At 38.5% G+C, this 144,179-nt stretch overlaps 6 protein-coding genes and 5 pseudogenes across 6 annotated transcripts; all 11 read right to left on the minus strand.

Moving 5' to 3' along the window:
- Positions 1–9,801: 9,801 nt before the first annotated feature.
- On the minus strand, positions 9,802–10,816 carry LOC100353829 (olfactory receptor 4A5-like; annotated as a pseudogene).
- Positions 10,817–26,380: 15,564 nt separating this feature from the next.
- On the minus strand, positions 26,381–27,448 carry LOC138846990 (olfactory receptor 4A15-like). Its single transcript, XM_070064408.1, has one exon. It carries the CDS (start codon positions 27,415–27,417, stop codon positions 26,464–26,466), a length of 954 nt encoding a protein of 317 aa, XP_069920509.1. The 5' UTR covers positions 27,418–27,448; the 3' UTR covers positions 26,381–26,463.
- Positions 27,449–40,702: 13,254 nt separating this feature from the next.
- Positions 40,703–41,833, minus strand: LOC100353327 (olfactory receptor 4A5-like). The gene has a single exon (XM_008272624.4). It carries the CDS (start codon positions 41,825–41,827, stop codon positions 40,880–40,882), a length of 948 nt encoding a protein of 315 aa, XP_008270846.4. The 5' UTR covers positions 41,828–41,833; the 3' UTR covers positions 40,703–40,879.
- A 14,539-nt stretch (positions 41,834–56,372) lies between these two features.
- LOC100353078 (olfactory receptor 4A15-like) lies at positions 56,373–57,290 on the minus strand. The gene has a single exon (XM_008272619.3). It carries the CDS (start codon positions 57,288–57,290, stop codon positions 56,373–56,375), a length of 918 nt encoding a protein of 305 aa, XP_008270841.2.
- Positions 57,291–69,276: 11,986 nt separating this feature from the next.
- On the minus strand, positions 69,277–70,263 carry LOC100358668 (olfactory receptor 4A5-like). Its single transcript, XM_002709112.2, has one exon. It carries the CDS (start codon positions 70,261–70,263, stop codon positions 69,277–69,279), a length of 987 nt encoding a protein of 328 aa, XP_002709158.2.
- A 20,670-nt stretch (positions 70,264–90,933) lies between these two features.
- LOC100352564 (olfactory receptor 4A47-like) lies at positions 90,934–109,604 on the minus strand. Its single transcript, XM_008272612.4, has 3 exons — positions 109,522–109,604; positions 94,255–94,336; positions 90,934–91,988 (listed from the first exon to the last, which is right to left on the minus strand). Exon 3 carries the CDS (start codon positions 91,941–91,943, stop codon positions 91,026–91,028), a length of 918 nt encoding a protein of 305 aa, XP_008270834.4. The 5' UTR covers positions 91,944–91,988; positions 94,255–94,336; positions 109,522–109,604; the 3' UTR covers positions 90,934–91,025.
- LOC103351801 (thioredoxin reductase-like selenoprotein T pseudogene) lies at positions 105,613–106,199 on the minus strand (annotated as a pseudogene).
- LOC100352312 (olfactory receptor 4A47-like) lies at positions 106,247–107,185 on the minus strand (annotated as a pseudogene).
- A 12,006-nt stretch (positions 109,605–121,610) lies between the features above and the next one.
- Positions 121,611–122,385, minus strand: LOC103351800 (thioredoxin reductase-like selenoprotein T pseudogene; annotated as a pseudogene).
- A 43-nt stretch (positions 122,386–122,428) lies between these two features.
- LOC100352058 (olfactory receptor 4A47-like) lies at positions 122,429–123,393 on the minus strand (annotated as a pseudogene).
- Positions 123,394–136,919: 13,526 nt separating this feature from the next.
- Positions 136,920–137,852, minus strand: LOC100351809 (olfactory receptor 4A47-like). The gene has a single exon (XM_008272570.4). It carries the CDS (start codon positions 137,847–137,849, stop codon positions 136,920–136,922), a length of 930 nt encoding a protein of 309 aa, XP_008270792.2. The 5' UTR covers positions 137,850–137,852.
- Between the last annotated feature and the right edge of the window lie 6,327 nt (positions 137,853–144,179).

A 144,179-nucleotide genomic window follows, 5' to 3' on the forward strand; every position in this document is an offset into this window, starting at 1 on the left:
AGGAGCAAGCACCTGGCTCCTGGCTTCTGATCCGCACAACGCAGGCCATAGTGGCCATTTGGGGAGTGAACCAACAGAGGAAGACCATTCTCTCTCTCTCTCTCTCTCTCTCTCTCTCTCTAACTATCTGTCAAAAACAAATGCAGAAACAAGTAACTAGACCTGTAATATGTAATAGAAGACAAAAATAATTAAATCCATAAGTATTTCACTCTTGATATTCAGCTATTTTCATACAGAGCCACTCCTTAAGATTAAGCCACTCTAAATATCTTCCAAAGAACAATATAATACAATGCAACAGGTATTAAAACATGATGCAAAGCTAACACATTCAGCCACACTAAGATATTAGGGAAACTGTAAACTTTGGATTATCTCTAAACAGAGAAATAAGCATCAAATCCCAGCAGAGAACTCTGCAGCTGATGACTGAAGGTGGAGAGGAGAATGCAGGAAGCTTGGAGATACTAGAGTAGGAGAGAGAAGCAGAAAGCCCACAGGGGTGCAGCACAACCAGAACCATGCACAAAAGAGTAAATCATGCTGGTTTTAAAAGCATGAGAGAAAGATAGCTGACAAGTCAGAGCACTGAGTACAGGGACAGAATCCAACTCGAGACTGCATGCTCATAGAGAGATCACTTCCTAGGGAATATAGATGAGTAGAAATGGAAGGTTCTCTTGGAAGACTTGATGGTAAAGGAAAGAAGAAAGCAAGAAGAGATTATTCAAGGTTCTGAAAAATAAAGATAAATGATCAACTCTACAGATACTGTTAGCACTCTTTCTTCATTTTGAAAAATCTTTATTGGGAGTACACACTTGGCCTGGTCTTAAAGACTCTTCCCTCCTCTGTCAGAGAAACTGCATCTGGTTCCCATTTCTAGCTGCTGATTATAGGTTCCTAGGTGCCTTCCATTGAAGACTCTGGGGATCAGCGATGATGGTTCAATTAATTAGGGTTATTTGCACTCACATGGGAGAGCTGGATTGTTTTTGCTTCACAGCTCTGGCCATTGTGGGCATTTGGGGCATGACCCAGAAGATGGGAGCGTATCTCTCTTTCTCTCTTTCTCCTCAAATTATTACAGAAATACTTGGCTATGATGAAAATAACAAAGAATATTTACAAACTAAAAACCTTGAGATACCAAAAGCCTTTGACTCACTTCGTCTTTCTAAAAGCCTTACTTTGAACTTTCAAAATGAATGGAATACAAAGCTCAGTAACGCTCCATACATAGATAGTTACAGCAGGAAGAAATCAGAAAGTGAAAGACAGAACATTTCAACTGAAGACCCCTCCAAAAGAATCTAGAAGAAATGAAAAATTTTTAAAAATGTTGTGTGTTCAGTTGCAGATAAAATCATTCCTGACAGAGCTCCATATGCAGATGGTTTATTGGTGTGTGTCCTAATGAGCAACGCATGTGAAAGAGCAGTAGGATTTGCTGTGGACACAGAGAAACTGATGTGAATGCATCAAAAGCTAATAGGAAATTCTGATGTGGAAATGACCTCGAAGATGTCCAAATCAAGATCAACAGGCTGGGCATCTGTGCCTTTAATTCAATCAGTAATTAGAGACAGACAAAAATGTGTCATGTTATACCATACCCACCATTTAAGCTTTACTTTAGTTCATACTAAAAGAATCATCAGGTTTTCATCAAGATATGTTCAACAAATCCACCAGGAGATACTCCTCAAAATGTTACTGTAATAAAAATTCAATGAAGGAGCTGAAGTACTTTTCCAGGTTAAATAAACTGGAGAGTCATAACAACCTCAATTCAATGCATGATCTTGGATTTGATCTTGGGCTACACTCCATCAAATACATATAGAGTCTATTATCTGAGTATGGACATACATGTTGGTAATAATATTGTATGACAGTTATTCAGTTTGACAAATCTCTGTTTCTGCAAGAAAATGTCTTGTTCCTGTAACAGACGTGAAGAAAAAAGTAAGACTAAAGTTTCATGTTGTGTGATAGTGCAATACTCACATAAGATTCAAAAAGTGAATCAGTGGAACAGAACTGACCCTTAAACATATCTTTTCATTTATTGTCAATTAATTTTATTAAATATATTCATTTATATGAAAGAGTTACAGAGTTAGAGACAGAAAAAGATCTTCCATCCACTGGTTTACTTCCCCGATGGCAACAACAGCCAGGCAGGGCTGCGCCAGGCAGAGGCCAGGATGAGAGAGAGAGAGAGAGAGAGAGAGAGAGAGAGAGAATCTTCTCCCTACTGGTTCACTTCACAAAGGCCTGCAACAGCAACAGCCAGGGATATATCAGGCCAAAGTCAAGAGATTGAAACTCCATCCCAGAATTCCACTTGTGTTGCAGGAGCTCAATTAATTGACCAATCATTTGCTACCTACCAGAACATGTGTCATCAGGAAATTGACTCAGAAGCAGAGTAGAGGGGACTTAATCCCAGGATTTCAATATCAGATATGGACATCACAAGCAGTGCAGTGGTTTATCCTGCTGTGCAACAATGCTTGCCACAAACTAATTTTAAAAACCATAGTAACACAGTAACTAATGACTTGTCTGAATGGTTATTACAACAATGAAAGGATAGAGAAAGAGAAAGAGAGAGAGAGAGAGAGAGAGAGAGAAGAGAAAAGAAGGAGGAGGATCAGGAGGATATATATATATATATATATACACACACACATATACATATATATATATATCCAGAAAACATGAAATGAGTATGCAGAAAGATATCTGCACTTCTGTAGATCTGCATCATTCACAATAGCCAAAATATGGAGTCAAACTCAGTGTCCATCAACAGATGAATGTAGAAAGAAAATGTGTAGCATATATTCAGTGGCACAAATTTAGTCTTTTGAACAAGAGTCAGGTGTTTGGCACAGAAGGTGAGACAGTCCTTTGGATGCCTGTACCCTATATTGGAGTGCTTAAGTTTGAGTCTCAGATCCACTTCTATTGCAGTTTCTTGATAATTTGCAGCCTGGGAGGCAGCAGGTGATGGCTCATGTACCTGGAACTCTGCCAGTCGCTCATGGACCTGAGTTGTCTCTGGCTCCTGCCTTCGGCCTGGCCAGCTGTTGAAGCAGGGGAAAGAAAATCTTTAGCCTTCTCTATCTCTAGCTCACTGTTTCTCTGCCTTTCAAAGAAAATAATTTTTTTAAAAAATTTTTGAACGAGCAAAGGGGGAAATTCATTTCAATATCATCCTTAGATGAAGTGCAAGGACATTATGCTAAATGAAATTAGCCTGGCACATAAAGCAATTGCCACATGATTTCACTTATATATGGAATCTAGAATGGTAGTCGCCAAGGACTGGAAGGAAGGTGTTGGTGAGACATTGGACAAAAGACACAAAATTTCAGTTAACAAGTAGTTAATTTTAGTTGTTTATTTTAGTACTTAATTTTAGTAGTTGATTTTATTTAACAACAATGTATTATATTCTTTAAAATAGCTACAAGTGTAGATTGTGATTTTTCAAGAAATAAATTATAACAATGTGAAGTAATAACACATGTAAACTGTCAATTTTAACATTCCAGCATATATACATATTTCAATGTATCATTTTGTACATCATAAATAGGTAAAATTTTATGTCAATTTATAAATCATATTTAAAGGATTGTAAAAATCAAGATTAAGTTCTCCGACTCTTGTTTAGACAAGGTCATAGTCAAAGTGGAGGTTCTCTCCTCCCTTCAGAGAAAGGTACCTCCTCCTTTGAAGACCTGTTCTTTCCACTGGGATCTCACTCACAGAGATCTTTTGCCAGAATGTCTTGGCTTTCCATGCCTGAAATACTCTCATGGGCTTTTCAGCCAGATCCGAATGCCCTTAGGACTGATTCTGAGGCCAGAGTGCTATTTAGGACATCTGCCATTCTATGAGTCTGCTGAGTATCTCACTTCCCATGTTGGATCACTCTCCCCTTTATTTATTCTATCAGTTAGTGTTAGCAGGTACTAGACTTGTTTATGTGCTCCCTCTGAATCTTAGTCCTTTCATTATGATAAATTGTGAACTGAAATTGATCACTTGGAATAGTGAGATGGCATTGGTACATGCCACCTTGATGGGATTGAATTGGAATCCCCTGGTATGTTTCTAACTCTACCATTTGGGGCAAGTCAGCTTGAGCATGTCCCAAATTATACATCTCTTCCCTCTCTTATTCCCACTCTTATGTTTAACAGGGATCACATTTCAGTTAATTTTCAACACTTAAGAATAACTGTGTGATAATTACAGAATTAAACCAGTCATATTAAGTAGAACAGACAAAAAAAACTACTAAGAGGGATAATGTATTAAGTTGTTCATTAACAGTCAGGGCTATGCTGATCAAGTCACCGTTTCCCATAGTGTCCATTTCACTTCAACAGGTTTCCTTTTTGGTGTTCAGTCAGTTGTCACCGATCAGGGCGAACATATGGTATTTGTCCCTTTGGGACTGGCTTATTTCATTCAGCATGATGTGTTCCAGATTCCTCCATTTTGTTGCAAATGACTGGATTTCGTTGTTTCTTACTGCGGTATAGTATTCTAAAGAGTACATATCCCATAATTTCTTTATCCAGTCTACCGTTGATGGGCATTTAGGTTGGTTCCAGGTCTTAGCTATTGTGAATTGAGCTGCAATAAACATTAGGGTGCAGACCGCTTTTTTGTTTGCCAATTTAAATTCCTTTGGGTAAATTCCAAGGAGTGGGATGGCTGGGTCGAACTGTAGGGTTACCTTCAGGTTTCTGAGGAATCTCCAGACTGACTTTCATAGTGGCTTGACCAGTTTGCATTCCCACCAAGAGTGGGTTAGTGTCCCTTTTTCCCCACATCCTCGCCAGCATCTGTTGTTGGTAGATTTCTGCATGTGAGCCATTCTAACTGGGGTGAGGTGAAACCTCACTGTGGTTTTGATTTGCATTTCCCTGATTGCTAATGACCTTGAACATTTTTTCATGTTTCTGTTGGCCATTTGGATTTCCTCTTTTGTAAAATGTCTATTGAAGTTCTTGGCCCATCTCTTAAGTGGGTTGTTGGCTTTGTTTTTGTGGAGTTTCTTGATCTCTTTGTAGATTCTGGTTATTATCCCTTTATCTGTTGCATAGATAAGAGTCGGAGAACTCAGAGGGCTTCCATAGCCTTGGAAACTCATGACTAGAGCATAGGGAGATTACTGATGCCATAGACAGGAGTGTCAATTGGTAAAGTCAACAACAGGAGTCACTGTGCACTTACTCCTCATGTAGGATCTCTGTCCTTAATGTGCTGTGCATTGAGATTTAATGCTATAATGAGTACTCAAACAATATATTTCACTTTGTGTTTCTATGGGGGTGCAAACTGTTGAAATCTTTACTTAATGCATACTAAACTGATCTTCTGTAAAAAAAAAAAAAAAAAAAAAAAAGAAAGAAATTATCAATTCCCAACTTGACTCTCACTGGGATTAAACATGACAATAGATCTGATCTGATTTCATCATCATTTAAAGAAAGTCATCTATTATTTTTCACTTTATGTTTCTCTGTGGGAGCAAACTGTTGAAATCCTTACTTAATGTATACTAAGCTGATCTTCTGTATATTAAGATAATCGAAAATGAATCTTGATGTGAATGGAAGGGGAGAGGGAGTGGATAAAGGGAGGGTTGTGGGTGGGAGGGACGGTATGGGGGGGAAGCCATTGTAATCCATAAGTCGTACTTTGGAAATTTACATTCATTAAATAAAAGTTAAAAAAAATCAAGATTAAAAAAGAAACATACCAATCTAATGAGATAATAGCATAAAAAATGAAGAAGACTTTCTGATACACATAAAAAATAAAGAGTTAGCACAGAGGATTTCTAAAGAACTCCAGGAAACTAATAATAATGGTAAGAGGTTGTCCTTGAAAACTGCTGCAAATACATAAATATACATTTCCTAGAATGTTGAAAAAAAATGAATGTCCAACAAACATATTAGAATAAGGTAATGTTCAGTAGCAGTAAGGTTTGCCAATGGAATCACTGAAGAACTCAAAGGCTCACATCCATTATATTCACACAAAAATGTCAAACATCTCACAATACCAGACAAAGATGAAGAGTACTAGAACTGTTATACACTACTGGAAGCTTTAGGGGGGAATACAATTTTCTATAAAAATAAACATGGCAACATTCTACTTACAAAATAATTTCTTTCAGTTAGAAACATGAACTTTTACAAAGCATAATTGATGTCTCATATTACAATGTAACCAATTTAATCTGATTTGTAAAGTTCCAAGATGGCTGCTGACTGAGAAAAATTTTGCTTTTTCCATAAAATTGCAAAACAACATAAAATTTACATAACACTAGTAATTTCAGGTCTATAACTAAGTTGAACATAAGTTTTAGGGAATACAAATTTATGTGACATAACATGAGATCCACTGGGTTCTCACTCACAGAGATCTTTCACTTAGGTCATTTTTTTTTTTTTTGACAGAATGTCTTGGCCTTCTATGCCTGAAATACTCTCATGGGCTTTTCAGCCAGATCCAAATGCCATAAGGGCTGATTCTGAGGCAGTTTAGGACATCTGCAATTCTATGAGTCTGCTGTGTATCCTGCTTCTCATGTTGGATCGTTCTCTCCCTTTTTTATTCTATCAGTTAGTATTTCAGACACTAATCTTGTTTATGTGATCCCTTTGACCCTTAGTCCTATCATCCCTGATGAACATAGAAGCAAAAATCCTCAATAAAATTCTCGCCAATAGAATACAACAACGCATCAGAAAGATCAACCACCCAGACCAAGTGGGATTTATCCCTGGTATGCAGGGATGGTTCAATTTTTCCAAATCAATCAATGTGATACACCACATTAATAAACTACAGAAGAAAAACCATATGATTTTCTCAATAGATGCAGAGAAAGAATTCTATAAAATTCAACACCCTTTCATGATGAAAACTCTAAGCAAATTGGTTATAGATGGAACATTCCTCAATATAATCAAAGCAATTCATGAAAATCCCACGGCCAGCATCCTATTGAATGGGGAAAAGTTGGAAGCATTTCCACTGAGATCTGGGATGCCCACTCTCACCACTGCTATTCAACATAGTTCTGGAAGTTTTAGCCAGAGCCATCAGGCAAGAAAAAGAAATTAAAGCAATACAAATTGGGAAAGAAGAACTCAAACTATCCCTCTTTGCAGATGATATGATTCTTATTTTGGGGACCCAAAGAACTCTACTAAGAGGTTATTGGAACTCATAGAAGATTTTGGCAAAGTAGCAGGGTATAAAATCAATGCACAAAAATCAACAGCCTTTGTATACATAGGCAATGCCATGGCTGAGAAAGAACTACTAATATCAATCCCATTCACAATAGATACAAAATAATCAATTACCTTGGAATAAACTTAACCAAGGACGTTAAAGACCTCTACAATGAGAATTACAAAATCTTAAAGAAAGAAATAGAAGAGGATAAAAAAAATGGAAAAATCTTCCATGCTCATGGATTGGAAGAATCAATATCATCAAAACGTCCATTCTCCCAAAAGCAATTTTAGATTCAATGTGATACCAATCAAAATACCAAAGGCATTCTTCTCAGCTCTGGAAAAATGATACTGAAATTCATATGGAGGCACAAGAGACCTCAAATAGCTAAAGCAAACTTGTACAACAAAAACAAAGCTGGAGGCATCACAATACCAGACTTCAGGAATACTACAGGGCAGTTGTAGTCAAAACAGGATGGAACTGGTACAGAAACAGATGGATAGACCAATGGAACAGAATAGAAACAGCAGAAATCAACCCAAACATCTACAGCCAACTTATATTTGATCAAGGATCTAAAACTAATTCCTGGAGCAAGGACAGTCTATTCAATAAATGGTGCTGGGAAAACTGGATTTCCACGTGCAGAATCATGAAGCAAGACCCCTAACTTACACCTTACACAAAAATCCACTCAACGTGGATTAAAGACCTAAATCTACGACCCAACACCATCAAATATTAGAGTATATTGGAGAAACCCTGCAAGATATTGGCACCGGCAAAGACTTCTTGGAAAAGACCCTGGAGGTGCAGGCAGTCAAAGCCAAAATTAACTATTGGGATGCATCAAATTGAGAAGTTTCTGTACTGCAAAAGAAACAGGCGAGTGAAGAGGCAACCAACAGAATGGGAAGAAATATTTGCAAACTATGCAACCTATAAAGGATTAATAACCAGAATCCTCAAAGAGATCAAGAAACTCCACAACAACAAAACAAACAACCCACTTAAGAGATGGGCCAAGGACCTCGACAGACAATTTTCTGTGGGGCTCCATGGGATGCCTAGCCATGGAGCCCCCATGTCAAGGTCAGTCTGATAGCTGTTGCTATGTCTTTATCACAAGGCAGATGTTGCTAGTTTCGGTTAGGGCAATGCTTTCCCACGGTCGGGACTTTCCAGAGGAGCTGAGAATGTTGTAAACAACAAGATGGCGCCGAGGACCGCGCGGTGAGTCTGCCTGCTGCGTGACACCTCATCTGATTGGCCCGAGGACGCGTGCACACTGCGTGAACAGACAGCGGATTGGAGTCTTCTGTGCATGGACTTGAGCCCGCTTGCAATTGGCCGGATTTTGTATATAAGCTGTGTGCTGAGGAAGGAGGGGGCTTTTCTGTCCACTCTCCTCCCTTCATTCTTTCTCTGTCACTGTTATTTTCTCATTAAAAGTCTACTGAAGAACGCTAAGCTGCGAACAGTGTTGTTCCTTTGCAGGCAAGGGAGCGACAATTTTCAAAAGAGGAAATCCAAATGGCCAACAGGCACATGAAAAAATGCTCAAGATGACTAGCAATCAGGGAAATGCAAATCAAAACCACAATGAGGTTTCACCTCACCCCGGTTAGAATGGCTCACATGCAGAAATCTAACAACAACAGATGCTGGCGAGGATATGGGGGTAAAGGGACACTAACCCACTCTTGGTAGCAATGCAAACTGGTTAAGCCACTATGGAAGTCAATCTGGAGATTCCTCAGAAACCTGAATATAGCCCTACCACACAACCCAGCCATACCACTCCTGGGAATTTACCCAAAGGAAATTAAACTGGCAAACAAAAAAGCGGTCTGCACCTTAATGTTTATTGCAGCTCACTTCACAATACCTAAGACCTGGAAACAACCTAAATGCCCATTAGCAATAGAATGGATAAAGAAATTATGGGATATGTAATCTACAGAATACTATACAGCTGTAAAAAAAAAAATGAAATCTGGTCATTTGCAACAAGATGGAGGAATCTGGAAAACATTATGCTGAGTGAATTAAGCCAGTCCCAAAGGGACAAATATCATATGTTCTCCCTGATTGGTGACAACTCACCGAGCACCAAAAAGGAAACCTATTGATGTGAAATGGACACTATGAGAATCGATGACTTGATCAGCCCTTGCCCTGACTATTGATGAACAACTTAATACTTTATCCCTCCTAGTGTTTTTTTTTTGTTTGTTCTACTTAATACTATTGGTTGAACTCTATAATCAATACACAGTTATTCTAAAGAGTTGAAACTTAACTGAAAAGTGATCCCTGTTAATTTTAAGAGTGGGAATAAGAGAGGAAAGAGATGTACAATTTGGGACATGATGAAGCTGACTTACCCCAAACAGTAAAGTTAGAAACATACCAGGGGATTCCAATTCAATCCCATCAAGGTGGCATGTACCAATGCCATCTCAATAGTCCAAGTTGCTCTAGATTTAAGAGCAACTGTGTTCAGTGCAGGAGACATGTTCTTATTTTACCAATAGTTAACATTTTACACCAGAGATTAGCCATAGCATTTTTCATTTCCAAATTTCTCAAGGTATATATTAAAGGATTCAACATGGGAGTCACAATGGTGAAAACCATACTTATGATTTATCAATGGGAAAATTGGAAACAGGTCTGACATAAATGAAAATACAGGGAACAAAAAACAGGACAACCACTGTGATGTGGGAGCTGCAAGTGGACAGGGCCTTGCGCCTTCCTTCCTGGCTGTGAGTTTTAAGAGAGTTCAGGATGATGCCGTAGGATATTAGGAGAAGACTAAAGATAATCATACAGATGGCTCCACCATTGGCAGCCACAGTGAGGCCTATGAAGTAGTTGTCAGTGCACGCAAGTTCCAATAATGGGTACATGTCACAAATGAAGTGGTCAATGACATTGGGGCCACAGAAGGGGAGACTGTACACAAACACAAGTTGAATCACAGAATGTGTAAACCCTCCAACCCAGGCCACCACCAATAGAAGGATGCAACATCGTCTGTTCATGATGGTCAGATAGTACAGTGGCTTACAGATGGCCACATAGCGGTCATGGGCCATCACCACCAGCAGGAAGACCTCAGCACCACCAAATTAAGTGTTCTATAAAGAGCTGGCCCATGCAAGCCGGGAAGGATATCGTCTTCTTATCACAGAGTAGGTCTATGATCAACTTGGGTGAAATGGCAGTGGAATAGACAGCATCCATGAGTGACAGATAAGCCAGGAAGAAGTACATTGGGGAGCCCAGAGAAGGGCTGGAAACAACGGTCATCACAATGAGCAGGTTGCCCACCATCGTCACCACGTAGATGAATAAAAACAGGACAAACAGTGCCTTTTGTCTCGCGGGATCCTGAGTGAAGCCCCGAAGGATTAATTCTGTGACATTGTTACCATGTTCCATTGATTCTTCCATAAATGCCTGATACCAAATAGGCACTCAGAAGAATAGGACCTGTAATAATATTGTGGGCAGGACTGCGAGGACATTAGGCTGTGGAGCAGGTCTTCATAATAATAATACCAAGATATACTCTATGCTACTTTACAATTACAATGCTAATAGATATCTCTAAGGGACAGTAGATGAGGTACCTTCCTATGTATGTGTTTCGTTATATTTATGAACTCACATGTGTTCAGGGATGATTTTAATATTCATACATAAAAGCCTAGGTCTGCTTTCTAGAACATAATAGACATTGGTCTCTGCATTCTAATGTACCTGGTATGATATGTAACTTTAAATACGCTGCCCTGAATATTTCTAAAGGCAATTTTACTTCTGTATTACATATAATGTAAAATGTGATAACACAGGAACTATTGTTATACATCCACAAATTTACTATACCTGAATCATCTGTAATGTTTCACTTGGTGAAATAAATACATATCACATGTAATACTTAAATCAAATATGACAGGGCCCACATTGTGATGCATCAAGAGAAACCATTGCTTGTGATGCCAGAATCCCATGTTGGACTACTGGTTCCAGGCCCAGTTGCTCTGCTTCTGATCCAGCTTGCTGGATAATGCTCATGAGAAGCAGATAACCCAAGTAATTGGCAAGCCCCACCAATCATTGGGAGACCAGGATGGAGTTCTTGACTCCTGGTTTTGGTCTGACACAGCCCTTACAGTTACGGTCATTTAGGGGATTGAACCAAACTATGGAAGCTCTCTCCCTCTGTGTCTCTGATTTTTGAATAAATAATAAGTCTGTTAAAAGAATATATGCTGGGTGAGTTGTGGATAATTTCTCTGTATTACCAGCTCAATTTTCTAGTCACAAGCTTTCAATGAAATTAAATGGCTTTTGATACATCAATTATGTTTCAATACATTACAGGAATTTTAAATAGTATTCTTTGTCAATCCTTTTACAAACTCATATCTCAGTTTTTATCCTTGGCCCCATAAATAAATGGTTCTTTCACTGGGGGTTACCGTAGATGTCTCGTGTATCTGTGTGTGATCATACAACACAAGATAATATGTGGGCGAAGCAGAGGATTTAGAAAGATTACAAAGTGGATACAGATTTCCTGTTTTTGAATAAGCTTTTCATTATCTCAGGCTCTCAGATAAGTGCAGAGGTATCTAAAGTGGATGTCTAAAATACAAAGATATTTCCATATAATGTCAACCTTTATTCTACAAAATTTAAAAACATTAAAATTAGCTGTATGAATCTGTCTTCTCAGGGAATTTTAGAGAACTAACAAAAAAGGTTTTGAAAATGTATGATGACATTCTCATGCCAACCTACTAAGATTTGTGCCTAACAAAACAAAGGCTGGGATTTAGTTCCATGGAACATCCAAAACTAGAGCTTTTTGACAAGTAGAAGGATATCTCATCAGTCTACAGTAAGTCAAGGAGAGGATGTCTAAGGCCACCTCTTCTCTCATGAAAAACATTTGCCTGGTTCTTCCCAATCTCATCATAGGAAATTGAGACTTTTCCACAAGAGTCTATTAGCAATAATAGTTATAAAAACATAGTAGCCTACTAAATACTAGATTCCAACTGAAGATACACTCCAACTTGGGCAGAAATTGGAGTTGTCAAAATCTCCTGGGCCATTCTACTAGGAAAACAATGTTTCCTTTTTTATGTTCAGACACAGTCTTTACATCATTACTATTTTAAATGAAAGAGACTGTGTCAGGTCATTAACTCTTAGTTTGTTAGAATATTTGGAACAGATTCAAATGAAGTAATCTCTCCTGAACCATTTTCTTCCCTAGAACAATCCCTAGACAACAAAGGATTGAGTCATCCCAAGAAACAACTGCTGAATGGCAAGAAACATGAGAAATCCATCATGTGAAAAGAACATTTGTCAAGTAAAATGAGCAGTAACTTATGAGTTTCACATTATGAAATATCTAGGAAAGCCAGATAATATTTAAGTCAGAAGGAAGGAGGACGTTTCCCAAACCCACACAGACCCCACACAAAGAACAATGTCACTCTGCCCACGAATCCCTGAGACTCACAGGCAGAGAGCCTTGGAATGGAAGAAGTTACAGACACTGCTTTTCCAACTTGAAAAGAGAAATAATCATAGTTGTGTAGTTACCCGTGGAGTGGAATCTTTTGATAAGGCCTGGATCTGTGTTGGATAGAAACATAATGATCTTCCTTCTATTAACATATCCTTTAATTTCAATCCAAATAAATGGGTGAAACGTTTCTGAAACAGTTGAAAACCATTAAGATCTAAATTAATGGAATGTTAAAAGCTTCATTAACAATGCATTTTAAAATACGTAAATTTTATAAATGATAAACAGTATGAAGCAGAATAATAAAACTAAAAGGAAGTGTTATGAACATATTGCATTTAGGAAAATAAAAAGGCTAAAAATCCATTTCTGAAAGTAGTAATGACCCACAGCATAAGGGAATAAAACCTCCACAGTACTAAATGAGAATGAATATCAACACACAATTAAATATCAACTGTAAAATTTAAGAAATGAGGGCAAAATGCAGATATTTTTCTTACAAAATGGAAAAACCTGGAAAATTGTGTGACCCATCAAATTCCACCAGACAGAAATCTAAAGAATGATCTTCAGGAAGAAGGGGCAAGCTCTGTAATGGAAAAATTATATGCTGGGAGCAATGAGGGCTAATGTAAAGGGGAATTTTGTGTGTCAATCAACCTGAATTACAACTATACACATTAATAAGCAGAAAACAAAGAGGAATGTGGTAAATTTAAATCCACATGCAAAATATTTTTTAAAAATACTGAGTAACGTTTTGCTTTTTCAAAAGCAGACCTTAATGGGAAAAGCCTTAGGAAATAAATATCTTAGTTGACAACAGAAAAACATAAAACATTCTTGGAAAATCTTCATAAACACTGGCCAAACAAATACACTTTATATACTAATATCAGGTAGCAAAAAGGAAACCTCAAGAAATGTTTACAGAGATAAATTTTTTGTAATGCCAAGACTTCAATAGCAGTAAGATGTTACATAAATTTATATGTAATCAAACCTAACCTTATCAGGTTCTTCTAAAATAGGTTTTAACTAACAAGAGAAATGGACAAATCAGTAATAATCTAGAAAATTTTGGGCACAGTGATTACAAGAACATGCACTTAAAAGCATTCATAAATGTATTTTAATATGCACATCACTCAGAAACTCCATCTATTGACAGGAAGGTATATTGCATTCAGCAGCAGCAAAATAGCACTCTTAAAGTGAACAGAGAACAGATTTCAAAATCATTGGGATTTCCTCTCAGCAGTGCATGGAACATTCCCTAGGATTGACCACGTATTAGGCCATAAAGCAAGTCTCAGCAAAGTCAAAAAAATTGAAATCATACCATGAATCTTTACAGACTACAATGCAATGAAGCTGGAAATCAGCAACTCAGGAATCTCTAGAGCATATGCAAACACGTGGAGACTGAACAACATGCTCCTGAATGAACAGCTGGTCATAGAAGAAATCAAAAATTTTCTGGAAGCAGATGGAGATAACAACACAAAATATCAAAATTTGTGGGATACAGCAAAGGCAGTGTTAAGAGGAAAGTTAAGAGCAATAGGTGGCCACATCATGAATTTGAAAAGGCACCAAATGAATGAGCTATCGATGCATATCAAGGATCCAGAAAAACTACAGCAAACCAAAACCAAAACTAGTGGAAGAAAAGAAATAATTAAAATTAGAGGGACTAGTGACTTGGCTTACTTGGTTAATCCCCCACCTGCGGCGCCGGCATCCATCGCATATGGGCACCATGTCTAGTCCCGGTTGTTCATTTCCAGTCCAGCTCTCTGCTGTGGCCAAGGAAGGCAGTGGAGGATGGCCCAAGTGCTTGGGCTCTTCACCCACATGGGAGACCAGGAAGAAGCACCTGGCTCCTGGCTTCAGATCGGAGCAGTGCCGGCCGTAGCAGCCGTTTCGGGGGTGAACCAATTGAAGGAAGACCTTTCTCTCTGTCTGTCTCACTCTGTCTATAACTCTACCTGTCATATAAATAAAAGAAACCCACAAAAAATAAAATTAGAAATCAACAAAATTGAATCCAAAAAAAAAATACAAAAGATCAACAAAATGAAGAGATGGTTATTTGAAAAAATAAACAAAAATGACACAAAGTTGGCACAACAAATCATAAAAAGGAGAGAGAAGGCCAAAATCAATAAAATTAGAGAAGAAATAGGGAATGTAACAACAGACACCACAGAAATAAAAAGAGTCATCAGAAATTACTACAAAGAGTTGTATGCCAACAAACTGGGAAATCTAGTAGAAATGGATAGATTCTTGGACACATACAACCTACCTCAATTGAACCCTGGAGACATAGAAAACCTAAACAGACCCATAACCAAGACAGAAATTGAATCAGTAATAAAGGTCCCCCCAAAAAAGAAAAGCCCAGGACAGGATGGATTCACTGCTGAATTCTACCAGACATGTAAAGAAGAGCTAATTCCAATTCTTCTCAAGCTATTCAGAACAATCGAAAGAGAGGGAATCCTCCTAAATTGTTTCTGCAAAGCCAGCATCACGTTAATTCCTAAACCTGAAAAAGATGCAGCAGAGAAAGAGAATTACAGACCAATTTCCCTAATGCACATAGCCATAAAAATCCTCAATAAAATCCTGGACAATAGAATCCAACAACACATCAGAAACATTATCCACCCAGACCAAATGGGAATTATCCCTTGTATATAAGGATGGTTCAACATCTACAAATCAATCAATGTGAAACAGTGCATTAACAAACTTAAGAAAAATAACCATATGATTATCTCAGTAGATGCAGAGAAAGCTTTTGATAAAATACAATACCATTCATGATGAAAACTCTAAGCAAATTGGAGAACCGAAGGAACAGTCCTCAACATAATCAAGGCAATTTATGACAAACCCACGGCCAGCATCCTAGTGAATGGGAAAAACTTGGAAGAATTCTCACTGAGAACTGGTAGCAGACAAGGATGCCCATCCTCTCCATTGTCTTGGAAGTTTTAGCAAGAAACATCAGGCAAGAAAAAGAAATCAAGGGATTGAAATGGGGATGGAGGAAGTCGCACTATCCTGATTTGCAGATGACATGATTCTAAATACAAGGGATCCAAAAGACTCCCCCAAGAGGCTATTGGAACTCATAGGAAAATTTGGTAAAAGTAGCAGGATATAAAGTCAACACACAAAAGTCAACAGTCTCTGTATAAACAGACAATGCCATGTCTGAGAATGAGCTTCTAAGATCATCCCAATCACAATAACTACAAAAAGTCTCAAATACTTCAGAATAAATTTAACCAAGGATTTCAACAATCTCTATGAGAAGAATTACAAAATTTTAAAGAAATATATAGAAGAAAATACAAAAAAAATGAAAAATATGCCATGTTCTTGGGTTGGAAGAACCAATATTATCAAAATGTTCATTCTTCTCAAATAATTTACAGGTTCAAAATGATATCAAAAAATACCAGACATTCTTCTCAGATCTAAAAATATATGAAGCAGAAACTCAGGAGACCTCAAATAGCTAAAACAATCTTTTTTTTTTTTTATCTTTTATTTAATGAATATAAATTTCCAAAGTACGTCTCATGGGTTACAATGGCTTTCCCCCCCATACCGTCCCTCCCACCCACCACCCTCCCCTTTCCCACTCCCTCTCCCCTTCCATTCACATCAAGATTCATTTTCGATTATCTTAGTATACAGAAGATCAGCTTAGTATACCTTAAGTAAGGATTTCAACAGTTTGTTCCCACACAGAAACATAAAGTGAAAAATAATAGATGATTTTTTTTTAAATGATGATGAAATCAGATCAGACCTATTGTCATGTTTAATCCCAGTGAGAGTCAAGTTGGGAATTGATAGTTTCTTTTTTTTTTTTTTTTTTAACAGAAGATCAGTTTAGTGTACATTAAGTAAAGATTTCAACAGTTTGCACCCCCATAGAAACACAAAGTGAAATATACTGTTTGAGTACTCATTATAGCATTAAGCCTCAGTGTACAGCACATTAAGGACAGAGATCCTACATGAGGAGTAAGTGCACAGTGACTCCTGTTGTTGACTTTACAAATTGACACTCCTGTTTATGGCATCAGTAATCTCCCTATGCACCAGTCATGAGTTTCCAAGGCTATGGAAGCCCCTTGAGTTCTCCGACTCTTATCTTGTTTAGACAAGGTCATAGTCAAAGTGGAGGTTCTCTCCTCCCTTCAGAGAAAGGCACCTCCCTCTTTGAAGACCTGTTCTTTCCACTGGGATCTCACTCACAGAGATCTTTTTGCCAGAGTGTCTTGGCTTTCCATGCCTGAAATACTCTCATGGGCTTTTCAGCCAGATCCGAGTGCCTTTAGGGCTGATTCTGAGGCCAGAGTGCTATTTAGGACATCTGCCATTCTATGAGTCTGCTGAGTATCTCACTTCCCATGTTGGATCACTCTCCCCTTTATTTATTCTATCGGTTAGTGTTAGCAGATACTAGACTTGTTTATGTGCTCCCTTTGACTCTTAGTCCTTTCATTATGATCAATTGTGAACTGAAATTGATCACTTGGAATAGTGAGATGGCATTGGCACATGCCACCTTGATGGGATTGAATTGGAATCCCCTAGTATGTTTCCAACTCTACCAATTGGGGCAAGTCAGCCCGAGCATGCCCCAAATTATACATCTCTTCCCTCTCTTATTCCCACTTTTATGTTTAACAGGGATCACATTTCAGTTAATTTTCAACACTTAAGAATAACTGTGTGATAATTACAGAATTAAACCAGTCATATTAAGTAGAACAGACAAAAAAAAAAAATACTATGAGGGATAATGTATTAAGTTGTCCATTAGCAGTCAGGGCTATGCTGATCAAGTCACCATTTCTCATAGTGTCCATTTCACTTCAGGAGGTTTCCTTTTTGGTGTTCAGTCAGTTGTCACCGATCAGGGAGAACATATGGTATTTGTCCCTTTGGGACTGGCTTACTTCACTCAGCATGATGTGTTCCAGATTCCTCCATTTTGTTGCAAACGACTGGATTTCGTTGTTTCTTACTGCGGTATAGTATTCTAAAGAATACATATCCCATAATTTCTTTATCCAGTCTACCATTGATGGGCATTTAGGTTGGTTCCAGGTCTTGGGTATTGTGAATTGTGCTGCAATAAACATTAGGGTGCAGACCACTTTTTTCTTTATCAATTTAAACTCCTTTGGGTAAATTCCAAGGAGTGGGATGGCTGGGTCGAACGGTAGGGTTATATTCAGGTTTCTGAGGAATCTCCAGACTGATTTCCATAGTGGCTTGACCAGTTTGCATTCCCACCAACAGTGGGTTAGTGTCCCTTTTTCCCCACATCCTCGCCAGCATCTGTTGTTGGTAGATTTCTGTATGTGAGCCATTCTAACCGGGGTGAGGTGAAACCTCATTGTGCTTTTGATTTGCATTTCCCTGATTGCTAGTGACCTTGAACATTTTTTCATGTGCCTGTTGGCCATTTGGATTTCCTCTTTTGAAAAATGTCTATTGAAGTCCTTGGCCCATCTCTTAAGTGGGTTGTTGGTTTTGTTTTTGTGGAGTTTCTTGATCTCTTTGTAGATTCTGGTTATTAACCCTTTATCTGTTGCATAGTTTGCAAATATTTTTTCCCATTCTGTTGGTTGTCTCTTCACTCTCCTGACTGTTTCTTTTGCAGTACAGAAACTTCTCAATTTGATGCAATCCCAATAGTTGATTTTGGCTTTGACTGTCTGTGCCTCCCGGGTCTTTTCCAGAAATTCTTTGCCTGTGCCAATATCTTGAAGGGTTTCTCCAATGTTCTCTAATAACTTAATGGTGTCAGGACGTAGATTTAGGTCTTTAATCCACGTTGAGTGGATTTTTGTGTAAGGTGTAAGGTAGGGGTCTTGCTTCATGCTTCTGCACGTGGAAATCCAGTTTTCCCAGCACCATTTATTGAATAGACTGTCCTTGCTCCAGGAATTAGTTTTAGATCCTTGATCAAATATAAGTTGGCTGTAGATGTTTGGATTGATTTCTGGTGTTTCAATTCTGTTCCATTGGTCTATCCATCTGTTTCTATACCAGTACCATGCTGTTTTGATTACAACTGCCCTGTAGTATGTCCTGAAATCTGGTATTGTGATGCCTCCGGCTTTGTTTTTGTTGTACAAGATTGCTTTAGCTATTCGAGGTCTCTTGTGCCTCCATATGAATTTCAGCATCATTTTTTCTAGATCTGCGAAGAATGTCTTTGGTATCTTGATTGGGATTGCATTGAATCTATAAATTGCTTTTGGGAGAATGGACATTTTGATGATGTTGATTCTTCCAATCCATGAGCATGGAAGATTTTTCCATTTTTTGGTATCCTCTTCTATTTCTTTCTTTAAGGTTTTGTAATTTTCATCGTAGAGATCTTTAACGTCCTTGGTTAAGTTTATTCCAAGGTATTTGATTGTTTTTGTAGCTATTGTGAATGGGATTGATCTTAGCAGTTCTTTCTCAGTCATGGCATTACTTGTGTATACAAAGGCTGTTGATTTTTGTGCATTGATTTTATATCCTGCCACTTTGCCAAACTCCTCTATGAGTTCCAATAGTCTCTTAGTAGAGTTCTTTGGATCCTCTAAGTACAGAATCATATCGTCTGCAAAGAGGGATAGTTTGACTTCTTCCTTCTTGATTTGTATTCCTTTGATTTCTTTTTCTTGTCTGATGGCTCTGGCTAAAACTTCCAGAACTATGTTGAATAGCAGTGGTGAGAGTGGGCATCCCTGCCTGGTGCCAGATTTCAGTGGAAATGCTTCCAACTTTTCCCCATTCAATAGGATGCTGGCTGTGGGTTTTTTATAAATTGCTTTGATTATATTGAGGAATGTTCCTTCTATACCCAATTTGCTTAGAGTTTTCATCATGAAAGGGTGTTGAATTTTATCAAATGCTTTCTCTGCATCAATTGAGATAATCATATGGTTTTTCTTCTGCAGTCTGTTAATGTGGTGAATCACATTGATTGATTTGCGAATGTTGAACCATCCCTGCATACCAGGGATGAATCCCACTTGGTCTGGGTGGATGATTTTCCTGATGTGTTGTTGTATTCTGTTGGCCAGAATTTTATTGAGGATTTTTGCATCTATGTTCATCAGGGATATTGGTCTGTAATTTTCTTTCAGTGCTGCATCTTTCTCTGGCTTAGGGATTAAGGTGATGCTGGCTTCATAGAAAGAATTTGGGAGGATTCCCTCTTCTTCGATTGTTCTGAATAGTTTGAGAAGAAATGGGATTAGTTCTTCTTTAAATGTCTGGTAGAATTCAGCAGTGAATCCATCTGGTCCTGGGCTTTTCTTTGTTGGGAGGGCCTTTATTACTGTTTCAATTTCTGTTTCAGTTATGGGTCTATTTAGGTTTTCTATGTCTTCATGGTTCAATTTTGGTAGATTGCATGTGTCCAGGAATCTATCCATTTCTGATAGGTTTTCCTGTTTGCTGGCATACAGGTCCTTGTAGTAATTTCTGATGATTCTTTTTATTTCTGTGGTGTCTGTTGTTACGTTTCCTTTTTCCTCTCTGATTTTATTGATTTGGGTCTTTTCTCTTCTTTTTTTAGTTAGTTGGGCCAATGGGGTGTCAATTTTGTTTATTTTTTCAAAAAACCAGCTTCTCGCTTGGCTGATTTTTTGTAATGTTTTTTTGGATTCAATCCTGTTAATTTCTTCTCTGGTTTTAATTATTTCTCTTCTCCTACTAGATTTGGGTTTGGTTTGCTGCAGTTTTTCTAGGTCCTTGAGGTGCGCTGAAAGCTCATTTATTTGGTACCTTTCCAATTTCTTGATATAGGCACCTATTGCTATAAATTTGCCTCTCAATACTGCTTTTGCTGTATCCCATAAGTTTTGATATGTTGTGTTGTTGTCTTCATTTACTTCCAGAAAGTTTTTGATTTCTCTTTTGATTTCTTGAATGACCCAGTGTTCATTCAGGAGCATGTTGTTCAGTCTCCATGTGTTTGCATACTTTCTGGGGTTTCCTGAGTTGCTAATTTCCAGCTTCATCCCGCTGTGGTCTGAGAAGCTGCATGGTATGATTCTAATTCTTTTAAATTTGCTGAGACTTGCTTTATGGCCTAGTATGTGATCAATCCTAGAGAAGGTTCCATGCGCTGCTGAGAAGAATGTGAAGTCTGTAGATGTAGGGTTGAAAGTTCTGTAGATATCTGTTAGATCCATTTGGGCAATAGTGTCAATTAAATCTGCTGTTTCCTTGTTGATCTTCTGTCCGAATGATCTGTCTATTTCTGAGAGTGGAGTATTGAAGTCCCCCAGTACTATTGTATTGGAATCTAAATCTCCCTTTAAGTCCCTTAACATATCTTTTAAATAGACCGGTGCCCTGTAATTAGGTGCATATACATTTATAATAGTTACATCTTCCTGTTGAATTGAACCCTTAATCATTATATAGTGTCCCTCTTTGTCTCTCTTAACAGTTTTTGTATTAAAGTTTATTTTGTCTGATATTAATATGGCTACACCTGCTTTTTTTTGGTTTCTGTTGGCATGGAATATCTTTTTCCAACCTTTCACTTTCAGTCTGCATGCCTCTTTGTTAGAGAGATGTGTTTCTTGTAGGCAACAAATAGTTGGGTTGTGTTCTGTGAGCCAGTCAGCTAAACGGTGTCTTTTAACTGAAGAATTCAGACCATTAATGTTCAATGTGACAATTGATACGTAGTGACTTTGCCCTGCCATTTTCCCGGAAATATTTTCTAGTATATGCTTTGAGCTTCCCATGCTCTTTTACTGGTAGGTGTTCTTCCTTTCCTTTCTTTCATATTGATGGCCGTGTTTCTGTGTTTCTGAGTGTAGCACATCTTTAAGTATCTTTTGCAGGGCCGGACGAGTGGCCACAAAGTCTTTCAATTTCTGTTTGCTATGAAAGGTCTTTATTTCACCTTCATTCACAAATGAGAGCTTGGCAGGATATAATATTCTGGGCTGGCAATTTTTCTCTCTTAGCACCTGTGCTATGTCTCGCCATTCCCTCCTAGCTTGTAGGGTTTCTGATGAGAAGTCAGCTGTGAGTCTGATTGGAGATCCTCTGAGAGTAATCTGACGTTTCTCTCTTGCACATTTTAGGATCTTTTCTTTATGTTTCACTGTGGTAAGTTTAATTACCACGTGTCGTGGTGAGGATCTCTTTTGGTCATGTTTATTGGGGGTTCTATGAGCTTCCTGTACTAGGATATCTCTGTCCTTCTCCAAACCTGGAAAGTTCTCTGCTAGTATCTCACTAAAAAGGCCTTCCAATCCTTTCTCTCTCTCCATGCCTTCAGGAACTCCTAGAACTCGAATGTTGGTTTTTTTAATAGTATCCTGTAGATTCCCAACAATATTTTTCAGGTTTCTAATTTCCTCTTCTTTTCTTTGGTTTGACTGTATGTTTTCCTGTGCTCTATCTTCTAAGTCCGATATTCTCTCTTCTGCTTCACCCATTCTGTTTTTAAGGCTTTCTAATGTGTTTGTCATTTGATCTATTGAGCTCTTCATTTCATTTTGATTTCTCTTGACTATTACACTTTCCTGTTCTACTAGTTTCTGAGTTTCATTTTGACTCTTCCTTAAAATTTCATTTTCACGAGAAAGATTTTCAATCTTGTCCATTAAGGATTTCTGTAGTTCAAGGATTTGCTTTTGAAAACTTCTAAATGTTCTTATCATAAATTTTTTGAAATCCGTATCTTGCATTTCTTCTATCTCATCATCTTCATACTCTTGGCTTGGGGTGTTTTGCTTATTTGGAGGCATCATAGTGTCATCGTTGATCTTGCTCCCTCTATTTCTGTGTTTGTTACTCGGCATAGTTAATTCTTCTTGCGTCACTGTGCGCTTTTTTTTTTCTTTTTTTTTTTTTTTATACTGTGTCCGTGTTAAGTGGACTGCCTGCTGTTGGAGGAGCCTTGGAGGCTTGAGATGGGTGGGGCCTGAGAGCACTGCCTGGTTCTTCCAGGTTAAGGGTGTGCAAAGGTGACACCCTCAGGTTATGCGTGGTAAATCTCTCTCTTTTTATTTATTTATTTATTTTATTTATTCAGGGGGTAAGTAACACTGCAGGGCAGGGCTGTGCAGAATTGATGGTATTTAGCTTCCAGTCTTTGGCTCCTCTGGACTCCCACTGGGTTGCCTAGGCTACTGAATTGTAGTGACTCAGTTCCTTAACTCTCCCCCACTGATATGTAAATCCAAAGAGGAGGCCTGCTCTTTGTCTCTTGGGAATTCTTCAAGTCTTGCAGGCTTGTAACCTTTGCAAGGTTAGGGGGAAGAGAAACCCCAAAGCTTTTTTTTCCTTCTTTCCGGTAGTGAGTTTGCTGCACTTTCCGGCCCCCCTCTAGATTCTGACCCCCGTTTCCCCACCAATGTCTCGGGTTATTGAGCTCACCTCCCCTTCCAGCGCTGATGTGTGGACTCGGAGCCCTGAGCGTCTCAAGTCTCCCCGCTGTTTTCTGTGTGGCGTGCACTCTCCTTGGAGCACTGTCGCGCAGACCCTGGGGCTTCTGTGGCTGGGTCCCCTGACTTTGCTTCCGTGTGGTGGGCGACCTTGTTCTCCCAGTAGGTCGTCCGATTCACGCCTGCTCCATTCAGAAGGGTTTCCCCTGCAATTTTTGTTTGGTTCTATTTTCTGCGGCTACCGTAACTCCCCTTTTATTAAACTAAATTTTCCCGGACTATCGGTGCGCGCCCTCACTATTCCGCCATCTTCAGCTAAAACAATCTTATACAACAAAAACCAGGCCAGAGGCATCCCAAGATCAGATTTCTATTCATACTGCAAGGCAGTCACAATCAAAAAGCTGATATTGGTACAAAAACAGATGAATAGACCAATGGAACTGAATGGAAACACCAGAAATCAGTCAAAGCATCTACAACCAACTTATATTTGACTAAGGAGTTAAAACCAATCCCTGGAACAAAGACAGGCTCTTCAAAAACTGGTGCTGTGAAAAGTGGATTTCTAAATGCAGAAGTATGATGTAAGACCTCTACTTTACACCTTAAACAAGAATCCACTGAATATTGATTAAAGATCCAAATCTACGACCCGATATCTTCAAATTATTAGAGAACACTGGAGATACCCTGTAATCAATGGCAAAGGCAAAGAGTTCTTGGAAAAGAACCCAGAGGCACAGGTAGTCAAAGCCAACATTAACAAATGTGATTACATCAAATTGAGAAGTTTCTGTACTGCAAGGAAACCCTCAGGAAAGTGAAGAAGCAATAGAGAGAACAAGAGAAAATATTTGCAAATAATTCAAGTGATAAAGGATTAGTAAAGAGAATCTACAAAGAGATCAAGTAAGTATACAACAACAAAAGAAATAACCAAGTCAAGAGATTGGCAAAGGACTTAAACAGACATTTTTCAAAAGAGGAAATTCAAAGGACCAACAGACACATGAAAAAATGTTCAGGATCACCAGCTGTTAGGGAAATGCAAATCAAAACCACAATGAGGTTTCACCTCACCCAGGTTAGAATGCCTTACATACAGAAATCTACCAACAACAGATGCTGTCAAGGATGTGTGGAAAAAGGTACCTTAATGCACTGCTAGTGGAAATGCAAGCTGATAAAACCACCATAGAAGATAGTATGGAGATACCTCTGAAATCTGGATAAATACTTATAATATGAGCCAGCCTTACCACTCCTGGGAATTTACGCAAGGGTAATGAAATGAAAAAAAGCTTTCAAAATATAAAAGTTGTCTGCACCCCCATTTTTATTGTAGTTCATTTCACATTAGCTAAGACATGGAATCAACCTGAAGTCTGATCAACTTTTGAGTTGATAAAGAAATTATGGGATATGTACATTATGGAATACTACACAGTGTTAGAAAAAATGAAATCCAGTCATTTGCTACATAATAGATAAATCTGAAAAACATCATACTTAGTGAAAAAATCCAGCCCCAAAGGGACAAATACCATATCTTCTCCCTTGTCTGTGAGAACTATTGGAGTACCGAAAAGGAAATGTGTAGAAGTGAAATTCACACTTTGAGATTGGATGAGTTCAGCTATCCTTGTCTTCACTATTGTCAAGAAACAGCCTCGTGTGTGTGTGTGTGTCTGTGTGTTTTCTTCATACTATTTGTTGAACTATTTACTTAACATAGAGTCAGCCCTTAAACACCTCCTGATCTGGCTGAAAAGCCCATGAGAGCATTTCAGGCATAAAAGCCATGACACTTGGCAAAAAATGTTCTACATGAAGGATCTCTGTGAGTGAGACACCAAAGGGAAGAATTGGCTAACAAAGAAAGATGTATTTATCTCTAAAGGGAGGAGAGAATTTCCACTTTCCTTTTGCCCTTGTCTACATACAGATAAAGTTGGTGGATTCTAAGTTTCCCATATCCTAGGCAGCTCAAGTCAAGAGCCTCGGGTGATCACTGACATCATACATAAGAATGTTGTTTGTTAAATTAACAACAGGAGTCACTGTTCACTAACTCTCAATGCAGTACCTCTGTCCTTAAATAGTTGTACTATGAGAGTTAACTTTAAAACTTGTTCTCAAACAGTTTTGTGTGTGTGTGTGTGTATGTGCGTGTGAAAATTATTCAAATCTACTTAGTACAGATTTGGTCTTCTGCATACAACATTAATTGACAATGAATCTTAATGGAGAATGGAACATATAATTTACCAGAAGATTACCTTTTAAAATTTAAAATTTAAGATATCAATTTCTAGGACTATTTCTACTGAGTTATATTTATTTCATATGCAAGATGGGCACCATGCCTCAAAACAGGAATAGATTTTGCACATCCTCACCAATAAAAAGACGATAAAAAGTTTGGGGCTAATATGGCACAACAGACAAAGCCAAAACTTGCAATACCAGCACGCCATATCAAGCATCAGGTGGAGTTGTATCTGTTCTCCTTCCAATTCAGCTCCCTGCTAATGCACTTGGGAAAATGCAGGAAGATGGCCCAGTATTTAAGTCCTTGCCACCCACATATGTGACTGAGATGGAGTTCCAGAATCTGACTTCAAACTGGCCAAATCTTTGAGAAATGAACGAGCAGATGGAAAAATCTTTTTCTATCTGCCTCTACCTCTCTCTCTCTCTCTTTCACTCTGCCTTTCAAATAAATGATATAAAACTTTTTGAAAGAAAGGTTAATCACTTTGGTTATGAATATCTTAATTAGCTTAATTGATTTACTATAAAATATACATGGATCAAAGCATCACATTAAATCACTTAAGGATTTACAAGGATTATTTGCCAATTAAAAATAAATTAAAATTTTATAAAGAAAGAAACTTAAAGAACTTTTTGAAAATAAACCAAAAGTTTTTTTCACCAAACATTTTTCACACAAAATTGCACATAGAAGATATTGATCCCATGCAGTTCTCTTGGGTTCTAAAGGAAATAACATATCCATTTAGAGAAACATTAATTTATATGGCTGCTTCAGAATATTAGGCTCTGTAACCAGAGGGAATGCTAATACAGCTGTAGTCATGGACAGTGAGTCTTTCTGGTTTCTGTGAGGACTGAATATCATGCTCCGTATGTGAAATGCAGCCTGCTACCCACTGTGGTTACTTTTTTACTCCAAAGTTTCCTCATAGCATTTTTCATTTCTGCATTCCTCAGAGTATAGATGAAAGGGTTCAACATGGGAGTTATGAAAGTTAAAACCACAGTTATGTATTTATCAATGGGGAGGTTCAAACTGGGCCTAGCATAGAGAAAGATACATGGGACAAAAAATAAAATAACCACAGTGATGTGGGATGCACAGGTGTAGAGAGCTTTGTGTTTCCTTTCCAATCCATGAGATTTAAGGGAGTGTAATATGACCCCATAGGAAACTAAGAGAATGAAGAAGGTGACAGAGCAAATTGCGCCTCCATTAGCTATCATACAAAGTCCAATGAGGTAGGTATCAGTGCAAGCAAGTTTCAACAAGGGATACATATCACATGCAAAGTTATCAATAACATTGGGGCCACAGTAAGGAAGCTGATAAACAAAGAGAAATTGAACCAATGAGTGGAAGAATCCTACAGTCCAGGCCACCAACAGCATGAGAACACACACACGCCGATTCATGATGGTCAGATAGTGAAGAGGTCTGCAGATAGCCACATATCTGTCATAGGCCATCTCCACCAAAAGAATGACTTCAGCACCTGCAAATAAATGATCTAGAAAAACTTGGGTCATACATGCCTGGAAGGAAATGGTCTTCTTCTCATGGAACAAGTCTACAATCATTTTGGGAGCAATGACTGTAGAGTAGACAGTATCCATAAAGGATAAATTAGCCAGGAACAGGTACATGGGGGATCCCAGAGACTGGCTGAACATAATTGTCACCACAATGAGAAGATTTCCCATAACTGTCACAACATAGATGAGTAGAAACATAACAAATAGAACTTTCTGCCCCTCTGGGTTCTGCGTGAGCCCCAGAAGGATAAACTCAGTCACATTGTTCCTGTTTTCCATGTATTGTTCTGAAGGTGATGAGCTCGGGTATCAAAGCCTGCAAAGAGAACAACAATAAGCCTGAGAGGATCACAACTCTATGTCAAAAATGTAGTGCCTTACTCAGTAACAATTCCACTCTGGAGCCTCACAGAGAGCAGCTCATTAGATATTAGGGCTTAGAGTCTCCTCCCTTAAGTACTGTATGCATTTTCACAGATTTCTTATTTCTATCAAAATAATGAGACTTTCATATTCTAGCTGGTAGATTTAAGTGGGTTGTCTAGATCTGAGAAAAGATCTATACTCATCAAGATTGTAGCTTTCTTAATGTCAGGATTTCCAGCAAAAAAGCATGTAACTGAATATCATTATTTCATGTGTTATAAGCCAGACACAGAATGACAAATATCACAAGTACTCTCTTACATTTGGATGTCTGAAAAAAGTGATTGTTTTGAAATTAGAAGTGGTTTATAGAGATCTGGAAGGGTTTTGTGGGAGGGAAAAATAGAGATTGAAAACCACATTCCAAAATACCATCAGATAGAAAATACTTCTTGTGGTCCACAGTACGGTGGAATAACACGTGATATATACTGCATAAAAAGCTGAAAGAGAGGATTTGTTAGGCTCAAAACAAAAAGAAAACATAAAGGCTAGGTGACTGGTTTATTAGTTTATGCAATGTATTTGCATATATCTATAAATATGTATTATTAAATATATATTAAGGAGTGCACTGTACTCCATAAAAATTTGCAAGAATAACATGTTGACTAATTTTTTAAAAAATAAACATTTTAAATGAGGATGATGATGTTGCTGTTATCTACTTAGTTTTTTTCATATGAACAGCTCTAAGCAAATTCAATGAACTACATTTTCCTATTTAAAAAAATAGAAAGCTTTTTTTTTTTTTTTTTCAAAATATCGCTTGCTTGCCAAAATGGCCTTTTTGGCATCATTCATCATTTTGTTTTTTGAAGGCTTTTTTGGTTTTTTGGAATCTTCCATGAAAACAACCTAATCTTTATTTACATAGTTATATAAAATAATATCTGATATATGCAACAAAAATTATAGGCTAATGTACAGATATTTGCCTTTCTGGGACACTTCACTATGAGCTCCTAGACTCTAAAAACAACACAGTCACAGCAATTAAGGAAACAGGCCTGCAGTTAGTGTTCATTAAATGCTCACTAAATTTTATTATATTAAATTTAATTTCAAAGCTCATCCGAGAGCTACTGAGAATAGATAAACTACTAAATTATCCCCAGCTGGCAGTCAGTATAAGCAATATGGGTTTTTGACAACACACATCCACACAAACACACACACATACACACACACACAAAACAATACTGAATCACAATTAGGTTACTAGGGACAAAATGCATAAATCAATGCAGAAATGCACTGTGTAGACTTTTTTTTTCTATTTTGCAAATTTGCCTGTAACTGATTATAACTAACCCTGGGTAAATTTAGAATCTAAAAATAAAGACTTTAATCAGAATTTTCATACATTAGAAAGAATTCTATACTCACAATCAGAATATTAGTTGACTCAGGCTCAGTCATTGAGAAAATCATGTCTTGCCTTTTATTCCTTATTAGAAATTTTATGGTCTTTCCTAATCACGGGCTTCCAGATTGTTTCATTGAAACAAGTTTATCCTAAATAATATAACATTTTGGCTGAGAAATAATTTTTGTGTTGATCAGCCTGAGTTAGCATGTGCTAGCAAAAACAAGCAGGTGCAGCCATCCTAACATCAGAGAAAACAGATTTTAACACAAAACCTGTTAAAAGAGAAAAAGGCATTTTATAATGATCAAGGGATCAATTCAACAGGAAGATGTGACTGCAGTAAATGCATGTGAACACAGTACCAGGGGCTGGGCGTTTAAAACAAATATTAATGCATATAAAAGTAGACATAGACTCCAATACAATGATATAGGGAGAATTCAACACCCCACTTTCATCTCTGGAAATATCAACTAGACAAAAAATCAACAAAGAAGCAATAGAGCTAATTACACTGTGGGCCAAACACATGTAATTGATATCTACAGAAAATTTCATCACACAGCTACAAAATACATATTCTTTTCAACAGGAGAGGGAGCTTTCTCTAGGACAAACCATATGCTAGACCATAAGGCAAGTAATTTTTTCAAAAAAAAAATTGAGATCATACTATGTATCTTTTCTGACCTCAAGGGAATGAACCTGGAAATTAACCAGTTAAGAAACTCTAGAAAAACATACAGACAATCGAGATTGAACAACATGCCTCTGAATGTACAGTGGATCATAGAAAAAAATCAAAGAAAAATTTTAAAAATTCCAAGAAATGAATGAAGATGACAACACAATGTATCAAAATTTATGAGCTACAGCAAAAGCTCTTTTAAGCAGGAAGATTATAGCAGTTAGTGCCTACATCAAGAAATTGGAAAAGCATGAAGTAAAATATTCAAAGGCAGGAACAAACAAAACCTATATTTAGGATAAAATAAACATAAAATTAGAGAATAAATAAATAAAATTTAATTTAAGAAAACACAATCATAACACCAATCAAAATCGGGCCAACTACCCAAAAAAGGTATAAAATCCAGATTAATAATATCAGAGATGAAAGGGAGCTGTTACAATGGTTACAACAGAAACAAAAAAGAATCATCAGGCATTACCACAAACAGCTATATGCCAATAAATTGAAAAAAATCTAGAAAAAATAGATTCTGCACACATACAATCTACAAAAATGAACAATGAAATTTAGAAAACCTAAATAAAGCGGGGGCTGGCACCTTCGTTCACTTGGTTAATCCTCCACCTTCGGCGCCAGCATCCCATATGGGTGCCAGGTTCTGGTCCTGGTTATTCCTCTTCCAGTCCAGCTCTCTGCTGTAGCCCGGGAGGGCAGTGGAGCATGACCCCAGTGCTTGGGCCCCTGCACCCAAATGGGAGACCAAGAGGGATCACCTGGTTCCTGGCTTTGGATCGGCACAGCACCAGCTATGGTGGCCATTTTGGGGGTGAACCACCGGAGGGAGGATCATTCTCTCTGTCTCTCTTTCACTGTCTTTTACTCTACCTGTAAAATAAATAAGAAATGAAAATCTAAAATGACCAATAACCAAGACAAAGACTGAATCAATAATAATGATCCTCACAATAAGAAAAGTCCAATACTGAATGGCTTGACTGTTGAATACTACCAAAACTTTAAGGAGAAATAATTCCAATTATTTTTCAAGGATTCAAATCCATTTAAAAGGAAGAAATCCTCCCAGATCCTTTCTATGAGGCCAGCATCACTTTAATTCCCAAAACAGAAAAAGATGTGACAAACGATAGATCAGGAGCCAGCACTGTGGCGCAGCAGGGTTAACACCCTGGCCTGATGCACCGCATCCCATATGGTTCCGGTTCTAGTCCCAGCTGCTCCTCTTCCAATCCAGCTCTCTGTTTTGGCCTTGGAAAGCAGTAAAGGATGGCCCAAGTCCTTGGGCCCCTATACCTGTGTGGGAGATCCAGAGGAAGCCTATGGCTCCTGGCTTTGAATCGGCATAGCTCCAGCTGTTACATCCATCTGGGGTGTGAACCATCAGACGGAAGACCTCTCACTCTCTCTGACTTTCCTCTCTCTATAACTCTGACTTTCCAATAAATAAATAAATTGTTAAAAAAAAAACTATAGAAGAATTTCCCTGTTGAACATATAAGCAAAAATCATCAACAATGTACTGTCTAATAGAATCCAACAATACATCAGAATGATAATTCACCCACACCATGTGGGATTTATCCTTAGCAGGCAGAAATGGTTCAACAAACAAATTAATAAATGTCTTATATCATATTACCAAATTGAGGAATAAAAAACATTTAATTGGCCAGCGCCGTGGCTCACTTGGCTATTCTTCCGCCTGCAGTGCCGGCACCCAGGGTTCTAGTCCCCGTCAGGGTGCCGGATTCCTTCTCGGTTGCTCTTCTTCCAGTCCAGCTCTCTGCTGTGGCCCAGGGAGGCAGTGGAGGATGGCCCAAGTGCTTGGGCCCTGCACTATCATGCGAGACGAGGAGGAAGCACCTGGCTCCTGGCTTCGGATCGGTGCAGTGTGCTGGCCGTAGCAGCCATATGGGGAATGAACCAACTGAAGGAAGACCTTTCTCTCTGTCTCTCTCTCTCACTGTCTAACTCTGCCTGTCAAAAAAAATTTTTTTTCATTGTTTCAATAGATGCAGAGAATGTGTTTCATAAAATACAAAATCCTTTCATGATGAAATCCTTAAGCAAACTGGGTATGGAAGAAATTGTCCTCACCAAACTCAGTGCAATATGTGAGAAACCCACAGCCAGCACCATATTGAAGGGGGAAAAATTGGTAGCATTTCCATTAAGATCCCAAACCAGGCAAGGATTCCCACTTCATCACTGCTATTTAATACAGTCCTGAAAATTTTGGACAGAGCCATTAAGCAAGAAAAAAAAGCAAAGAGATACAAATTGGAAAGGAAGAAGTCAAGTTATCCCTGTTTGCTTATGACATGATTCTATATATAAGGAAACCAAAGTATTCTACTAGGAGACTATTGTAACTTATAAGTGAATTTGGTAAAATAGTAGGTTATAAAATCAACACACAAAAATCAATAGCCTTTGTTTGTATACACAAAGAGTGTCATGTCTGAGAAAGAACTTGTAATATCAGTACCATTCAAAATATCAACAAAAATGTAAATCTTTGGAATAAATTTAATCAAGAAGGTTTAAGATCTCTAAAATGAAAATAACAAAATAATAAAAATAGAAATAGATGACACCAAAAAATAGAAAAATCTTCCATGTTCTTGGATTAGAAGAATTAATACTATCAAAATGTCCATATCACTCAAATCAATTAACAGATTCAATTCAATAACAAGAAAAATATCGATGACATTCTGAACAAAAGATCCAAAACTCATATGGAAAAACAAGAGATCACAAATAGATAAAGTATTCTTAAACAACAAAATCAAAGCCAGAGGCATCACAATACCAGATTTCAAGTCATCCTACAGAGCAGTATAATCAAAACATTCTGGTACCAGTCCCAAAATTGACATGTCCCATTGGAGCAGAAAAAACCTGGGAAATTTACCCAGGTATCCACAACTAACATTTTTTTTTTTACAAAAGTTCTAAAATCAATCCCTAGAGAAAGAACAGTATTTTAAAAATAGCATTTTTCCAAATAGATTTCTTTTTTTAGATTTATTTTTTTTTATTTGAAAGACAGCTACAGAGAGAGGTAGAGACAGAGCGTGAGGTCTTCCATCCACTGGTTCACTCCCCAGATGGTTGCAACAGCCAGAGCAGCACTGATCCAATGCCAAGAGGCAGGAGCTTCTTCAGGGTCTTCCACGTGGATACAGGGGCCCAAGGACTTGGGCCATCCTCCACTCCTATTCCAGGCCAAAGCAGAGAGCTGGATTAGAAGAGGAGCATCCAAGACTAGAACCGGTGCCCATATGGGATGCCAACATTTCAGGCCAGGGGTTTTACCCACTGCATCACAGTGCCGGCCCCTTTCTAGTATTGGAAATATGGTACTTGTAACATGCATGTGTTTGAAAATGCTTTTGGAACAAATACAGAAAAACAATAATCAGAGAGAGTGGATTGCCTTTCTCAGAGAGTCCTTTTCAGTTTTGTCTTGTTTTCTGCTGTAATTGGCAAGGATGGCCTGGGATACATAAGCTAGTGTAGCTTTTGAGAGATCAGGTTCCACATATTTGTGCCTCACAATCGGTATTTGTCAACTATGTGACCTTGTACAAATTACTCACTCTCATTTGTATTATTAGATAACAGCATCAAATACGAAGCATGGTTTTTAAGAATTAAATTGGTAATGTAATAAAGATCACAAAAAATGATCTTACCTATAACAAATCCTACAAAAATTACAAATATCATTTATCAACTCTACTTTCCCATGTAACTTGAGCTCCTGCCACACCTGGGAGACCCGGAGGAAGCTCCTAGCTCCTGGATTCTGGCTTCAGTCGGCATAGCTCCAGATTGTTGGTTTTTCTAAATTATGTAAAACAATCTAGTTGCTACATTGTACTGTACAAAATCCGTGTTGGTATGTGTTTATCACAAAATTATTTATCAGAAAATTATAGTCATTATATTTATTATAATGACATTCTGTAAAATAGAGAAAATACACATGCTAACATAATCTTACATGTTTCATCATCAAACATACGAAAGCAAACAATAAATTGTGCATCTTTAAAACATAACTCTTTCTAATTAAGCCTATCTTGTCCTATTATAACAACAGCAGAGAGTTTTTGTAAATGTTTTACCTGAAGTTTCTATTTCATCTTTTCCAGTCCACGCTTATGCATTCTTATATTAGCTTCCAAAAGTTGAATGAAGAGAAGTCAGAATTGACACACAAGGTGGACTGCAAAGAAAAGATAAGAGCATATGCAATCGCTGAGGATATAAATGCTTTTCACACGGGGATACATCTCGTTGGTCAGTGCAGAGTGAAGATCTTCCACAATTTCAAAATGATTTTAGTCTAGACTATGGGATGGCCCATAGCTGCCTTCATGAATAAACAGTTGATGAGTTTGCAAATCATCAAATTGGAGAGCCTGTATTGATAATATACATCAAGAGTCAAACAGATTAAAATCTTGGGTATTATGATTCCTGAGAAAATTAATTGAATAAAGCTATTATAGCATTTTTAGTCAATGGTGCATGGTGCTAAATAATTTGTTTCTGGGATCTTTTAAAAGCCTACATGACTGCTTTAATATGGCTCATGTCTAGTCAGGTAATGGCTTTTTTTTTAATATCTCGACAATAACATTAATACCCAGAAGAGAATTCTTCTCCCAGATAAGGGACGCAATAACTGGGCACTTAGCCAACAATGAATAATAAAGTGCTTCACTGAGTTGTTCAAACTGTTCGTCCCCAAGGCTGCTTCTTCCAAACTAAATTCTCTGAGGAATCATGTCCCAGAGAACTTAGACAGTCCTTATTATCCTTTTAGTACATTCGATATTTTCAGAGCCTTCTCCCGGACAATCCTTCAGGACAATTAATGAAAAAATAACATTTAAGAACAAAGAGACAGTTACATATTAACAGTGAAGACACAAAGATTTAAGAACAGAATTTTTTGATTTAATTAATTGGCATATATTTAAGTTCTCAAATGCAAGAAAGAGCTAGAATAAAAGAAAAGGCTCGGTTTTTGCATGCTGTCAACTTATTTAAAGAGAATGGCACAAGATCATTTCTAATCAACTTATAACATTTTTAATCCAACACAGATATCAAATCAAATGTAATTACAATGTCTTATTTAGAAGAAAAGAATATTTGTTTAAAAAAGAAATGCAGAAACAAGTAACTAGGACCTGTAATATGTAATAGAAGACAAAAATAATTAAATCCAGAAGTATTTTACACTTGATATTTAGCTATTTTTATACAGAGCCAACCCTTAAAATTAAGCCACTCTAAATATCTTTGAAATAACCATATAATACAATGCAACAGATATTAAAACATGGAGCATAGCTAACACATTCAGCTAAACTAAGATACGAGGGGAACTGTGAACTTTGGATTATCTCTAAACAGAGAAATAAGCATCAAATTCCAACAGAGAATCTCTGCATCAGATGACTGAAGGTGGAGAGGAGAATGCAGGAAGCTTGGAGATACTAGAGTAGGAGAGAGAAGCAGAAAGCCCACGGGGGTGCAGCACAACCAGAACCATGCACAGAAAAGTAAATCATGCTGGTTTTAAAAGCATGAGAGAAAGATATCTGACAAGTAGAGCACTGAGCACAGGGACAGAATCTAACTCGAGACTGTGTGCTCATAGACAGATCACTTCCTAGGGAATGTTGATGAGTAGAAATGGAAGGTTCTCTTGGAAGACTTGATGGTAAACAGAAGGAGAAAGTAAGAAAAGATTAATCAAGGTTCTGAGAAAATAAAGATGAATGACCAACTCTACAGACACTGTTAGCATTCTTTCTTCATTTTGAAAAATCTTCATTGAGAGTACACAATTTCTTTTTCTATTTGAAAATGTTACAGAGTTAGAGGGAGACAAAGAGAGATCTTCCATTAACTCGTTTACTTCCCAGATGGCCACAACAGCCAGGCAGGGCTGGGCCAGGCAGAAGCCAAGAAAAGAGCGTGAACAATGACAGAGAGAGAGAGAGAGAGAGAGAGAGAGAGAGAGTCTTCCCCCTACTGCTTCACTCCACAAAGGCCTGCAACAGCCTGGGCAGGATCAGGCCAAAGTCAGGAGACTAGAATTCCATCCCAGAATTCCACTTTTGCTGCAGGAGCTCAATTACTTGAGCAATCATCTGCTACCTACATGAATGTGTATTATCAGGAAATTGGCTCAGAAGCAGAGTAGAGGAGACTTATCCCCAGATTTCAATATCAGATATGGGCATCATGCTGTGCAGTGGTTTATCCTGCTGTGCTACCATGCTTGCCCCCAAACTAATTTTAAAAACCACAGTGACGTAGTACCTAATAACTTGTCTGAATGGCTATTACCAATTAAAAAAAATAGGAGATAGAAAGAGATAGAGATAAAGATAGAGATAGAAATAGAGAGAGAGAGAAGGAGGAGGAGGAGAAGGAGAAGCAGAGAAGAAGGAGAAGAAGAAGAGGAGGAGGAGGATGACTACAAGGAGGAGGAGAAGAGGAGGAAGAAGGAGAAAGGACAGAAGGAAGGAAGAAAGAGAATGAGTAATTTTGGATATGTGAGAAAAGAGAACTTTGCATACTGTTGGTGGGAATGGAAATTATGTAAAGCACTATGGAAACTTCTCAAAAAATTGAAACTATGAACCAATATACCTCCCATGGATATATAGATACATAATCTCCAGATGACATGAAATCAGTATGCAGAAAGATATCTGCACGTCTGTAGATCTGTCACATTCAAGATAACCAAACTATGGAGGAGTCAAACTCAGTGTCCATCAACAGATGAATGTAGAAAGAAAATGTGTAGCATATATTCAGTGGGATGCTTTTAGTCTTTGGAACAAGAGTCAGGTGTTTGGTATGGCAGGTAAGACAGTCCTTTGGATGCCTGTACCCCATATTGGAGTGCTTGAGTTTGAGTCTCAGATCCACTTCTATTGAAGTTTCTTGATAATTTGCAGCCTGGGAGGCAGAAGGTGATGGCTCATGTACCTGGAACCCTGCCAGTTGGTCATGGACCTGAGTTGTCTCTGGCTCCTGCCTTCGGCCTGGCCAGCTGTTGAAGCAGGGAATAGAACATCTTTTGCCTTCTCTATCTCTAGCTCACTGTTTGTATGCCTTTCAAATAAAATGAAATTGAAAAAAAATTTTTGAACGAGAAAAGGGGGGAACTCATTTGAATATCATCCTTAGTTGAAGTGCAAGGACATTAGGCTAAATGAAATTAGCCTGCCACATAAAAGCAATTGCCACATGATTTCACTTATATATGGAATCTAGAATGGTAGTCACCAAGGACTGGAAGGAAGATGTTGGTGAGACGGTGGACAAAAGACAAAAAATTTCAGTTAGTAGTTAATTTTAGAAATTTATTATACAACAAGGTGAATTTAGTTAACAACAATGTATTATATTCTTCAAAATGGCTACAGGAGTAGATTGTGATTTTTCAACAAATAAATTATACCAAGGTAAAGTAATAACACATGTAAACTCATCAATTTTAACATTCCAGCATATATATATATGTCTATGTAATATTTTGTACATCATAAATAGGTACAATTTTATGTCAATTTATAAATCATGTTTAAAGGATTGTAAAATCAAGAAAAGGGCTGATTCTGAGGCGAGAGTGAGTTTAGGACATCTGCCATTCTATGATTCTGCTGTGTAGCCCACATCCCCTTTTGGATTGTTCTCTCCTTTTAATGCTATCAGTAAGTATCAGCAGACACTACTCTTGTTTATATGATCCCTTTGACCCTTAATCCTTTCATTATGATCAGTTATGAACTGAAACTGATCACTTTGACTAGTGAGATGGCACTGGTACATGACACCTCAATGGGATTAAATTGGAATCCCCTGGCACATTTCTAACTCTACCATTTGGAGCAAGTCCGATTGAGTATGTGCCGAACTGTACATCTCCTCCCTCTCTTATTCCCACTGTTATATTTAGCAGGGATCACTTTTCAGTAAAATTTAAACACCTCACAATAATTGTGTGTTAATTAAAGAGTTCAACCAATAGTATCAAGTAGAACAAAAAAAAAATACTAAAAGGGATAAAGTATTTATTTTATTTATTTTTTATTTTTTTTTGACAGGCAGAGTGGACAGTGAGAGAGAGACAGAGAGAAAGGTCTTCCTTTGCCGTTGGTTCACCCTCCAATGGCCGCTGCAGCCGGCACACCACACTGATCCGATGGCAGGAGCGAGGTGCTTATCCTGGTCTCCGATGGGGTGCAGGGCCCAAGGACTTGGGCCATCCTCCACTGCATTCCCTGGCCACAGCAGAGAGCTGGCCTGGAAAGAGGGGCAACCAGGACAGAATCCGGTGCCCTGCCCAGGACTAGAACCCGGTGTGCCGGCGCCGCAAGGCAACGGATTAGCCTAGTGAGCCACGGCGCCGGCTGGGATAAAGTATTAAGTTGTTCCTCGACAGTCAAGAGAAGGGCTGATCAACTCATTGTTTCTCATAGTGTCCATTTCAAATCAACAGGTATTTCAGGCATGGAAAGCCAAGACACTGTGGCAAAAAAAAAAAAAAAAAAAAAAAAAAAAAAAAACTAAATGAAAGATCTCTGTGAGGGAGATCCCAGCAGAAAGAATGGGACATCAAAGAAGGAGGTACCTTTCTCTGAAGGGAGGAGAGAACTTCCATTTGACTATGGCCTTGTCTAAATAAGATTGGAGTTGGAGAACTCAAAAGGCTTCCATAGCCTTGGTAACTAATGACAAGAGCCTCAGTGATTACTGACACCATAAACAAGAGTGTCAATCACTAAATCAACAACAGGAGTCACTGCCACTTGCTCCCCATGTAGGATCTCTGTCCTTAATGTGTTGTACTATGTGATTTAATGGTATAATTAGTACTCAAACAGTACTTTACACTTCGTGTTTCTGTGTGGGTGCAAACTGATGAAATCTTTATTTAGTATATACTAACTTGATCTTCTGTATATAAAGATAATTGAAAATGAATCTTTATGTGAATGGGATGGGGGAGGGAGCAGGAGATGGGAGGGTTGCAGGTGGGAGGGAGGTTATGGAGGGGGGAAAGACACTGAAATCCAAAAATTGTACTTTGGAAATTTATATTTATTAAATAAAAGTTAAAAAAAGAAAGATAACTCTGCACTTAATCCAACTACACTTTCAATTTAAGAATTGTGCATCAACAACTAAAATACGTAAAATATTTGCCTTAATAATAGGTTTTGTATAGTTTGTCTTCTAGTGAATTTTCTTCTGGTGCTATCAAATAAAATTTCCACTTAAAAAAATCAATATTAAAAAAGAAGCTCCCATCTATCTAATAGGCAATAGTGTAGAAAAAATAACAATGAAGAAGACTTTCTGATACACATAAAAAATAAAGTGTTAGCACATAAGATTTCTAAAGAACTCCAAGAAACTAATAATAATGATAAGAGGTAAGAGGTTGTTCTTAAAACTGCTGCAAATACATGGACATACATTTCCTAGAATGTTGAAAAAAATGAACATCCGACAAACATATTAGAATAAGGTAATATTCAGTAGCAGAAAGGTTTGCAAATGGAATCACAGAGGAACACAAAGGCTCACATCCATTATATTCACAAAAAATGTCAACATCTCACAATATTAGACAAGGATGAGGAGAGATGGAACAGTTATACACTACCGGAAGCTTTAGGGGGAAATATAATTATCTATGAAAATCAACATGTCAACATTCTACTTAACATAAAATAATTTCTTTCAGTTAGAAATGTGGGGAGCAACTGGGAGCAACTCGGACTAGACTAAGTTACTGGAATTAAGACTTATTCTATGCATCTGCTTTCCCACAATATGGCACTGAGAAGGGAAACAGCTTCTACGCAGCTGCCTCCAGTTCAACCAATAAACTGTGGGACCTGCTCCTGATTGGAGGAGAGCAGCGTACTCGGCGTATGGGTAGCAGAGTTGGGATTGGTGGAAGAGGACTATAAAGGAGGAGAGAGACGGCATGCACCAGGAACATCTAAGGGGAACATCTATCTGAAGGAACACCTGTGCAGCCCCCGAGAGAGCCGGCCGGCGGTGTGCCGCTCCCCCGCGGAAGTGGGGAAAGTGGCCAGGAGGAACCGCCCTTCCACGGAGGTGGAAGGGTCGGTAGCCAACCCGGGAAGAACCAGCAGCAAACCCAGGGAGGGCCGAGCAGACGAAAGAACAGCGCAGGGTCCTGTGTCGTTCCTCCACGAAGACGGGGAGCGACAAGAAACATGAACTTTTACAAAGCATAATTGATGTCTCATAGTGCAATGAAAGCAATTTAAACTGATTTATGATGTTCCAAGATGGCTACTGACTGAGAAAACATTTAGGTTTTTCAAAAAATTGCAAAACAAAATATAATTTACATAACACTAGTAATTTGAAGTCCATAACTAAGTTGAACATAAGTTTTAGGGAATACACCTGTTATGTGAAATAATACATGATTTACTCACATCTTCAGCTTCATGAAGGCAAAATAAGAAGCTTTCATTATTCTTCAAAGGTTGGCAAAGATGTAAATGGCAACTAGTGAGGAAAGTCACAAAAATATATGTACAACTGAGATTAGTATGGCTTTCCAAAGCAAAGCATTCACCCTTTCATCAGGATTGAATCTTTCTTCATCATCAACCACATCGCATAAAAACAGAAATAGTCAGTAACAGTGTCTTTAACCAACCACAGTGTTATCTGTCACCAAATATCCTGAACTTAAAGTGTATAATAATTGAATCTGGAGGTAATCTTAAATAAAAAGCATAATGTAGCTATAGAAAGATACTATATTGAGAGAATATTGAGCCTAAAATTTTAAAATCATTGTTTTGGTTCCAGAGATAATTCTTATTCAAATTTCCTTCTCATTCATTTGGGTGATACTACAGAAATAAAAAGAAACTTCTAAATACAATTCAAAAATATTAAGTTATAAGATATGCTTAGTTTTATTAACTTATAATAGAACAACTGTGTGCCTTTTATTTGTCCACTAGAATTTACCTATGACATTGATTCTCATATGAAAGCATAATTCATTCCATTTCTTTGTAGAATTTCTATACAAAGAAGCATCCCTAAAACTTCCACTGAATTGATCACATCACACATTTTAATCATTTACTACCTCTTAGTTACTCTAGAATTAAGAACAATTGTGTTCAGCGTAGGACACATGTTCTTATTCTACCATTAGTTAACTTTTTACACCAGAGATTAGCCATAGCATTTTTCATTTCCAAATTCCTCAAGGTATATATTAAAGGATTCAACATGGGAGTCACAATGGTGAAAACCACACTTATGGATTTATCAATGGGAAAATTGGAAACAGGTCTGACATAAATGAAAATACAGGGAACAAAAAACAGGACAACCACTGTGATGTGGGAGCTGCAAGTAGACAGGGCCTTGCGCCTTCCTTCCTGGCTGTGAGTTTTAAGAGAGTTCAGGATGATGCCGTAGGATATTAGGAGAAGACTAAAGATAATCATACAGATAGCTCCACCATTGGCAGCCACAGTGAGACCTATGAAGTAGGTGTCAGTGCACGCAAGTTCCAACAATGGGTACATGTCACAAATGAAGTGGTCAATGACATTGGGGCCACAGAAGGGGAGACTGTACACAAACACAAGTTGAATCACAGAATGTGTAAACCCTCCAACCCAGGCCACCACCAACAGAAGGATGCAACATCGTCTGTTCATGATGGTCAGATAGTACAGTGGCTTACAGATGGCCACATAGCGGTCATAGGCCATCACCACCAGCAGGAAGACCTCAGCACCACCAAATAAGTGTTCTATAAAGAGCTGGCCCATGCAAGCTGGGAAGGATATCGTCTTCTTATCACAAAGTAGGTCTATGATCAACTTGGGAGAAACAGCAGTGGAATAGACAGCATCCATGAGTGACAGATAAGCCAGGAAGAAGTACATTGGGGAGCCCAGAGAAGGGCTGGAAACAACGGTCATCACAATGAGCAGGTTGCCCACCATCGTCACCACGTAGATGAATAAAAACATGACAAACAGTGCCTTTTGTCCCGCGGGATCCTGAGTGAAGCCCAGAAGGATAAACTCTGTGACATTGTTACCATGTCCCATTGATTCTTCTATAAAGGCTTGTTTCCAAATAGAAGCTCAGAAGACTAGGACCTGTAATAATATTGTGGATAGGACTGTAAGGACATTAGGCTGTGGGGCAGGTCTTCACTATATCTTCTACATTGGTTTAATCACAAAATCATTTAATAAGCATCTGGTCAGTTCCTCTTTGAGAGTCAAAGTGGTCTTAGCTTGACAATTCTATAACCCAGGTGGGGTATGATTTTGGGTTGGAGGTAAATGATTTCATTTCTCAGTCTTCTTTCCTTACTTGTTATTTGTTGAACTCGCTCAGTGGAGCATTAAGCCTCTGACTATAAGATAAATTTAAAATAGGTAGAAATAAATAAATGAGTGGAATCAGTGTTGTGTGTTGGTAGTATGTGTGCCCAATAGCTTCACATTATAATCTGTGCTACCTGCATATCTATCTCAGTTTCCTATTAAGTCTCTCACTAAAATTCAAGAAACTGAACTTCTAAATAAATAAAAAAAAAAAAACTACAAAATCATTTAGCGTCTTCTACCTTTAGCAGTCACCAAGTCTGACTTTCTGTCAGTTTTTTTTTTTAATTTTATTTAGTGAATATAAATTTCCAAAGTACAGGTTATGGCTTACAATAGCTTTTTCCACCCATAACTTCCCTCCCACCTGAAACCCTCCCATCTCCCACTCCCTCTACAATTCCATTCACATCAAGATTCATTTTTAAATATCTTTATATACAGATGATCAATTTAGTATTGAACTTCTGTGTATATATATATGTATATACATACATATATATAGTACATATATATAAAGTAAAGATTTCATCAGTTTGAACCCACACAGGACATAAAGTGTAAAATACTGTTTCAGTACTAGTTATAGAATTAATTCACATTGGACAACACATTAAGGACAGGGATCCTACATGGGGAGTAAGTACACAGTGACTCCTGTTGTTGATTTAACAATTTGATACTCTTGTTTATGGCGTCAGTAATCTCCCTAGGCTCTCGTCATGAGTTGCCAAGGCTATGGAAGCCTTTTGAGTTTGCCAACTTCGATCTTATTTAGACAAGGTCATAGTCAAGTGGAAGTTCTCTCCTCCCTTCAGAGAAAGGTACCTCCTTCTTTGATGACCCTTTCTCTCTACTGGGATCTCACTCGCAGAGATAATTCATTTAGGTTTGATTTGTGCTTGTTTTTTTTGCTTGTTTGTTTTTTGGTTTTTGGGTTTTTTTGCCAAAGTGTCTTGGCTTTCCATGCCTAAAATACTCTCATGGGCTCTTCAGTCAGATCCAAGTGCCGTAAGGGCTGATTCTGAGGCCAGAGTACTGTTTAGGACATCTGCCATTCTATGAGTCTGCTGTGTATCCCGCTTCCCATGTTGGATAGTTCTCTCCCTTTTTTATTCTATCAATTAGTATTAGCATACACTTGTCTTGTTTATGTGATCCCTTTGACTCTTAGACCTATCAATATGATCAATTGTAAACTGAAATTGATCACTTGGACTAGTGAGATGGCATTGGTACATGCCACCTTGATGGGATTGTATTGGAATCCCCTGACACATTTCTAACTCCACCATTTGGAGCAAGTCCGATTGAGCATATTCCAAATTGTACAACTCCTCCCTCTCTTATTCCCACTCTTATATTTAGCAGGGATCACTTTTCAGTTAAATTTCAACACATAAGAATAATTGTGTGTTAATTACAGAGTTCAACCAATAGTATTAAGTAGAACAAATATAAATACTAAAAGGGATAAAGTATTAAGTTGTTCGTCAACAGTCAGGACAAGGGCTGATCAAGTCACCATTTCTCACAGTGATTTATGTATTTATTTTGAGATTTGGAGTTACAGAAAGTGAGGGAGACAGGGAGAGAGAGAGAAAGAAAGAGAGAATGAGCAAGCCATGTTCCATCTGCTGGTTCATTCCCCAACTGTCCACAGAAGCCCTGGTTGGGCTAGGCCAAAGCCAGGAGCCAGGATTTTTTTCCAGGTATCCTACATGGGTGCAGGGGTCAAACAACTTAGGCTATATCCCACTGCTTTCTTAGGTACATTAGCAGGGAGTTAGACTGGGAGAGGTGTAGCCAGGACTCAAACTGACATTCATATGGGATACCACCATTGTAGGCACTACACTACAATGCCAGCCCTCTGTCAGCTTTTTAAGAAACTGTAATTCTATCCATTGATCATTGCATTTAACACAATTGCTCACACATTTAAATACACTATCCTGGTTTCCAGCAAATGGTTTTAACTGAACTGAATTAAAATCTCATCTATCCCCAAATATAAAGTAGTATTTTTTTTTTCAAAACTCTTGTGTTGAGCTTGATAGTGAGAGAGTAAACAACATACACTGAGAAAGAGGCAGAGAATTGTGGGGCTTGGTTATATAAACCACAATGCTGGGGCCAGCGCTGTGGCATGGCAGGTAATGCCACCACCTGCTCTGCCGGCATCCCATAGGGGTGCCAGTTCAAGAACTGGCTGCTTGACTTCCTATCCATCTCTCTGCTATAGCCTGGGAAAGCAATAGAAGATGGCCCAAGTCCTTTGGCCCCTGCACCCATGTGGGAGACCCAGAAGAATCTCCTGGCTCCTGGCTTCAGATGGGCGCAGCTCTAGCCTTTGCGGCCAATTGAGGAGTGAACTAGCAGATGGAAGACCTCTCTCTCTGGCTCTCCTCCTCTAGCTGTATAACTCAGAGTTTCAAGTAAATAAATAAATCTATAAAAAAAAAAGTACATCATGATGTTTCTTAGGTATGAAGAGAATTCAAATGGAATTTCAGGGTCAGGGTTACACAAAACCGTACACTGAAGGGAAAAGCCCAGGGTAGGTGATGTAAGGAGGCATTTGAGTAATTTTGTCAATGTAATTATACGCCTGTCTCAGTCAGTTCACTCATTGAAAAATAAGGGAATTGAGCTACATGAACTCAGAATCCTAGCTAGCGATGGCCCCATTGCAGTAGCTTTGCCTTATTATATTCGGCTCACATATATTTTAATTTTTCCTATTTTTGTGTAAAGAAATATCAATTTCCAAGCTCATGAGCATAGTTAATGTAAAAAGGAAACCCAGTGGTAAGTGAGATGGGGTAATTTCAGTGACATTCACTCATTTTTCTCTTTAAATAAGTACCTACTTGGGAATGAGGACATCCTTGGAAGTACGTAACACAGCGATGGATAACAAGGATTCAGACAAACACTGCCTGTGTTGCAGTCCCGCTTCGGCAGACCTTGCACAGCTTCATAAACCTGCCTATGCCTATTTCCTCATCTCTGGAAGGAGGATCCCAACAGCATCTACTTCCTAGGTTGTTGTTGTATTGCATGGAAGTGTGCAGAACACCTCTGAGCACCTGGCCAAGTCACAAAATTGATATCTATCATTAGTGCTTGTGAATGTTTCACCATGAGCACTGGATCAGAACACAGCTTTGCCCATATAGTAAGAAACCTAGACACAAATCAACATAAAAGGAGTATTATAATGGTAATTCATGAATCCCTTTTTGGACATAAGTTTAAAATGTCCATTTTCTTACATATAAGTATCATTACCTGTGACGGGATGTATTATGACCAAAAGTAAGAAGACCCCATTCACATAGACTTGGTAGTGGAGAACATTTGCAGGGACAGGTATCTTCATTAGAACCAGCTGGGACGAATTTCCACACACAGCATTCACACGACTGCCTCCCGCTGCCTCAGAAGCTCTGTTCTCTGAAGCTATAGACAGACAAAGGCACAGTTGTGGAGGAACATAAAGGTAATAAGTGGTCTGTCTCCAGTTCTCTTATTCTCACACTGCACTTTCCACCATGCTTAGTGCCTTCACTTTTGTTACTCATCAATGCTGGATTTCATCAGGATAGATCTTCTGTTAGCCATTTTACCTATTCATATTTTAATAGTCGGATATTTAAACTATACAGAGAAAGACTTGACGCTATGCAAACTGAGGCTACTACTATTCTATAAATGTAGACAATTAATACCTTTTTAATAAAATTAACAAAAAGGATATGGTTTTTTGAAAAGGAAATGCACAGAATAGTGAGGTGAATATAGTTAACAAAAATTTATTATAGGCCGGAGCAGCGGCTCAATAGGCTAAACCTCCGCCTGCGGCGCCAGCACACCGGGTTCTAGTCCCGGTCGGGGTGCCGGATTCTGTCCCGGTTGCCACTCTTCCAGGCCAGCTCTCTGCTGTGGCCAGGGAGTGCAGTGGAGGATGGCCCAAGTGCTTGGGCCCTGCACCCCATGGGAGACCAGGAGAAGCGCCTGGCTGCTGGCTTCAGATCAGCGTGGTTCGCTGGCTGCAGCGCAGCAGCCATTGGAGGGTGAACCAACGGCAAAGGAAGACCTTTCTCTCTCTCTCTCTCACTGTCCACTCTGCCTGTCAAAAAAAAAATTATTACATATTATGTGAGGAACAAGAAACAAGGAGTTCCAAATCTCCAATAATGAAGAAATGATAAACATGGCAATGCTAACTATTGTGGTTTGATCAGTATAGGCTATATAAATGTCTTCAAGTAACACTCTGTACCCAATAAATTTGTAAAAGTATTACCAGTTAATAAAATCATGTTAAATGTTTATGGACAGTATAAAGCACACTAATATAGTTTTTAAAAATTCAAAAAATACCATAATACCAAGATATGCTGTGGGCTACTTTACAATTATCATGTTAATAGAGCTCTCTAAGGGACAGTAGATAAGGTACCTTCCTATGTATGTGTTTCGTTATGTTTATGAACTCGCATGTGTTCAGGGATGATTTTAATACTCATACATAAAAGCCTAGGTCCGCTTTCTAGAACATAATAGACATTGGTCTCTGCATCCTAATGTACCTGGTATGATATGTTACTTTAAATTCGCTATCCTGAATATATCTAAAGGCAATTATACTTCAGTATTATATACAATGTAAAATGTGATAACAGAGGAACAATTGCTATACATCCATAAATTTACTATACCTGAATCATCTGTAATGTTTCACTTGTTGAAATAAATACCCATCATATGTAATACTTAAATCAAATATGAAAAGGCCAGCATTGCAATGCATCAAGAAAACCATTGCTTGTGATGCCAGAATCCCACATTGGAACACTAGCTACAGACCCAGTTCCTTAGCTTCTAATCCAGCTTCCTAGATAATGCTCATAAGAAGGCAACAGGAGATAACCCAAGTATTTTGCAACCCTCACCAATCATTGGAAGGCCAGGATAGAGTTTCTGACTCCTTGTTTCAGCCTGACACAGTCCTTACTATTGTGGTCAAATAAAGGGATTGAACCAAAGTACGGAATATCTCTCCCTCTGTTTCTCTGCCTATTGAATAAATAAATAAACCGATTAAAAGTATATATGCTGTGTGACACATGGATAATTTCTCTGTATTATCAGCTCAATATTCTAGTCACAAACTTTCAATGAAATTAAATGGTTTTCAATACATCACCTATTCTTCAATACATCACAGGACTTTTAAATAGTATTCTTTGTCAGTCATTTTGCAAACTCATATCTCAGTTCTTATCCTTGGCCCCATAAATAAATGCTTCTTTCACTAGGGGTTACCATAGATGTCTTATGCATCTGTGTGTGATAATACAACACATGATAATGTGTGGGCTAAGCAGAAGATTTAGAAAGATGACAAAGTTGATACAGATTTCGTGTATTCATATAAGCTTTTCATTATCTCAGGCTCTCAGATAAGTGTAGAAGTATCTAAAGTGGATGTCTGAAATACAAAGACATTTTTATATAATGTCAGCATTTATTCTACAAAGGCAGTTGAATAGTCTTACCTGCTGGAAAATTTTCTACCCGGAAAAGCAAAGATGTTATATATGCATGACAAAACATTCCTAATTAGTAGAAATAAATCTAGTCATGCCAAATATTTGGTTGCAAAAATCAACCAAATTTAAAAACATTAACTGTATGAATCTGTCTTCTCAGAGAATTCTAGAGAACTAACAAAAAAAATTTTGAAAATGTATGATGACGTTCACATGCCAACCTACTAAGATTTGTGCCTAACAAAACAAAGGCTGGGATTTAGTTCCACGGAACATCCAAAAACAGAGCTTTTTGACAAGTAGAAGTATATCTCATCAGTCTACAGTAATTCAGGAGAGGATGTCTAAGGCCACCTCTTTTCTCATTGAAAACATTTGCCTGGTTCTTCCCAATCTCATCATAGGAAATTGACACTTTTCCACAAGAGTCTAGAGCAATAATAGCCACAGTAACATAGTATCCTACTACGCACTAGATTCCAACTGAAGATACACTCCAACTTGGGCAGAAATTGAGGTTGTCAAAATCTCCTGGGCCATTCCACTAGGAAAACAATGTTCCCTTTTTTATATTCAGACACAGTTTTTATATCATTACTATTTTAAGTGAAAGAGACTGTGTGAGATCATTATACCTTAGTTTGTACAAACATTTGGAACAGATTCAAATGAAGTAATCTCTCCTGAACTGTTTTCTTCCAGAACAATCCCTAGACGGCAAAGGCTTGAGTCATCCCAAGAAACAATTGCCAAATGGCAAGAAACATGAAAAATCCATCATGTGAAAAAAACATTTGTCAAGTAAAATGAGCAGTAACTTATGAGTTTCACATTATGAAATATCTAGGAAAGCCAGATAATATTTAAGTCAGAAGGAAGGAGGACGTTTCCCTCACCCACACCCACACAAAGAACAATGTCACTCTGCCCATGAATCCCTGAGACTCACAGGCAGAGAGCCTTGGAACGGAAGAAGTTACAGACACTGCTTTTCTAACTTGAAAAGAGAAATAATCATAGTTACCTTCAGAGTGGAAACCTTTGATCAAGGCCTGGGTCTGTGTCAGATAGAACCATAATAATCTTCCTTCTATTAATATAACCTTTAATTTCAACCCAACATAAATAAATTCCAAAATTTCTTATAAGAAAGAAATTGTTTTTCTACCAATGAAGCAGTGCCAAATGGATTCCAGTGTTATTTTACCGTAGGTTGCCACTGACTCCAATGAGTATCTGTATTTCATCATATGCTCAGTTAGATAATGAATCTTCTGTGTCATGAAAGACTTCTATACTTACATAAACATATAAATAAATATCTAGCACATATGGGTATTCATATAAATGTATTTAAATCTTCATCATGCCTAAAATTGTGTGAAACATTCACACCTTCAAACAACCTAGCAAATACATTAAATCCAGAAACTCAAATGAGATATGCATTACCTTTAACATAAAAGAATATATGTAAGCACCATGCCTCTTCTATGATAAAATTGGTAAAAATCAAAATATGTCTTTGATTCTAAGGAACACTCTGATACACCAAAGAGCAAAACATGCAGTAGTTCTCAAGAAAATCCATAAAAAATGTAAATTAAATGTGCTTGAAACCATTAAGTAACTAACAAGGAGTGAAGTGAATATTTTGAAGCAAAGCCAGAGAGCCAGACTCAGCATTTGGGATATCTTTTCTACAAAGATTTGTAAAAATTCTAAAGACTAGAAATAATTCTAAAGACATGAGAAAAAGCTGAGTGGTACCCTCTGTAGATGCTTTACTGAGGAGGAACAAATGAAACTCAAGGTCAACCCAAAACAAATGAAATGTCCTTTCTAAAAACCTCGCTTTCATTTGAGACCACAAAGGGCATTTTTCTTCAAGCAGGTGAGGTTTAAAACATATACCTCAAACTCAGTTTCTATCATCTAATTTCTTCACTACACTAAGCTTAATTGGAATTCCCTACTTCTCTAGTTAGAGCTGGTAGCTAGAAACACCAGAAATTCACTCTTAAGAATAAAAATAATGTCTTTAATTGTCTATAGAGTTTTTGTTTACTATTTCTAGCATTCAGATAAAAAAATAGCTAAAGACTTGTTGAAAGGAAAAAGCACTGAAAGTACATATATATGATCCAGACAACAAAGAATGAGCATTTAATAATAAGCTGAGTGTATAGCAGTAATTAAATCACAATGTGAATAATTAATACAAATTTCTTAAGTAACATCCACAAAATATATACTAATGAAATTAAGACTCAATGGTTGGAATTAACAGCCAGTTTGAAACAGATGGATATAGAATTAGTGAATTGTCAGAAATCTTAGAAGGGAAAATGCAGACCAAACCACAGATCAACAAAGTAAATGCAAAAAAATATTATAAAAATAATATGATGGCTCAGTGGAAAAATTTTAAGATTCATTTGTAGATTTATTCATTTATTTGAAAGGCAGAGTTGCAGATCCAAAGAGGGAGAGACAGAGAGGCTTAGTCTATTCTGTGGTTCACTCCCCAAATTGCAAGCAGGAATCCAGGAGCCAGGAACTCGGGTGCACATGGGTGCAGTGGCCCAAGCACTTGGACCATTTTCCATTGCTTTCCCAGGCCCATTAGCAGAGAGCTGGTACAGAAGTGAAGCAGCCAGGACTCCAACCTGCACCCATAAGAGTTGCCAGAACCACAGCAGTTCTTTACCTGCTAAGCCACAGCACCAGTCCCTCAGACACATTTAATTTAATTATCGTTTAAAAAGACATGAGACAGAGAATAGGGTAGCCAAAATGTTTGAGCAATATGGGTAAAACTATTCTGAAAGAGTTCAAAAGCATTAAGCTATAAATTAATGGAATATTGAAAGCTCCTTAACAATACATTATAGCCAGGGCCGAGGCTCACTAGGCTGGTTAATCCTCGGCCTGTAGCGCTGGCACCACAGGTTCTAGTCCCATTTGGGGTGCCGGCCCTGTCCCGGTTGCTCCTTTTCCAGTTCAGCTCTCTGCTGTGGCCCAGGAAGGCAGTGGGGGATGGCCCAAGTGCTTGAGACCAGGAAGAAGCACCTGGCTCCTGGCTTCAGATCAGTGCAGTGCGCCGGCAGTCGCGGTCATTTGGGGGTGAACCAATGGAAGGAAGACCTTTCTCTCTTTCTCTCTCTGTCAAAAGAAAGAAAGAAAGAAAGAAAGAAAGAAAGAAAGAAAGAAAGAAAGAAAGAAAGAAAGAAAGAGAGAGAGAGAGAAAGAGAGAGAGAGAGGAAGGAAGGAAGGAAGGAAGGAAGGAAGGAAGGAAGGAAGGAAGGAAGGAAGGAAGACAATGCATTATAAAATACGTAACTTCTTTTTTTTTTTTTTTTTAGTGTTTTTTTTTCCAGGCAGAGTGGACAGTGAAGAGACAGAGAGAAAGGTCTTCCTTTTCCATTGGTCCACCCTCCAATGGCAGCCGCAGCTGGCGCGCTGCGGCCGGGGCACTGCGCTGAGCAGAAGCCAGGAGCCAGGGGCTTCTCCTGGTCTCCCATGTGGTTGTAGGGCTCAAGGACTTGGGCCATCCTCCACTGCACTCCCGGGCCACAGCAGAGAGTTGGACAGGAAGAGGAGCGACTGGGACAGAATCCAGCGCCCCGACCGGGACTAGAACCCGGTGTGCCGGCGCCGCAGGCAGAAGATTAGCATATTGAGCCATGGTGCTGGCCCAAAATACATAACTTCTACAAAAGGATAAACAGATATGAGGCAGCATAACAAAACTAAAAAAAAAAAAAGGGAATTCTTATGAACATATTGCGTTTAGGAAAATAAAAAGGCTAAAAATTCATTTCTTAAAGTACTAGTGACCCACAGAAGATAAGGAAATAAGACCTCCACAGTACTAATGAGAATGAATATCAACACAGAATTATATATCAACTTTACAGTTAACAAATGAAGGCAAAATGCAGATAGTGTTCTTACAAAATGGAAAAAACTTGGAATACTGTATGACCCATCAAATTCCACCAGATAGAAATCTAAAGATTGATCTCCAGGAAAAAGGGGCAAGCTCTGTTATGGAAAAAGGAAATGCTGTGAGTAAAGAGGATTAAAGGAAAGGGGAATTTTGTGTGTGGATCAACCTGAATAACAACTATACACATTAATAAGCATAAAACAAAGAGGAATGTGGTGAATTTAAATCCACATGCATAATAATTCTTTTAAAAAAAACTAAGCAACTTTTAGCTTTTTCAAAAGTAGAGCTCAACAGTAAAAGCCTTAGGAAATAAATATCTTAGTTGACAATGTAAAAACATAAAAATATCTTGGAAAAATATTCACAAACACTGACCAGACAAATATACTTTCTATATTAATATCGGGCAGCAAAAAGGAGACTTCAAGAAAAGGAATGTTTCCAGAGTTAAATTTTTTGTAGTGCCAAGAGTTCAATAGTAGGAAGATATTACAAAAATTTATATGTAATCAAACCTAGCCTTATCAAATTCTTTTTTTTTATTATTATTTTTTTGAAAGGAAGGAGAAGAGAGAGTGACAGTGAGGGAGGAAGGGAGGGTAGCATGAGAAATAACATTATGTTGTTGTTGTTGTTGTGTTTTTTTTTTTTTTTTTTTGACAGGCAGAGTGGATAGTGAGAGAGAGACAGAGAGAAAGGTCTTCCTTTGCCGTTGGTTCACCCTCCAATGGCCGCTGCGGCCAGCGCGCTGCAGCCGGCGCACCGCGCTGATCCGATGGCAGGAGCCAGGTGCTTTTCCTGGTCTCCCATGGGGTGCAGGGCCCAAGCACCTGGGCCATCCTCCACTGCACTCCCGGGCCACAGCAGAGAGCTGGCCTGGAAGAGGGGCAACTGGGACAGAATCCCGCGCCCCGACCAGGACTAGAACCCGGTGTGCCGGCGCCGCAAGGCGGAGGATTAGCCTAGTAAGCCCCAGCACCGGCCATCAAATTCTTTTAAAATAAGTTTAACCAACAAGAGAAATGGACAATTCAGTAATAATCTGAGGAATTTTTGGAACATAGTGAATACAAGAACGCGCACTTAAAAGCATTCATAATGTGGGGCCAGCACATGGCTCACTAGGTTAATCCTCCGCCTTGCCGTGCCAGCATCCCATATGGGCGCCGGGTTCTAGTCCCGGTTGCTACTCTTCCAGTCCAGCTCTCTGCCCAGAGGGCAGTGGAGGATGGCCCAAGTGCTTGGGCCCCTGCACCCACATGGGAGACCAGGGACACCTGGCTCCTGGCTTCTGGTCAGCGCAGCACTGGCCATAGCGGCCATTTGGGAAGTGAACCAACAGAAGGAAGACCTTTCTGTCTCTCTCTCTCAATGTCTATAATTCTACCTGTCAAGTAAAAAACATTGTTTTTTAAAAAAAAAGCATTCATAATGTATTCAAAATTTGCACATCACTCAGAAACTCCATCTATTGACAGGAAGGAATACTGCATTCAGCAGCAGCAAAATGTGAACATGGAACAGATTTCAAAATCACTGTGATTTCTTCCCAGCAGTGCATGGAACGTTCCCTAGGATTGACCATGTATTATGCCATAAAGTAAGTCTCAGCAAATTAAAAAAAATACAAATCATGCCATGAATCTTTATGGACCACAATGCAATGAAGCTGTAAATCAGCAACTCAGGAATCCCTAGAGCATATGCAGACATATGGAGACTGAACAACATGCTCCTGAATGAATAGTTGGTCATAGAAGAAATCAAAAACTTTCTGGAAGCAGATGGAGATAACAACACAACATATCAAAACTTACGGGATACAGCAAAAGCAGTGTTAAGAAGAAAGTTTATAGCAATAGGTGCCTACGTCAAGAAATTGAAAAGGCACCAATACACAGCAGACTCACAGAATGGCAGATGTCCTAAACAGCACTCTGGCCTCAGAATCAGTCTTTAAAGCATTCAATCCAGCTAAAATCCCATGAGAGTATTGCAGGCATGGAAAGCCAAGACACTCTGCGGGAAAAAAAAAAATGATCTAAATGAAATATCTCTGCATGTGAGATCCGAGTGGAAAGAATGGGCAATCAAAGAAGGAGGTACCTTTCTCTGAAGGGAGGAGAGAACTTCCATTTGACTATGGCCTTGTCTAAATAAGATTGGAGTTGGAGAACTCAAAAGGCTTCCATAGCCTTGGCAACTCATGACAAGAGCCTAGGGAGATTACTGACAACATAAACAAGAGTAACAAATTGTTAAATCAACAGCAGGAGTCACTGTGCACTTACTCCCCATGTAGGATCTCTGTCCTTAATGTGTTGTACTATGTGATTTAACGGTATAATTAGTACTCAAACAGTACTTTACACTTTGTGTTTCTGTGTGGGTGCAAACTGATGAAATCTTTACTTAGTATATACTAACTTGATCTTCTGTATATAAGGATAATTGAAAATGAATCTTGATGTAAATGGGGTGGGAGAGGGAGTGGGAGATGGTACGGTTGTGGGTAGGAGGGAGGTTATGGGGGGAAAAAGCCACTATAATCCAAAAGTTATACTTTGGAAATTTATATTTATTTATTTTTTAAAGGTTTATTTATTTATTTATTTGAAAGGTAGAGTTACAGACAGTGAGAGAGAGAGAGAGACAAAAAAAAAGGTCTTCCTTATGTTGGTTCACTCCCCAAATGGTCACAATGACCAGTCCTACGCTGATCTGAAGCCAGGAGCTTCTTTCTGGTCTCCCATGCGGGTGCAAGCTGACTTGCCCCAAATGATAGAGTTAGAAACATACCAGGGGATTCCAATTCAATCCCATCAAGGTGGCATGTACCAATGCCATCTCACTAGTCCCAGTGATCAATTTCAGTTCACAATTGATCATAACGATAGGACCAAGAGCCAAAGAAAGCACATAAACAAGACTAGTGTCTGCAAATACTAGCTGATAGAATACGAAAGGGAGAGAATGATCCAACATGGGAAGCAAGATACACAGCAGACCCATAGAATGGCAGATGTCCTAAACAGTACTCTGGCCTCAGAATCAGCCCTTAAGGCATGTGGATCTGGCTGAAAAACCCATGAGAGTATTTCAGGCATGGAAAGCCAAGACACTCTGGCAAAAAAAAAAAAAAAAACAAACCCTACATGAAACATCTCTGCAAGTGAGATCCCAGTGGAAAGAACGGGTCATCAAAGAAGGAGGTACCTTTCTCTGAAGGGAGGAGAGAACTTCCACTTTGACTACGACCTTGTCTAAATATGATCAGAGTTGGTGAACTCAAAAGGCTTCCCTAGCCTTGGCGACTCATGACAAGAGCCTAGGGTGATTACTTTTGCCATAAACAAGAGTGTCAATTTGTTAAGTCAACAACAGGAGTCACTGTGCACTTACTTCTCATGTAGGATCTCAGTCCATAATGTGCTGTACATTGTGATTTTATACTATAACTAGTACTCAAATAGTATTTTTCACTGTATGTTTCTGTGTGGGTGCAAACTGTTGAAATCTTTACTTAATATATGCTAAACTGATCTTCCGTATATAAAGAGAAATGAAAATGAATTTTGATGTGAATGGAAGGGGAGAGGGAGTGGGAAAGGGGAGGGTTGCGGGTGGGAGGGACGTTATGGGGGGGAAGCCATTGTAATCCATAAGCTGTACTTTGGAAATTTATATTCATTAAATAAAAGTTAAAAAAAGAACCATTTTAAAAAAAAGAAAGTGAATCTTAATGAAGAATGGGATGGAAGAGGGACTAGGTGGTAGGGTGGTTTGGGGTAGGAGGGCGGGTATGGGGGGAAGAACTGCTATAATCCGAAAGTTGTACTTATGAAATTTATATTCATTAAATAAAAGCTTTCTATTAAAAAAAGAAAAATATTATCTCCAAAAATAAAAATAAAATTCTAAAATTAAAAAGAAATTGCTTAATAATATTCCATATTTTAATTTGTTATATCAAATAAAATGCCTACATTAAAATTTTAAAAAATCATTGTGATTTCAAACCCAGTCATTTCTAACCAAGGAACATATTTACAAGCAAATAAAATAGAGAAAATTTCTCACTACCATGGAACTCACTGTATAGCCATATTTCCTAATATCTACAAGTAACTGCCTTGAAAGAACATTCGAATGGCCTACTAAAGGTAAGCCTTCCCTTAAATGTGGAATGCTTTCTTCTGTATATTTGACATAGCATGTGCTTGTTATGGTTTAGTATCCTGTATCTCATGGCATGTATTTATACATGATACACTGATATTATTTCTTAGTCTATTCTGTAGTAAAATATTATAGGTGCTAGCAATTCTGAGAAAGAATAAACTTTATTTAAGAGTAAAACATAAGAAAAATTTACATTAACAGATATAAAATACAATATTAATTATGGCATATAAACTTATAGTCTTAAAAATGTCACTTTATAAGAAAATAAGAATATATACTTTTCTAACAAACTATGAAAATCTTAAAAATACCCATTCCCCATTTTAAGAATTCACTACTAAATATTTCTTCATTGTGCAAAGGTAATCAAGTCTAAAGAATAAATTTAATCTGATTAAAAAATCAAGAATAACACATGAAATTTACCTCATAAATGGAATCTGTATTGGTTCTGCTATAGAGGCTAATAAGGGTGCAGTTGACCTTTAAAAAATTATACTTGGCTTTCCTGGAAGGAACAAAACTCCACTGAGAATAGATTTTCCATTTCTCTGCCACATCATTTTCTTTTTCTGGTCCAGAGCTTCTTCATCGCATTTTTCATCTCTGCATTTCTCAGAGTATAAATTAGAGGATTCAACATGGGGGTAATAACAGTGTAAAACACAGTCAAGGATTTGTCAATGGGTAAGGTGGAAGGGGGTCTCACATACATAAAAATACAAGGAACAAAGAAGAGGACCACCACAGTGATGTGAGACCCACAGGTAGATAAGGCTTTGCGTCTCCCTTCCTGACTGAGATTCTTCAGGGAATGTAGAATGACTCCATAGGAAATGAGTAAGAGAACAAAGATGATGACACAGATGGCCCCATCATTGGCAACCACAGTGAGCCCAATAACATAAGTGTCAGTGCAGGCAAGTTTTAATAAGGGGTACATGTCACAGATGAAGTGGTCGATGACATTGGGGCCACAGAAGGGAAGGTTGTAAACAAAGAGAAGTTGGACGACAGCATGCACAAAACCTCCAACCCACGCCAATAGCAGCAGCAGAACACACACCCGTTGGTTCATGATTGTCAAATAATGCAAGGGTTTACAGATGGCCACATAGCGGTCGTAGGCCATGACAACTAGGAGTAAAATCTCAGCTCCACCAAATAAGTGTCCTATAAAAAGCTGGGTCATACAAGCTTGGAAGGAAATGGTTTTCTTTTCATAGAGTAAGTCTATAATCATGTTTGGGGTAACTGTAGTAGAATAGACAGCATCCATGAATGATAGGTAGCCTAAAAAGAAGTACATTGGAGCATCCAAGGTGGGGCTGACCACCACAGTCACGACAATGAGTAGGTTGCCCACCATTGTCACCATGTAGATGAGCAAGAATAGCACAAATAATATTTTCTGACCCTGAGGGTTTTGAGTGAGCCCTAAAAGGACAAATTCAGTCACATTGTTTCTCCGTTCCATGTGTCCATCTACATGTCCTTATTTCAAATTACCTGCAAATATAATTATTATAGTGACTTCATGAAGTATTAGGATACATTGTTTATTCATTCAATAATCTGCTATTACAATTTGTTATGTTTCAGAACCATCAAGGATACAAGGCTGATTAAAACATGAGCCCAGTGATAACATCTTACATAACCCAAGTACATTGGGAATAGCCTGGTGATGACTGCATGGGAACTCTGTAATATAATTGCAATGTATATTGAATCTAAAATTATTTCAAACTGAAAAGGTTTCTTTACAAAAAGTATAGCCCCTTAACTCAGAGATCTACCAGATAAATGGAGCAAGAAGTAATTAAAAATATGTGGGAAAAGGACAGATTATTAAATAAATGAATATTATTTCTACATGAAACTTAATAAAATTGCACAAGTTGTTACTACCACAAAAAGGAATAAAGTAAAAATGGATTAAAGATTTAATGTGAAACTATGTAAGGCTTATATTTGATTTCAAATCAACAAATAAGATGACTGCCTACATTCTAGGGTGGAAGAATCTTCTTAATAATTGAAATGCAAGGGAAAAAAAAACGTACTTCACAGCATTATGAATTTAAGGAAGAACACAAAGTCAATAGACAAACAAATGTGTTTTAGAGGACAAATGCAGAGACGTCTAAAGTACACAAAAGAGAGGGCTGAACATTTGGCCTTGCATTTCAGACACTGGTTAGGGCACTGGTGTCCCATATCAGGTACTTGAATTTGACTCCCAGCTCCAGCTTGTGGTTCCAACCTCCTGCTAATGCAGCCCCTGGGAGACAGCAATGATGGTGCAAGTAGCTGAACTGCCACCAACCACTTGGGGGACCTGGATTGGGTTTACAGCTACCAATTTCAGCCTGTTGGTTGTTGCAGGCATTTGGAGAGTAACCCAGCTGCTGATTACAGTTTTCTCTCTCTCTCATCTATTGTTTATCTATCCATCTATCTCTGCCTCTGTCTTTTTAATTCCCTCAAATACATAAGTAAATTTTTAAAATTTATCAAGATCTACAGGGGCCAACAATGTTGCATAGCGGGTAAAGCCTCTGCCTGCAGTGCCAGCATCCCATCTGGATGCTGGTTCGTGTCCTGGCTGCCCCGATCCAGCTCTCTGCTATGGCCCTGGGAAAGCAGAAGATGGCCCAAGTCCTTGGGCCCCTGCACCCACATGGGAGACCCAGAAGAGGCTCCTGGCTCCTGGCTCTTGGCTTCATATTAACCCAGCTCTAGTCTTTGGGGCCATTTGGGGAGTGAACCAGTGAATGAAGGACCGATTCTCTCTCTCTCTCTCTCTCTCTCTCTCTCTCTCTCTTTTCTCTCCCCCCCACCTCTGCCTTTCAAATAAATAAATATTTTTTAAAATGCACTGAAATGGCAGCAAATATGATAGAATGTTGAAATGCATTTATAAACAGGAAAAATGCAAAATAGAAAGCACATATTACATTTTATCTATTGGAATGACAGAAAAAGTTTCAAAAGTGATAATACTAATGAATTTTTAAAATAAAGGAGGGTATTATCTTATACTACTACTGAAAATGCAAATGTAAACAATCTTTTTGGAAAACAATTTAGCAATTTTGTTGAAAGTACATATGTGTGTTCACATTTTATGGCAACAAAGTGCACTTTAGAATGTAGCCTACAAAATTCAAAGCCCTTGTACATAAGGCTATATGCATTACATCATTTGTGGTATTAACTAAAAAGTCATAAAATAGCAAAAACAAAATCAAATATTAAATTGAATTCTATTCATAAGGAAATGTTCCAATAAAATACAAAAATTGATTAAGTGTAATACAGATATTTTAAAATAATTAATTCCAGCTTTGCCAGTACTCAGATAAATTTCTGCAAGTCTTGTTGAATAAGAAAGAAATAAGCATAATATGATATTATTAAAAATATGTATGCCTTCTTAGGTTGTATATGATTATATTAGCATGAGAAAACATGGAAAACAAAATGTGGGTTTTTTTGTAAACATGGTTCACGTTGTGCCGGTGGTGTGAGAGAAAAGCAGGTGAAGGGGTAAAAATGATAAGAGGGAAGAATTCAAGCCAAGAAACAGGGAAAGAAAATGGGAGGCAGGCAGTTAGGAGGCAGGAAGGAAGGAAGGAAGGAGGGAAAGAAGAACAGAAAAAAAAAAAAAGACACACACACACACATAAAAAAAAAAAAAAACCCTATAGCATAAGCAACATCAACATTCATCAGCCCATTTACATTCTAAAATAATCCTAGTAAGGATATACACTTACTTTTTATCTGTTGATACTCTCTTCAGTCTGACCTCACAGTATGTGGATTTCCTGTGTTGCTAACTATAGACTACCCCCCCATTCGCAAGCACTAGATAACCAGTTTTGTATCACTCTGAAAAACAGTGTTCCTGCAATTTTGTCCTACATTCACTATGTCACCATTTTTCTCCCTATATTTCCCCATTGTCTGCATATTTGTATATCAATATACATCTATTTTAAAACATTTCTATCTCTATATATGTATAAGTACCCGTATATTTATATTTAAACATATCTCTAAGTTCAAAACAAAATCTACTCTGTCACCTCACCATCTCTTTCAAGCAAACACAAGACCTGATTTCTGCTCTTCACTTTTCTGGGTCCAACAGTCTATTGCAGCCCTTTTTTTTTTTTTACTTGACTTTTCATTCCTATGAATTAAAGTAATATTTTGCTCATTGAAGTTATTTGAAAGCCATACACTTAACTTCTACGGATGCTATATCGTCTTGTACTTGCTAACACACTAAACAATGCTTAGAAAGAATATATCAGTTGTTCCTATGAACTAATTCACAAATATCTTCCCATTAATATTTTCCCCAAATTCTTACACTTGGACTTAGTTATTAAGAACACTTATATCAGAAATGCAAATTTATTATAATATTTTATAATATTAAAGTATTCAAAATACTGTTAAAGAATTGAGTAGGTCCACATGTATTTCAGCAATGTCAACAAACCCTTAATATATTTGATAATTAGAATCACATAGGAAATTTGAAATACATGAGTATTCACTCCACCTGGTAACTGTGGCATAACTTAAAGCCTGGGGCAGAATCTTACAAGTAAATGCACTTTCTGGTTTACTTGCCTAAGAAGACAGTGATTCAGTCCATGTTCTGGATTCGCCTTCTCGCTTGTTCTAGAACACAACAGCCTTTTACACTGACCCCATGTCTATGAGCAAAGACAGCAGAGTGGCACATGTACCATCAGTAGTGCTTGAAATATTCGCTTGTGCCCAACTCATTGTAGGTTTGCAAGGAGTCTGATGCAGCTCAGTCTTTCAGAAAACAAAAAATTATCTTTTAAGTTTCTGGAATTTTCAAAATGAATATCCAAAATATCCTGTAACCAAAAGAAATCCAAATCTTGATATTGAACAGAGATCCAAAATTTCATTGTTGAGAAAATTGGTCCTAATAACAAACAAGTGTAAAATAAGTCTTTTGGGGTTTAGTGAACTTTAAGAGAGACAGAGTTGTGAAATAAGCCTGACCAAAACATCATGTTTTCCTTAATTGTAGCTAATACATAAAGTACAAAATAAGTACTCTGAGTAAAATTGAAATCTTGAGATTTTAAAAATATCATCAAATCTTGTAGTCATTAATGTTAATAATTTACTTTTAAAAAAATAATTGTTGCCTGTTAAAGTAAATATTTACAGTTTGTGTTTTATACCATGAAACTGAAATAATGAAATAGTCTACAACATTTTGATTCTCAGTCAGTTATGCTGGCCTGTTTTCACCTAGCATACTTGAACTTGAATAAATGTAAAACCTTGTCTAAAGGATGGTGAATTATTTTGACCCTTTTTGATCATGTTTTGAGTCCATGATTTCGACTACAAAAGACACTCATGAATACCAGTATAGGACAGCAGTCTCTGAGATGTCTGTGAACACTTTGTCTACATTTGAATTATACCAGTCTTGTTGAGTCATTCAACTAGTGCATCCCTAAGGGTGAGTCTTCTGTAATTAAATTCATTGGGACCTTAATCGTAATTCTGGGGATAGAACTGAGGTAGACTGCACCTCCAGAGATGCCACATGGATACTAACTACAAAGGTCAAGATTTAAGGAAACATGCCCTCTTGGGAGTGAGGAGTATAGAAGAGAAACTTGGAGTCACATAGCTAAAGCATCTAGTCTGGGCAGAAATGAAATATGTACTATTCATATTAAAATCATGCCTTGAAAAATGGGCAAACATTGAATGTCCAAGTTTAACCCATGTCTTTCCAGACATCATCTGAACTGAAACCTAGAGGATAAAGAAAGTTAATTTCAAAACAAATCATTGAAAGCTTGATCCAAGGGCAGAAAAATCAGCATTCTCTCCTAAGAGGAAAGATCCTGAGTTTGTCATTTAGTTTTAAGCAGACAAGGTGGTAGTACATGTATTAGTATAGGAATACAGAAAAGGAAAATAAATGTAAAACACTGCATATATATCTCAAAGTGATCACAGAACATTCTCAGAGTAAACAGTATGCCAGTATGCTGACCTCTCAGACGTGTCACCATACATTTCAAAATACTTAAAATAATACAGAGTGCATACATGAGAATCATAGAATGCAACAACAATTAGATAACAAAAATAAAAGTGAATATTTGCCGATTAATTACATGCTAAGAAACCTAACTAAATTTGAAGCATTATAATCTACTGCAATATATTTTATTGGGAAAAACAGTTGCAGCAGGTAATGTTAAACTGCTTTGAATATTAGCCACATTTTTAGCAGTGCGATTAGTATTATTTTTATTATTTTAGATCTATTGATGTATAAATGACAAATAGGAATCCTATGGACTGAGAGTGTACAATTTTATATTGGTTGTAAAATGAGTGCAACAGTTAAACTAACATATTCATTACATCACAAAGTTAATATCTTCTTTCTGTTACTTAAATTTTTTTTGACAGGCAGAGTGGACAGTGAGAGAGAGACAGACAGAGAGAAAGGTCTTCCTTTGCCGTTGGTTCACCCTCCAATGGCCACCGCGGTCGGCGCGCTGCTGCCGGCACACCGCTCTGATCCAAAGGCAGAAGCCAGGTGCTTCTCCTGGTCTCCCATGGGGTGCAGGGCCCAAGTACTTGGGCCATCCTCCACTGCACTCCCTGGCCACAGCAGAGAGCTGGCCTGGAAGAGGGGCAACAGGGACAGAATCCGGCGCCCGGACCGGGACTAGAACCCGGTGTGCCAGCGCCGCTAGGTGGAGGATTAGCCTAGTGAGCCGCGGCGCTGGCCCTGTTACTTAATTTTATGTTGAGAACATTTAAGATCTATCCTTTTACAGTGTTGTTAACCATGCTATAAATTAAGGGGTCCAGCATGAAGTTAGAATTGTACAAAACACAATAAATGATTTATCATTGAGAAATTCTTTGGAAATTGTTTTTGATTTCTCTTTTGAATATTGCTATCTGTTCCTCTCGAAACACTGATGTAAAGATTGAGATAACAACTTTAATGAACACATTTTTGAAAGGAATTACCACAAGCCTCCCCACTGAAGTTAAAATCAAGATAATATTTCCTCTACCCACAGTTATTATTCCATGTTTTTCTATATGAAATAGTTATAATCAGGAGGTATATGGTATAAAATATTGTAAATAAAAGTCCTTATTTAAGATTATATTTTTATCTAGCTAGAATATATTGTAAGGATGTTCAGTACAGTGAATTAATTCAAAATTAAACTTTCTTTAATATTACCCAAAATTATTTAGAAGATATATGGTAGAGAAGTATCTTTAATTAAGGTAACCAAAATTACATAATGCAAACTCAAATGAAAATCTGAAAGACTTCTATGATGAAAACAAAAGAATTGCTGAAGAACTTCAAAGACCTAAATAAATCAAATTATAATATTCCCAGATAGAATGATTCAATGTGTTTTAAGATGTTCATTATTTTCCAGTTAATTATATTTACTATATTGCCAGTCATAAATCTGAATAGATTTCTTTCTTGAGAGGCAGAGTAACAGAGATACAGGGAGAGACAGAAAGATAGAGATCATCCATTCAACTGTTTGCTCTTCAGCTGAAGCCAGGAGCCAGGAATTCAATCTGGGCCCCCCCCTTGTGGGTGACAGGAACTAAGAGCTTGAGTCATAATCCACTTGCTCCTAGCTCATTAGCAGGAAGTTGGTTGGAAACACAGAGTAGAAGGGACTCAAACCAGGCACTTTGATGTGGAATGTGGGCATTCCGAGCTGCATATGAATCAGCCGCACAACAACATTTGCCCTTAAAATATTTTTAAATAAGATTATTGACTTGTAGGCCTTTAACCAGATTTGAAAATCTACCTACATGAATTAAATAATGGGGTAATAGCTTAGGAATAAACAATTAATAAAAGGAAAACAATGTAGAATAGATACATAAATATCTGGGCATTTTTTAAACTACATCAGATTAGAGAAGAAAGTTGGATTTTTTTAAATTTCTGGAAATTGGTTTTGAAGCAACAGAAAACCACTAAGAATGGTAATAATATAAAAACAAATAACCCAGTTCCAAAGGGACAAATGATCTGAATAGTTATTTCTCAAAAGATGGCAAACAAATCACAGACATATAAAAAAGGTGCATGATCACAAAGCATCAGAGAAATGAAAACCAAAATCATACTGAGGTATTACCTTAAAGTTTTCATATGCAATCATAAAAGATCCAGTACAGCTGAGGCAAAGCTGAACAAAAATATGTTTCAAATTGAATCAGGGCATCACAATACCTCATTTCAAAGCATATCATAAAGCTAAAGTAAATAAAACAGCATATCATAAAGCTAAAGTAAATAAAACCAGCACACAGAACAATGGAACTGAATAGAGAACCCCAAAGCTTATCCACACACATATAGTCAACTGACTTTTGACAAAGGTAACAAGTGCATACACTGGAGAAAGTCTTTTCAATAAATGGTGCTGGAAAAACTGGACATGTATGCATAGAAGAATGGAATTAGATCCCCATCTCTCCTGACATACAAAATATCAACTCAAATTGATTGAAGATCTAAATTTAAGACCAAAAGCAGTTAAATTACTAAAAGGAAATGTAGGGAAAATACTTCAAGACATTGGTGCAGGTGATAACTTCTTGGATAAGATTTCCCAAAAGCACCAGCAACAAAGGCAAAGTAGAAAAATGAATGGCATTTATTAAAAACTGACAAATAAGAGTTGGAGAAACAGGAAGCCCTGCACACTTTTGGCAATATAAATCAGGATAGCCATTATGAGGCAAAGTATAGAATTTCCTCAAAAATTAAAAATAGAACTGCCATGCAATGCAGTATTCCTACTTCTGGGTATACAGCCAAAGGCTATAGAATGAGTATTTAGAAGAGATGTCTGCAGTCACATGTTCACAGCAATAGCCAAGCTATGCAGTCAACTTAAGTGCCCATCAACAAATGAATGGGCAAAGAAAATATGTACACAGTGGTAAATCAGTTAGTCTTAAAAAAAAGAAGGAATTCCACATTTACACATATATGAACAATGGACATTACCTTGAATGAAATAAGTTAGGCATAGAAAGACAATTACTACTTGATTTCACTTGTATATGGGCTCATAAAAAGTGTAGAAATATGATTACCAGGAGCTAGATTAAGGGTGTTAGGTAGATGTTGGTCAACCATCACACAGTTTAGTTAGATAGGAAGAATAAATTCAATACCTCTATGTACAACATGGTATCTATAGTTAATAACAATGTAGCATAGTCTTGAAAATGGTTAAGAATGTACATTGCAAGTATTTTCACCACAAAATAGCAATAAGTAGGTGAGATGACAAATATGTAAATTAGTTTGATTTAGGCATTCCACAATGTATACATACTTCAAAACAACATGTTGTCGCAGGTGCCACGGCTCACTTGGCTAATAGTCCAACTGCGGTGAAGGCACACCAGGTTCTAGTCCCAGTTGGGGTGCCGGATTCTGTCCCAGTTGCTCCTCTTCCAGTCTAGCTCTCTGCTGTGGCCCGGGAGTGCAGTGGAGGATGACCCAATTGCTTGGGCCCTGCACCCACATGGGAGACCAAGAGGAAGCACCTGGCTCCTGGCTTCGGATCGGTGCAGTGCGCTGGCCACAACGCACAGGCCATAGCGCCTGTTTGGGGGGCGAACCAACAGAAAAAGGAAGACCTTTCTCTCTGTCTCTCTCTGTCTAACTCTGCCTGAAAGATTTAAAATTAAACTAAAGTTATTATTAACCAAATGTATCAATAATGGGTTGTTTTTTTTTAAGTTATGTTGTTTTCTTTTCTTTTTTTTTTTTTTTTATAGGCAGAGTGGACAGTGAGAGAGAGAAACAGAGAGAAAGGTCTTCCTTTTGCCGTTGGTTCACCCTCCAATGGCCAAAGCGGCCAGCGCGCTGCGGCCGGCTCATCACGCTGATCCAAAGCCAGGAGCCAGGTGCTTCTCCTGGTCTCCCATGTGGGTGCAGGGCCCAAGAACTTGGGCCATCCTCCACTGCACTCCCAGGCCACAGTAGAGAGCTGGCCTGGAAGAGGGGCAACCGGGACAGAATCCGGAGCCCCGACCGGGACTAGAACCCAGTGTGCCAGTGCCACAGGTGGAGGATTAGCCCATTGAGCCGCGGCACAGGCCTCAGTAATGGTTTAAAAAATAAGATAATTAAGAGGAACTTGCGGGCCGGCGCCGCGGCTCACTAGGCTAATCCTCCGCCTAGCGGCGCCGGCACACCGGGTTCTAGTCCCGGTCGGGGCACCGGATTCTGTCCCGGTTGCCCCTCTTCCAGGCCAGCCCTCTGCTGTGGCCAGGGAGTGCAGTGGAGGATGGCCCAGGTGCTTGGGCCCTGCACCCCATGGGAGACCAGGAAAAGCACCTGGCTCCTGGCTCCTGCCATCGGATCAGCGCAGTGCGCCAGCCGCAGCGCGCTGGCCGCGGCGGCCATTGGAGGGTGAACCAACGGCAAAAGGAAGACCTTTCTCTCTGTCTCTCTCTCTCACTGTCCACTCTGCCTGTCAAAAATAAAAAAAAAAAAAAAAAGAGGAACTTGCAATACACATAAAATTACAAGTAAAGAACTAGAACAAAGGAATCCCGATGAACCACAAAAAATTTATAATAGGAAAACAATTGATAGAAAAATGCAAATGCATGTTTAATAGAAGTTTTAAAATGGAGGATTCAAAAAAATAATGTTCAATAAACAAGAATACACTCAAATTCAGTATCAATAAAAAATCCAAATTAAAATTGCAATGTATTCCATCTTAAAACCATTACATTAGCAAAACTATCAAAGAGCTTGCAATATCAGACATTGGGAAGAATGTAAAGCAATAAATTTGTTATACACTCTTGGTAGGGGTGTAACATAATCATACAGAATTTGGTGGGAAGATGCTATCATCTGTAAAAGTGAATGTATAAACATTGTACTTAACACAAAATAATTTCCTTCAGAACATCCATAGCAATACTATGTGCTCTATGAAAAAATCTGGACACAACTCCTGTGACCATTAATTACATGGCTACACATCATGTAGTATAGTCACACTTGGAATAAAACACATCAAGCAAATGATGAGACTAAAGGGACATGGAGGGGCTGGCACTGTGGCACAGCAGGTTAACGCCCTGGCCTGAAACGCTGGCATCCCATTTGGGCACTGGTTCAAGACCTGGCTGCTCCACTTCTGATCCAGCTCTCTGCTATGGCCTGGGAAAGCAGTAGAAGATGGCCCAAGTCCTTGTGCCCCTGCACCCACGTGGGAGACCCAGAAGAAGCTCCTGGCTCCTGGCTTAGGATCAGTGCAACTCCGGCCTTTGTGGCCAACTGGGGAGTGAACCATCGGATGGAAGCCCTCTCTCTCTCTCTACCTCTCCTCTCTCTGTGTAACTCTGACTTTCAAATAAATAAATAAATCTTTAAAAAATAAAATAAAGGGACATGGAGCAACATAACTGAATCTTAGAAAGTTAATACATGGATCAATATGATATTCAGAAAAATGCATAGCTTATGCTTTCAATTAAGGACAGGAATAAGAAAAACTAAACAACATATTTTAAGTATACATACATATGTAGTTAACTATTTGTAATTATGATTCACAAAAGTTTAGCACTGCAATCACCTATGCAGAAAGATGGATGAGTGGTATAAAAAAGGTACACATGGGCCGGCACTATGGCTTAGCAGGTTAAGCCACTGCCTGCAATGCTGGTATCCCATATGGGCATGGGTTCGAGTCACTATTGCTTGACTTCTGATCTAGCTCCCTGCTAATGTGCCTGGGAAAGCAGTGGAAGATGGTCCAACTGCTTGGGCCCCTGCTCCATGTGGGAGACCCAGAAGAAACTCCTGGCTCCTGGCTTCTGATTGGCCCAGCTCCAGCTGTCGTGATCATTTGGAGAGTTAACCAACAATTGGAAGATCTCTTTCTGTCTCACTCTCTCTCTCTCTCTCTCTCTCTGCCTTTCTGTAACTACACCTTTCAAATAAATAAATCTTTTTTAAAAAAGGTACATACAGGTAATTTAAAGATAATAATATTATTGGTAAGTAGCCACAATGTTTGCAAATAAATTGTATATGCTTTGAATATAATATACACAACTTAATGAACATAATAGATAATGTAACATTTTTTTAATTAATAAAAGTTCCAAACTTGTTTTTCAGTCAGAAAATAAACCAGCGTAGCACACTAGGTGTCTAGGCTTGCTCATCCTATTTTGTATCCTCTATTATTTTGCATCCTCAATTAATGTACAATGTCAGGAATATAGCCAATAAAATCATGCTGCATTTGGATTCAAGCTAAATAATTAGATTTTAACTACTCTTACCACAAAAAAGTGGGAATCTATATGAGATGATGAATGTGTTCCTTAGCTTCATTATAGTAATGTTTTCACCATGTATACCCACTCCACTTTATCAGGCTGTATACCTTAAGTATACACAACAAAACTGTGTTAAACAAATAGAAATAAATTAAAAGTAAACTCTTCCAATCTTTTGTGATGTTCCAATTTGGATTGAAAAAATTTTGTCTTTCTACTGGTTTCTGATGTTCCAAGTTGGTGGCTAAGATCCTTTTGTAAGTCCATAAATAATGTATTTATATTGAATGTAAATTTTAGGAAGTATTGCACCTTAGGCCAAGTAATATTTCTTTACCCATATATTCAGAATCATAGAAACAAAATAAGAAGCTCTACCTATTTATTACAGAAAACATGCATATAATAACTAGTGAAGAAAAATCATAAAAATATATTTACAACATGTCTTACAGTGGTTTCCTCAAAGTATATATCCTGTAATCAAGATTTGGAATGTTTTCCTCATTAACAACATGCCTTTTAACAAAATTGTTTACTGGTATTGTCCATGTCAAAATATGACATCATCTGCCTGATGATGATCTGACAGAGTTCCTTAAGGAATAGAAATATTCTGAAATGAAATTCATCATGAGCTACCAAAAGTTGATGTGCTGGTAGAATATTGAACATTAGCATTTAAAGATAACCTTTTTAGTCTCAGAAATCTGTTCCCTTTAATAGCCAAATTCCTTTCCCATTAGTTTTGTAATAGCAAATTTTCAAAAGTAGCTTTTTATTTCTCTTTTGAAATGAATAATCAAACTTCTAAATCAAATTTCAATATAAACTGAAAAACCAAGGTTATAAGGTAAACTAATAGGACAATACATGTGCCTCTTACTCACTTTACAGAAAGTTTTCTATTAAAGTGATTCCAGTCACAAATGATAAATTGTTCCACTTTTTTATTGTTTTGAAAAAACAAAAGCATCCGACAGAACCAGTTGAACTGTTTACCTCATCCATAGTTTGAATTAAGGTGTTAGAATTTACTGCTTGCTTGTTGTTTTAGAACTTACAACAAATATGTTCAGTGTGGGAAGCATTCTTACCCTACCTATAGTTAACTTTTGACTCCAGAGTTTCCCCATAGCACTTTTCATCTCTGAATTTCTTAAGGTATATATTAAAGGATTCAACATGGGAGTCATAATTGTATATACCACAGTCAAGAACTTATCAACAGGAAAGTTGGAAACAGGTCTAATATACATGAAAATACAGGGAACGAAAAACAGCACAATCACTGTGATGTGGGAGCTGCAGGTAGACAGGGCCTTGCGCCGTCCTTCCTGGCTGTGAGTTCTAAGGGAGCTTAGGATGACTCCATAGGAGATCAGAAGAAGGATAAAGACCGCCATACAGATGGCTCCGCCATTGGCAACCACAGTGAGACCTATGAAGTAGGTGTCAGTGCACGCAAGTTCCAACAATGGGTACATGTCACAAATGAAGTGGTCAATGACATTGGGGCCACAGAAGGGGAGACTGTACACAAACACAAGTTGAACAAAAGAATGCATAAAACCTCCAACCCAGGCCACCACCAACAGAAAGATGCAAACCTGTCGATTCATGATGGCCAGATAGTGCAGTGGCTTACAGATGGCCACATAGCGGTCATAAGCCATCACCACCAGCAGGAAGACCTCAGCACCACCAAATAAGTGTTCTATGAAGAGCTGTCCCATGCAAGCTGGGAAGGAAATAGTTTTCTTATCACAGAATAAGTCTGTGATCAACTTGGGTGAAATGGCAGTGGAATAGACAGCATCCATGAGTGACAGATAGGTAAGGAAGAAGTACATTGGGGAGCTAAGAGAGGGGCTGGCAACAACCGTCATCACAATCAGCATGTTTCCCGCCATTGTCACAATGTAGATGAGTAAAAACATGACAAACAGTGCCTTTTGCCCATTCCGATCCTGAGTGAGGCCCAGAAGAACAAATTCTGTGACATTGCTACCACGTCCCATTGATTCGTCTATAAATGCTTATTTCCAAAGTAGGAGCTCAGGAGAACAGGACCTGTAATGAAATTGTGAGCAGGACTCTGAATCCATCATGTCATGAGCACATCTCCATCATTATATCTGCTACACTAGCTTACACACAGAACACATTTCCTTAGTAATCTACAGAGTTCCTCTTTGAAAGAGTTCAATAGGCCTTCCCTTGACAATGCTTTTTCTCCTTCAGCTGATTTTTTTTTTTTTTTTGGACCTAAAAGAAATAGTTTCTACATCTCAGGCTCAACAGATCTTCTATAAAGGATTAGAGTCAAAAGCAGAGCAGCCATTCATGCATTTACTACTTCTTTGATACATGTCACTCTTTGTAACGAAGTCAGCAACGACAAGCAGGAAAAGGCATCCTGTTTTCATAGAACTTACTGTATAGTTGGGAAAATACACTCTAAATGAGTAAATTAACATAGAAACAGACTTTGAGTGGGGATTTTTTTGTGTTGAATACTTGGAGCCACACTGTATTGGAATCCCCACTTGCAACATCCTGTCTCTGTGGCCTTGGGGAGTTAATGAACCTATTCAGTTTCATTATTTTTAGGGTTCAGATACTAATTATTCTTTACTTTCATCAGTGTTGTCTTGTTCACAGAGAAGTGTATAGAACACTGCCTGACAACTGGCAAAGAAACTTCGTGCTCCTGAATGCTTCTTTGTGCACTTTAGATCAAAACTAACAATATTATTGCTTTCAATCTAACAAGAATCACACAAATTGTATAAGTAATATACCTATAACTTGGGCATAACATAAAAGCATGTGTGTAATTACTAACATCTACACATGATGGAACATACCTTAATAGAATCAAGCAAGAACATAACACTCACATAGATTTTTGTAGCAAGGAAAGACATATGCAGAAAGGGTCTGAGATTTCTTTAGAAGCCAGCTCTGATGAACTTTCTGCATGTTTCACTCACATTACTGCTTTCATTCACTTCAAGATTTCTGTTATTATTAAAGCTGTAAACCAATAAAGCAACATTTATTGAAGAACATAGAATAGGGTATAAACTATATCCATATATCCCACATTTTATTTTCTGCAATGTATAGCCATCATTACTGGCTTTAAAATAAATATTACACTGAAGAGTTTAATTATTTACATGTTAATAATAGAGTATTTCAACTATAAACTATAGTCTAATATTTAAGTTTCAATGATTTTATATCATAAACCTAAAAAGTAATGCAAATATGATTCCAACTTAAACCCTTAATATTTTTTAAAAATGTAGTTTCTTATGAATATGACCTTTAAAAAGAATTCTGTTATAACAAATAAACTCTGTAGAGTACTTTATAATTATAATTTTATAAAATGCCTAAGTGGTGATAGTATATGTACTTCCCTGAGCATGAGTTTTATATATGTATATATATATACACATATATATGTATATATATATACACATATATATATGTATATATATATGAGTCTGTGTGTATAGCATATTAACATGTGCTGGTATAATTTTAAAATTCACACACAAAAACCCACATAAATTCTCTATCATAAAGTATGATTGATCAAAGTATCTAGAAAGAGTTCAAAGTGACTACAGAATCTATATTTCTAGTCTCTCATGAAAATATAAAAGTATCCTATGTACATGCCTAAAACATAAAGACAATTAAATATAATGTCAACATTCACTGTACATTCACTGTCTCACCTGCCAAGAAAATGTCTGCGTAGAAAAAAAAATGCCATGTCTGCTTGACCATGAAAAATTGACAAAGTGAACCTGGTAAAGCTCACTATTTACTAGCACAATAAACAAGCATTAAAATTAGTTACATTAACTTTTCCTTTTTTTAATCAATGATGGTAAACAAAAAGAACATTACTTTGATAATTTAGGATTATGTTCATGTACTCATCTGCATTTGTTCCATTAATATCTCTATTAAGATGTGTACCCAAGAAGACAAAACTTAGGAGCTGACTTCCTGGAAATGGTAGAAGCAGGAATCATCAACCTTTCAGACATATTCCTAAGGCTATTTTGTTTTTCCTGATTAAAAATATATCCCTATGCCTCCCAATCTTTTTCCTAGAAAGTTGAGACCCGCCACAAACTTCTAGTAGCATGCTAAATACAACAAGGAAACATAACTTCCAGGGAACTAGCCATAACGAAGACATACTATGGCTTGGGCAGCAATTTAAGTTTTCAGAAATCCCTTGGGTCATTGGTCAGAAAAAAATAAACCTTCCTTTTAAATGTACAGGCACAGTCTATGACTTTTACATAATCACTACTCTAAACGAAAGAGTCTATAAAACCATAACACGTTAATTTGTTAAAATATTTGGAACAGATTCAAATGAAGTAATCTCTTCTGAACATTTTTCTTCCCTAGAACAATCCCTAGAGGATGAAGGCTCTTGCTAATAAATAATTGCTGGATGCCAAAAAACATGAAAAATTCATAATGTGAAAAGAAAATTTGTAAAGAAAACTAAGTAACACATTATGAACTTCATATTCGGTAATATTTAGAAAAGAATGATAACTTTTTTTTATTTTTTTATTTTTTTATTTTTTCAACTTTTATTTAATGAATATAAATTTCCAAAGTACGACTTATGGATTACAATGGCTTCCCCCCCATACCATCCCTCCCACCCACAACCCTCCCCTTTCCCACTCCCTCTCCCCTTCCATTCACATCAAGATTCATTTTCGATTATCTTAATACACAGAAGATCGGCTTAGTATACATTAAGTAAGGATTTCAACAGTTTGCTCCCACACAGAAACATAAAGTGAAAAATAATAGATGATTTTTTTTAAATGATGATGAAATCAGATCAGACCTATTGTCATGTTTAATCCCAGTGAGAGTCAAGTTGGGAATTCATAATTTCTTTATTTTTTTTTTACAGAAGATCAGTTTAGTATACATTAAGTAAAGATTTCAACAGTTTGCACCCCCGTAGAAACACAAAGTGAAATATACTGTTTGAGTACTCGTTATAGCATTAAGCCTCAATGTACAGCACATTAAGGACAGAGATCCTACATGAGGAGTAAGTGCACCGTGACTCCTGTTGTTGACTTTACAAATTGACACTCCTGTTTATGGCATCAGTAATCTCCCTATGCACCGGTCATGAGTTTCCAAGGCTATGGAAGCCCCTTGAGTTCTCCGACTCTTATCTTGTTTAGACAAGGTCAAAGTCAAAGTGGAGGTTCTCTCCTCCCTTCAGAGAAAGGTACCTCCTTCTTTGAAGACCTGTTCTTTCCACTGGGATCTCACTCACAGAGATCTTTTTGCCAGAGTGTCTTGGCTTTCCATGCCTGAAATACTCTCATGGGCTTTTCAGCCAGATCCGAATGTTTTAGGGCTGATTCTGAGGCCAGAGTGCTATTTAGGACATCTGCCATTCTATGAGTCTGCTGAGTATCTCGCTTCCCATGCTGGATTACTCTCCCCTTTATTTATTCTATCAGTTAGTGTTAGCAGGTACTAGACTTGTTTATGTGCTCCCTTTGACTCTTAGTCCTTTCATTATGATCAATTGTGAACTGAAATTGATCACTGGGACTAGTGAGATGGCATTGGTACATGCCACCTTGATGGGATTGAATTGGAATCCCCTGGTATGTTTCTAACTCTACCATTTGGGGCAAGTCAGCTTGAGCATGTCCCAAATTATACATCTCTTCCCTCTCTTATTCCCACTCTTATGTTTAACAGGGATCACATTTCAGTTAATTTTCAACACTTAAGAATAACTGTGTGATAATTACAGAATTAAACCAGTCATATTAAGTAGAACAGACAAAAAAAACTACTAAGAGGGATAATGTATTAAGTTGTTCATTAACAGTCAGGGCTATGCTGATCAAGTCACCATTTCTCATAGTGTCCATTTCACTTCAGGAGGTTTCCTTCTTGGTGTTCAGTCAGTTGTCACCAATCAGGGAGAACATATGGTATTTGTCCCTTTGGGACTGGCTTATTTCACTCAGCATGATGTGTTCCAGATTCCTCCATTTTGTTGCAAATGACTGGATTTCGTTGTTTCTTACTGCGGTATAGTATTTTAAAGAATACATATTCCATAATTTCTTTGTCCAGTCTACCGTTGATGGGCATTTAGGTTGGTTCCAGGTCTTGGCTATTGTGAATTGTGCTGCAATAAACATTAGGGTGCAGACGACTTTTTTGTTTGTCAATTTAAACTCCTTTGGGTAAATCCCAAGGAGTGGGATGGCTGGGTCGAATGGTAGGGTTATATTCAGGTTTCTGAGGAATCTCCAGACTGACTTTCATAGTGGCTTGACCAGTTTGCATTCCCACCAACAGTGGGTTAGTGTCCCTTTTTCCCCACATCCTCGCCAGCATCTGTTGTTGGTAGATTTCTGTATGTGAGCCATTCTAACCGGGGTGAGGTGAAACCTCATTGTGGTTTTGATTTGCATTTCCCTGATTGCTAGCGACCTTGAACATTTTTTCATGTGCCTGTTGGCCATTTGGATTTCCTCTTTTGAAAAATGTCTATTGAGGTCCTTGGCCCATCTCTTAAGTGGGTTGTTGGTTTTGTTTTTGTGGAGTTTCTTGATCTCTTTGTAGATTCTGGTTATTAACCCTTTATCTGTTGCATAGTTTGCAAATATTCTTTCCCATTCTGTCGGTTGTCTCTTCACTCTCCTGACTGTTAGAAAAGAATGATAACTTTTAAGCTATAAAGATGAGCCTTACTGTGACTGTTTAGAGGGTCTCTTCCTAGGAAATCTTGAAGTTAAGAAACAGAAAAATTTGGACTGAGGAGATTATTGAAGTTGGTATCCCAATTACTGAAAAGATAGATACTCATAATTTTGCAATTTAGTTGGAGTGATGATTTATTTAAAAGGCCTGAATTCTTGTCAGATGAAGCCATAATGATCATCATTCTACTAATTTATTCCCTTAATATCAATCCAGTGCCAATTGAAAACTCTAAAGGAGTAAATTTCTGATTTCCAACAACAAAGTAGAACTTAAGGACATCATTTATATTCCCTTAACTTGGCTTTCTATAGGCTACATTGGCCAGAAGGTATTTAGATAAATATTAGATGTTCTGTATCATAAAGATTTTATCAAAGGGATACAAATTGGGAAGGAGGAAGTCAAACTATCCCTATTTGTGGATGACATGATTCTATATATAGGGGAACCAAAAGACTCCACTAAGAGAATATTGAAACTCATAGATGAGTTTGGTAAAGAGCAGGATATAAAGTCAATAAACAAAAATCAATAGCCTTTGTATATACAGATAATGCCGTGGCTGAGAAAAAATCTTCTAAGATCAATCCCCTTCACAATAGTTACAAAAATAAATCAAATACCTTGGAATAAATTTAACCAAGGATGTCAAAGATCTCTGTGGTGAAAATTACAAAACATTAAAGAAAGAAATAGAAGAAGAAACAAAAAATGGAAAAAATCTTCCACATTCATAGACTGGAAGAATCAATATCATCAAAATGTCCTTTCTTCCAAAAGCAATTTACAGATTCAGTGTGATACCAATCAATATACTGAAGACATTCTTAGCAGATCTAGAAAAATATGATGCTTAATTTCATATGGGGGCACAAGAGAACTCGAATAGCTAAAGCAATCTTATACAAAAGAAAAAAACAAAGCTGGAGGATCACAATACCACATTTCAAGACAAGGCAGTCATAATCAAAACAACCTGGTACTGGTACAAAAATAGATGACTAGAACAATAGAACAGAATAGAAATGCCAGGAATCAATGCAAGCATAGAAAACCAAATAATATATTACCAGGGAGCTAAAACCAATCCCTGGAGCAAGGAAAGTCTCTGCAACAATTGGTGCTGGGAAAACTGGATCACCACATGCAGAAGCATGAAGCAACTCCTACCTTACACCTTACACAAAAATCCACTCGAAATGTATTAAAGGTCTTCATCTCCGACCTGACACCATCTAATGATTAGAGAACATTGGGGATACTCTGCAATCACTGGCACAGGCAAAGACTTCATGGAAAAGACCCCAGAAGCACAGGACATTAAAGCCAAAATAGACAAATGGGGTTACATCAAATTGAGAAGTTTCTGTATGGCAAAAGAAACACTCAGGAAAGTGAAGAGATGACCGACAGAATGGGAGAAATCGTTTGCAAACTATGCAACTGATAAAGGATTAATAACCAGAATCTACAAAGAGATCAAGAAATTCTACAACAATCAAACTAAAACCCAATTAAGAGATGACTCGAGGACATAAACAGACATTTTCAAAAGTAGAAATCCATCTGGCCTTACATCTGGTCATGGAAATCCTGGCTATTTCCTCTCCTTGGCCCAATAACTTCTGTAATCTTGCTGCTTCTCTTTGGACCACGTGTTTTTTTAATGCCCTTGTTTGTTTTGTCTGTAACAGAATAAAAGCTGCTGAACTCCAAATCGTTGTCAGACAAGGCTTCCAGCCCAGTCCATTGGACAACTTGAGCATTCCTCTGGACCAAGTAGGACAGTCTTTCCAAGGCCACTTTTCCACACCATAGGACAGATAGCAAGATGAAATACCCATATCCTTCTCGATGTCCATATGTCAGTTTTGAAGAAGCTACAGAAGATGGAACTCCATCCATTATCCAAAAAAGAATTATGGGTATTCCTCTTGAGGGTGGGGGGGATGTTAGATAGGGGGTTAGAAATAAGCTTATGTATGTGTGACAAAGACCTAGGGAGTTGACATCTAGGTCTAGCATCCGCATCTCAAAGTCATCCAGGTAACCTTCCAGGTGCAGCCTAGTATCTGCACTTCAAATGCCCTGCTCCTTCTACCCAATAACCATCCTTCCTCTAAGGCAGGGCAACGCTAGCCAGGCTTCCTCCTGTCTGATAACTTCAGGGGGAGAGTCAGAGGGGAATTTTTCATATTTGCATCCAAGGAGTCCTTTGTTCTAGGAGGAGGAGAGGGGAGAGCAGGGCCGATCCCCTTGAAAACCCCCAGCCTCAACCGGAGTGCACACTCAGCCCTCTGCCGAACTGCCAAGCTGCCCGCCTGGCCTGCCCAGATGTACTCTCTCCACTCAACCATGTAACCTTGCTCTCCCCCAGTCTGAGTGACTGGGCACTCTTTCTCAGGCTCTGTCTGGAGAGGTACCCAGCCGTTCTTATGGATGTCCCTACTCTAATAAACCTTGCTGTGTTGATTTCCACTAAAAAAAAAAAAAAAGTGGAAATCCAAATAGCCAACAAACACATGAAAAAAGGTTCAGGATCACTAGCTGTCAGGGAAATGCAAATCAAAACCACAATGTGGTTTTACCTCACCCCAGTTAGAATGCCTTTCATACAGAAATCAACAAACAACAAATGCTGGCAGGGTGTTGGGGAAAAGGTACCCTAATCCACTGTTGGTGGAAATGTAAACTGGTAAAGCCACCATGGAAGAGAGTATGGAGATACCTCAAAAATCTGAATTAGATCTACAATATGATACAGCCATCCCACTCCTGGGAATTTACCCAAGGGTAATGAAATCAATAGACAAAGAGCTAACTGCACCTCCATGTTTATTGCAGCTCAATTCACAGTAGCTAAGATGTGGAATCTACTTAATGCCCATAAACTGAAAACTGGATAAAGAAATTATGGGGTATGTACACTATGGAATACTACACAGCATTAAAAAAAAAGAGAAATCCAGTCATTTGATACAAAATTGATAAATCTGGAAATCATCATACTTAGTGAAATAAGCCAGTCCCGGGGCCGGCACCATGGCACACTTGCTTAATCCTCCGCCTGCAGCACTGGCATCACATATCGACACAGGGTTCTAGTCCTGGTTGCTCTTCTTCCAGTCCAGCTCTCTGCTGTGGCCCAGGAGGGCAGTGGAGGATGGCCCAAGTGCTTGGGCCCCTGCACCCACATGGGAGACCAGGAGAAAGCACCTGGCTCTTGGCTTCAGATCAGTGCAGTGCTGGCTGTGGCAGCCATTTGGGGAGTGAACCAACAGAAAAGGAAGACCTTTCTCTCTGTCTCTCTCTCTCTCTCTCACTGTCTATAACTCTACCTGTCAAATAAATTTTAAAAAAAAAGTAATAAGCCTGTCCAAAAAGGACAAATACCATATGTTCTCCCTGATCTGTGAGAACTAGTAGAGCACCAAAAATGAAATCTGTTGAAGTGAAATTGACACTTCAAGAAGGGAAGACTTGAGCTGTCCTTGTCTTGACTGTTGAGGAACAGTTTTGTTTTCTTTGTTTTATCGTCTTTTTTTTTCTTCATACTATTTGTTGAACTCTTTACTTAACTAGAGTTAATTATATGTGTATAAAGTCAATTGAAAATAGTAAAAAAAAAATGAGTGAGAATAAAAGAGAGGGAGGAGGAAGTTTGTAACTGTACAGCTGTATAGTTCTGTATACATTCCTACAGACTTCTAAGGGTACAGTTTAAAAACCAGGAGGAAGCACCTGGCTCCTGGCTTCAGACTGGCACAGCGTGCCAGCCATAGTGGCCATTTGGGGGGGTGAACCAATGGAAGGAAGACCTTTCTCTCTCTCTCTCTCAATCTCTCACTGTCTAACTCTGCCTGTCAAAAAAAAAAAAAAAAAAAAAAAAAAAAACTTGTCAATGGGACTCCAAATCCCATTAAACTTGGTGGTCAATGCCATCTAAAATGTTAAAGTGATCATATTAAGTGTTAAAGTGAATTTATAGAAAAGATTAGTGGAACATGTCCAGCGTGTAACAAATCTTCCCAGATGAATCAATTAATTCACAACCTTTTATTGGAATTCCGCTCCTAGGTGAGGTTCTCCGGTCCCAACAGAGCGGAGGCCGAGGAAGTCACACTTCAGAAGTTGGGAGGGCTCCTTTTATAGATACAGGACATGGGGGTTAAAGGTTGAGGCAAGTCTGATCCTCATTGGTTGACCTTTAGGCACCCACAGGGACCTTGACAAGGACTTTTCATTCCAGGAAAGGCAGATAGGACTCTCCATTCCTGGAAGTTCAGGCCTTCTCTCCTTGCAGATCCCAAAGCTAGCATCCTGAACTTTTGATGATAGGAAAAGGGGTGAGGATGAGTCTCTGTGGCTACTTCCTGCTGACTGGGGACATCCTCTACAAGGGCCCACTGCGGGTATCTTGGGGCTCTCGTGGACAGACATGTATGGATGGAGAAGCATCTGGTTGACCACTACTCTGGAGGCTTCCTGGATTTGATCTTTTATGAGCCTGAGAGCACAAGGAGCAATCATTACAACTGTCCCTACAGTTAATATGGGTCCCAGGGTTGGGAGTACCCAAGGGAGAAAAGAGGAAAATAGATCCCATCCCTGTTGTCATTTGGCAATGCATTCCTTAAGTTGTTGTGCCATGTTTCTGACCACTCCAGATTTGTTAGTAAAAAAGCAGCAGTGTTCCCCCGTAAATATGCATGTTCCCACTTTTTCTGCTAGTAAGAGGTCTAATGCCCTTCTGTTTTGAAGGGCTACATCAGCCAGGGAGTCAATCTGGTCTTGCAGTTTTATAATGGAGGCTGCAACATTTTGTAGCTCCGTATTTAAGGTGTTTACCAGTTGTTGTATCTGAGTAGTACCATACGCCAGGCTAGTTACTCCTGTCCCCACTCCCATTAGAACACCTAGTGCTGCTAGAAAGGGATGGATAATTATGACCCTTTCAGCATGGGCGTTTTGCAGAACTGGTATCGGGAGAGACAGGTTTTGGGGCACCAAGGAGTCCTCTGGGAGGATAATTACAGGAATACAGATATCAGTTGCATTAGGAGGTAGACAGTGGAATAGGGAACTCCCGCACTGGAGGAAGTGACCTCCAGTTAAGCCATCTCCCGGCTTTATAGGGGTCATGGAATTACAGAGAGTGGAGTTGAAAAAAGGGTTGGGGCATAGTGGGTCAGGAGATAATGACAAGGTTAGATTGAAGCACTAGTGTCGATTTTTTGCGTGAGGGAGATTAGTAAGTAAGGGAAAAATTGTCTCATTGGTGGGTCCAGGAGTAGAATTTGTCAGGACTTCGATAGTTGTAAAGGAAGGCAACAGGGTGGAACAGATCCAGCAACCATCAGCCAGAGCTCTCAGAAGAGTTGAGGAGCTGGTAGACAGAGAGATATACGACAGCCAGTCAGGGCATGAGAGGCGAGGTGGGTTGGGTCTCCGTGGGAGAGGTGGCAAGGGTCGGCACTGAGTGGTTATTTGTGACAAGTTTTCTCCCAGTTCCTTGAGCACCTCCTTAACCCTAGCAACCTCCTGTCATTGATTAAGGTCCTGGTGCCCTCCCCGATCACTATAGCCCCAGTGAGTGGTCGGTGTCATACAGACCTTTGATCCAGGGGATTTGCCAAAGCAGACATGTCTGTGAACTCCACCACGGCAGACGGTTACCTGGATTGCTGGTAATCCAGCAAAGGAACATAGGAATTGTGGTGATGTTCTCTCATAGCATGTGGCTGGAAAGTAAGATAGGCGGGAGGAGCATGAACATGTGGGCAGGGACTGAGCCGAGACCAGTATCTTAGGAATCAGGGGTAGGACCAGGAGTACTAGGATTATGGACAAACAGGCTTGGTAGGCCCCAGAGCAGTGGCTGTCCAGGATGACAGAGGCTCTGGGGGAGGGGAAGGTGCCCTCTTGAGGCGAGATATATGATGTCAGTTTTCATGACCCAGTAGTTTGGCTGCAGTTGGAGTGGTGAGAATTACAACGTGGGGTCCCGTCCAATGGGGATGAAGTGGCTGGCGCTGGGAGGATCAGAGTAGGACGGAGTCCCCCAGCTGGAGTGGCAGGACCTCTGGACCAGCTGGGTGATGAGCAGATGGGGACAGGAGATAGATATCAGTCAGTGTGTTCCCTGAGAAGTGAATGAAGTAAGGTGAAGTCAGGGAGGTAAGAGGCCAGCGGCGGGGTGTGGACTGGCAGGTGATGGTTAAGAAAGAAGGGTCTTCCATACATGAGCGCAAATGGGCTTTGCATGGAGCTGCATGGAGCCTGGTGAGGGCCAGCAGGAGTAGTTGTGCCCGACCCATCCAAAGTTGGATGGAGAGTCTAATAAACTGATCTTTTAGCATGCTGTTTGCCTTTTCAACTTTACCTGAGGATTGAGGGCGGTATGGGATGTGTAACTTCCAGGTGGTGCCAAGGGCTCATGTAACTTGTTGTACCACCTGTGATACAAAGTCTGGCCCATTGTCCAACTGGATAGAGGTAGGCAGCCTGAATCGTGGAATGATGTGTTGTAATAAGATTTCAGCCACCATGGCTGCTGTTTCTGAAGTCATGGGGAAGGCCTCTATCCAACCAGAAAATGTGTCCACTATGGTTAGAATATACCGTAAGCATTTGTGAGGGGGCATATGAATAAAGTCTATTTGCCAGTCTTCACCAGGAAGGTGGCCTCTCATCTGGTGAGTGGGTATCTGGGGCTTTAGTTTTCCCTTAGGGGATGTCAAAGAACAGATAGAACAGGGTGAGTGAACCTGTTTAAGGAGATCTTTAAGAGTATTACAGTAAAGCCGGAGCCGTGGCTCACTAGGCTAATCCTCCGCCTTGCGGCACCGGCACACCGGGTTCTAGTCCTGGTCGGGGCACCGGATTCTGTCCCGGTGCCCCTCTTCCAGGCCAGCTCCCTGCTGTGGCCAGGGAGTGCAGTGGAGGATGGCCCAAGTACTTGGGCCCTGCACCCCATGGGAGACCAGGAGAAGCACCTGGCTCCTGCCATCGGATCAGCGTGGTGCGCTGGCCACAGCACGCCGGCCGTGGCGGCCATTGGAGGGTGAACCAACGGCAAAAGGAAGACCTTTCTCTCTGTCTCTCTATCTCTCACTGTCCACTCTGCCTGTCAAAAAAAAAAAAAAAAATAAAGAAAAAAAAAGAGTATTACAGTAAAACAGAGGGGCAGAAAATGGTAGAGCAGGTCTATATGTAGAGTGTTGTGAATGTCAGTTAATAATGGAAGGGAGTTTTGAATAGGGAAAGCGATCTTGTCGTTGAGAAAAAGTCACCCCTCAGGGTGTTCCTTACCTCTGTTTTGTAGTAGATGATGACTTTCCTGAGGGAGGTAAGTAGGCTTAATAGAGGTTGTGAGAAACAATAATGGGGCTAGGGGCTCCTGTGTAGGTGGGTCTTGACTAGTAAGTGTGCGAGCCACCAAGTCTGCCCGCCTGTTACCCACTGACACTAGATCAGTCATTTGTTGGTGGCCCTTGCAATGGATTATCACCACCTGGAGGGGCAGGGTGAGGGCCTGGAGAAGCTGGTGGATGTGGGCAGCATTAACTATCAATGTTCCCCGTGACATCATGAACCCCCTTTCCTTCCATATGGCAGAATGAGAATGAGCTACGAGAAAGGCGTATTTAGAGTCCGTATAGATGTTGACCCTTTTGCCCTTAGCAAGTATAAGAGCTCGGGTCGGGGCATGGAGTTCTGCCTCTGGGAGGTGATTCCTGGGGGAAGATATTTAGCCTCTATTGTCTTATTGAGGGTAAACACTGCATATGCTGCTCTCTGCACCCCATCAAACCCCTCACTGAGCTGCCATCTACAAATATTGTTAGGTCAGAGGAGTCTATTGGGTAATCTAGAACATGGTCTGTCGGGGTCTGGAAGAAATTTAATACTTCAGAGCAGGAATGAAAGTCAGAAAGAGTGTCCATGGGGGAAGACAGGAGAAGAAGGAGGTTGGCTGTGTTTAAGGGTGGGGAGCAGGCTATAGTAACATGGGGATTTTTGATGAACAGGAGATGTAGCTCCTGGACCTGGGAGGGGCTGAGGAGGGAGAGGAACCTCTGTCCCAAAAGTTCAGCTAAGTTGTGGGATGACAGGACCATGATAGGCTGCTGCAGGGTGAGCTTGGTGGCATCTTTCGTATGTGTGGCTGTTGCTGCCAGAGCTCGAATGCATTAGGGTCAACCTGGGGCTGTACGGTCAAGCTGTTTTGAGAGGAAGGCCACCGGCTGGTGCATGGGGCCAGATGGTTGGACTAGTGTGGGGCTCCATGGGATGCGCAGCTATGGAGCCCCCACGTCAAGGTCGGTCTGATAGCTGTTGCTGTGTCTTTATCACAAGGCGGATGTTGCTAGTTTCGGTTAGGGCAATGCTTTCCCACGGTCGGGACTTTCCAGAGGAGTTGAGAATGTTGTAAACAACAAGATGGCGCCGAGGACCGCGTGGTGAGCCTGCCTGCTGTGTGACACCTCATCTGATTGGCCCGAGGATGCGTGCACACTGTGTGAACAGACAGCGGATTGGAGTGTTCCGTGCATGGACTTGAGCCTGCTTGCAATTGGCCGGATTTTGTATATAAGCTGTGTGCTGAGGAAGGAGGGGGCTTTTCTTTCCACTCTCCTCCCTTCATTCTTTCTCTGTCGCTGTTATTTTCTTATTAAAAGTCTACTGAAGACCAATAAGCTGTGAACAGTGTCGTTCCTTTGCGGGCAAGGGAGCGACAGACTAGGAGGCCAGTAGCGATTCCATTGCATTCGTCTGTGAACAGATGGAAAGGCTTTGTAGGATTAAGCAAGGCCAAAGGGGGGCTCTTGAGCAGGGCATTATGAAGGGTCCTCCAGGAGTGAGTTACTGTGGTTAGTGATGACAAAGGACACTTTGGGGTCTCAAGAGCAGACTGGTATAAAGGTTTAGCCAGGACAGCTAAGTTAGGGATCCAATGCTAGAAAAAAACCCACCATTCCAAGAAAATAGAGTATGGCCTCAGCGTTGGTTGGTGGTTGGAGAACTTTTAGGGCCTGACATCGATCAGTCATTAGTGACCGGGTGGAGGGTGTCAGAAGGATGAATAGATAGGTCACTGACGGAAAAGACAGTTGGGCCTTAGTGGGGGATACCCTGTACCTCTTGTCTCCTAGGAAATTTAAGAGAGCCACTGCCTGGGATTCGGAGTCCTCTTTGAAGGGGCTGCATAAGAGGAAGTCATCCACATATTGTAATAGGGTAGAGCTGTGGGCCTTGAATGTTGAAAGATCGCTGGCCAGGGCTTTTCTGAATATGTGGGAGCTATCTCAGAACCCCTGGGGGAGAATAGTCCACATCAACTGTTGGACCTGATGATTGTCTGGGTCTGTCCAGCTGAAGGCAAATAGGTATTGAGAATCAAGGTGTAAAGGAATAGAGAAGAAGGCATCTTTAAGGTACTGTACTGTGAAGTGGGAGGTTTTTTGGGAGAACTTGTGATAGCAGTGTATAAGGATTAGGCACTACCAGGTGGATAGGGATAACTGTGGCATTAACCAGGCAGAGGTCTTGGACTAGTCTATACTCGTCTGATGGTTTTCGTACTGGGAGTATAGGCGTGTTACAAGGGTAATTAGTGGGTATTAGGAGATTTTGTTGGAGGAGCCTGTCAATGAAGGGTTTAAGACCGCATTTATGAGTTTCAGAGATGGGGAATTGGGGTTGGTTAGGGTATGGAATGCCCTCCCGGAGTTTAATAAGGGCTGGCTGGTGGTGAGTCGCCACCACTGGTGTTGACAAATCCCATACCCGAGGGTTGACCTTCGTGGGAGAGACCAGCTATTGGGGGTTTGATGAATCAGGGGAAGGGGGTGGGAGAGGTTAGAGAAGCAATCAAAGGGAGTAGGAGAGCAGCTGAAGGTTGTTGCGGTAGAATGTGGAGACTGGAGCCCAGTAGGGGAATCAGGCAGGAAGGGATTACCAGGAAGGAGTGGGAGAAAGGGTGGTTATCCAATTAACAAGGCAAATCTGGTGTGCACCTAGGGTGGGAGGGAGTCCCATCGATCCCCATTACAGAAATTGAAGAGGGCAGGAATGGGCCCACATAGGCCGGCAGGACAGAATAGGTAGCCCCCATATCCACCAGGAATTCTGTGGACTTACCTGCTACTTGAAGCATTACCCTGGGCTCAGCGAGGGTGATAGGGGTCCCTGAGTCTGGGCTCCATCAGTCTTCAGCCATCCCCAGCAGTTGTAGCGTGGAGTCCTCTTGTGGAGTCGGGCTTCCGCATGGAGGTGCAGGAGTTGGGCTTCCAGTGGCCCGGTTGGCCACATGTGGGGCATGGCCACGTGGATGTGCAGGGGTTGGGGTATGCTTGAGCCCAATGTCCCTCTTGTCCACACTTGAAGCATGCCCTGGGGGGCTGGTTGCCCTTGACCCCTCTTCCCTCCACCAGCCACAGGGCTGCCCCCAGGACCTGAGTCTGGAGGGTAACCTTTTTCTGCATCCTGGTCTGTTGTGCCTACTCAGCTGCCTCTTCCCGAGTATTATGGACCTTGAAAGATATCTTTACAAAGTCTCTAATGGGGGTCTCTGGTCCATTCTCCACCCTTTTTAGTTTTTTCTGATGTCGGAGGTGGACTGGGAAATGAAATGAGAGGCTAGAATCGCCAGAATTGCCACCCCCGAAGGGGAATGAGGATCCAGTTTGGTGAAGTTAGGGCCTCTGTGAACCTGTTTAAAAAAAAGAGCTGGGTTTTCTTGCAGGTCCTGGATGACCTCTCGAAATCTATCAAAATTGACCTCCTTGTGGGAGACAGTGTGCATGCCAGCCAATAAGTATCTTATCATATTGGCCACATTTTGTCTTCCCGCCTGTCCTTCCTGGTAGCCCCATCCTGTCTCCACCTCTGGTACTGCCTGGGCTCCTGGTGGGAGAGTGAGATCAGTTAATCGGGCCTTGTCAGCCTCATCTCAGGCAGCCTGTTGGACCTGTACCCATTCCTCAGAAGTGAGAGAGGAGGAAAGGATAATATCAAGGTCTTTCCAGGTGAGGTCATATGTTAGAGAAAGGTATCTAAACTCTTTTATGAACCTAGTTGAATTTTCTGAAAATGACCCTAGTATTTCCTCGATCTGTGCAAGGTCTTGTAGCACGAACGGAACATGGACACACACAATACCCTCAGCCCCAGCCACCTCTCAAAGTGGGAGGAGGTGTCAGGGCTTCTGGTCATGTGACCACGTGCATGCACTTACGGGCAACAGCGATATCACCTGGGTGCCGGCCATAGGTAATGGGGAAAGGGACTCATCGCAGGTTATAGTGAAAGTGGGGTTAGGTGAAGGGCCAGTTTCAGGGGGCAGAACAGAACATGGCGGCGGGGCAGAAGAATGTGCGTATGGGGGCAGGAGGTTCCTGGCTACCTGCGGGGTCCCCAGGAACTCAGGAGGGTCTGAAAAGGTGGTGGGTGGAGAGTTTGGCAGTAACACAGAAGAGACATCCTTAGGAGGTGAGGGCTTATATGGTGGGAAGAATAATTATCTTCCTAATTGTACTTACAAATTTTGTATTCCTTAAAATAAATTAAAAAAATAATAAAGAGACTTATAAATACCTGTATTAACCAGCTAAAATATTTATAATATGATGGCCTTCAATAAAAGTTGACAGGTTTCAGCTTACCTAATAAATGACCTCAATCTAACAACTTCAAATGGAATATAAGTGTCTATTACTTCCAACATACAGAACATACGTTTATACTGTGCTTCTCTTACTGATAAATGGTTTAAATGCACAAATGCATCTTTACTTTTTAATAACTATTTGATATTATGAGTTACTCTGGTTTCGATTATGACTCCTAGATAGAGAGCTAATACACACATATGTATAATCCCTGTGTCCATCTTAGCTAAGTTCACAGAATACTTAATGTTTTCTGCTAATATACGTGAGAAAAAAGTATTTTCATGTAAGGTTTCAATGACAGTAACCCAGAAAGTCAATTTATTTGCTTAGGTTAAAAAAATACATTGAGGAGCTGTATTGTGGCATAGCAGGTGATGCTGCCACCTGTGATGTTGGTATCAAGTATGGGCACCAGCTCATGCCCCTGTTGCTTCACTTCCAATCCAGCTCCTTGATAATGACCTGAAAAAAGCAACAGAAAATCTCTCAGGTTCTTGGACCCCTGCCTCTCTTATGGAAGACCTAGATGAAGCTTCTGGTTCCTGGCTTTGGCCTGGCCCAGTGCTAGTCATTGCAGCCATCCGGGGAGTGAATCAACAGATGAAAGATTCTCCCGCTCTCATGTTCTTTCGCTCTATATCTCCCTTTTAGCTTAATTTTAAACTCATCATAATTTTAAATGACTTTATTTCCATTTAAATTTAAACTTATTGGGGCCGGCACCTCCGCCTTTGGCACCGGCATCCCATAGGGGTGCCAGGTTCTAGTTCTGGCTGCTCCTCTTCCAGTCCAGCTCTCTGCTGTGGCCCAGGATGGCAGTGGAGGATGGCCCAAGTGCTTGGGCCCCTACACCGACATGAGATACCAGGAGGAAGCACCTGGCTCCTGGCTTCGGATCAGCATAGCTCTGGCCATGGTGGCCATTTGGGGGGTGAACCAACAGAAGGAAGACCTTTCTCTCTCTCTCTCTCTCTCTCTCTCTCTCTCTCTCTCTCTCACTGTCTATCTGTCAAATACATTTTTTAAAAAATTAAAATTATTTTATTCTAAATTGAATTTTGAAATATAAATAGGCAAAAAGAGGCAAAAATCTGAAAAACAGCAATGAGGAAGTGCTGGGTTTGTTAAAACAAAATGTATTATTTACCAAATACAAATATACCATGTGTCAATTGGCACATGAATAGATAAACTAATTGAATAGAATAAAGTCTTGAATCTTGATCCAAATACATATGGGAATTTAAAATATAATTAAGTTGAGAATTCAAATCAATAATGTGAATGTAACCATAAAACTGAAAAAAACCCTGAAATTTAGAAAAACAACTAAAAGTTAGTCCCTACGAACTACTATATTAAAATAAAATTACATATGAGTTAAAAATATAAAACCACCAAAAATGCTAAAAAATTGAATGCTAAAAAACAATTGAAGCTTATTTTGGTAAGAATGAAACTATGGTTATCTTCTGAAATAAGATTTCAAAAGCTAGAGAAAATATTAATGAACATGGCTACATGAATATGAAGAATTTTACATGCTAGCAACAGATATACAAAGGTCCTTCAAAAGTTCATGGAAATGGACTTTTTTATTTTTGTGACAATAAATGAAACTCAAGCCTAGTGTTTTCATAATACACAGTATCATGAATTATTGAGGCCCCCTTATACTTGAATGTGCAATGATACATTATTCACCATTAGAAAAGAGATCTTGCCATTTGCATCAATATGAAGGAAACTGGGGGACATTACATTAAGTGAAGATAGGCAGACACAGAATTAAACATATTGCATGACGTCACTTATATACAGAATCTTAAGAAAAATAGCCCATTATATATAGGGAATAGAGATGAAAACAATGATTGTCAATGTCAGAAAGAGGTGAAAGGCTAGAAAGTGTGGAGAAGTGGGTCAGAGGTTACAATGTACAGATATGTAGGAAGAGTAAGTCTAAAGAACTAATAATGTACAGCATGAGGATTATACTTTTTGCAATTGTACTTTACTTTGGATTTCTGCTAAATGAGTAGAGTTTAGACTCTACCACAACAAGAAGGAAAACTGGGTATGTTAACTTGCTTCATTAGAATAAATATTTTATCTTTATCCCATAACATGTCGGATTTATTTAAATATGAACAATAAGATTTATTTTTAAAATACTGAATAATGTAACAAAGTTGACAACATAACACAAAGCGGAAAAAATTACATATATAAAACTAAAGATCAGTTTCTTTAGTTTATATTAACTCACAAAAAAGTATGGAAATTATCTTTTGAATGGAATGGATAAAAATATTAACAAGCAATTTGTAAAGTATTACAAATGGTATTTAATACAAATGGTATTAAAATGCTCTAACACAATTATAGCTAAAGGATTTCAATTATAGAATTAAATAAATAACAATTCAGACTTTCATTATCATAAACATGAATTTGACAGAGACATTCTCACAGACCATAGAAGAGTTTATAATCAGTACAACCTCAATGATTTCATTCTGGCAATAACTATGAACATCAGCATTTTAAATATATATAGCTTTGACCGTTAATTCAAATACATATGTATATTACCAATTCCAGGAACTGATATTTTAAAAATAAATGTTTATTGCAAAATTATTTTCCGTAAAATAATTGGAAATAACATGAAGAATATTGGGCACATTCATTTTAGTACATTTTTATGAGGGGATATTTACAAACCTGAGGAAAAATTTGACTGGTCTGGAAAGATCTTCACGATTATATGACATTAATATCCATGTTCTCAACAAACAATAGTGTATATGTTTATGTATAATATCTACATATGAAATGAATGTGGCAAAATGTTAAAAATTGTTAAATAAAATTTAAAAAATGCTCCTAGGAGTACAAAACAAATAAACATCACACTGTTCTCCCTAAGTATGTATAATTTTATTTATTTATTTATTTACTTTTGGAAGGCATGATAACAACAAGAGAGGGAGAGAGAGAGAAAAAGAAATCTTCCATCTGCTGAATCACTTCCCAAAAAAGCCACAATAGCCAGGACTTGGCCAGAGTTAAGTCAAGAGCCACGAACTGCATCCTGTTCTCCCACATGGGTAGCAGTGGCTTAGGTACTCAAGCCATTTTTTGCTGCCTTCCCAGGCACAATAACAGGAAGCTAGATCAGAAGTGGAGCATCAGGGACTCAAACTTGTACTCCAACATGGGATGCCAGTGTCGCAAACAGTGGCTTCATCTTCTATGCAACTGGTCTGCCCACTATAATTACTGTTTATAAAAAATTTTACTAAATTGCTTAGAAAATGAAAACTTGAACAGACAAGAAAAGCACAGAAAGATACATTTAAATATCAATATTTATATTTATTTGCAAAGAGTATTACCTGACGAAAATTCAAGAATAGATTATAGTGTATCTTAGGGAAGATACTGAGTGACTATGTCTGCAGATGGATAAGGAGTTCATTTTGCATTTCCAATTCTTTTTGATTGATTTCAGAGGCAGTGTTGTGGAGACAGAGTGTGCTCCTATCTATTGGTTCTCTCCCCAAATACTTGCAAAGGCTCCAGCCAAGGCCAAGAACCCTTTCTGGATCTCCCATGTGGCATGAATCCCACTAATTTAGCCATCACTGCTGCCCAAAGAGTTTGCATTAGTAGGAAGCTGAAATCAGGAATGGGAGCAAGAAAACAAATTCAGGGATTCTTATGTGAGACAGGGTATCTTAGCCAGTGACTTAACCAGATAAAACAAATATAATTATTTTATTACATTCTGGATGGTTTCTATTTTTACTATAGCTATAATCAACTAAAAATTCAAATTTCAAAAATCTAGAAGTATTACACTTGTGTATACAAAATCTGTTAAGTTGAATAAAGAGGGCAGTCTATATAGAAATAAATACTCCTAAATTATATTAAAAATGAACCTAAATGATTAGAGCTAACTATAAATAAAACTCTCAGAAAGAAACTGAGTTAAATAAATAAATCAACTGAAAAATCAGTGTTACAATATAATTTCTTCAGCAACTAATCACTATAATTGATTCATTACTATATTTGAATTACACCTTTGTAAATGAAGTAAAAAAATAAAAGGTTATAGAGAAAACTTTCCAACAAAAAAGACAAATATTATTTGTGCAATCATATGTTTTATTATTTAATAATAATTGTCATAAAAGCTAATACTGTGCCAAAAGATAAATTGCATTAGAATTAAGAAAATCTCCAATTCCCAAAGAGACAGAGTCTAAAATCAAGTGATTTTATCATTACTACATTTTATGACGTTTCCAGAGCTTCTTAATGGCATTTATCATTTCTGCGTTTCTCAGAGTATAGATTATGGGGTTCAGCATGGGAGTTATGACTGTATAAAACACACTCACTGATTTGTCAATGGGAAGGGTCTTTGCAGGTCTTGCATAAATAAAAACACAGGGAACAAAGAAGAAAACAACCACAGTGATGTGAGAACCACAGGTCTGGAGAGCTTTCCGTCTCCCTTCCTGACTATGGTTCTTTAAAGAGTTCCAGATGACACCGTAAGAGATGAGTAAGAGCAGGAACACAACAGCACAGATCACGCCTCCATTGGCTGCCACTAAGAGACCTGTGACATAGGTGTCAGTACAGACAAGTTTCAGTAAGGGGTACATGTCACACATGTAATGATCAATGACATTGAGGCCACAGAATGGGAGCCCATAAATAGTGCTGAGTTGAATGACTGAATGCAGAAACCCTCCAACCCAGGACACTACCAGCAGCACAACACACACCCATCGCCTCATGATAACCAAATAGTGCAAGGGCTTACAGATGGCCACATAGCGGTCATAGGCCATCGCCAACAGAATAAAGACCCCTGATCCACTCATAAAGTGCTCCATAAAGAGCTGGATCATACATGATTGGAAGCTTATGGTGTTTTTCCCAAAGAACAAGTCTGAAATCAATTTAGGAGTAATGGCTGAGGAGTAAAAGACATCCATAAAGGAAAAACAGGCAAGAAAGAAGTACATTGGTGAGCCCAGGGTCTTACTGACAGAGACAGTCACGACAATGAGCAAGTTCCCCACCACAGTCAAAATGTAGATGATCAAGAACAAAACAAGAAGTATTTTCTGTCCCTGTGCATTCTGTGTAAGGCCCAAGAGCACAAAGTAAGTCACATTGTTCCTTGATTCCATCTCTTCTTTCACAGGAGCTTATTTCAGATATTAGAAACAGTTTCTCTAAAAAAGAAGGAGGAAATCTTTTAGGTACATAAAAAGCTTAATATTTATTCATTCATTCAAAAATATGAATGTCTATTTGTGTTGAGTCTATTACAAACATGAGAGTTATCACACCAGATGAAACAGGGTACCCTACTCTTAGGGATTTGGTATAATAAGGATTGATTCAGACTACGACAAGATAGTTTAATAATTGTGTTAAATTTAGTCAGTTATTGTAAAGAATCACAAGGCTAAAACATCTGAATCAATCTGGAGACTTGGAAGGCTTCTCGGAGGAAGTGTACCTTATCTGATTTATGAGGAAAATTTAGACTTAATTAGAAAAAATGATAGGAAGGGAATTCCACAAGAGATACATCCTGTATCAATTCACTGTATTATAACACTTGAGAAAAATTTGCAGGTAATTTACATATTCAAAATGGATAGAATTATTCATAGACCTTTGTTAACTGATCAACATCTCAAATTGAATGTCAATTTAGTATTTCTAAAACCATTTAAAAATTACTTTCTAAATGTTTCCTAAGTTAATAAATTATTTTTTTAACTTTTATTTAATGAATATAAATTTCCAAAGTACAGCTTATGGGTTACAATGGCTTCCCCCCCCCCCGATAACGTCCCTCCCAACTGCAACCCTCCCCTTTCCCACTCCCTCTCCCCTTCCATTCACATCAAGATTCATTTTCGATTCTCTTTATATACAGAATATCAGTTTAACATACATTAAGTAAAGATTTCAACAGTTTGCTCCCACACAGAAACATAAAGTTAATAAATTATATCACTTGCCACATTCATACCTCTAATCCTCTGATTATGGATCAACACATATTTAAAACACTGTTAACCCTACAATCAAAACACCCCAAATTTTATCCTCTACAACCTCCCACCAGTCAACTCTCATAGCCTCTTGCAGGTTTTCTGTACTTATATTCCAGAGTTCCATAAACTACATACATGAAGCAGCCCAAATTATCCCTTTTACATCTTTTTGAGATCATATCACCGTCTGTTCAAAACCCCTACAGTGGCTTCCTATCCTAAGTTCAATAAAATACGGTATTTCTCTATTGCCTACAGGACCCTTGATGATTGGGATCAAGGCTATCTTCCCAAATTCATCTCTTACAAGATTTCAAATCCATCCTATTCAAGACTGTTTTTGCTGTTCTTCAAATATCATTATGCTTTTCCATAGACTTGGTTTCATTTTAATAGATAGTAATATTAGAAATCAGAAGCAATTTAACATTAAAATAATAATAAATATTACACAAATAAGTATTGTAAGTCTAATTTTTTTTTATTCATTCAGTCAAAAAAAAAAAAAAACTTATATAACACACAGTTGTGATATGCCTTAGAAGTAAAGTAGACTTTGAGGTATCATAGATTATTTAGGCTCAGGATCTAAAATCCAGGCGTCACATCATCAAAAGAAAAAAGTTTTGCTGACTAAGGAATCACTTTTTCACCTGACTCTACTATATTAACAAATAGATGTATATAGCTTTGAGTAATGATCCCTAAATAAAATATATGTTCTATACAAGCAGAAATGGTTTACTTTATTCAAAGTATGGCAAGTCCTTACTCTGAACTATACTTTGCAGATTTGTAAATGAAATTATTCTAAACATTTTTTGTGAGGGTCTAATGTGATGAAACATAGGAAAGTGTGTAGTACAGTACTTGAATGCTATGGAGAAAACATTAAAATTCCATTTGTGCAAACTGGCATATATATCACAAGTTTATATCCCTCCGAAATGCAAAATCACTAGAGAACAAAACATTTTCACCCTATCAGTTCCATTAAAATAGACAAAACATAATTTAATGAATGGAAATACTAACATTGCTAGAACACCTAGCACTAGTTTTGCAAAATTCTCCAAGATGCTATGTGATTCTCACAAGTATGTTTCATACAACTAGGTTTATATTCATAGAGATGCAAATATCATCACATAAAGCATAAATATTGATACTTGTGCTAATATATGATAGTTGTCCCCATTTTACATGTGAAGAAACAGCTCAGGAAATTCAGTAAATTTTCCCACACTCATATACTTTTCAGTGACAGAAGTGGAATAAGAAACTAAACGTCCTTGACCTTCAAAGATCTTGGAAATCAGAAGTTTTTCAACATGTCACTCTTATAAATTCAAACAGTATAATTTCCTACATACCAGGAAAATACACAAGGAAAATCTCTAAATTCTTCTATTAACTGCCACTTTCTCACCTTTTGGAGGCTTCCTCAGAGCCTGATGGAGAACTTTTAACTGACGTCTTAGGACAAAGAAATGTGTCTTCCATATTTTTTACTAGAGAAAGAGGGAGAGAGACTTTATTCCTTGGAACATATTTGATTTCTTGTGACTATGCCCATTTTTTACAGTCTTCTAAATATTTGGGTAAATTATGATTTCCATTGGAGAATTACTAAAAGGCATCAGATCACACAAAAAAAAATTAAAAATTCCACATTCAGTAAATTCCTGAACAAAACAAACAAATAATAGCAAACTAAATTATAACATTGAGAAATCTTTTGAGGTAATTTACATATTCAAAGTGGATTGAACCGATTATTCATAGATCTTGGTTAACAGTCTACATAAGAAAATAGCAACCGGTCATGTTACCAGGAGATGTTTCCTCTACTGTTGATTTATTTTCATCTAAATTCAAAAAGAAAAATTATCATTCAGATATTTTTCCAATCTCTTTCAATTCTGTTATGATAGCCAAACTTTTCTGCGGTATTTTGAGAACGCATTCATGCAATAAGTAATTGCTCATCTGTAGACAGTTGGATCGCATCTTAAGAGTACAGCATGCTCCCCAGCAGGGGCCAAAATCACTGGACAACGTATATCTCCTAACCTCACATAGCCCTGAGACCTGCATCTGGAGCTTGTCCAAGATTCATGCTTAATTAAATTCCCTGGGATTTCCCACAAAAATTGTAAAGATGTCATTAGACCAATCACATGACCAGGGTCAGGGAGGTTCAGCAAGGAGGCAAAGTGTGCTTCAGAACCATTGTTAAAGCTGTTTCTGGTGGAGAATAAAATATCAGTCATTTTGTTCCAACAAGGATATCTATCACTTACGTGCGCTACCTTACTTGTCTTATTACTGATATGGCTGTAATAACTGAAAATCGATTCATTCATTCATATTCTTAAGAACTTTTCCAAGTGCCTACATGATTCCGGATTCTAAAGCACAAGCTAGAGATATTCAGTTAACAAAACAGAGAAAAAATTAGGATGGAATTTTGCCTTCAGTGACCTTATGCCTTGTAAGGGAGTCAAACATTATAATGGGAGCAGCTTAATTTAGGCAATTATAACTAGGGACCAATTCGATTATGGTGACAAATAAAGTAATGAGACAGAAAATAAAGGGGAATAATTGACTCTGTATAAAATGGAAACAGCCTTATTCAAAAGCTGACAGGTAATAGAAATACAAAAATAAGAAGAGACTACTTGAAGGACATTTACATCTGGAGAACTCAAACACTGAAAACAGTTTGGCAATTTCAAGACAATGAGAGGCTATTGTACATGAATGGTATTACAAAGGTAAGATAGAACAATAAACCCGGCCAGGCAGGGAAGACTTTCCTAAAGAATTTTAATTTCAGTGCCACCTTCATGTGAGTTCGATTTTATCTCAGTTGATTCATGTCTGATCCAGGTCCCTGCTAATGCACCTGGGATAGCTGTGAAAGATGGCCCAAGTATTTGGGTCCCTGATACCCAAGGGAGAGACATGGATGGAGGTCCAGGCTCCTGCCTGCAGCCCTGCCCAGACCTGGACCACATTGCAGTCATTTGCAGAGTGAACCTGTAGATGGCAGACCTTTCTCTCTCTCTCCCTCTCCAACTCTGTTCCTTCCTCTCTATGTAACTTCCTATCAAATGAATACATAAGTCCTTTTCAAAATTTTGAATTTCATTTAACATTATTGTAATATATGTAATGAAACATCTAATACACCAAAATATATACAACTGTAAATCTCAAAAACATTTTGCTTTTTTAAATGTAAATAAATCACAGAAATCAAAGATAAATAAACAAATAAGAAAAAATGAGAATGAGGAAAACATGGCAAGTTTCCAAATTTAAAACTTGAGAACATGCCACCACATCGCAGCTTCAGGCAGCCTGTGCAGCAGCTACATTCCTCACCAGCACAAAGCCTGAAGCAGCCTGTGTCACAGCCGGATCTGCACCATCCAAACACTTTCTGTACACCATCTAATCTCTATCTGGGCACCACCTGAACTTCCCTTTCTTTTTCAAACTTATTTCAAAGGCAGAGTTGGAGAGAGAGAGAAAGAGAGAGATTGAGATTGAGAGAAATCTCTCATCCAGTGATTCATTGCCCAGTGGCTACAATAAACCAGGAATAAGGAATTCCATCCAGCTGTTCACATAGGTGGCAGTGGCCCAATCACATGGACCATTACCAGCTGCCTTCCCAGCAGAGCAGAGCAGCCAGAACTCTAAGTGATGCTTGGATGGGGGTTGCCAGCATCGCAGGGGGAAGCCTAAATTCTGAACCACTGTGGGGAGCAACTCGGACCTAGACTGTTACTCGAATTAAGACTTATTCTATGCATCTGCTCTCCCACAATATGGCGCTGGGAGAGGAGTAAACAGCTTCTACACAGCTGCCTCCAGTTCAACCAATAAACTGTAGGACCTGCTCCTGATTGGAGGAGAGCAGCATACTCGGCGTGTGGGTAGCAGAGTTGGGATTGGTGGAAGAGGACTATAAAGGAGGAGAGAGACAACATGCACCAGGAATATCTAAGGGGAACATCTAAGAGGAACACCTGTGCAGCCCCCGAGAGAGCCCACAAGCGGTGTGCCGCTCCCCCGCGGAAGTGGGGAAAGTGGCAGGGGGAACCGCCCTTCCATGGAGGTGGAAGGGACGGTAGCCAACCCGGGAAGAACCAGCAGCAAACCCGGGGAGGGCCGAGCAGACAAAAGAACAGCGCAGGGTCCTGTGTCGTTCCTCCACGAAGAGGGGGAGTGACAAACCACAGCCCTCCTTCCATGCACCTCCAAGCTCCCCTTTCATGTAGTGGAAACAAATTCCACAGTGTTGCCAAAGTAGAGCCAGCACCAACCAGAAATATCCAAGATGGCTGAATGCTCTGATTCAGATGTTTAGGTCACTATAATGTCTTTATAATAAAATTAACGTGGCTGACAACTCCACTCCAATCATGCATCTAATACTATAACATATTCTGCATTTCCCAAAAAGGACACAGAAATGGATGGGTTTGGAGCTTGGCCCTAAATTCCAGACACTTTTCAATAGTCAATTAAGCCTCACCACAGACACCCTCAGACCACCTCAAGCCCCATGATAGTAAAAGGACCATCCCAGTCTTGCTAAAGTTTTTTTTTGTTTTTGTTTTTCCTGGCAGAGTTAGACAGTGAGAGAGAAAGAGAGAGAAAGGTCTTCCTTTTTCCATTGGTTCACCCCACAAGTGGCTGCTGTGCCGATCCGAAGCCAGGAGCCAGGAGCCAGGAGCCAGGTGTTTCCTCCTGGTCTCCCACATGGGTGCAGTGCCCAAGCACTTGGGCCATCTTCCACTGCCTTCACGGGCCACAGCAGAGAGCTGGACTGAAAGAAGAGCAACCGGGACAGAATCCGGTGCCCCGAACCAGACTAGAACCCAGGGTGCTGGCGCCACAGGTGGAGGATTAGCCTAGTGAGCCATGGTGCCGGCCTGCGAAAGGTTTTTGGTTCTCTCTCTCTTTCTCTCTCTTGTTCTCTCTCTCTCTCTCTCTAGCGTGTGCGCACTCTCGCTCTTGCTCTTGCTCTCTCTCTCCCACATTTCGTTCTTGACTGTGCCCTTTTTCTTTGCTTTGATAAATCTTGTTTTCCTGTACACCTTTAAGCCACCAACTTGAATTTTTTCATATGCAGAGGGAATAGCCTAGAGTAACCCCAGCCAGGGACCCTGTTGCCCACAAGAATTCTGTTTCCCTTCAATTTTCACAATTACTCCACAGAAAATAGTAAGCAAAACATTTGTATATGGAGAATTCTGTATTTTATCAATAATATACCTGCACTTCAAGTTCCTCATGTTCCTTTAATTGTTTTCTACCTATGTGTAGGTGAGAAACAGGGACACCCATAAATTTTAAAGAAATAAGCAACTCTCTTCAGGACAAAACAAAACCCATTTCTGAGAGCTAATCTCTAACTATAAAAAACCATCAGTGTTGTGTAGCTGCCCGAAAGTCCCCTAGGAACGTGCATTTGCCACAAAAAATCCAAAGAATTATATTTCTCTCTCACCTTGCACTTTGGATGAAGGCATGTGAGTTGATTTATGGCTATCAGGAGCCTCTATATAAGTGTTTTTAAATACCTGATTTACTTATTTATTTGAAAGGTAGAGTCGGCTAGTGCCGTGGCTCACTTGGCTAATCCTCCGCCTGTAGCGCAGGCACCCTGGATTCTAGTCCAAGTTGGGGCGCCAGCTACTAGTCCCGGTTGCTCTTCTTCCAGTCCAGCTCTCTACTGTAGCCCAGGAGAGCGGCAGAGGATAGCCCAAGTGCACCCGCATGGGAGACAGGGAGGAAGTATCCGGCTCCTGGTTTCAGATCGGCGCAGCGCCAACCGTGGTGGCCATTGGGGGAGTGAGACAACGGAGGGAAGACCTTTCTCTCTGTCTCTCTCTCTCACTGTCTAACTGTGCCTGGCGCAAGGAAGGAAGGGAGGAAGGAAGGAAGGAGGAAGGGAGGAAGGAGGAAGGAATAAGGAAGGAAGAAGGGAGGAAGGAAGGAAGGAGGAAGGAGGAAGGAGGAAGGAAGGAAGGAAGGAAGGAAGGAAGGAAGGAAGGAAGGAAGGAAGAAAGGAAGGAAGGAAGAAGGAGGAAGGAAGGAGGAAGGAGGAAGGGAGGAAGGAAAGGTAGAGTTTCAGAGACTGTGTGTGAATGCGTGTGTGTGTGTATGAGTGTAGACAGAGAAAGACACAGAGAGAGATATCTTAAACCCATGGGTTCATTCTCCAAATGGCCAGGGTTGGGCTAGACCAAAGCCAGGGATTTGGAACTCTGTCTGGGTCCCTCACATAGGTGAACCCACCCAAGCACCTGGGCAATTTTCTCTTGCGATCACAGGTGCATTAGCTGTGAGATGTATTGAAAATGGGGTAGCCAGGACTTGAACTGATGTTTTAAAGCTTCAGCAAGCCAATTAATTGCATGAGTCCATTCTCCTTAAACATTCTAGATATGATTCTGCACCTTCAGATAAGAACTATGAAATATATGAATGCCCTTTATATGCAAAATGGCACAATATCACAAAACATCAGCAAAATGCCATCAAAACACCAATGGTATATCACCTCACCCTTTTGTTACAGAAAGTAACAAATATTGGTGAGGAAAACCGAAAAGGGAAGTCTTATACATAGCTGGTGGGAAACTAAATTATTACATCCACTGTGGAAAACAGTATAGAGATTCTTTAAAAAAAAAAAAAACAACTAGAACTAGAACTTACAAACATTATGTATACATCCAAAATATATGAAATCATTATATGAAGAATCAACCAAAGTACCCATTATCATATGAATAAAGAAAATTTGATATATGTATAAATACTTTGGAATATTATTCAGTCACATATGAAAGAATGAAATCCTATCACTTGCAGCAAATGGATGGAATTGGAGGACATCATTTTGAAAATAATTCAGGCACAGGGCCGGCGCTATGGCGTAGGGGTTTAACGCCCTGGCCTGAAGTTCTGGCATCCCATATAGGTGCTGGTTCTACTCCCGCCTGCTCCTCTTCCAACCAAGCTCTCTGCTATGGCCTGGGAAAGCAGTAGAAGATGGCCCAAGTCCTTGGGCCCCTACACCCATGTGGGAGACCCAGAAGAGGCTCATGGCTCCTTGCTTCGGATCAGCGCAGATCCGGCTATTGCGACCATCTGGGGCATGAGCCATCAGAAGGAAGACCTCTCTTTCTGCCTCTCCTCCCTCTGTGCAACTCTGACTTTCAAAGAAATAAGTAAATCTTAAAAAAAAGAAAAAAAGAAAAGAATTCAGGCACAAAAAGACAAATACTACATGCTATCCCTCACATGTGGACGCTTGAAAAATATTCAATCTGAAAAGAATAATGAAACTAGAAGTAGAGACTGCTAAGAGGGATAGAATAATTTGGATAATGAGTATCAAATCATAGTTTAAAAAGCAGTAACTTTCCACTTTTCACACCATAATCAAAAGACTATCATTCATAATAATATTCTATATATTTTATGGGCAAAGAGAAGAAAGGAAATGAAAGACCCCCATCATGTTATAATGTTGAAGAAGAGGAAATATTGAATATCCTGATTTGATCAATAAACATTATATAAATGTATTGAATGTTACACTATAATGCATCAATATGTACAATTATTGTTTTTTTTTCTTTTTTTTTCTTTTGACAGGCAGAGTGGACAGTGAGAGAGAGAGACAGAGAGAAAGGTCTTCCTTTTGCCGTTGGTTCACCCTCCAATGGCCGCCGCGGCCAGCGCCCTGCTGCCGGCACATTGCACTGATAAGATGGCAGGAGCCAGGTACTTATCCTGGTCTTCCATGGGGTGCAAGGCCCAAGCACTTGGGCCATCCTCCACTGCACTCCCTGGCCACAGCAGAGAGCTGGCCTGGAAGAGGGGCAACCGGGACAGAATCCGGCGCCCCGACCAGGACTAGAACCCGGTATGCTGGCGCCCCAAGGCAGAGGATTAGCCTGTTGAGCCGCGGTGCCGGCCCAATATGTACAATTATTGTTAATACAAATTTTTTAGATTTATTTATTTATTGGAGGCAGAATTATAGACAGAAAGAGGGAGAAACAGAGAGAAAGATCTTCCATCTGCTGGTTTACTTCCCAAATGGCTACAAACACCAGAGATGTGCCGATCCAAAGGCAGGAGCCAGGAGCTCCTTCTCTGTCTCCGATGTGAGTACAGGTGTCCAAGCACTTGGGCCAACTTCCATCGCTTTCACAGGCCACTAGCAGAGATCTGGATTGGAAGAGGAGCAGCCAGGACACAAACTGGTGCACATATGGGATGCCAGCACAGCAGGCAGAAGCTTAGCCTATTATACCACGGCACTAGCCTCCATGTTAATACAAATTTTGAAAATATATACTTGTGTCTACCAAACTGAACAAAAGGTCTCCATTTCTATTTATCACAAAAATGAAAAGTCATCAGTGTCAGAAGCATTTAGTTAGTAAGTATCCTTTTCACAAAAACAATTATTTTTAATGGCTTAAGCAGTTGTGATAGTTATTTGTTCATTAAATATTTATTAAGATTTATTTGGGGCCAACCTTTGCTCAAGGTGCTAAACACACTGGTAACACTACTTGAAAACAAATTCTTGCATTTTAAGTCTTTACATATTCTGACTGCATGGTATGTTGACATCAAAATCAGAGTAAAATTACTTTTACTCTCGAACAAGCATGGTCAAGAAAAATAAGACTAACAACTGCAATAACTACAAGTCCTCAGAAGTCTGGGACCAGTGGATCAGAGAAGAGGAGAAATGGATTCATGTATGGCCAAGGGGTGGGAGTTCTTGTTGCCATCAAAACTCCATTAAGTATAGTCAGTGCTTATGTGTTCTACCTCACAGCACGGAGAGAGAGGTTATACATAACCCTTCAAAAAATTAGCTAAAAAATTTTTAGGCAAGTTGAATGTGTCTATTTTAATTTTAGGGTGATAAGAGTTAGTCATCATTACTAATATTATGAGTATTTAGTTCCACTAATAGTTTACATAGATCATTTCATTTGATGTAACTTTATTATTCCCCTTTAACTGAAACTTTTAGGGGGATTGTTTTCCAAATATTCACATTATAAATGAGAAAGGTAGGATTTCAATTCCAAATTGTCTTCCTCAAACAATAGATTCTCAACCATGGTCATAACCTAAACCCATCAGCCATTCCTAAAATTGTGCATATGATAATGATCCACTATCTCCCTGTAAACAAGCAAAACACTAAAAATAAGAATCTTACATAAAAGACTACTTAAAATGACAATATTATGGAGTTTTGTTCCAAATAATACAGCAGCAATAAATGATTTAATTTTTTGTGTTTATGAAGAAAAAGCAAAAGAACCATACCAGATGTTCCAGCATCAGAAAATACAGAAAGAGAAAAAAGAGAATGAATGCCTAAAACTGTTCTAATTTTCTACAATGTTTGATTTTTTCATGGTTTCAAATTAACAACTATTCTATGAATCATAAATATTGAGACTATCATGACCTCAAAACTTCTGCTGTGAAGGGTTCTTCCTTAATGAATTGAATCCATTAACAGTCTCAGGATATGCAAATGATCTCTGGGAATATTGCTCAAGTCCAACGCAAAGATCTCCTACTGCATACGCTGAAAACACATCCCCATTTGAAAACCTGTCTACTGCACTAGAATGTGTGGAGCTGTATCCTGGAAATCTGCCCATCTACAAAGTCCTTTAAGCCTTTGAAAGTACACTGAGGATTAGCTGCAAAATGAGTGATAGAAATATCCAAATAGGATATTCTTAATGAAAAATGATTTACCTCTTCACTTTTACATCAAAAGGCATCAAACTCAGAACCAACATATTCAGGCATCAGTGTTATACTTGGACTTGAATCTTAGATGCTATGTTCTTTTTGCTATATCATATAAAGGATACAGTCATGTTATGTTTAGAATATTTCTCCATTACACTACATTTAGATCTACATCTTCTTCATAGCATAATATATCTGCATTTCTGGGAACTTAAACAGCTCAACATAGGAGTTACCATGATATAACACTGCCAAAGCTCATTTTTTTTTTTTGAGAAGTGGTCACAGGGTGCTGTAGACACACAAATATTCAGTACACAAAGAATTCAATGACTACAGTAACATGGGAGACACAATGGAGAGAGCTTTGTGCATTTCCTCCATGATTTGAAATTTCAACCTGTATTGGAAGACCTCACAGGAGAACATCAAAAGGAGAAAATGAGAAGATGAGCCCACTCTTGGCAGCAACCATGAGAACAGAGTTGTCGACATAGATGAGGTTCAACAAAGGGTTCCTCATAGCACACAGGTGGGCTTGTCACTGGGTCACACAGGCAGTCAGATTGTGATGAGTATTCATACTGGGCATGGCCTGAGCCTGCAGCTCCTATCTCTTCTTGGAGATGGACACACATGTATCAGTGCATGGTCATCCTGCAGCACAGTGAGGGCCACATAGTGTCACAGACCATCCCTCAGTAGAATGATCTCAGCAGAACCAAGAGGTACTAGAAAAGCAGCCCATCATGCATTCCCCGGAAGAGATTTTTGTTGTTGTTGTTGTTGTTGTTTCCTTACAGAAAAGTGTCAGTTAGCATTTTAAGGATCATGGAAGAAGCGCAGCAGTTATCTATAGGGGATCGAAAACACAGCCAAAAATTGTAAAGAACTGCTGGGGAATATAAAAGGAGACCTGACTAGATATAAACACTTCTCTTCATGGACAGCACTTCTCAAATCTATAGAGATATATATTGTTCCATAAATAAAATCACATCCAAAATAACTGAACTTAGTTTTGTGACTAGTTTACATTGAATTTGAAAACATGCATTCCCAAAAATAAGCATCTTCTAAAAAAAATTGAGGAGCTACAAGCCTTTTTGGTAAGACAGAGGTATTATGCATAAAATGTTTACTCTGGGAGTAAAATAGGATGACATTAGTGAAGATGAATGGAAGTTTACTTTTATTACACAATTAAATGGGATTTTATTGTTCTTATTATACTATAGTTTGTCTTATTTTACAAAACAGAAGTATCACTAGCCAAATATTTCATATGTATACAACAGAATCTGATTGTAGAGAATTATCTGCACACCACAAAAGATCTTAATTATTTAATAAAAGGTCAATATAAAGGCTCAAATAACTATAGATAAAACTAATTCTTAGAAAGAAAATTTTCAATGAGAATGAATAAAATTATTAATAATCAATGTAACTGAAAATTGTACCCACTGGTTAACTAAACACTGTGTATCAACTATCAGATATAGATGTTTTATGACTTCCTAGCTGAGACAATATACAAAACTATTAAAAAGCTTACCAGAGAGGGAACATGTTGTTATTCATAATACAAACATGAAGTTATTTGCATAATTAATATAAATTTTTGAAAGAAAACAAATTTTCAAAGGACTCTTGGGTCCAAGGAGATGACCCCAGAAGTCGAAGACTGTCTTCATGGAGTTGAAGAAACTTAAGTTGTTTTTCAGCATTATAAAACTTTATTTTCACAATTCTAAAGAAGTAAATGCCCGAACTTTACAATTCCTCATTTATTTTTACCAAAAGAGATTTGAAAGGTAAATAAGTAAAAGCTTCAGAATATCAAACCATGTTAAAAAATTCTGTGGTTTAATTTTAAAATCTGAGTTATTTTAAATGATGACAATGACAGAATGTTTGCCAGTTAACCAAAGTTAACATTCAAAATGAGACCTATCACTGGGACCCCTGTGACATTTAAATCACTGTAAATGCTGACCAATTGTTATCATTAATAATGCTATTGCCATAAGCCAATAATGTCATTTATATTCCAAGCATATTTGTCTTGCACACCTTAGATATTGAGGTATAAAGCCATGCTTTACTAGCATTTTTTAACATAACAAATAATTTCTTCTATAATGGCTATTGTAGTAAAAAGTCCAATAATATTAGCCAAATTGCTGGCATGTTCTATGATCTTCTAATTAATATAATTGTTCATAGACATGTGTAAACAAATTTATAAGCAACAATTTTAAAAATATCAATTTATAAGCAATAAATATAAAATGTTGGGAATATAATAAAATTATATTATAAATAGTTTATTTTCTTAACACACACATATGCATACACACACACACACAATTGGTAGACTACTCTGAATATTAGATTTCCCCCTATAATATTGTATAATGCATTGTTCACAATTTGCAGTGTTTTGAAAACAACATAAATTGCACATGGCCAAATTAGAGATGTCTCATTGGACTCTTATAAAGTATATGAGAATATGGGAACTTTGGCTACTTTCCCAAAAGGACTGATTTTTAAAAGACAAAAAAATGAAAATTCATATAAAAGGACCACAGATTTAACAGACTTATTTGAAATAAATAAAATTGTAGCTCAATTTTCTGCTTCTTCAAATGACTAAGAAAGTCGCAACTAATGTCTGCATTTAAAAAAAGAATATTACCTGGATGAATTTGGGAGGGGGCAGAAAACTATACACATTATGCACTCCATGGAATGTGCTGAATTCCAAAATGTACTAGCACTGAAAAACCATCTTGCATTGAGGTTTTCAAGAGATACAACGAGCCTGCCAAAAAAGCATCTGGTCTGTACTAACACTTGCTGTCTTCAGTACAGGCCTTCATGATGTCAGTCAAGCTACTCTTGCAAAATCCCTTAATGTAAGAGTTTCAATGCTGATTGGTTGGGGCTATGACCAATGGTGTGCAATTGAATTCATTTGCTCATTGAGTTTCATTTCATTGTCTGGAATTTGAACAAGTTAAGTTGTTGCATGGATGGAAAGTGACCAGATTCCAGCTTAGACCATACAGGTACATCATTTAAAATTATCTCAAAATGCACCTGTTGACAAACACTGGTTCTCAATCATGTTGCTCAAGAAGAAAACCATCCATACATGCATAGACCTTATTTTCCTGGCCCCACTGCCAGATGCTAGGAGCTTGCATGCCAAAGAGGGAAAAGGATCTTTGCCAACAATGATTAAGCCTATTAATACTACTTTGAAAATGACAAGAAAGATGCATGTGTCTATATACTGGTTGAGGGAGGTAATTCTCTCCTTAAACTCATAAGGCTAGGTACTGCTGCCTAAGAACCTGCAGCTACTCCTCAAACACCAACCTATACCCTAAGAAAACACAGATCTTGAAAATAAGCGGCAGCCCGTACATACTGCATCTTTAATCTCTTGCTGGGCATGCCGCCCAGGTTGGCGGAGGCCTCTCTGGCCACCACCGATGCTGCCACCAGGCAAAGCAACAGAAGCCTCATCTTAACTGAGCCAGCCGCTTCGGCCACCCTCAGACAGACTGCAAAACTTAAGTTCTACACGACGAGACTTTTCTACCCAAAAGCTTCTTCATGGCATTTGTCATCTCTGAGTTTCTCAGAGTGTAGATTAAGGGGTTCAGCATGGGGGTTATGACTGTGTAAAACACACTCACTGATTTGTCAATGGGGAAGGTCTTAGCAGGTCTTGCATACATAAAAATTCAGGGAACAAAGAAGAGAACAACCACAGTGATGTGGGAACCACAGGTCTGGAGAGCTTTCCGTCTCCCTTCCTGACTATGGTTCTTTAAAGAGTTCCAGATGACACCATAAGAGATGAGTAAGAGCAGGAACACAACAGTGCAGATCACACCTCCATTGGCCACCACTAAGAGACCAATGACATAGGTGTCAGTACAGACAAGTTTCAGTAAGGGGTACATGTCACACGCAAAATGATCAATGATGTTGGGACCACAGAATGGGAGTCCATAAATAGTGCTGAGCTGAATGACTGAATGCAGAAACCCTCCAACCCAGGACACTACCAGCAGCACAACACACACCCATCGCCTCATGATAACCAAATAGTGCAAGGGCTTACAGATGGCCACATAGCGGTCATAGGCCATTGCCAACAGAATAAAGACCCCTGATCCACCAAAGAAGTGATCTATAAAAAGCTGGGTCATACATGATTGGAAGCTTATGGTGTGTTTCCCAAAGAACAAGTCTGAAATCAATTTAGGAGTAATGGCTGAGGAGTAAAAGACATCCATAGAGGATAAGCAGGCAAGAAAGAAGTACATTGGTGAGCCCAGGGTCTTACTGACAGAGACAGTCACGACAATGAGCAAGTTTCCCACCACAGTCAGAATGTAGATGATCAAGAACAAAACAAGAAGTATTTTCTGTCCCTGTGCATTCTGTGTAAGGCCCAAGAGGACAAAGTAAGTCACATTGTTCCTGGATTCCATCTCTTCTTTCACAGGGGCTGATTTCAGATGTTGGATACTGATTCCCTAAAAAAGGGGAAATATATTAACTATATGAAAATTTTAATATTTTATTTAGTCATTCTCTAAAAATGCATATGAGGGTCAAACCATGTTGGATCAGCTATAAACATGCAAAATATCAAGAGGGGTGAGAAATGGCCCCCTACACTCACTGAAGTGATACATACTCACTCATTCAAAGAATGACAAACCAATTTAATAATTCTCATAAAAGTATTCACATTATTTTAAGGGGTAACAAAGCTAAGACATCTTAATCATACTGGAATATTTGAAGCATTCTCAGAGGAACAACATTTAACTTGAGTATTGAGCAAAAGTGAGAATGATCTAGAAAGAGGGAAAAATAGAATTACACGAGGGAAGTATCATACACATTTACTAAATTATAACAACTAAAAATCACTGAAGGTAATTCACATATTCAAGGTGTATAGAACTAATTATTCATAGATCTTTACCGTCCAGATTGACATCTCAAAATGGTTATCAATTTTCTATTTCTATACTCTTCATAATGTTGCCATTAACCTCTTTCTTCCTAACTAGTTTCTACATGATTAAATTATATAGCCTGCCACATTATTATTCATGCTAAAATTCATACAATACCTTTCATTCTGCTCTTCCACTCAGATTATTTTCAACGTATTTTAAAAACATATCACCCCCAAATTTTATCATCCTCAGTACATCCCAGTTTTCACCATTCTACTCTAATAGCCTCTTTAGGTTCTCACTACTTTAATGTTCCAGAGTGCAATAATCTACTCACATGACACAGCCCAAATGATCCCATTTAGATCTAACACATCACCCTTGGCTCAAAACCCCTACAATAAATTTCCATCCTACTTTCAACAAAATACAGTATTTCTATACTGCCTACAGAAATATTGATGCTTTAGATCAAAGCCATATTCCCAAATTTATTTCAATACATGGTAATTTCAGAAATCAGAAGCAGTTTAATGCTATAATAATATTATGGCAATGTGTATTGGAAGTCTAAATGTTTATTTATTAATTCAATCAAAAACCTACATTGTTGTATGCTTTAGAAATAAAGTGGACTTTGAGATATCAGAGAAACTGCTAACTCATTTAGGATCACGATTTATGGGGCCAGCATTGTGGTGCAGCTCGTAAAGCTGCCGCTACAGTGCCTGCATAATATATGGGCGCTGGATCAAGTCCTGGCAGCTCCACTTCCAATCCATCTCTTTGCAAAGGCCTGGGAAAGAAATAGAAAATGGCCCAAGTCCCAAGACCTGAGGAAGCTCCAAGCCCCTGGCTTCTGATAAGCATAGCTCCAACCGTTGAGGCCGATTGGAGAGTGAACCAGTGGATGCAAGACCACTCTCTCTCTCTCTCTCTCTGCCTCTCCTTCTCTCTCTGTGTAACTCTGACTTTCAAATAAAAAATATTTTTTAAAAGAAAACATTTAAAAGCCAGGCATCACATTGTAAGAGGAAAAACGTTGTGCAAGCTAAGAAATCACTTTTTCACCTAACTCTACTACATTAACAAATGGATGTATACTGCTTGGATGATGATCCCTAATTTAAAAGATGCTTAATATGCAAGCAGAAATGTTTTACTGTACTTAAATTTTGAGAAGAAATCATTCATACCTTGCAGATTTGTAAATGAAATTATTCTAAACATTTTTTGAGGGTCTAATGTGATGAAACACAGGAAAGTGCTTATTACTGTACTTGAATGCTATGGAGAAAACATGAAAATCCCATTTGTGCAAACTGGTGTGTATATATATATATATATATATATCAATCACAAGTTTATGTCCCCCTGCAATGCAAAATCACTAGAGAACAAAATATTTTCACCTAATCAGTTCCATTAAAATAGATAAAACATAATTTAATGAGTGGAAATGCTAACATTGCCAGCACACCTAGCATTAGTTTTGCAAAACTCTGCAAGATGCTATGTGATTCTCACATGTATGTTTCATACAAATAGGTTTATATTCATAGACACACAAATATCATCACATAAAGCATAAATATTGATACTTGTGCTAATATATGATACTTGTCCCCCCTTTACATGTGAAGAAACAGGCTCAGGAAATTCGGTAAATTTTCACACACTCATATACTTTTCAGTGACAGAAGTGGAATAAGAAACTAAACGTCCTTGACCTTCAAAGATCTTGGAAAATCAGAAGTTTTTCAACATGTCCACTCTTGCAAAGTCAAACAGTATAATTTCCTACATACCAGGAAAATACACACATGAAAATCTCTAAATTCTTCTGTTAACTGCCACTTTCTCACCTTTTGGAGGCTTCCTCAGAGCCTGATGGAGAGCTTTGTAACTGACGCCTTAGGACAAGGAAATGTGTCTTCCATGTTTTGGCCAGAGAGGGAGATACTTTCCTCCTTCAGTACATATTTGGTTTCTCATGACTCTGCCCAATTTCTTACATCATCTAAATATTTGAGTAAATTATAATGACTTGCGTTGGACACCTACTAAAAGGCATCAGATCACATAAAAAGAAAAATTGAAGAGTCTGCATCAGTAAATTCCTGAACAAAATAAACAAACAAAATGTAACAAACTAAATTATAACACTTGAGAAATCTTGGGAGGTAATTTAGAAACTCAAAGTGGATAGAAGTGATTATTTATAGATCTTGATTAACAGTCTGCATAAGAAGAGAACAACCAGTCATGTTACCAGGAGATGTTTCCTTTATTGTCTGACTTCTTTCCTTCCAAATTCAAGGAAGAAAAATTTCATTCAGATATTTAACCCATCTCATTCAATTTTGTTGCAAGCCAAACTTTTCTGTGGTATTTGAGATGGCATTCTTGCAATAAGTAATTGCTTGTCTGGAAACAGTTGTATCACACCTGAAGAGTATAGCATCTTCTCCAACAGGGTCCAAAAGCACAGGATAACTTATATCTCCTAACCTCACATAGCCCTGAGACCTGCATCTGGAGCTTGGCCAAAGTTCATGCTTAATTAAATTCACTGGGATTTTCCACAAAATATTTAAACAATTGTATATAAAGACGTTATCATACCAATCACATGACCAGCGTCAGGGAGGCTCAACTAGGAGGTAAAAAGTGCTTCAGAACCATTGTTGATGCTATTTCTAGTTGAGAATAAAATATCAGCCTTTATGTTCCAACAGGATATGTATCACTTCCCTCCCCTACTTTGTCTTATCCCTGATGTGGCTGTAATAACTGAAAATCGATTAAATCATTCAAATTCTTAGGAATTTTACGAAGTGCCTACATGATTCAGATTCTAACCACAAGCTAGAGATACTGAGTTAACAAAACAGAAAAATAATATTAGGATTAACGTTTTGCTTTCAGTGACCTTAAGTCTTATAAGGGAGTCAAACATTAAAAATGGGAGCAGCTTAATATAGGCAATCACAACTTGGGACCAATGCTAATAGCTTGACAAATAAAGTAATGAGACAGAAAATAAAGGGGCAGAATGGACTCTGTATAAAATGGAAACGGCCTTATTCAAAAGCTGACAGGTAACAGAAGTACAAAAAATAAGAAGAGACTACAGGAAGGACATTTACATCTGGAGAACTCAAACACTGAAAACAGTTTGGCAATCTCAAGACAATGAGAGGCTATTGTACATGAATGGTAATACAAAGGTAAGGCAGAACAGTAAACCCAGCCAGGCAGGGGAGACTTTCCTAAAGAATTTGAATTTCAGTGCCACCTGCAAGGCCAGCATCCCCTATGAGTGCTGATTTCAGTCCCAGTTGCTCCCATGTCTGATTAGTCCCATTAGTTTAGTCCCATGTCTGATCCAGCTCCCTACTAATGCGCCTGGGACAGCTGTGGAAGATGAGTCAAGCATTTGGGCCCCTGAGACCCAAGTGAGAGACCAGAATGGAGGTCCAGGCTCCTGCCTTCAGCCTTGCCCAGACCTGGACCACATTGCAATCATTTACAGAGTGAACCTGTAGATGGCAGACCTTTCTCTCTCTCTCTCCCTTTCCAACTCTTGTTTCCTCCTCTCTATGTAACTTCCTATCAAATGAATACATAAATCCTTTTCAAGTTTTGAATTTCAATTGAAATTATTTTAATACATGTAATGAAACATCTGTGAAGCATCAAATACCCCATATCGTTTACAGTTGTAAATCTCAAAAATGTTCGGATTTTTTAAATGAATAAATAAACTGAAAATATCAAAGTTAAATAAGTAAATAAGAAAACATGAAAATAGGAAAATATGGCAGGTGTCTCAATTTAAAACTTGGGAATTTCCAACACATTGCAACTTCAGGCAGTCGCTGCTTCCTCACCAGCACAAAAGCCACAACCAGCCTGTGTGACAGCCGGGTCTGTACCACCCAAACCCTTCTCTAAACCATCTAACCCTGACTGTGTACCACCTGAACTTCCCTTTCTTTTCAAAATTTATTTCAAAGGCAGAGAGAGAGAGGGAGGAGAGAGAAATCTCCCATCCAGTGAATCATTACCCAGTGGCCACAATAAACCAGGAAGAAGGAATTCCATCCAGCTGTCCACATAGGTGGCAGTGGCCCAATCACTCGGACCATTACCAGCTGCCTTCCCAGCAGAGCAGAGCAGCCAGAACTCTAAGTGATGCTCGGGTAGGGGTTGCCAGCATTCCAGGTGGAATCCTAAATGCTGCACCACAGCCCTCCTTCCATGCACCTCCAAGCTCCCCTTTCATGTAGTGGAAACAAGTTCCACGATGTTGCCAATGTGGAACCAGCACCAACCAGAAATACCCAACATGGCTGCAGGCTCTGACTCTGAGATGACACTGTAATGTCATTATGATAAAATTAGCATGGCTGGTACCTCCACTCCAATCATGCATCTGACACCATGACTTGATGTTTCCCAAAAAGGATACAGAAATGAGTGGTACTGGATCCTGCCTCCAAACTCCACTCACTTTTGATAGGTAATGTAGCCTCTGCACAGACACCTGCGGACCACCTCAAGCCTCATGATATATAAAGGGACAGTCCCAGGTTTGACAGGGTGGTTTTGGTTCATTCTTTCTCTCTTTCTCTCAAGGTTGCCCAAATACAGTTCTTGATTGTGCACTTTTTCTTTGTTTTGAGTAATGAATTTCATATAATACATTGATTCTTCTTAAACATGCTAGATATGATTCTGCATCTTCAGATAAGAACTGTGAAATATACAAATGCCCTATGTATGCAAAATGGCATAATATCACACATCGTCAGCAAAATACCATCAAAACACCAATGGTATATCACCTCACCCTATTTAAAATGATTACCAAAAACACATAAAGTCTAATATTGGTGAAAAAAGGAGAATGGAGAACTCTTACACAAAGCTGGTGGGAAAGTAAATTATTATATCCACTGTGGAAAACAGAATAGAGATTCTTTCCAAAAAAATTTAGAGGAGCTGGCACTGTGGCTTACTTGGTTAATCCTCCACCTGTGGGACTGACATTGCATATGGGTGCCAGGTTCTAGTCCCGGTTGCTCCTCTTCCAGTCCAGCTCTTTGCCGTGGCCCCAGAAAGCAGTGGAGGATGGCACAAGGGCTTGGGCCCCTGCACCCATAGGGGAGACTAAGAGGATGCACCAGGTTCCTGGTTTCAGATTGGCATAGCTCCGGCCGTGGCAGCCATTTGGGGAGTGAACCAACAAAAGGAAGACCTTTCTCTCTGTCTGTTTCTCTCTCTCTCTCTCTCTTTCACTGCTAACTCTTTCTGTAAAATTTCTTTTAAAAAAGTAGAAATAGAACTTAAATATATTATGTATAGATCCAAAATACATGAAATCATTATATCAAAGAATCATCCATCTGGTCCTGGGCTTTTCTTTGTTGGGAGGGCCTTTATTACTGTTTCAATTTCTGTCTCAGTTATGGGTCTGTTTAAGTTTTCGATGTCTTCCTGGTTTAATTTAGGTAGGTTGCATGTGTCCAGGAATCTATCCATTTCTGATAGGTTTCCCTGTTTGCTGGCATACAATTCCTTGTAGTAATTTCTGATGATTCTTTTTATTTCTGTGGTGTCTGTTGTTACGTTTCCTTTTTGATCTCTGATTTTATTGATTTGGGTCTTTTCTCTTCTTTTTTTAGTTAGTTGGGCCAATGGGGTGTCAATTTTGTTTATTTTTTCAAAAAACCAGCTCTTCACTTGGCTGATTTTTTGTAATTTTTTTTTTGGATTCAATGCTGTTGATTTCTTCTCTGATTTTAATTATTTCTCTTCTCCTACTAGATTTGGGTCTGGTTTGCTATAGGTTTTCTAGATCCTTGAGGTGAATTGAAAGCTCATCTATTTGGTGCCTTTCCAATTTCTTGATGTAGGCACCTATTGATATAAACTTTCCTCTTAACACTGCTTTTGCTGCATCCCATAAGTTTTGGTATGTTGTGCTGTTATCTTCATTTACTTCCAGAAAATTTTTGATTTCTCTTTTAATTTCTCCTATGACCCATTGTTCATTCAGGAGCATGTTGTTTAATCTCCATGTGTTTGTGTATGCTCTAGGGATTCCTGAGTTGCTAATTTCCAACTTCATTCCTTTATGGTCTGAGAAGCTGCATGGTATGATTCTAATTCTTTTGAATTTGCTGAGACTTGCTTTATGGCCTAGTATGTGGTCAATCCTAGAGAAGGTTCCATGTACTGCTGAGAAGAATGAAAATCTTTAGCTGTAGGATTGAAAGAACTGTATATATCTGTTAGATCCATTTGGGTTATAGTGTCGTTTAAATCTACTGTATCCTTGTTGATCTTCTGTCCTGTTGATCTGTCTATTTCTGAGAGTGGAGTATTGAAGTCCCCTAGTACTATTGTATTGGGGTCTAAGTCTCCCTTTAAGTCCTTTAACAAATCTTTTAGATAAACCGGTGCCCTGTAGTTAGGTGCATATACATTGATAATTGTTATATCGTCTTGTTGTATTGATCCCTTAATCATTATATAGTGTCCCTCTTTGTCACTCTTAACAGTTTTTGTGGTAAAGTTTATGTTGTCCGATATTAAGATGGCTACGCCTGCTCTTTTTTCATTTCTGTTGGCATGCTATATCTTTTTCCAGCCTTTCACTTTCAGTCTGTATGGATCTTTGTTGGAAAGATGCATTTCTTGTAAGCAGCAAATAGATGGGTTTTGTTCCTTAACCCAATCAGCCAATCGGTGTCGTTTAACTAGACAGTTCAGGCCATTAACGTTCAATGTGACTAATGATAAGTGGTAACTTTGCCCTGCCATTTGCCAAAGATAAGTTCTAATATATGCTTTGAATTCCCTGTGATCTTTTGCTGTGAGCTTTCCTTCCTTTACCTTCTTTCATACTGATGATCGTGTTTCTGTGTTTCTGTGTGTAAGACATCTTTAAGCATCTTTTGTAGGGCTGGATGAGTAGCAACAAATATTTTCAATTTCTGTTTGCTATGAAAAGTCTTTATTTCACCTTCATTCACAAATGATAGCTTTGCAGGATATAATATTCTGGGCTGGCAGTTGTTCTCTCTTAGTACCTGTGCTATATCTCGCCATTCCCTCCTAGCTTGTAGGGTTTCTGATGAGAAGTCAGCTGTGAGTCTGATTGGAGATCCTCTGAGAGTAATCTGACGTTTCTCTCTTGCACATTTTAGGATCTTTTCTTTATGTTTCACCGTGGTGAGTTTGATTACAATGTGTCGTGGTGAGGATCTCTTTTGGTCGTGTTTATTAGGGGTTCTGTGAGCTTCCTGTACTAGGATTTCTCTGTCCTTCTCCAAACCTGGGAAATTTTCTGCTAATATCTCACTAAAAAGGCCTTCTAATCCTTTCTCCCTCTCCATGCCTTCAGGAACTACTAGAACCCAAATGTTGGGTTTTTTAATAGTATCCTGAAGATTCCTGACAATATGTTTTAGATTTCTAATTTCCTCTTCTTTTCTTTGGTCTGACTGTATCCTTTCCTGTTCTCTGCCTTCTTCTTGGAGAAACCCTTCAAGATATTGGCACAGGCAAAGAATTTCTGGAAAAGACCTGGGAGGCACAGGCAGTCAAAGCCAAAATCAACTATTGGGATTGCATCAAATTGAGAAGTTTCTGTACTGCAAAAGAAACAGTCAGGAGAGTGAAGAGACAACCGACAGAATGGGAAAAATATTTGCAAACTATGCAACAGACATAGGGACACTAACCCAATGTTGGTGGGAATGCAAACTGGTCAAGCCACTATGGAAGTCAGTCTGGAGATTCCTCAGAAACCTGAATATAACCCTACCGTTCGACCCAGCCATCCCACTCCTCGGAATTTACCCAAAGGAATTTAAATTGGCAAACAAAAAAGCGGTCTGCACCCTAATGTTTATTGCAGCACAATTCACAATAGCCAAGACCTGGAACCAACCTAAATGCCCATCAACGGTAGACTGGATAAAGAAATTATGGGATATGTACTCTTTAGAATATTATACCGCAGTAAGAAACAACGAAATCCAGTCATTTGCAACAAAATGGAGGAATCTGGAACACATCATGCTGAGTGAAGTAAGCCAGTCCCAAAGGGACAAATACCATATGTTCACCCTGATCGGTGACAACTGACTGAACACCAAAAAGGAAACCTGTTGAAGTGAAATGGACACTATGAGAAACGGTGACTTGATCATCATAGCCCTGACTGTTAATGAACAACTTAATACATTATCCCTCTTAGTATTTTTTTGTTTGTTCTACTTAATACTTTTGGTTGAATGCTGTAATCAATACACAATTCTTCTTAAGTGCTGAAACTTAACTGAAAAGTGATCGCTGTTAGATATAAGAGTGGGAATAAGAGAGGGAAGAGATGTGCAATTCGGGACATGCTCAAGCTGACTTTCCTCAAACGGTAGAGTTAGAAACATACCAGGGGATTCCAATACAATCCCATCAAGGTGGCATGTACCAATGCCATCTCACTAGTCCCAGTGATCAATTTCTGTTCACAATTGATCATAATGATAGGACTAAGAACCAAAGGGATCACAGAAACAAGAATAGTGTCTGCAAATACTAGCTGATAGAATCAAAAAGGGAGAGAATGATCCAACATGGGAAGTGAGATACACAGCAGAACCATAGAATGGCAGATGTCCTAAACAGCACTCTGGCCTCAGAATGAGCTCTTAAGGCATGCGGATCTGGCTGAAAAGCCCATGAGAGTATTTCAGGCATGGAAAGCCAAGACACTCTGGGGGAAAAAAAAAAACCTAAATGAAAGATCTCCGCGAGTGAGATCCCAGTGGAAAGAACAGGTCATCAAAGGAGGTACCTTTCTCTGAAGGGAGGAGAGAACTTCCACTTTGATCATGGCCTTGTTTAAATATGATCAGAGTCGGTGAACTCAGGGGGCTTCCATAGCCTTGGCAGCTCATGACAAGAACCTAGGGTGATTACTGATGCCCTAAACAAGAGTGTCAATTTGTTAAGTCAACAACAGGAGTCACTGTGCACTTACTCCTCATGTAGGATCTTTGTCCTTAGTGTGTTGTACATTGAGATTTAATGCTATAACCAGTACTCAAACAGTATTTTTCACTTTATGTTTCTGTGTGGGAGCAAACTGTTGAAATCTTTACTTAATGTATGCTAAACTGATCTTCTGTATATAAAGAGAATCGAAAATGAATCTTTATGTGAATGGAAGGGTTGAGGGAGTGGGAAAGGGTTGGTTGCAGGTGTGAGGGACATTTTGGGGGAAACCATTGTAATCCATAAGCTGTACTTTGGAAATTTATAATCATTAATGAAAGTTAAAAAAATAAATAAAAAATAAATTTAAAAAAGCGTATATACTTGTCTACCAACCTGAGCAAAATATCTCCATTTCTATTTATCACAAAAATGAACAACCATCAGTGTCAGAAGCATTTACTTAGTAAGCATCCTTTTCCCAAGAATAGATACTCTTTTATGGGGTAAGCAGTTGTGATAGCAATTTGTTCATCAAATACTTATTAAAATTTATTTGGGGCCAACCTTTGTTTGAGGTGCTAAGCACACTAGTAACACTACTTGAAAACAAATCCTTTATTTTATGTCTTTATGTATTCTGACTGCATGGTATGTTGACATCAAAATCAGAGTAAAATGACTTTTTTTTTTTTTTTTGACAGGTAGAGTGGACAGTGAGAGAGAGACAGAAAGAAAGGTCTTCCTTTGCCATTGGTTCACCCTCCTTGGCCGCCGCGGCAGGCGCGCTGCGGCCGGCGCACTGCGCTGATCCGATGGCAGGAGCCAGGAGCCAGGTGCTTTTACTGGTCTCCCATGGGGTGCAGGGCCCAAGCACCTGGGCCATCCTCCACTGCACTCCCTGGCCATAGCAGAGAGCTGGCCTGGAAGAGGGGCAACCAGGACAGAATCCGGCGCCCCAACCGGGAATAGAACCTGGTATGCTGGCGCCACTAGGTGGAGGATTAGCCTAGTGAGCCGTGGCGTCGGCCAATAAAATGACTTTTACAAACAAACAAGCATGGACAAGAAAAATAAGACTGATAACTATAATAACTACAAGTCCTCAGAAGGATGGGACCAGTGGATCAGAGAAGAGGAGAAATGGATTCAGGTATGGCCAAGGGGTAGGAGTTCTTGTTGCCATCAAGAACTCCATGAAGTACAGTCAGTGCTTATGTATTCTTCCTCACAGCACGGAGAGAGAGATTATTTATAACCCTTTAAAAAATTAGCTAATTGCCTTATGCAAGTTGAATGTGTCTATTTTAATTTTAGTTTAATATGAGTTGGTCTTCATAACTAATATTATGAGTATTTAGTTCCTCTGGGAGTGTACTTAGATCATTTCATTTGATGTAACTCTATTATTCCCCTTCATCTGAAACTTTAAGGGGCATTGATTTCCAAATATTCACATTATAAATGAGAAAGGTAGGATTTTCTTCAAGATTGTCTTCCTCAAACAATAGACTCTCAACCATGGTCATAGACTAAACCCATCAGCCATTCCTAAAATTGTGCATATGGTAATGATCCACAATCTCCCTGTAAACAGGAAAAACACTAAAAATAAGAATCTTATGTAAATGACTACTAAAAATGACAATGTCATTAAGTTTTGCTCCAAATAATACAGCAGCAATAAATGATCCAATTTTAGTGTTTAGGAAGAAAAAGCAAAAGAACCATACCAGATGTTCCAGTATCAGAAAATACAGAAAGAGAAAAAAGAGAATGAATGCCTAAAACTGTTCTAATTTTCTACAATATTTGAAATTTTTTCTGATTTCAAATTAACAACTATTCTATGAAAATAAATATTGAGAATGTCATGAGCTCAAAGAATCTGCTGTGAAGGATTCTTCCTTAATGAATTGAATCCATTAATAGTACAGGATATGCAAATGATCTCTGGGAATGTTGCTCAAAGTCCAGGCAAAGATCTACTGCATATGCTGAAAGCACATCACCATTTGAAACCTGTCTACTGCACTAGAATGTGTGGAGCTGTATCCTGGGAATCTACCCATCTACAAAGTCCTTTAAGCCTTTGAAAGTACACTGAGGATTAGCTGCAAAATGAGTGATAGAAATATCTAAACAGGATATTCTTAATGAAAAATGATTTACCTCTTCACTTTTACATCAAAAGGCATCAAACTCAGAACCAACATATTCAGGCATCAGTACAATACTTGGCCCTGAATCTTAGATGCTATGTTCTTTTCACTTTACCATCTAAGGATGCAGTCATGTTATGTTTAGAATATTTCTCCATTACACTACATTTAGATCTACATCTTCTTCATAGCATAATATATCTGCATTTCTGGGAACTTAAACAGCTCAACATAGGAGTTACCATGATATAACACTGCCAAAGCTCAATTTCTTTTTTTTTTTTTTTTGAGAAGTGGTCACAGGGTGCTGTAGACACACAAATATGCAGTACACAAAGAACACAATGACCACAGTCACATGAAAGACACAGTGGAGAGGGCTTTGTGCATTTCCTCCATGATTTGAAATTTCAACCTGTATTGGAAGACCTCACAGGAGAACATCAAAAGGAGAAAATGAGAAGATGAGCCCACTCTTGGCAGCAACCATGAGAATAGAGTTGTCGACATAGATGAGGTTCAACAAAGGATTCCTCATAGCAAGCAGGTGGGCTTGTCACTGGGTCACACAGGCAGTCAGACTGTGATGAGTATTCAAACTCGGCATGGCCTGAGCCTGTAGCTCCTATCTCTTCTTGGAGATGGACACACATGTATCAGTGCATGGTCATCCTGCAGCACAGTGAGGGCCACATAGTGTCACAGACCATCCCTCAGTAGAATGATCTCAGCAGAACCAAGAGGTACTAGAAAAGCGGCCCATCATGCATTCCCTGGAAGAGATTTTTCTTGTTGTTGTTGTTTCCTTAGAGAAAAGTGTCAGTTAGCATTTTAAGGATCATGGAAGAAGCACAGCAGTTATCTATAGGGGATCGGTAACACAGCCAAAATTTGTAAAGAACTGCTGGGGAATATAAAAGGAGACCTGACTAGATAAAAACACTTCTCTTCATGGACAGCACTTCTCAAATCTATAGAGATATATATTGTTCCATAAATAAAATCACATCCAAAATAACTGAACTTAGTTTTGTGACTAGTTTACACTGAATTTGAAAACATGCATTCCCAAAAATAAGCATGTTTCTAAAAAAAATTGAGGGGCTACAAGCCTTATAGGTAAGACAAAAGTATTATGCATAAAATGTTTACTCTGGGAGTAAAATAGGATGACATTAGTGAAAGATGAATGGAAGTTTACTTTTATTACACAATTAAATGGGATTTTATTGTTCTTGTTATACTATAGTTTGTCTTATTTTACAAAACAGAAGTATCACTAGCCAAATATTTCATATGTATACAACAGAATCTGATTGTAGAGAATTATCTTCACACCACAAAAGATCTTAACTATTTAATAAAAGGTCAATATAAAGGCTCAAATAACTATAGATAAAACTAATACTTAGAAAGAAAATTTTCAATAAGAATGAATAAAATTATTAATAATCAATGTAACTGAAAATTGTACCCACTGGTTAACTAAACAGTGTGTATCGACTATCAGATATAGATGTTTTATGACTTCCTAGCTGAGACAATATACAAAACTATTAAAAAGCTTACCAGAGAGGGAACAAGTTGTTATTCATAATACAAACATGAAGTTATTTGCATAATTAACATAAATTTTTGGAAGAAAACAAATTTTCAAAGGACTCTTGGGTCCAAGGAGATGACCCCAGAATTCGAAGACTGTCTTCATGGAGATGAAGAAACTTAAGTTGTTTTTCAGCATTATAAAACTTTATTTTCACAATTCTAAAGAAGTAAATGCCCGAACTTTACAATTCCTCACTTATTTCTACCAAAAGAGATTTGAAAGATAAATAAGTAAAAGCTTCAGAATATCAAACCATGTTTAAAAATTCTGTGGGTTAATTTTAAAATCTGAGTTATTTTAAATGATGACAATAACAGAATGCTTTCCAGTTAGCCAAAGTTAACATTCAAAATGAGACCTATCACTGGGACCCCTGTGACATTTAAATCACTGTAAAGGCTGACCAATTGTTATCATTAATAATGCTATTGCCATAAGCCAATAATGTCATTTATATTCCAAGCATATTTGTCTTGCACACCTTAGATAATGAAGTATAAAGCAATGCTTTACTAGCATTTTTTAACATAACAAATAATTTCTTCTGTAATGGCTATTGTAGTAAAAAGTCTAATAATATTAGCCAAATTGCTGGCATGTTCTATGATCTTCTAATTAATATAATTGTTCATAGACATGTGTAAACAAATTTATAAGCAACAATTTTAAAAATATCAATATATAAGCAATAAATATAAAATGATAGGAATATAATAAAATTATATTATAGTTTACTTTATTTCCTTAACACACACATATGCATACACACACACACACACAAATTGGTAGACTACTCTGAATATTAGCTTTCCCCCTATAATATTGTATAATGCACTGTTCAAAATTAGCAGTATTTTGAAAACAACATAAATTGCACATGGCCAAATTAGAGATGTCTCATTGGACTCTTATAAATTATATGAGAATATGGGAAATCTGTCTACATTCCCAAAAGGACTGATTTTTAAATCAAAAAAAATGAAAATTCATATAAAAGGACCACAGATTTACTTATTTCTTTGAAATAAGTAAAATTGTAGCACAATTATCTACTTTTACAAATGACTAAGAAAGTCGCAACTAATGTCTGCATTTTAAAAAAAGACTATTACCTGGATGAATTTGGGAGGGGGCAGAAAACTATACAGCATTACTGCACTCCATGGAATGTGCTGAATTCCAAAATGTACTAGCACTGAAAAACCATCTTGCATTGAGGTTTTCAAGAGATACAACGAGCCTGTCAAAAAAGCATCTGGTCTGTACTAACACTTGCTGTCTTCAGTACAGGCCTTCATAATGTCAGTCACGCTGCTCTTGCAAAATCCCTTAATGCAAGAGTTTTCAAAGCTGATTGGTTGGGGCTATGACCAATGGTGTGGGATTGAATTCATTTGCTCATTGAGTTTCATTTCATTGTCTGGAATTTGAACAAGTTAAGTTGTTGCATGGATGGAAAGTGACCAGATTCCAGCTTAGACCATACAGGTACAACATTTAAAATTATCTCAAAATGCACCTGTTGACAAATGCTGGTTCTCAATCATGTTGCTCAAGAAGAAAACCATCCATACATGCATAGACCATATTTTCCTGGCCCCACTGCCAGATGCTAGGAGCTTGCATGCCAAAGAGGGAAAAGGATCTTTGCCAACAATGATTAAGCCTATTAATACTACTTTGAAAATGACAAGAAAGATGCATGTGTCTATATACTGGTTGAGGGAGGTAATTCTCTCCTTAAACTCATAAGGCTAGGTACTGCTGCCTAATAACCTGCAGGTACTCCTCAAACACCAACCTATACCCTAAGGAAACACAGATCTTGAAAATAAGCGGCAGCCTGTACATACTGCATCTTTAATCTCTTGCTGGGCATGACCCCCAGGTTGGCGGAAGCCTCTCTGGGCTATTACCGATGCTGCCGCCAGGCAAAGCAACAGAAGCCTCATCTTAATTGAGCCAGCCGCATCGGCCACCCTCAGACTGCAAAACTTAAGTTCTACACGACGAGACTTTTCTACCTAAAAGCTTCTTCATAGCATTTGTCATCTCTGAGTTTCTCAGAGTGTAGATTAAAGGGTTCAGCATGGGGGTTATGACTGTATAAAACACACTCACTGATTTGTCAATGGGGAAGGTCTTAGCAGGTCTTGCATACATAAAAATTCAGGGAACAAAGAAGAGAACAACCACAGTGATGTGGGAACCACAGGTCTGGAGAGCTTTCCGTCTCCCTTCCTGACTATGGTTCTTTAAAGAGTTCCAGATGACACCATAAGAGATGAGTAAGAGCAGGAACACAACAGTGCAGATCACACCTCCATTGGCCACCACCAAGAGACCAATGACATAGGTGTCAGTACAGACAAGTTTCAGTAAGGGGTACATGTCACACGCAAAATGATCAATGATGTTGGGACCACAGAATGGGAGCCCATAAATAGTGCTGAGTTGAATGACTGAATGCAGAAACCCTCCAACCCAGGACACTACCAGCAGCACAACACACACCCATCGCCTCATGATAACCAAATAGTGCAAGGGCTTACAGATGGCCACATAGCGGTCATAGGCCATTGCCAACAGAATAAAGACCCCTGATCCACCAAAGAAGTGCTCTATGAAGAGCTGGGTCATACATGATTGGAAGCTTATGGTGTGTTTCCCAAAGAACAAGTCTGAAATCAATTTAGGAGTAATGGCTGAGGAGTAAAAGACATCCATAGAGGATAAGCAGGCAAGAAAGAAGTACATTGGTGAGCCCAGGGTCTTACTGACAGAGACAGTCACAACAATGAGCAAGTTCCCCACCACAGTCAGAATGTAGATGATCAAGAACAAAGCAAGAAGTATTTTCTGTCCCTGTGCATTCTGTGTAAGGCCCAAGAGGACAAAGTAAGTCACATTGTTCCTGGATTCCATCTCTTCTTTCACAGCTGCTGATTTCAAATGTTGGATATTGTTTCCCTAAAAATAACAGGAAATCCACTAAATATATGAAAATTTTAATATTTTATTTAGTCATTCTCTAAAAATGCATATGAGGGTCAATTCATGTTGAATCAGCTATAAACATGCAAAATATCAAGAGGGGTGAGAAATGGCCTCCTACACTCAGTGACTAGATACCTAATCACTCATTCAAAGAATGACAAACCAATTTAATATTTGTCATAAAAGTATTCACATTATTTTAAGGGGTAACAAAGCTAAGACATCTTAATCATACTGGAATATTAGAAGCATTCTCAGAGGAAGTGCATCTAACTTGAGTATTTGAAAAAGTGAGAATGAACTAGAAAAAGGGCAAAAATAGAATTACACAAGGGAAGTATCATATACATTTACTAAATTATAACAACTAAAAATCACTGAAGATAATTCACATATTCAAGGTGTATAGAACTAACTATTCATAGATCTTTGCCACCCAGATTGACATCTCAAAATGGGTATCAATTTTCTATTTCTAGACTCTTCATAATGTTGCCATTAACCTCTTTCTTCCTAACTAGTTTCTACATAATTAAATTATATAGCCTGCCACATTATTATTCATGCTAAAAATCATACAATACCTTTCATTCTGCTCTTCCACTCAGATTATTTTCAACACATTTTAAAAACATTGCTAACGCTTACCTTCAAATCACCTCCAAATTTTATCATCCTCAGTACATCCCAGTTTCCACCATTCTACTCTAATAGCCTCTTTAGGTTCCCACTACTTTAATGTTCCAGAGTGCAATAATCTACTCACATGACACAGCCCAAATGATCCCATTTCAATCTCATTCAGATCATACCACCCTTGGCTCAAAACCCCTACAAAAATTTCCATCCTACTTTCAACAAAATACAGTATTTCTATACTGCCTACAGAAATATTGATGCTTTAGATCAAAGCCATATTCCCAAATTTATTTCAATACATGGTAATTTCAGTGTGCTATAGCAGTGTGCTATAATAATATTATGGCAATGTGTATTGGAAGTCTAAATGTTTATTAATTCAATCAAAAACCTACATTGTTGTATGCCTTTGAAATAAAGTGGACTTTGAGACATCAGAGATACTGCTAACTCATTTAGGATCACGATTTATGGGGCAAGCATTGTGGTGTAGCATGTAAAGCCACCGCTACAGTGCCTGCATGACATATGGGCACTGGTTCAAGTCCTGGCTGCTCCACTTCCAATCCATCTCTTTGCAAAGGCCTGGGAAAGAAGTAAAGATGGCCCAAGTACCAAGACCCAAGGAAGCTCCAAGCTCCTGGCTTCTGATCAGCATAGCTCCAACCGTTGAGGCCGATTGGGGAGTGAACCAGTGGATGCGAGACCGCTCTTTCTCTCTTTGCCTCTCCTTCTTTCTCTGTGTAATTCTGACTTATTTAAAAAAAAAAAAAAAAAAAAAAAAAAAAAAAAAAACATTTAAAAGCCAGGCATCACATCATAAGAGGAGAAACATTGTGCTTGCTCTGGAATCACTTTTTTAACTAGTTCTACTACATTAACAAAAGGATGTATACTGCTTGTAGCAATGATCCCTAAATAAAACATGTTTAATATGTAAGCAGAAACGTTTTACTGTACTCAAATTTTCAGAACTATCGTTCTGAGCTATACTTTGCAGATTTGTGAATGAATTTATTCTGAACATTGACAAAGTATTCTAAACATTTTTTTGAGGGTCTAATGTGATGAAACATAGGAAAGTGTTTATTACTGTTCTTGAATGCTATGGAGAAAACATGAAAATTCCATTTGTGCAAACTGGTGTGTATATATATATATATATATGTATGTGTATATATCTCTCACAAATTTATATCCCTCTGAAATGCAAAATCACTAGAGAACAAAACATTTTCACCTTATCAGTTCCATTAAAATAGATAAAACAAAATTTAGTGAGTTGAAATGCTAACATTGCCAGCACACCTAGCATTAGTTTTGCAAAACTCTGCAAGCTGCTATGTGATTCTCACATGTATGTTTCATACAAATAGGTTTATATTCATAGACATGCAAATATCATCACATAAAGCATAAATATGATACTTGTGCTAATATATGATAGTTGTCCCCCCTTTACATGTGAAGAAACAGCTCAGGAAATTCAGTAAATTTTGCCACACTCATATACTTTTCAGTGACAGAAGTGGAATAAGAAACTAAACGTCCTTGACCTTCAAAGATCTTGGAAAATCAGCAGTTTTTCAACATGTCCACTCTTGCAAAGTCAAACAGTATAATTTCCTACATACCAGGAAAATACACACATGAAAATCTCTAAATTCTTCTGTTAACTGCCACTTTCTCACCTTTTGGAGGCTTCCTCAGAGCCTGATGGAGAGCTTTGTAACTGACGCCTTAGGACAAGGAAATGTGTCTTCCATGTTTTGGCCAGAGAGAGAGATACTTTCCTCCTTCAGTACATATTTGGTTTCTCATGACTCTGCCCAATTTCTTACATCATCTAAATATTTGAGTAAATTATAATGACTTGCGTTGGACACCTACTAAAAGGCATCAGATCACATAAAAAGAAAAATTAAAGAGTCCGCAATCAGTAAATTCCTGAACAAAATAAACAAACAAAATGTAACAAACTAAATTATAACACGTGAGAAATCTTTGGAGGTAATTTAGAAACTCAAAGTGGATAGAAGTAATTATTTATAGATCTTGATTAACAGTCTGCATAAGAAGAGAACAACCAGTCATGTTACCAGGAGATGTTTCCTTTATTGTCTGACTTCTTTCCTTCCAAATTCAAGGAAGAAAAATTTCATTCAGATATTTAACCCATCTCATTCAATTTTGTTGCAAGCCAAACTTTTCTGTGGTATTTGAGATAGCATTCTTGCAATAAGTAATTGCTTGTCTGGAAACAGTTGTATCACACCTGAAGAGTATAGCATCTTCTCCAACAGGGTCCAAAAGCACAGGATAACTTATATCTCCTAACCTCACATAGCCCTGAGACCTGCATCTGGAGCTTGGCCAAAGTTCATGCTTAATTAAATTCACTGGGATTTTCCACAAAATATTTAAACAATTGTATATAAAGACGTTATCATACCAATCACATGACCAGCGTCAGGGAGGCTCAACTAGGAGGTAAGAAACGCTCAGAACCATTGTTGATGCTATTTCTAGTTGAGAATAACATATCAGCCTTTATGTTCCAACAGGATATGTATCACTTCCCTCCCCTACTTTGTCTTATCACTGATGTGGCTGTAATAACTGAAAATCGATTAAATCATTCAAATTCTTAAGAATTTTACGAAGTGCCTACATGATTCAGATTCTAACCACAAGCTGGAGATACTGAGTTAACAAAACAGAAAAATAATATTAGGATTAACGTTTTGCTTTCAGTGACCTTAAGTCTTATAAGGGAGTCAAACATTAAAAATGGGAGCAGCTTAATATAGGCAATCACAACTTGGGACCAATGCTAATAGCTTGACAAATAAAGTAATGAGACAGAAAATAAAGGGGCAGAATGGACTCTGTATAAAATGGAAATGGCCTTATTCAAAAGCTGACAGGTAATAGAAGTACAAAAAATAAGAAGAGACTAAAGGAAGGACATTTACATCTGGAGAACTCAAACACTGAAAACAGTTTGGCAATCTCAAGACAATGAGAGGCTATTGTACATGAATGGTAATACAAAGGTAAGACAGAACAGTAAACCCGGCCAGGCAGGGAAGACTTTCCTAAAGAATTTGAATTTCAGTGCCACCTGCAAGGCCAGCATCCCCTATGAGTGCTGATTTCAGTCCCAGTTGCTCCCATGTCTGATTAGTCCCATTAGTTTAGTCCCATGTCTGATCCAGCTCCCTACTAATGCGCCTGGGACAGCTGTGGAAGATGGGCCAAATATTTGGGCCCCTGAGACCCAAGTGAGAGACCAGGATGGAAGTCCAGGCTCCTGGCTTCAGCCTTGCCCAGACCTGGACCACATTGCTGTCATTTACAGAGTGAACCTGTAGATGGCAGACCTTTCTCTCTCTCTCTCCCTTTCCAACTCTTGTTTCCTCCTCTCTATGTAACTTCCTATCAAATGAATACATAAATCCTTTTCAAGTTTTGAATTTCAATTGAAATTATTTTAATACATGTAATGAAACATCTGTGAAGCATCAAATACTCCATATCGTTTACAGTTGTAAATCTCAAAAATGTTCGGATTTTTTAAATGAATAAATAAACTGAAAATATCAAAGTTAAATAAGTAAATAAGAAAACATGAAAATAGGAAAATATGGCAGGTTTCTCAATTTAAAACTTGGGAATTTCCAACACATTGCAACTTCAGGCAGTCGCTGCTTCCTCACCAGCACAAAAGCCACAACCAGCCTGTGTGACAGCCAGGACTGCACCACCCAAACCCTTCTCTAAACCATCTAACCCTGACTGTGTACCACCTGAACTTCCCTTTCTTTTCAAAATTTATTTCAAAGGCAGAGAGACAGAGGGAGGAGAGAGAAATCTCCCATCCAGTGAATCATTCCCCAGTGGCCACAATAAACTAGGAAGAAGGAATTCCATCCAGCTGTCCACATAGGTGGCAGTGGCCCAATCACTTGGACCATTACCAGCTGCCTTCCCAGCAGAGCGGAGCAGCCAGAACTCTAAGTGATGCTCGGATGGGGGTTGCCAGCATCGCAGGGGGAATCCTAAATGCTGCACCACAGCCCTCCTTCCATGCACCTCCAAGCTCCCCTTTCATGTAGTGGAAACAAGTTCCACGATGTTGCCAATGTGGAACCAGCACCAACAAGAAATACCCAACATGGCTGCAGGCTCTGACTCTGAGATGACACTGTAATGTCATTATGATAAAATTAGCATGGCTGGTACCTCCACTCCAATCATGCATCTGACACCATGACTTGATGTTTCCCAAAAAGGATACAGAAATGGGTGGTACTGGAGCCTGCCTCCTAACTCCACACACTTTTGATAGGTAATGTAGCCTCTGCACAGACACCTGCGGACCACATCAAGCCTCATGATATATAAAGGGACAGTCCCAGGTTTGACAGGGGGGTTTTGGTTCATTCTTTCTCTCTTTCTCTCAAGGTTGCCCAAATACAGTTCTTGATTGTGCACTTTTTCTTTGTTTTGAGTAATGAATTTCATATAATAAATTGATTCTTCTTAAACATGCTAGATATGATTCTGCATCTTCAGATAAGAACTGTGAAATATACAAATGCCCTATGTATGCAAAATGGCATAATATCACACATCGTCAGCAAAATACCATCAAAACACCAATGGTATATCACCTCACCCTATTTAGAATGATTACCAAAACACATAAAATCAAATATTGCTGAGAAATGGAGAATGGGGAACTCTTACACAAAGCTGGTGAGGAAGTAAATTATTACATCCACTGTGGAAAACAGAATAGAGATTCTTTGAAAAAAAAAAATTAGAGGAGCCGGCACTGAGGCTCACTTGGTTAATCCTCCACCTGTGGGACTGACATTCCATACGGGTGCCCGGTTCTAGTCCCGGTTGCTCCTCTTCCAGTCCAGCTCTTTGCCGTGGCCCCAGAAAGCAGTGGAGGATGGCACAAGGGCTTGGGCCCCTGCACTCATATGGGAGACTAAGAGGATGCACCTGGTTCCTGGTTTCAGATCGGCATAGCTCCGGCCGTGGCAGCCATTTGGGGAGTGAACCAACGAAAGGAAGACCTTTCTCTCTGTCTCTCTCTCTCTCTCACACACTGCTAACTCTATCTGTAAATTTTTTTAAAATATTAGAAATAGAACTTAAATATATTATGAATATAGGTCTGATCTGATTTCATCATCATTTTAAAAAAATCATCTATTATTTTTCACTTTATGTTTCTGTGTGAGAGCAAACTGTTGAAATCCTTACTTAATGTATACTAAGCTGATCTTCTGTATATTAAGATAATCGAAAATGAATCTTGATGTGAATGGAAGGGGAGAGGGAGTGGGAAAGGGGAGGGTAGTGGGTGGGAGGGACGGTATGTGGGGGAAGCCATTGTAATGCATAAATTGTATTTTGGATATTTATATTCATTAAATAAAAGTTAAAATAAATAAATAAATAAATAGATCCAAAATACATGAAATCATCATATGAAAGAATCATCCAAAGTACCCATCATCAGATGAATGGATAAATATGTATGGTATATATAAATTTACACATTGGAATAGTATTCAGTCACGCACATAAAAGAATGAAATCGTATCACTTGCAGCAAAATGTATTGAATTGGAGGACATAATTTTGAAAATAATTCAGGCACAAAAATACAAATACTGCATGCTATCCTTTACATGTGGAGGCTTAAAAATATTCACTCTGAACACAGAATAATGATTCCTATAGGTAGAGAAGGGTAGCCTGGATAGAATGATTTGGATAATGAGTATCAAAAAAGAGTTAAATAAAAGCACTAATTTTCCAATAATAATCAAAAGTTTTCAAATGATAAGAAATGTTTCAATAATCAAATTTTCTAATAATAATCAAAAAACTATCAATCACAGTAACATTCTACACATATTATTGGCAAAGAGAACAAAGGAAGTGAAAGACCCTAATCATAATGTAATGTTGAAGAAGGGAAAATGTTGAATACCCTGATTTGATCAATATACATTATGTAAATGTATTAAATGTTACACTGTAGCCCATCAATATGTACAATTATTAGTAATACAATTTTTTAAAAATTTATTTATTTATTGGAGAGGAAGAGTTACAGACAGAGAGAGAGAAAAAAAAACAGGAAGATTTTCTATCTACTGATTACTTCCCAAATGGCTACAATGGCAGAGATGGGCCAACTCAAAGGCAGGAGCAATGAGTTCAACCCAGGCCTTCCATGTGGGTACAGAGGTCCAAGCACTTGGGCCATCTTACACTGCTTCCCAAGACACTGCAAAAGAGCTGGATCAGAAGAGGAGCAGTCAGAACACGACCCAGCATCCATATGGGTTGGCAGCACAGCAGGCAGAGGCTTAGCCTACTACACCACAGCACTAGCCTCCGTGTTAATACAAATTTTGACTTGATCAGCTCTCGTCCTGACAGTTGATGTACAATGTAATACTTTATCCATTTTAGTATTTTTTTTGTTCTAGTACCATTGGTTGAACTCTGTACTTAACACACAATTATTCTTAGGTGTTTAAATTTTAACTGAAAAGTGATCCCTGTTAGGAATTTGGAAAACATTATGCTGAGTTAAATAAGCCAATCCCAAAGGGAAAATACCACTTGTTCTCCCTGATAGGTGACAACTAACTGAGCACCAAAAAGGAAACCTGTTAAAGTGAAATGAGCACTATGAGAAACGGTGACTTGATCAGCACTCACCCTGACTGTTGATGAGCAACTTAATATGTAATCCCTCTTAGTATATTTTGTTTGTTTGTTCTACTTAATACTTTTGGTTGAATACTGTAATCAATACACAATTCTTCTTAAGTGCTGAAACTCAACTGAAAAGTGATCGCTGTTAAATATAAGAGTGGGAATAAGAGAAGGAAGAGATGTGCAATTCGGGACATGCTCAAGCTGACTTACCTCAAATGGTAGAGTTAGAAACATACCAGGGGATTCCAATTCAATCCCATCAAGGTGGCATGTACCAATGCCATCTCACTAGTCCCAGTGATCAATTTCTGTTCACAATTGATCATAATGATAGGACTAAGAACCAAAGGGATCACAGAAACAAGAATAGTGTCTGCAAATACTAGCTGATAGAATGCAAAAGGGAGAGAATGATCCAACATGGGAAGCAAGATACACAGCAGACCCACAGAATGGCAGATGTCCTAAACAGCACTCTGCCCTCAGAATCAGCCCTTAAGGCATGCGGATCTGGCTGAAAAGCCCATGAGACTATTCCAGGCATGGAAAGCCAAGACACTCTCGGGGAAAAAAAAAAAAAAAACTAAATGAAACATCTCCGCGAGTGAGATCCCAGTGAAAGAATGGGTCATTGATGAAGGAGGTATCTTTCTCTGAAGGGAGGAGAGAACTTCCACTTTGACCATGGCCTTGTCTAAATATGATCAGAGTCGGTGAACTCAGGGAGCTTCCATAGCCTTGGCAGCTCATGACAAGAGCCTAGGGTGATTACTGATGCCCTAAACAAGAGTGTCAATTTGTTAAGTCAACAACAGGGGTCACTGTGCACTTACTCCTCATGTAGGATCTTTGTCCTTAGTGTGCTGTACATTGAGATTTAATGCTATAACTAGTACTCATACAGTATTTTTCACTTTATGTTTCTGTGTGGGAACAAACTGTTGAAATCTTGATTAATGTATGCTAAACTGATCATCTGTATATAAAGAGAATTGAAAATGAATCTTGATGTGAATGGAAGGGTTGAGGGAGTGGGAAAGGGGAGGGTTACAGGTGGGAGGGACGTTATGGGGGGGAAGCCATTGTAATCCATATTCTGTACTTTGGAAATTTATATTCATTAAATAAAAGTTAAAAAAAATAAATAAAAAATAAATAAAAAAGAAAGCGTATATACTGTGTCTACCAAACTGAGCAAAATATCTCCATTTCTATTTATCACAAAAATGAAAAGTCATCACTGTCAGAAGCATTTACTTAGTAAGCATCCTTTTCCCAAGAATAATTACTCTTTAATGGGGTAAGAAGTTGTGATAGCAATTTGTTCATCAAATACTTATTAAGATTTATTTGGGGCCAACCTTTGTTTGAGGTGCTAAGCACAGTAGTAACACTACTTGAAAACAAATCCTTTATTTGTCTTTATGTATTCTGACTGCATGGTATGTTGACATCAAAATCAGAGTAAAATGATTTTTACACACAAAGAGCATGGACAAGAAAAATAAGACTGATAACTATAATAACTACAAGTCCTCAGAAGGATGGGACCAGTGGATCAGAGAAGAGGAGAAATGGATTCAGGTATGGCCAAGGGGTAGGAGTTCTTGTTGCCATCAAGAACTCCATGAAGTACAGTCAGTGCTTATGTATTCTTCCTCACAGCACGGAGAGAGAGATTATTTATAACCCTTTAAAAAATTAGCTAATTGCCTTATGCAGTTGAATGTGTCTATTTTAATTTTAGGTTAATATGAGTTGGTCTTCATAACTAATATTATGAGTATTTAGTTCCACTGGGAGTGTACTTAGATCATTTCATTTGATGTAACTCTATTATTCCCCTTCATCTGAAACTTTAAGGGGCATTGATTTCCAAATATTCACATTATAAATGAGAAAGGTAGGATTTTCTTCAAGATTGTCTTCCTCAAACAATAGACTCTCAACCATGGTCATAGACTAAACCCATCAGCCATTCCTAAAATTGTGCATATGGTAATGATCCACAATCTCCCTGTAAACAGGAAAAACACTAAAAATAAGATTCTTATGGAAATGACTAATTAAAATGACAATGTTATTGAGTTCTGCTCCAAATAATACAGGAGCAATAAATGATCCAATTTTAGTGTTTAGGAAGAAAAAGCAAAAGAACCATACCAGATGTTCCAGTATCAGAAAATACAGAAAGAGAAAAAAGAGAATGAATGCCTAAAACTGTTCTAATTTTCTACAATATTTGAAATTTTTTCTGATTTCAAATTAACAACTTTTCTATGAAAATAAATATTGAGAATTTCATGAGCTCAAAGAATCTACTGTGAAGGATTCTTCCTAAATGTATTGAATCCATTAATAGTCTCAGGATATGCAAATGATCTCTGGGAATGTTGCTCAAAGTCCAGGCAAAGATGTACTTCATATGCTGAAAGCACATCACCATTTGAAAACCTGTCTACTGCACTAGAATGTGTGGAGCTGTATCCTGGGAATCTGCCCATCTACAAAGTCCTTTAAGCCTTTCAAAGTACACTGAGGATTAGCTGCAAAATGAGTGATAGAAATATCTAAATAGGATATTCTTAATGAAAAATGATTTACCTCTTCACTTTTACATCAAAAGGCATCTAATTCAGAACCAACATATTCAGGCATCAGTACAATACTTGGCCCTGAATCTTAGATGCTATGTTCTTTTCACTTTACCATCTAAGGATGCAGTCATGTTATGTTTAGAATATTTCTCCATTACACTACATTTAGATCTACATCTTTTTCATAGCATAATATATCTGCATTTCTGGGAACTTAAACAGCTCAACATAGGAGTTACCATGATATAACACTGCCAAAGCTCAATTTCTTTTTTTTTTTTTTTTTTGAGAAGTGGTCACAGGGTGCTGTAGACACACAAAAATGTAGTACACAAAGAACACAATGACCACAGTCACATGGAAGACACAATGGAGAGGGCTTTGTGCATTTCCTCCATGATTTGAAATTTCAACCTATATTGGAAGGCCTCACAGGAGAACATCAAAAGGAGAAAATGAGAAGATGAGCCCACTCTTGGCAGCAACCATGAGAACGGAGTTGTCAACATTGATGAGGTTCAACAAAGGATTGCTCATAGCACACAGGTGGGCTTGTCACTGGGTCACACAGGAAGTCAGACTGTGATGAGGATTCAAACTCCGCATGGTCTGAGCCTGTAGCTCCTATCTCTTCTTGGAGATGGACACACTTGTGTTTCAATGCCTGATCATCCTGCAGCACAGTGAGGGCCACATAGTGTCACAGACCATCCCCTCAGTAGAATGATCTCACAGAACCAAGATAATTAGAAAAGTGGCCCAGTCATGCATTCCCTGGAAGAGTTTTTTTTTGTTTTTTGTCTGGCTTTGATTCCTTCGAGAAAAGTGTCAGTTAACATTTTAAGCATCATGGAAGAGGCATAGAAGTTATCTATAGGGATCAGTAACACAGCCAAGAAGAATGTGAAGAATTACTGAAGATCATAAAAGGAGACTTTACTGAATAAAAACACATATGCTCTTCGTGGAGGCCAATTTTCAAATACATAGAGATATATGAACTTCCATAAATAAATAATTCACATTAAAAATTACAGACCTTTGTTTTGTGACTAGTTTATTTTACACTGAATTTACAAACATGCAAACACAAAAATAGGCATTTTTCTCAAAGAATAAGGAGCAACTATAAGGATATTTGGTTATAAAAAGGCATTATACATGAAATACACAAGCATAATACATTAAGTGGAACAAAAAATGTAGAAAATATGAGTCGGCATTGTGGCACGGTGGGTAAAAGCCACTGCCTACAATGCCTACATCCCATTTGAACACCAGTTCAAGTCCTAGCTACTCTGCTTCTTATCCAGCTCTCCACTAATGCACGTGTAAAAGCAGCAGGATATGGCCCAAGAACTAGGGTCTCTGCATCCATGTGGGTGACCTGGAAGAAGCTCTGGGCTCCTCTCTCCAGCCTGGCCCAGCACCAGCCATTGCAGCCATTTAGGGAGTGAACCAGTAGATGTAAGCTCCCTCTCTGTCTCTAACAAAGTCCTCTCTATAACTCTGCCTTTCATATCAATAAAATAAATCTTTTTAAAAATGTAGAAAAGGGGCTGACGCTGTGGTGCAGCGGGTTAATGCCCTGGCCTGAAGCACCGGTATCCCATATGGGCGCCGGTTCTAGTCTCGGCTGTTCCTCTTCCAATCCAGCTCTCTGCTATGGCCTGGGATAGCAGTAGAAGATGACCCATGTCCTTGGGCCCCTGATCCTGTTTGGAAGACCCAGAAGAAGCTCCTGGCTCTTGGCTTCGGATGGGCACAGCTCTGGCCATTGCAGCCATCTAGAGTGTGAACCACCAGATGTAAGACCTCTCTCTCTGTGTAACTCTGACTTTCAAATAAATAAATAAATCTTTTAAAAAATATAAAAAAAGAATAGATTCATGAATTGTATATATGGGACTTTAGAATACAGTGCAATGGGATTTCAAGCAAGAATAAAAATATAATTATACAACTACAAAAACACTCATCTAGAAAATCAAACTTCACCCCTATTTATTTTCTTACATTAAGATAAATTCCAAGGGATACTGCTCTATCATAGAAAGTTAATCCCCTGCCTATAGTGCTGACATTCCATATGGGTGCCAGTCCAAGTGTTGGCTTCTCCACTTCGTGTGTGTGTGTGTGTGTGTGTGTGTGTTTTGACAGGCAGAGTGGACAGTGAGAGAGACAGACAGAGAAAGTTTTTCCTTTTACCATTGGTTAACCCTCCAATGGCCACTGTGGCTGGCGCGCTGCAGCCAGTGGACCACACTGATCCGAAACCAGGAGCCAAGTGCTTCTCCTGGTCTCCCATGCGGGTGCAGGGCCCAAGGTTTTGGGCCATCCTCCACTGCACTCCCGGGCCACAGTAGAGAGCTGGACTGGAAGATAGGCAACCAGGACAGAATCTGGCACCCTGACAGGGACTAGAACTCAGTATGCCAGCGCCGCTGGTGGATGATTAGACTATTGAGCCACAGCCCCGGCCAGCTTTTCCACTTGTAACCCAACTCCCTGCTAATGTGCCTGGGAAAACAGCAGAAGATGACTCAAGTGCTTGGGCCCCTGTACCCACATGGAAGACCCAGAAGAATTTCTTGGCTGCTGGCTTCGGCCTGGCCCAGACCCAGCCATTGTGGCCACCTGAGGAGTAAACCAGTAGATGGAAGATCTTTATCTCTCTCTCCTTTTCTTCCTCTCTCTCTCATCACATCAGCTTTAGAAAACTTAGAATATCGCTAATGAGAATATCTGAGAACAAACAGATCTGTATAGAAAGACATGAAACAGTCCTCAAATGACTCAAATGTAAACTTTAATACACAGTGTCATATATAGACATACTTAGATATAATTATGCCTGCATTTACAAAGTTTAATATTTAAATAATCAAAACAGTTCATAGTGAACATTCTGGGAGTAGCACTGAATGACATTAATGAAGGATTGATAGAGTTTTTATTATTTACACAATTTACAAAATTGTATTTGCATAATTGTATATCACTATACTTTTCTTGCTATACTATCATTTGTTTTATTTTATAAAACAGACGTGTTACATACTAAATATTTCATATGTAATATAATTGAATTTGAGTAAACAGAATTTTCTACATAGCATTAAAGTATTAAAGTTGCTAATTGTATTATAAAAAAGGCAATAAAAAGGCAAAAATTTGAAAGACAATTTTAAATATGAATAGATAAAAATTATTAAAATCACTGTAATTATAAAAAAGTTGGCCATAGTTCATTAAATATTGTGTATTAACCATCAGTCATATATGCATTATAACATACTATGTGAAATGATATAAAAACATTAAGTAGCCTACTAGAGAGAAAAATTTATTCAAAAACCAAGCATAAGGTTAATTCTTTAAGCATAAATAATATAAGATCTTTGAAGGAATATGTGAAAAATCTGCTTTCAAAAGTCTCTTGGGTCCAAGGAGATGAGCCCAAAAGCGAAATGACTGTCTTCATGGAAAGGGTAAACTTAAGTTCTATCCAATGATACTTGTCTCCCACGGAGTTTCTTCATGGCATTTGTCATTTCTGAGTTTCTCAGAGTGTAGATTAAGGGGTTCAGCATGGGGGTTATGACTGTATAAAACACACTCACTGATTTGTCAATGGGGAAGGTCCTAGCAGGTCTTGCATACATGAAAATGCAGGGAACAAAGAAGAAAACAACCACAGTGATGTGAGAACCACAGGTCTGGAGAGCTTTCCGTCTCCCTTCCTGACTATGGTTCTTTAAAGAGTTCCAGATGACACCGTAAGAGATGAGTAAGAGCAGGAACACAACAGTGCAGATCACACCTCCATTGGCCACCACTAAGAGACCAGTGACATAGGTATCAGTACAGACAAGTCTCAATAAGGGGTACATGTCACACATGTAATGATCAATGATGTTGGGGCCACAGAATGGGAGCCCATAAATAGTGCTGAGTTGAATGACTGAATGCAGAAACCCTCCAACCCAGGACACTACCAGCAGCACAACACACACCCATCGCCTCATGATAACCAAATAGTGCAAGGGCTTACAGATGGCCACATAGCGGTCATAGGCCATTGCCAACAGAATAAAGACCCCTGATCCACCAAAGAAGTGCTCTATGAAGAGCTGGGTCATACATGATTGGAAGCTTATGGTGTGTTTCCCAAAGAACAAGTCTGAAATCAATTTAGGAGTAATGGCTGAGGAGTAAAAGACATCCATAAAGGATAAGCAGGCAAGAAAGAAGTACATTGGTGAGCCCAGGGTCTTACTGACAGAGACAGTCACAACAATGAGCAAGTTCCCCACCACAGTCAGAATGTAGATGATCATGAACAAAGCAAGAAGTATTTTCTGTCCCTGTGCATTCTGTGTAAGGCCCAAGAGCACAAAGTAAGTCACATTGTTCCTGGATTCCATCTCTTCTTTCAAAGCTGCTGATTTCAGATGTAGGATATTGTTTCCCTAAAAATAACGGGAAATTCACTAAATATATGAAAAGTTTAATTTTTTATTTATTCATGTTGAATCAGCTAAAAACATGCAAATTATTAAGAGGGGTGAGAAATGGCTCCCTACACTCAGTGATTTGATACATAATCATTCATTCAAAGAATGACAAACCAAGTTAATAACAGTCATAAAAGTATTCACATTATTTTAAGGGGTAACAAAGCTAAGACATCTTAATCATACCAGAATATTAGAAGGCTTCTCAGAGGTAGAGCATCTAACTTAACTAGTGAGAAAAAGTGGTAATGACCTTGAAAGCGGGTAGAAATAGAATACATGAGGTAAGTATCATATAAATTTACTAAATTATAGCAGCTAAAAATCACTGAAGGTAATTCACATATTCAAGGTGCATAGAACTAATTATTCATAGATCTTTGCCACCAGATTGACATCCCAAATTGGATACCATTTACTATTTCTAAAACCCTTTAAATTATTTCTATTAACCTGGTCCTTCCCAAGTGTTTTTCACATGTTAAAATTATATCACCTGCCACATTTTTATTCATGCTAAATATCATACAAGATCTTTCATTCCACTATTCCACTCAGATAATTCATTAATATATTTTAAAAAAGTGCTAACTCTACCTTCAGATTACCCCCAAATTATATCATCCTCAGCACCTCCCAGTTTCCTCCACTCTACTTTAATAGCCCCTTTCAGGTTCTCATTACTTTAATGTTCCAGATTAAAATAATCTACTCACACAAAATAGCCCAAATGATCCCTTTTAGATCTCATTCAGATCATATCACCATCAGCTCAAAACTCCTACAGTAACTTCCCATTCTACTTTCAACAAAATACAGTATTTCTATACTGCCTACAGGAATCTTGATGATTTGGTTCAATGCATCTTCCCAAATTCATTTCTTGGAAGATTCCAAATCTATCCTATTCTAGACAGTCTTGTTCTTCAAATATCATTATGCTTTTCCATTTCCTTGATTTCATTTTAATACATGGTAATTTCAGAAATCAGAAGCAGTGTAATGCTACAATAAATATAAATATTAGGGAAATGTGTATTGACGTCTACATTTTTATTTATTGATTCAATCAAAAACCTACATTGTGGTATACCTTAGATATAAAGTAGACTTTGAGATATCAGAGATTCTGATTACTAATTTAGGATCAAGATTTAAAGGCCAGGAGTCACATCATAAGAAGAGAAATGTTGTGTTGGCTTTTCATCTAACTCTACTACATTATCAAATAGATTTATAGTGTTTGGCTTAATGATCCATAAATAAAACGTATGTTTATATGTAAGCAGAAATAGTTTTACGTTACTCATGTTTTGGGAAGTCCTCACCCTGAGCTATACTTTTCAGATGTGTAAACAAAATATTCTATATATTTACTTAGGTTTTTTGTGAGGATTTAGTGAGTTGAACTATATGAAAGTAATATTACAGTACTTGGAAAATTATGGATTAAAGAATAAACACTCCATTTTGTGCACATTGACATATATCAGAAGTTTATTTCCCTCTGAAATGCAAAAACGCAAGATAATGAAATTTTCATCTGCTAAGTCCCATCGAAATAGACAAAAGAAAATTTAATGAATGGAAATACTAACAGTGCCAGAACACCTGGCATTAGTTTTGCAAAATTTTTTCAAATGCTATGATTTTCACACGTTTCATACGTATAGATCTATATACACATAGACACATGTATCACCACGTGTAATGAATAAGATTGATATCTGTGGTAATATATGAGAGTTGTTCAAATTCTACAGTTGAATAAACAGATCCAGATAATTCAGTTAATTTTTCCATGATTATGTATTTTTCAGTGACAGAAATGTAATCAGAAACTAAATTTTTTTTTGAGCTTCAAAGCCCTTTTTAAGTTAGAGAAGTCTTTCAACATTCCCATTCTTCCAAATTCAAATAGTATTAATGTCCTACATAACAGGAAAATATACACAATTAAAAAGCCTAAATTCTACTATTACATGTTTCTCTCACCTTTGGAGCCTTATTCAGAGTCTGAAAGAAAGCTTTTTAACTGATGCATTAATATGTAGAAATGTCTTTTCCATATTTTATGAAAAGACAGAGACACAGAGAGATTTTACTTCTTTAGTACATACTTGGTTTCTCATGATCATGCCCGTTTTCTTCACAGTCTTCTAAATATTTAATAAAATTATAATTACTTGCAAGTCATAGTATATCATAATATACAAAAAGAAAAATTAGAAATTCCACATTAGGTAAACGCAGCAGCAAGATAAACAAACCCAACCTCTGCATAAGCAACTAGTCATGTTACCATGAAATTTTGCCTCTAGTATTTTACTTCTTTTCTGGTAAATTCAAACAAGAAAAATTATTCAGATATTTGATCATCTGACCAAATGTTTTTGTGGTATTTTGGGAAAACATTCTTGCAATAAGTAATTGCTCATCTGTAGACAGTTGTATTGCATCTTAAGAGTACAGCATCCTCCCCAAAAGGGGCCAAAATCACTGGACGATGTATATCTCCTAACCTCACATAGCCCTGAGACCTGCATCTGGAGCTTGTCCAAGATTCATGCTTAATTAAATTCACTGGGATTTTCCACAAAATATTTAAACATTTGTAAATAAAGATGTCACTAGATCAGTCACATGACCAGGGTCAGGGAGACTCAACAAAGAGGCAAAAAGTACTTCATAACCATTGTTGAAGCTATTTCTAGGCTAGAATAAAATATCAGTCTTTATGTTCCAACAGGATATGTATCACTTACTTCCCCTACCTTGTCTTACCTCTGACTTAGCTGTAATAACTAAAATAACAAAAATTAATTCAATCATTCATATTCTTAAGAATTTTACTGAATGCCTATTTGATTCCAGGTTCTAAACCACAAGCAAGAGATGCTTAGTTAACAAAACACACACACACACACACACAATAGGATGAAAATTTCCCTTCAATGACCTTATGTATTTTAAGAGTCAAACATTAAAACTGTTAACAGCTTAATATAGGCAATTATAACTTGTGACTGATGCTAATATGGTGACAAATAAAGTAATGAGACAGAAAATAAGGGGGAGGGGAATTTATTCTGTTTAACACGGAAACAGCCATATAAAAAGCTGACATTTAAGATGAAGTACGAAGAATAAGACAAGACTACCACAGGAAGTACTGTTGCATCTGGAAAGTTATAACACTGAAAAATTCCTTGTCAGTTTCAAGATAGTAAGAGGCTGTTGTACACGAAGGAACAGTAAACCTTGCTAGGCAGGGCATACCTACCAAGGAATTTGAATTGCAGGACCACCTGCAAGGCAAGCATCACACAGGAGTGCTGTTTTAAGTCTCAGTTGCTCCACTTCTGAACCAGCTCCCTGTTAATGCGCCTGGGAAAGCTGAGGAAGCTGGCCTAAGTGCTTGGGCCCCTGCTACCTAAACAAGAGGCCTGGATGGAGGTCCAGGACCCTGGCTCATTCTGGTCCAGACGGCCCTTGCAGCCTTTTGTGGAGTAAGCCTACAGATGGAAGGTAGCACCCTCTTGCTCTCTTGCTCTCTCTCTTCCTCTCTGTCAGTTTCTTCTTCTCCTGTAACTCAACCTTTCAGATACAGAAATAAATCCTTTAAAAACTGAATTTGAATTTCATTTGAAGTTATTTTAATACATGTAATAAAACACCTAATACCCCAAAATGTGTACAATTTTATACCTCAAAAGCATTTTAATTTTATATAAATAAAACACCAAAAGCAAATATAAATAAATAAATAAGAAAAAACAAAATGACAATAAGGAGAATACTGCAAGTCTCCCAATTAAAAATTTGGAAATTCCCCACCACAGGTTGGATTCAGGCAGCTACTATAGCACCTGCATTCTGTACCCGCATGACAGCCCAGCCAGCCTGTGTCACAGCCAGATCTGCACCACACAAACCTTTCTGTACACCATCTAAACCCCTGACTGTGCACCACTTGAACTTCCCTTTCTTTTTTAAAATTTGTTATAGGTTATTTATGACAGTTAAGAAAGAAAAGGGGTGTGAGGGAGAGAGATATCTCCCATCCAATGGTTCATTGCAACAAAGGCCACAATAAAACAGGAATAAGGAATTCCATCCAGGTGTCCTGCATAGGTGGCAGTGGCCCAATCACTTAGACCATTACCAGCTGCCTTCCCAGCCAAACAGAGCAGCCAGAACTCTAACTGATGCGCTGATGGGGGTTGCCAGCATCGCAGGCAGAAACCTAAATGCTGCACCACAGCCCACCTTCCACACACCTCCAAGCTCCCCTTTCATGTAGTGGAAACAAGTTCCACAGTGTTGCCAATTTAGAACAAGCACCCACAGGAAATACCCAACATGGCAGCAGGCTCTGACTCTGAGATGACACTGTAATGTCATTATGATAAAATTAGCATGGCTGGTACCTCCACTCCAATCATGCATCTGACACCATGACACACTCGGTATCTCCCAAAAAGAAATGGGTGATACTCGAGTCTGGCCCCTAACTCCACCCACTTTTGAATAGTCAGTTAAGACCCTCCCAGACAGCTTCAGATAAGTACCTCTGCCTTAGGATGGTTTTGTTAGGGGCATTTTATTCATTATATCTTTCTTTCTCAAGCTTGCCCACACTTAGTTCTTGAGTTTGCACTTTGTCTTTGCATTGAGTAATTTTTTTTTTCTGTATAACTTTATGCTGACAACTTGAATTCTTTCATATGTGGAGAGTAATGCCATTCTAGTGCCCTGTTGCCCACAAAAATTCTTATTTGTGTTTCCCTTTCCACAGCCACGGCCATAGAGGTATACAGTAAAAAAAATGTGTATATGAACAATCTATACATTTATCAATTTTCTTGCTCTTCAATTTCTTCACATTCCTTTAACTACTTTCCTTACTACATGTAGGTCAGAAAAAGGGACATCCATAAGTTTTAAAGAAATAAACAACTGTCTACAACGTGAAACAAATTTGTGAGATCCAATCTCCAGCTATAAAAATGATCAGTGATGTGTAGCAGCCCAAAAATTCCCCTAGGAACATTCAATCACCACATTAAATAGAAAGAGTTATATTTTTCTCACCCCGCAATTTGGATGCAGACACCTGGCTAACAGAAGCATCTTTGTAAGTTAAAAAAAAAAAAAAGAATCAATTGAAAGGCAGAGTCGGCCGGTGCCGTGGCTCACTAGGCTAATCCTCCACCTTGCGGCACCGGCACACCGGGTTCTAGTCCCGGTCGGGGCGCCAGATTCTGTCCCGGTTGCCCCTCTTCCAGGCCAGCTCTCTGCTGTGGCCAGGGAGTGCAGTGGAGGATGGCCCAAGTACTTGGGCCCTGCACCCCATGGGAGACCAGGATAAGTACCTGGCTCCTGCCATCGGATCAGCGCAGTGCGCCGGCCGTGGCAGCCGTTGGAGGGTGAAGCAATGGCAAAAGGAAGACCTTTCTCTCTGTCTCTCTCTCTCACTGTCCACTCTGCCTGTCAAAAAAAAAAAAAAAAGGCAGAGTCACAGAGACTGGGAGAGATAGAGAGATAATCCATCCACTGATTCACTCCCCAAATGGCCACAACGGCCAGGAATGAGCCAGACCAAAGTCAAGAACTTGGAACTCCATCCTGGTCTCCAAAGTTGGTGCAAGCAGTCCAAGCACTTGAGAATTTTCTGCTGATTTTGCAGAGAGGTGGAATATGTTCCAGATTCAGCATGCTCCATAATTGTATATCATAAATCATTTCTCATTAGACATGCTAGTCAAGAGTCCGCATTTTCAGGTAAGAATTATGGAGTATACAAATTGCCAACAACATTTCACTCATATGAAAACATAGTATGAGAGACAGAAGGATGTGGGATCATGAGTACCAAATCACAGTTAAATAAAACAGTAAGTTCTTGGCGTCACACATCATGGGGGGAAGACTATAGTTCCCAATATCTTATTATATATTTTACGAGTGAATAAAAGAGAGGAATTGGAAGGTTCCAATCATAAAGTGATGTCAAAGGAGGGGAAATGTTGATTATCATGATTGGCTCAGTTTGCATTATATGCCTGTGCTAAGTGTTAAGTCATCAATGTACGCAATTATCACTAATATAAAATTTTAAATAGATATACTTGCATATACCAAATTGAACAAAATGTCTCCATTTCTATTTATCAACAATAATGGAATTTCATGAATTTCAGAGGCATTCAGTTAACAAGTATTCATTTCACAAAAATA

Source organism: Oryctolagus cuniculus, chromosome 1, assembly GCF_964237555.1.
Source record: "Oryctolagus cuniculus chromosome 1, mOryCun1.1, whole genome shotgun sequence".
NCBI classification, from domain to species: Eukaryota; Metazoa; Chordata; class Mammalia; order Lagomorpha; family Leporidae; genus Oryctolagus; species Oryctolagus cuniculus.

Coding starts and splice junctions, on each gene's coding strand:
- LOC100358668 (XM_002709112.2), bottom strand. CDS start 70,263: ATGGGACGTGGTAGCAATGTCACAGAATTTGTTCTTCTGGGCCTCACT.
- LOC100351809 (XM_008272570.4), bottom strand. CDS start 137,849: ATGGAATCCAGGAACAATGTGACTTACTTTGTGCTCTTGGGCCTTACA.
- LOC100352564 (XM_008272612.4), bottom strand. CDS start 91,943: ATGGAATCAAGGAACAATGTGACTTACTTTGTGCTCTTGGGCCTTACA.
- LOC138846990 (XM_070064408.1), bottom strand. CDS start 27,417: ATGGAAAACAGGAACAATGTGACTGAGTTTATCCTTCTGGGGCTCACG.
- LOC100353327 (XM_008272624.4), bottom strand. CDS start 41,827: ATGGGACATGGTAACAATGTCACAGAGTTTATCCTTCTGGGCTTCACT.
- LOC100353078 (XM_008272619.3), bottom strand. CDS start 57,290: ATGGAACGGAGAAACAATGTGACTGAATTTGTCCTTTTAGGGCTCACT.